Raw genomic sequence first — 144,179 nt, forward strand, 5'->3', positions numbered from 1 at the left:
AAGATCTACCATTAAATTTAAAACAGATCCTGCGGCTGAGATTTACTGAATTACAATTGTGGGAGGATCAGTTTTAATTAAATTTAAACTCCTAATCACAGCCACATCCTGCATCATCCGCTCCAAACTACGTCAGTTATCAGTAAGGCTTGAAGTTCGCTGTGATTAATCCAAGGTGCGGGACTCAACATCTGCCTTAATTGACCGACTCAACATTTGTCTGCAGGACAAATCTAGGTTTCGCGATTATGAGTTCAGGTATTCCCCACACTCTCCATCTTCTGTTCTTCGATTCCCTTTCATGCCGAAGTTCCGAGCACTATATTACCAGTTTTTTAGAACCCCGGGACTCTCGTTCAATGGGTCATCCTACATTTTGCTTCTCGGATCACTCGTTGCCCTCTTGTTATTTTTTGGGGCTTGGTTAGAAATTGAATTGGGTGTGTGCGCTTAATTGACATTGCAAGCATATGTAAATGTTTTGAGACTTCTACGATTGCCAATTGCTAATTGACAATGCATTTGATATGGGTGACATTTGTTATGTATCGCTAGACTGTATTTGTTTGTCCTGCATTTTAGGTGTGGATTATATTATTATTTGCCAAACGAAGTATGTTCTGCAATTGATGTATTACAAACCCATGAAATTGCACTTGTCCTGCATATGGTGACTATGGGTATTTTATTTTGTGCCACACAATCTTTGGAAGCATTGGTTGTGGTTAATTTCATTGTTGTGTCTTGCATAAATGTACTGCATATGTCAATATAGTATGTGACTTAGTAAACTGCGGAACGAAATTGTAGATTTACGGGTATGTGTTGTTTGCATTGGTTGTGGTTAATTTCATTGTTTTGTCTTGCATAAATGTACTGCATATGTCAATATAGTATGTGACTTAGTAAACTGCGGAACGAAATTGTAGATTTACGGGTATGTGTTTGGCAAATCTTAAGCTGAGGGGTCGACACCAAGGCCTAGTTTGGACATACGGAGCGAAAGGATGGAAACCGATAGGATGCTGATGAGGGACTAGCTCGAAGAGGATGATGAGTTTGTGATTCCTAGAGAACACTTTAGCAGCTCGGTGAAGAAGGCAGCAGGACAAACTGGTAGAGTGTCGGGATGTTCTGGCCTATCGGCAAAAACGTGTGGACAAACGGCTTCGGGTGGGAAACAATTACGAAGCCAGGTATGTAACTAGGCAGCACGTACTGTAATTATACTATGCCGGAAAATGTAGGACATTGAATGTGTTAGTATTTGATTGTGTTGGTATATATAACTTGCAGGTCACGAGTGATGAACATGATGTTGCTAAACACGACAAGCGGAGATTTGGCTCAACAACACCCAAAAGATCAGAGGTAATGACATTTACGGAAAGACTTTCCATTTCGTTGTATGATCTGCATTTTCCATTCGTAATTTAGTCCTCATGACAAGCTGATACATATATATAACACAAATACTTAAAAGAATGAGAATAGTATAATTAATAGTGTGCTTAATAATTATTGATCAAATATTTACAGTGAGATCTTCAGGCTTCTAATATGAAACAAAAATTAAAAGGATAAGGTTAAATAATCATTGAATGTATAGCATGCGATGTAGAGTTCTTAGTTCATATGCTGTTAGCACTTTAATATGTCTCTAGATGTATGTTACTAGTATTATGCAAGAGATATGTTTATTAATGAGTAACAGTCGAGCACTTACAGCGAACTCCAATAGTTCATCTTCATTTGTATGATATGCTATATTACCAACACAAGATTTGCAAAACATAGATACGGTAAGAAAGATGCAATTAATCATTTGATGTTCTTAATATTTTTACTGTTTTATGGAAGTAGAATCCGAGACTTGCACTCTGATGAACATATGGCCTGCATTTGTCCTGCATATGTTGACCAGGGGATTTTTTTTTTTTTTGATAGCATTTGTTGTGGATTAGTTGATTGCACTGTCCTGCAGAATTGTAATGCATATATCTTTTTTTTCTATGTATTAGTAAACTGCAGAACGTAATTGTGGTGTACCATGTCTACATTGAGTTCTTATAGCTAACATGATTAAACCATGTGTGATATACTCGTTGATGCAAGTGAAAGCAGAATGATCGTAGATTAAGAAGAATGCAAATTCGTATAATATTAGAATGGAATTTAAGTTGAAAGTTTGGCAACTATATTTAATGCTATAACATTTGCCATTGTTTACATGTGCAGGCACGTAATCGTGCAGTCAAACGTACATGGTATGAAAAGAGTAGCAGCACTGTGGCAGAGTAGCGCAAGCATATATAATTGGCGAAAAAGCTCAAGTGAAAAAAGAAAGACTCAAGTTATATCTGACACTTTGAAGCAGAGCAGAGTGGTGGACTAGGGTTGTACTAGTTCAAGTGCCGAGGCACTCCGCCTTTCGGAGAATATTGATACTGCACCATAAGTACCCAATGTAGTTTATTGTACATAAAATATAAATATGTTTGACATAATAAATTCGAAATAATTAGAAATAGGCGATATTTGTTATTATTTAAAATTTAAGGGTTTCCCTGACAATTTTTTTTTAAAGTATTTTAAATAATGATCATTATAGACAGCGTGGTGATGAACGTAGGTTAAATAAGAGTGATAATTTTTAATCTTAGCCCAAATCATGAGTATGATGCTTCGGGCGAAACCAATTCCCAGTAACATTAGTATATGAAGACTAGTATACTTGGTAAAAAAGTATAAAAAGAAAGGGGATAAAAAAATTTGAACACATGAGTGCAGAACACAATTCCCTCCCGTTATCCACAAAACTCTCCATCAGTTGTAACTGCCGAGTGATACAAGCAAAAGTCAAAACACGCGCCTATTTGTGAAACAAATAAAAAAAACTGTTTATATATTAATTCAAAAAACTATCATCCATTGGATCTGATTCTAAATCAAGGGTCAGGATTAGGACTCCAAGGACTCCAATAATTATCGTACTCCAAATAACTTTCTTCTATATATATATATATATATATATATATATATATATATACTCCAACGATGAGGTCGAAAATAACATTTGAAATCTGAAACTTGAAATCAGGATTTGTAGTTGCATATATGGTTGCATATGCAACCACAGTATTTTTGAAAATATTTTAGAGAAGGTAGTATTTTTGAAAATAAGATTGGATAAGGTAGTATTTTTGGAAATAAGATTGAAAACGTAGTTATGAATAAAAAAAGCCCAAAAATCAAAGGCAAAAAGAAACGAATAATTTGTACAATTACACCCATTTCTGAAAAAGCAATCCCAGCTTATTTTATTAATTTTCCATTTCACAAAAATAGAGGACCAAAATTTATTTATACACGATAAAGCAGTAAAGCAGCAGCAACACTTGTGCCGCCGTTATCAACTGCCGCTACACATCTCATTCCTCAGGTATACACACACATCACGTTTCGAGATTGTATCTATCGTGTGTCTATTCATATGTTTGTAAGTATTGTTGATATGTTAATTAGCTGATATGTGTTTTTATTGTTTGTATGCTTACTGGTTGATGAAATGAAGTTTAATCTCGCAATCGATTGTCTATTATATATTAATTTAGTTATGCGAGGCCGTCTAGATTGTTTTTGGCAACAAGATGATTTTATATGTTGTGGAATGGTCTTTTTCGTGTTGATTTTGCCTGATTGTTTGTAATATTGTACAGTGTATATGAATTTTTTTCCGTTTGTAAGAATGCCGTAGGGAAATTTTGTTTTCATGCGTTTATCGATTAAGGGAGCCGAATAGAGTATAAGGACTTAAATTTCGGTATCGGATGATGAATATTTTAGGAGTTTAATAAATGAATAATTAGTTTGTCAGCGTGCGTTTTAGTGAGATAATGGAAGGATTAACCGGAGTATTAACTGGATGTATTTTAGTATCATATCTACATGATTAATATTGTCTGAAGTCATAAATCAGGCGCTGGCACGGAAAAGTGTAAAATCTTAATGTATATAAATGTTTGTCAAACTTAAAGTTATTTACATAATTCATTTAAATTTTATTTTTATAAAATTCTAATCGTCAAATTTCAATTTATCCGTGATGTGTTTCCCGATTATCCCCGTTTTTTTTCCAAAAAAATCCCCAATGGTCTGATTTACACAAAATTGGAAGCTTGTTGTCTCCTCTTAGGTGCTAATAATCTGCTCCCTCGACTGGTTTTTGAACACTGGATTATATTTATAGATCCTGTTAGTTAGATGAAATGTATCAGCTGTAAAATCTGTAGCTAATTGTTTTACTAGTTCAACCTCCAATTTTTGAGCTCTGGTACCCCCTTGCGGGAGGTCAGGAGTTTGACTCCCGGGTGTGCGTGTGTAATCAATTAGCCAAAAAAAAAAAATGTGTTGTCACCAAGTAATCTGAAATAGAAGTCATCACTGAGCTCGCCGAATTTTTTTTTGAGATATGTTGATCAATGTGTAAGTGGGTGTACTGAACTGTAATTTCAAATGTTATCATTACATTATAATAATTATTGTTTCTTTTCTTTTGGCAGGCACTATTTTGTTTAGGCTTCTCCGTTGGGACAGTATTAATTTTGTGACATGCCGTATCTGGTGCGTGAGAATTTATTTATTGGCAACATCAATGATGCTGCAAAGATACTCCAGGAGGGTAGTGGCGAAGTTACTCATATTTTATCAGTTCTAAGCTCTGCCTCCATTTCATTCTTCTCTGAGTGGCGTAGTGGTCTGTCGATACCCACTAAAGAAATGCGCAAGGTATATTTTGGAGATGCAGATTCTGATGTGTATGCAGGCAACAATCCGGGGACTTTGCAATCATCAGAAAAGCTTATTTATTTGCTGGAGTATGCTGGTAAGGATTTAAAATTAGTGAGGATGGCGGTGCCTCTAAGGGATATGGAGAGAGAGAATTTGCTTGATTATTTGGATGCATGCTTAAATTTTATTGATGAAAGTAGGAAACAGGGGTCAATCTTGGTCCACTGCTTTGCTGGTGTGTCAAGAAGGTACATCTTATATTCATCTTTTTGTGTTATTCCATCTTTCATTAAGTTTTTTTTTTTTTTTTACTTTTAAAGGGTCATTTGATAATCATCTAAGTTTGCGTGGTTCTTTTTGTAAGTGCTATAACTTCCAGTAATGTACTACCATTTTGGATTTTAGTAGAGAACATGCTGTTTTGTTTGTTATAGCAATGGTAAGTAAAAGTTTTACTCTATCCTGGGACTTATTTTGACTTTCTTATTTTTAATTTGACTTGTTATATATGGTCACTTTTTATATATTTTATCAATATGATTGCGAGCTCTGTTTATTGTGCAAAAAATAATATAGTCAAGTTGGTTACTGTAAAATGATTAATGAATCTAATCGCTTTTAGCATCTGCAGATCATTTAAATTGACCATTATTTTTTCAGCCCTAATAGCATGTTTGATGTCTGTGTTCCCTTTGTTCATTGATGCAACAACAAATTACCTGCATCTCTTTTGCTATTGAAAGCTGTGGGATCACAGCTTGCACACTCTAGTTCAGATAGCTGGAAGAATGGATTAGAAGTCAAATGACCATCTACTTTAGAAACAGATGGGATTTGATATGTACACAAAACACATGTATCAAAGATTTTTTAAGTATGTTATAGTAGATAATTATAGAGGTCAAATCTCTTTGTAACTTATTAAATTTTGAAGTAAACAGGATTGATTCAGTTCCTTATCATTGTTGAGATGCTCCACATTAAGAAAATTTTCAGGCATCCGATGGACCAACTAGTCATCCGCTAGCGGAAAGACAAATATGATAAACAATATATATATGTACTAATATGTGTGATGACATAAAGATATAATGACAAACACTTATTGTGAGACCAGACAAACTGGTCCAAAAAATTAATGCATCTAATCCATTTTTTTATGGTTTTAACTATTAAATATGTAATAATCAAATTTATGTATAAATAAGTGTTATATCGAAATTTACATGCTGCTTAAATAATTAAGTGATTAGATATATACTTATCTGAGATGTACAATTATGCAAATGCCGATACGAATAAAATAATCTAAACCTAATTACTTCTGTGTTTAATGTTAATTAACTATAATATCAATTTGTTAGTCGACCAACTTGCCACTAAAACCAATGTTTTCTTAGTCGATTGCAATTTCTGACTAATCCATTTAGTCAGTAAATCGTTAATGACTTAACAAAAATGTTGTTGCAAGAAGACTGGCTATGGATTTGACATTATCCTATACACGTTTGCAGCAGTTGCAATTTTGAAAAGTCTTCATAAATTGCATATTTGTTATATTTTTGTGCTAGTAATCACACAACACTAGTATGGAGACACTTTCCAAAGTAAAGCTGATTGGAGATGTTCAAGAATAATGACTTATACTCCCTCTGTCCCACCTAATAGTTAACATTTGGGTTGGACACGGAGATTAAAGAATGTGTAGATGTGGGAAGAAATTTGAAGAAAAGTAGGTAAGTTAATTGGACCTACTAATATTGATAGAGAAAAAAGTACCTATTTTAAGAGATATTAACAATTGGGCGGGACATCTCAAAAAGGATAGTGTTAACAAAAGGATGAGACGGAGGGAGTAATTTATAATCATCTACTGAACGTAACATATCTAAATATTTATTTGTGTTGTAAGTTATCATCTTTTTAGTTTCTGAATGGCAACTGGATCTAATTTAGGCATAAGTGAGAAGTGGCTCAGCTGTAAAAGGACTAGTAAGTTGCTATAAGCATTGTTAAAAGTTGTAACTGATTATTTTATTTTCTTCAATTTTTTTTTTGTCAGACAACTGAAAACTCTTTAAAATTGTTAAAAGAATACATACAGTTTAAGAGATATTACTTTTCTGCTTTGTTTTAGTTTACATCCTTCTTTTGACGTGTCTGTTGCAGTGCGGCCATCATCACAGCATACCTGATGAGAACTGAACGACTATCTGCTGAAGGTTTGAACAATTTAAAACCTTATTTTTGAGTATAATGATTATGCATTATGATATCTTTATCTTCGAGCTTCTAGTGTAGTAAGTAGACTTGAACTTGATGATCTTCGGCCTGCGCGTTTGCAATGAGGTCTTTTTTCCCAATATACATTAACATGATTTTATTACCTTGGTTACTCTGCCACAGATGCAGTTGATTCCTTGAGAGAAAGCTGTGAGTCTGTTTGTCCCAATGATGGTTTCATGGATCAGGTAAGACTAGCGATGCTTTTAAGATTAATCAAACTCCATGTCTTATTAGCTTGTCAGTGTTCTGTTCTTGTAAATGATGTCATAAAATTTCCCTTTCCGATTGCAGTTGAAAATGTTTGAAGACATGGGTTTCAAGGTTGACCACAATAGCTCTATATACAAACGCTTCCATTTAACTCAATTGGGTAAGATAATTTATCTTTAAATGCTTGTTAATTGTTTCAAAGTGATACATTGGATTCTTTGGTTTGGTTTGGTTTGGTTTATCTATCTTTCAATGCTTAATTGTTTGTGAATACTTAATTTTGTGAGTCTGCCAATATATAAGATCTCATATAGCTTAGGTGAGTATGTATGTATGAGTATCAAGATCTAAATAGTTTATTTTTGATAAAATTGTTAAGTGTTTAAAAAAGTAATATTGTTGAAATACTATTTTTTTGTTATAATTACTTGGTTCAATAGACTAACTTGTTTAATGTTATTGTTTCAAAAGAACATGCTCATCTGTAATCAGAACGTCTTTCTCTAAAATGCCTATATTCTTATGTGGTCCAAAAGATTAAACAATTTGTTTTATTATAAAGGTACAAAAGCCCAGATGCCGACAAACCAAACCTTATAATAAATTTATTTTATCAATGCCCTAATACCCATCCACCGACCAAAAAATTTAATGTTTCAGTTCTAATAATGATGCAGGAGTGACTTTAAATGTCTGCTCTCTTATTATTTATATTTTAATTTTTTATTTTGTTTCAGAGATGAGTTTGTGTTAAAATAGAATGTGTCTCTTATCCATTAAAATAGGTCTATACAAGTAGGCAATGCATGTTATTGATTATATGTGTTTATTACGTTCATTAAAATAAGTCTTCAATAATTAGCCAGTCAAGTTACATTTTAGAATAAATATGCCCCGGAGATGTATGGATTTATATGGTTTTATAGGGCCCGTTAAGATAAGTCTTTAATAATTAGACTAGTCAAAATAGATTTTAAAATAAATTGGCCTGATGTGTTTAATTTGGATTTGGGCTGTTTAGATTAGAATAAAATAGGCCCATTAAAATATGATTTAAAATAAAGAGGTCTGTAAATCGTCCCAAGTCCTGACCAACCAAAACTTTTAATATATATTGGATTTTTTTTTGACACAATATATATTGGATTTAGTATCAAAATATTTTCACTTTTTCCAGGCAGTTCTTGTGCATTCAAGAGCTATGTTTAAATTTCTTTTGGCCTATAATAATACATTATTTATTTTTTACTTTTAGCTGAAGTTGTTGTGCATCTGAAGAACTATGTTAAGGTTCCTTTTGATTTGTCAATCAATCTTTGTTATGTTTGCTTATTATATCATATATAAGAAATAATGTAAAATGGGTAACTTAATATATTGATAGTTTAATATAGGTAATTTAATTAAATGAATAGTTTATTATTTCCATAAATTTCTAATGATGGTTAGTTGATCTTACATTGTATACAAGATTAGGAATCCACGAGCACACTTTTTCTGCATCTCTGTCATTTACAAGATCTCCACTAATTATCAGTAAGTTGTTCAACATTGATAACCCGCATAAAAACATCTGAATTAAAACTAAAAGTCCACCCTTAGCTTAAATGCATCATTAATTAAGTTATAAACAAGAAATTGCTAGCACACAAGTTATGTCTCATTTTGCTCTTTAGAACAATTCAGAAGCTATAATATTATGGGTAACTTCCTAACATTTAAATAGTCCCTCATATCCAGAAGCATGGAAAAATTAATCATCAAAGAAGCCTTCATAATCATAATCAATAAACTTTAAAAAAAACTTGCACAATATCTTTAACACAAGTAAGATAACGACTTTATTATTTAATAAAACTGTATTGTGTTTCAAAATGAGCAACATTCAATTCAAAGTGCAAGTCAAAGTGCGATTGATCACACTTTTTTTTTGCCAAAATGAAGTTAGTGAATTTAATACTCCCTCAGTCCCACCCATTTCTTTACACTTTCCTTTTTGGGATGTCCCATCCAATTCTTTACATTTCAAAACTTACCAAATATAGTCAGAGGGTCCCACCACCTCTCCATTTTTCTTTCCTTTTCACACTACTTTTACTCCACTATCTTCTTTTTATACATTAAAAATCAATGGGTCCCACCACTTCACCCACTTTTCTTTCTACTTTTCATTATTTTATACATATTTATTAACCTCCGTGCCCAACCCATTTGATAAGAAATGGGAGGGACGGAGGGAGTAATAAATAATGTATATGTGTGTATAAATCAAATCAGAACTTATAATTTATGTCAGACCTAGATAATCAACAACTCATAACTATTCGTTCCGCTGCAGTACACTTAGTATATGTTGGTATTTTATTTCTGTAAATTAAGTGTGAAATTCTATGCGATTATATATTAGTGATTTTGGACTTCAGAAAATGTACAGGTGTTTTTAGAATTTACATTGCTAGTGAAGAACTAGAAGTAAGATGCATTATGAGGGTGTATATCTATCCCACAAAGGTATAATTCCTGAAACTTGCAGGTGATTCTTATAATCGTGGAGAAAGAATTGATAGTTCAAAACTTGGACCTGATCCTGGCCTGTCAACAGAAGACACCTCTTCTGAGAGTGGGTCATCTGTGAACAAAGCACTGACTTCTACTGCTGCATACAGCTGCAAAAAGTGCAGAAGGCTTCTTGCATTGCAGAGTAATGTTCTGGACCATGCTCCTGGAGAGGGTGAGACTTCATTCGACTGGTCTAAAAGGAGAAGTGGCAACCCTTTCAACAAATATGATGATCTTGATTGCTCATCACTCTTTGTTGAGCCTCTCCGTTGGATGAAAATAGGTACCAAATAATATTTCTCTACATATGTCCGATAATCTTAAATATGTAGTGTGCCAGTTATAATGTGACTTGTGCTTAGTTTGATAGTTCCTTCCGGAGTCATCAACATTTTTTATCGTATCACTAAAGTAACTCTAATCATAAACATGTGCACAATTTTAAGCTTCTAACAAGAGTTACTTATCCAGTTGAGGAAGGTGGAGTGGAGGGCAAGCTGTCATGTGCAAAATGTGATGCTCGTTTGGGATATTTCAACTGGTCAGGCATCCAATGCAACTGTGGGTCCTGGATCACCCCAGCCTTCCAGCTTCATAAAAGTAAAGTCGATATTAGCACCCTCTAAGTTGTGCCATGGCATTAGAGGTGTACAAGTGTACAACCCACGAAAGGTTGTTTGACAATCCTGGAGGCTTGCCCACATACAAATTCTTTTATACTGTGGTACCATTTCATGATTTTGGTATCATTGAAACACCCTATATAATTTAGACATACAAGTACAAAAGAAGTGGACAATTTTGAGTACATTTTTGTTGTTTGTCTGGTTTCACCAAATACCTTTGAATATTATAAGCTGCAAACCAGAATGTCGTGCTAATATTCCGGTAAAGTGGTGATGATATTACGGTCTGCCCCGTGATTGTAGTAGGTTTCTGTTCTGATATTGCTATAGCAATCGGCTATTTGGGCTGACAAATGATCTCTGTGTATTCATATAAATTGAGGCTTATGAGGCAACATTTTCGCTTGTCACTTTCGTGGAATGGAATGTGAAAAGCACAGTTTAATATTAACTTTTTTGTTGAAGATACATGCCCAAGTTTCAATCAGCTTCTCTATATTGCTTTGCTAGTATAAAATATTCTCCTTGGTTTGAATATAAAGATGGGATATTCCTTTTGCATATTTGTTCAAACAGTACATAAAAATTAAAAATGTACATGTCACTATAACTGACACCTATAACAACTATTTGATAAAAGACTTTATTGATTTATTATTTATATAAAACTGGAATGTTATGAATAATAATAATAATTTTTGTACAAGTTCTATTTTCCTATGTTTTAATAAAATTTCAAACCTTTAAACATGGTTTAAATCCTAGAACATTTATAGATCATACACTACCACCGAGAATGTTAATCAAAATATTTTAGTTAGAAGAAAGGATAATTTGAATCCAGTGATTTAAATAAATTAAATTTGAGTCTACCAAAGAATGCCTCAAAATTGTGGTTAAATTAATTAAATTTAAGCCTAACAAAGAATGCCTCAAATTTGTGGAGTAAAAAGAATACCTCAAATTTGAAATTGGATTTATTTTCTGCACCAAACATTATCTAACATAATTCATGTCTACATCACAAATTAAATATACCGAGCATATTCTATTTATTCAATATCACATCACTTTATCAAATTTAACAAATTACTGGTCAATAAATGATGGCATGGGGAAAACATATTTTTATTAGTAAATTTTTGTATCTTGACGAAAAATTAATTATAATCAAATTAGACCTTTGGTTTATATACTTATAACATGCTAATTATATCTGTAAATCAAAAATGTTTAAACTCAATAATTTTTTAATTATGTTATATCTCTATGACTAGTTACAACGTTTTGACACTTTAAAGTAAATTTTAGTATTTATAGATTGAAAATTTTCATTAAGAACATGAGTAATAATAATTCATAAAATTAAGTGGACTGAATAACACAAAAATACAAAGAAAATACAGACATTAACCATTCATTTGTCACCTTATCCACTATCCCTGTGTTCTATCCTACACCACTTACAACTTCCAAGTTTTGGTTCGAACTTAGACCAAACTAAGCAGCAGCAGCGGCATCATTACAGTCCCTGCCTGCCAATGACTACAGCAAGAGCCTCTACTTTCTTCACCTTCACTTACTCGCCTAAACCGAACCAAACGTACCCAGTATATCCCGCTCAGAGAGCAGGGTATGCGGATTTAGCATACTCTCCTCTCTTGCTCAAGCACCACACACATACCAAACTCCAATGCATTTCCAAGTCTATAGATGTCAAAGAAGAGACCACACCTCCCGTTTCACAGGATGATCCCACGCCACTAGAAATCGAACAACAACAAGAACAAGAGGAGTTAGAGTTACAGAGCCTTGATAAGCGTCGTGAGGAGAAGTTTGCGGTGCTGAACACAGGAATATCAGAGTGCAGGTCATGTGGATACCTTTATGACCAGGCTGCTGGTGATCCCTCGTATCCGATACCTCCCGGGTTTTCATTTGACAAACTCCCTGAGGATTGGAGGTGTCCAACATGTGGAGCAGCCCAGAGTTTCTTTGAGAACAAGAGTGTTGAGATTGCAGGGTTTGCTGAGAATCAACAGTTTGGATTGGGTGGTAATACATTGACATCTGGCCAAAAGGCCTTGCTCATATATGGCAGCTTGTTATTTGCATTTGTTTTGTTTCTTTCTGGCTACTTTCTTCAATAGTAGTTGTATCTGTTTGTAACAGCTTCAATTGGTACTTGATTATATGTTGTTTATATGAATTTTGAGATGAGAGATCATATATCATTGCTATATTCTACATACATAGTTCATCGATAAATTTTATAAACATTGTTCTCTGAAATTTGCCTAGGACTTGAGGATTCAGACAGCCAAATGTTGGTACTTCATGTTTGTTTTTGCTGGTGTCTAAACTTAAATTTTGTGCATTTTGTAATTTCTACTAGATACATCCTCAGTTACTATGTTCCGTGTTCGGATTTGGGTATGTGTGTTAGTCAGACGAAATATATCCATTGTCCGATGTAACATAGATCTACACACAAACACTGAAACACACACACTGTTAGAAATTAACCAAAACAATCACACAAATAGGCTCATTTCGTCATGTTGGGTGTGAATTTGTTAGGATGACACGAAGTAGACATCATTGGCCTTGTATGTCTGGCTGGGGGATGTGAGTTTGTTGTTTTTCTGACATGTTCTACAGTCTCCACGGGAAGCTTGAGCACGGCATTACATCTCACCCTATACCTAGTCCAGATTTCACCCGTGTTCTGGTTTGCTGCCTGCTAGGCTGCCGCACAATGTGCAAGACATGAACATTCCAAATCCACTAGAGTTGTGCGAAGAACTCAGTTTCCTCTAGGTCCTTGGTAGTTTAACTTCAAAATATAACTTACTGCAGATGTTCTGGAAAGTGGAATCATGCCATTTGCTGAGGTTAGTTAAATATGGAACTCTTTTTTCTTTAGCGCAAGTCCTCCTCCTTTGTGCCATATGCGTTATCATATGCACAATTTGAAGTGATATGACAGATGTCACATAATACAAGAGGGCAACTATGGTGATGTCGTACTCTCCAGTGTGAGTTCATATAGCCTTCCTTCTACTACCTCTCCTCACTGAAGGGAAGGAGCATGTTAGAAAATTATATTGCCATTTGCCCCTCTTTTCGTGAAATATGCTTATTTCTAAAACTTGCAAGCATAGCCTAGCTTGTGGCTTTCTAAAGCCACTAGTTATGCTGATAATGCCAGCGCAGACTTCATTGTCCACAAGAGTGTGCAGAAGTACCCTGTGCAGCCAGATACCAAATGCACCAGAAAACACACTTTGTTCCTCATTCTATGTATCAAAGACCTCTTGTTCTGTCAGTCATACAATCTTTGACATAGGGATATAATGTCGTATTAAAATTGTCTCTGTCATCAGCATTGCTCTGATTTTTACGCACGTGTGCATCACAGCAGGACACTAGTTTTCAGTTCAAGGTTCACTCACCTGCTAATTTTTGTCAAGAGTTCAGCCTATTTCAATCAATGATGCCAACCAAGTGGCATTAACCACAGACTTGCTTATATATTGTAGACATGTCATGTACTGGTTTCATTGAGCTGTGTGAATGCAACAGGATGCAACCTTCTAACAAAAAAAGCACCCCGAACACCCTCTTCTTCTGTCATATTCTCTTCTAGAAACGTACCAGAATATCGTGCAGCACTTCACATGTCAACCCAGCATCCCAGCTGGTAAAATCACATACATCAATCCAGATAAAAGTGTAGTAGTTGATTATGCCGTCATACCTTGTTAATATGGTTTGTGTGATAAGCTTTCGTAGTTCCAGGGTCTATAATACAAGATATATCCTCCAGAGTCCTAACATAACAACAATCTTTACACAAGAAAAAGGTATTACACATCTCTAAATGGTCTCTCAGAACCCGAGTCATAGTGTACATCGAGTCCAAGACAAAAATGCTACAGCAACCATGACACCATCATCGGACGGGCATTTGTAAAGAAACTTCTGAATCTGACAATTTCAGGTCATCAATTCGTGAAACAGAGCTAGTATTCTGCAGCATTGCTGAGTTAAAGGGCTCCATAGGTAAATAACTCTACCTTTGTAATCCGAAAAACAGACGAGGCCATTACAGGAACTAAGAGCAAGTCCAACAGCTGCCCTATTTAGTGTTCTAAGTCATAATACAGGGCATTTGATGAAAAAACTTGATCCAACAATGTCCTAATGATGACCTATATCACTAGGACAACTCATTAAGCCCTATTTTCGAGACACTCTCTCTCCTTGCCCTATCCCATATTTTATAATAAATTCTTACCAACACTCTCTTTCTCTCTCTATTTTATATTATGTTTTAGTGATGAAAGTGAACTTTTAATAATAAAATATTAAACATATTGAAGTTAGTAGAATATGTCCTAAACTACTAGGACATAATTTTTTATATCAGAAATCCTGGCTACTAACTAAACACGATGGCACGTGGAGATCAAAAGAATCTTCCAAAGAATGGGTGATATGAGAGGAACCATATTTAGTGCCGCTAGAAGTTTCAGCAAATGTTAGTAGTAAATGTTCACAGCAGTGTTAATGTTATTTGTGGAATGAAAAAAAAAAGAAACTTGTAGCACAACCTGCTAAACCAGAGTGTAGCAGCTGCATCCTCCGGGGGCTCTAGCTCTGATGAATCCAAGGATTGTGACTTGCTCTACACTGTGCTTGGCAAATGTTTTCTGCACTCCTTCTGAACCAAGGCAACTATTTTTTTATTTTTTTTGTCAGGAGAACTAAGGCAACGGCAATTTTCTGACAAAATTTTTACCCAGGGGGGAGATTTTCCAGAAAGTTTGAGGACTGCTAAGGAATTTCATAATAAATTGCGGGAAAATTTGTTTGAGAAACTTTTGGGGAAGTTAATATAAGAATTGTTTTTCCAGAATATTTATTAAATAATTATTTATGAGAAAACTTCGTAAAATTTTCTCGAGAAATATTTTACAAGAAATTTCAGAAAAAAAATTCTATTGCATTACTTTTGTCAGAATCCTTTGCCGAAAACAAGTTCCTGATGATCAATTTTTTATCATAAAATTTTTTTAATGAAGTATTTATCAAGAAGAAAATCTCTTTTCAAATAAAGTTATAATTAATTTTAAATAATTATTTCAGGGTCATTTATGAATATTCAATTAAAATTTTAAAAATATGTTCAAGTTTTAAGAATAACTAGTTGAGAAGTCGCGCTTTGCTGCGACCTATAAAAATTATATTAATGATTCAATATTAATATTTGTAGAATAAAATAATTTTGTGACTGTTTATAAAAAGTATATTAATGTTTCAAATTTAATATTTGTCGGATAAAATAAATTTATATTATAAAAATCTTAATGTAATACCAATACTAATATATAAAATTGCAAAATTGGACTATAATTCATCGTGAAAAATGAAAAAACGTGATTAACAATTTAAAGCATGACGAATCTTAATTTTATTTGTTTTTTTTTTTTTGAAAAATAATCATGTTCATACATTTTCACCTTCCTCCAGTTTTTTTGGATTGACTACGCACAAAAACATCTAACTTATATCTATGAGACAGCGGTCTATAACTACCCTCTTCAAAGTTTCTTGAATGGAGGAAACAAATAATGCATGAATAATTTTTTCTTGTATACAAAGTAAATCATATAAAAATTAACAACAACAAACATGTCTGACGAACAAAACAAATATTATAAAAGAATAACCAACAAACATACATCACTAATAGTTAATTTATTGATATCAACCATCAATATCATGTCAAGACTATATTCTTTTCCCGTGTTTGGATTTGTCGACTCCAATATAACAGTCTATAACTACCTTTGCTTGCAACAATTTTTATTTTTTTAATACTGTATAAACAGCCTTCACTTATCGTTGCAGAATAACGGCACCTCCGAGTTAGAAATCGAGAAAAGAGAACTATCACAAGAGAGAAGTATGATTGTGATATTGAGAGAGAGGAGGTTGTGTTTAGATGATCCAAAACACTATAATCTATAAGGGTATTTATAGGTGCAGAAAGACTTGTGTGCTACTCTTTTCCATAATTAAATAATCTGAAACAAAGTTAGATTAAAACTTTCAAACTACTATATTCCATAAATAATTTGAAACAAAATCAGATTCTGAAACTTACTTCTAATATAACCGAAACTAAAAAAGGTATTTCTAATTTTTGATATTTTTCATCCAAAAAATTAGAAAAATAGAGCGGAGCGATGTATTGATATATTGATTGATTGATTATATAAGTATATTGATTAATTGATTAATTAAAATATTAAATTATGTTATATTTTATTTGATCATGATGAAATTATATCTAAAAAATCTAAAGATATCTAATTAAAATTATTTAAAGTTCATGAAAATGTGATGACATTTAGATGCAATGCAAGAAGACATGATAAAACTAAATCTTTATCTAATTTAAATATATAATCGCTGGTGAGGGCAACAAAAGAAATTAGGGTTTATCTATGGTTTAAAGGCTTTTCTTGAATTTGCAAATAACACTCGCACTCATCTTCATTTCCGGCAATACAACTATGTGGGCTCTCCGTCGATCTTCCATTTCGCTCAAGTAAGTCCCACCCTTTAAAACTCCACACACACACACAGTTGGTTTAAGTAATATGGATTTTTATCTTCTTGGTATACTTTTTCATTGATTTCATTCGAGTACTTCATTTAGTGTCATTTTAAATGTTTTTAGCTACTGCAAAAGGGTTGGCTTTATAGTGTGTTTAAAATTGTTTCACATTGTGTGACTTACTGATTTGTTAGGTTTGTATTTTGTTTTCTGGGTGAAAACTGAAAATGAGCTTGATGGTTTGAATATGAGAAGGGTCTACTTTAATTATGTACAGAGTATCAGTTATTGTTTTTTAATCGGGTTTTGCACGCTTTTGGTATAGTTTTGGGTTTTGGCATATTTAAGTGCTGTATGGATTGTTAGTGGGGAGGGCAGCGACGGTTATGGAAATGATTCGGGATCTCGAGGAGTGTGTAGGGAATGATATACCCGATTAGTTGGAATAGGGAATGAGGTTTCGGTTCCAACCAATTAAAATGCTCATTCAATCACTAGCACATGAGATTAAGTTTGAGTTCCTGTTAACCTGGTTGGCCATAGTTGATTTTACGGATATTCTGCACGACTACATAAAGTTGCGCGTAAGATTTTTGTGTGTGTGTGACTGTGTGTGGTGGTTGGCGGGGGAGGGGGGGAGGAGATTTTACTATTTTAGCCTATTTGAAATTTATTTAAAAATAAAATTGCTAACATTGTCTTAAGTCATGTGAGAACTTTCTCTAGAACATTATATTAACAATTATTGTCTGCAGGCAATAATCTGTGGTAAGAGTATTTTCTTTAATCTTATGTTTAATGTTCTTGCATAAGTAATGCCAAGTAAGAGTTGTGCACAGAAAATAACATAGTCATGACTCAATTAGTGGACTTTTCATATTTTCAGGTAGTCAAGTAGTAATTACTTGAGCTCTTTTCCCTTGACATCCTTGTAATATGTCGAAATATTTACTTTTATAACTAAAAGTGATACATCTTGTAGAACAGAAAATGAATGAAGTAGTTATTCTTCCTGGATTGCAGCTTATAATATTAATCTCAGCATAATCTGGGTTGTTGAAAACTGAGTACTGCTGTGGGTTTTTTCCCGTCTACTTGTTGTGTCTAGGCCTCTTTGATTGTTTAGGTTTGCATAAGCAGTTTCTCATTGAGTTATTCTTGCTCCATCTCGAAGTAGTAGTCCAATTTGACTATTTTCTTGTCAAATTGACCAAATTTTGACTAAAATTTACATATTTATAACTATTAAAAATTTTATATAATTTACTAAAATATATTTTCAATATCTTAGATTATGAAAGAAGAATTTTTAATATTAGTCAAAATTAGGTCAGTTTGACTACAAAAAATTAAATTGAACTACTAATTTGAAAAGGAGGGAGTAACTAACTAGGAGATATTAAAATTTTTATATATGTTTTAACTTAAATGTGCTTTGTTCTTACTGATATTATACTTTTACCCTACTTAGGAACCGGGGAATTACCTTAGGAAGCTTTCAAGCTGGTTCAGCTAAAGTGGGAGTAGCAAGCTCTTACCTAGAACATGATGCTGAAATAGTTGGGCAGGCACAAGTAATTTCTGATCCATTTGTATTATCAATGAGATACTATCATAAGCAATGTGAATCACTAAAATTCTATATTAGAAAGCATCATTTGTCTTCACATGCTGGCATGAGGAGCAGTGAAGATGAGGATGCCGATCTGGGGGATGGGTTTTCTGAGCTTGAAACTATAGCTAGTGCTGATGAGACCCAAGCAAGAAGTGCATCATGTGAAGGTAATGATGAATTTATATCTGAATCTGAGCTTACTGATGAAGGCAGTGATGATGAAGTGACGGGAAGTAAAAAGGAGCTGGAACTATCAGATATTAAGGCTGAGAGAAGTAAGAAAAATTTTGAACAAAAAAGGACTTCTGGAAAATTGTTGAATGCTGTTATAACTGCTCCAGCCTTGTCTATTAAGAGTGTGTTGCATAAGTGGGTTGAAGACGGCAATGAGGTGAAGAAATCAGATATAATGATGATCAATTTAGATCTTCGGAAACGTCAGATGTACGGGAGGGCCTTGCAGGTATATTAACATTTTGCATATAATTTATGCTTGTTTATCCATTATGCTGCATCTGTGTTCACATACTCACCTGTTAGTCTCTTAAAAGATTGATAGACAACAACTGTAAACATATGTTGCAGGTAGTCTAAGCATGGTGAAATGCGGTATGAAAACTATCTACAGTGTAAGAATGGTTTAATCAATTGCCCTAGGTTTTATCTGAGTACATAAATATTTAATCCACATTAGTTGGTCATAAGACAATTACCTATATTGCTTGCCTATATTGCAACTCATAAGGCAATTACTACAAACGAATTCCAATGCTTGCCTTTTTTGTTGGATCTCTTGTGATCGCTTCATTTTCCAGACATTCTTCATACGTGTTTTTGGTATGCTGAATCATGTCTGATGTGTCCAAGCATCTCCCCCTCCAAATGCGCACAGCAACGTACATAATTCCAATATAATCAAATCTCAGTTCTTCCTCACCGGAAGAACTATTTTCCCCGAACAAGACAAGAAAACATTCATATGCACAAATCTCACACACACACATGCACATCTATATTCAGTCAATATGGGCCGGATTATGCTTTTAAACAACCCCTAGTGATTATCTCTGCCAGTTGATATACCTGCTTGATATACACTGCACTCTGACAATGGAATTTTGGTGGGTTCTTTATTTTACTAAATGCCACAACATAGGTGAAGAATAATAGAGTTTTGTCTAGGACCAAACTATATATTTCAACCCAATTATGTTGCTTTGTTTTATCTTGGATTCTGTGTAAAAGGTCAAGGATCATGTAGAATGATGATCTGTAAAGGCTACTTAATCTAAGCATCTGCTGTCCTGTTTTGCAGGTCTTAGAATGGTCTGCGGATCGATATGAATTTTCTGAAAGAGATTATGCTTCTCGCCTTGATTTGACTGCCAAGGTACAGGGACTTGTAAAAGCAGAACACTACATTAAGGAGATTCCAGAAGCTCACAGAGGAGAGGTTGTCTACCGGACCTTTTTGGCTAATTGTGTTGTCGCTGAAAATTTAAAGAAGGCAGAAGAAGTGTTTAACAAGATGAAGGACTTGGGGCTTCCACTTACAGCCTTCGCTTGTAATCAACTGCTCTTGATGTATAAGAGGACTGACAAGAAGAAAATGGCTGACATATTGGTCCACATGGAGAATGAAAATGTCAAACCCACTGTCTTCACTTATAATCTATTAATAGACACCAAAGGCATGTACAAAGATATAAGTGGAATGGATCAAATAGTAAAAACCATGAAGGAAGAGGGCATAGAGCCTGTTAATCATACTCATAACATAATGGCAAAGCATTACATCTCTGCCGGGTTTATAGATAAAGCTGAAGCTGTTGCGAAAGAGATGGAAGGAGGTGATTTACGTGATAACCGTGCTGCTTGCAGGTATTTGTTGGTACTATATTCATTGCTTGGGAAGGCAGACGAAGTGGTTAGAATCTGGAAATTTTGTAAATCCGATGCCAATTATTTTGAGTGTGTAGCTGCTATTGATGCTATGGGAAGATTAAAGAAAATTAAAGAAGCAGAAGAAGTCTTGGAGCAGACGAGAAAAAGGTGGAGAAGGCCCTCTTCAAAGGTTTATACTACTCTGTTGAAAGTCTATGTGGATAATAATATGCTGGCCGAGGGAAGAGATTTGGTGAAGCAGATGGCAGAGAGTGGGTGCATTATTGGTCCATTAGTTTGGGATGCGCTTGTCAGACTTCATGTGGAAGCTGGTGAGGTAGAAAAAGCCGACACAATTTTGCACAAGGCTATTCAGCAAAAGCGGATGAAGCCTTTTTTTAATACATTCAGAACAATCATGGAGCAGTATTCCAAGAAAGGTGATGTACGCAATGCAGAAAAAATATTCCACAGAATGCGAGAAGCTGGTTATGGGGCCAGGTACCAGCCATTTGAACTTCTACTCAACACCTATATAAATGGCAAGACTCCAGCTTACGGGATGAACCAGAGAATGAAGGCCGAAAATATATTTCCGAGCCAGCGATTAGCTGCAATGTTAGCCCAGGTAGACCCATTCAAGAAAACCCCTGCATCTGAACTTTTGGATTGAAGACCAGTAGCTTACAAGTATCTGCAGCACTACCTATGTCCGCTGTCCAGCCAACCGCTGTCTTTGGCGCTTATTTTTGTTATAATCCAGATGTTTCAAATATTATGAATTGTTCTGTGGCTGGTCTTCCCTTCTCCTCTTAGAGCAACAGGATGCATATGATTAACCCCTTCTCTGGAATTTGTTCGCTGTGTGCAGCCCCTAACCTTGTTTAGAACAGGGCAGTATTGATGCAATTTGGTCAAATTAAAACAATGCAGTATTGATGGAATTTGGTCAAATCGATTTTGTTCGTCCAATTAAAAGTAAATGACCTTTTTGTTTACACAGTTCCATACAAACCTCAGTTGTATGAAACAGAATAGAAATCATTTTACCTGTTTTTGAAATCTGATATTCAAATACAAATTCGATTTCTGTCGGTACATAATGAATGTAATTTCTTCATCAATTCAATTTTTGTTGTGACAAATAATAAGTGTAATTTCTCCGTCAATTTATTATGTCATTATGTGATACATATGAGATGGACATTCATCTTAGTTGAAATTAATTGTTAAAATTATATATATAATGTTGTTAGACAGATGTAACTTCCGTATTTTAGCAAAAAATATCAAAAACATGATATTTTTGTGAGAATTAAACGAACCTACTCCCTGTGTCCCAAATAAAATAAGCGTCGTTTTGACTTTCTGCGCGTAATTTGAGATAAAAAAAAACATACTTTTATATATTATTTTTCAAATTTTTTTTCTTCTAAATAAAAAAATAATTATAAATTTTTATTCAGAAAAAAAAATTTGAAAAATAATAAGTGAAAATATGTTTTCTTTACGCCTCAATTTACGTGCAAAAAAATCAAAATTACGCTTACCTGGAACAGGGGAGTATATGTAACATAAACAATCACCTGTTTATTTATGGTTTGAAGGCTTTTCTTGAATTTGCAAATAACACTCGCATTCATCTTCATCTCCGGCAATACCACTATGTGGGCTCTACGTCGATCTTCCACTTCGCTCAAGTAACACACACAAACACACACAGTTGGTTCAAGTTATATGAGATTCTTATCTTCTTAGTATACTTTTTCATTAATTTCATTCCACTACTTCATTTTATATGTTTTTAGCTACTGTAAGTAATGTTTTCTGTAATTTATGTAATGTTTCTAGTGTCAAAGTGTTGGTTTTTTAGTGTGTTCAAAATTGTTTGATATTGTGTGATTGACTGATTTGTTAGGTTTGTATGTTGTTTTCTGGGTGAAAATGAGTTTGATGGTTTGAATATGAGAAGGGTTTACGGTAATTACGTACATTTATTGTTTTGTAATCGGATTTTGTACCATGTACCTGTCCGATGTTCGCTTTTGGTGTAGTTTTGGATTTTGGCATACTAAAGTGCTGTATGGATTGTTACTGGGGAGGGCAGCGCTGGTTATGGAAATGATTTGGAATCTCGAGGAGTATGTAGGGAATGATATACCAGATTAGTTGGAATAGGGAATGAGGTTTTCATTCCGACCAATTAAAATGCTCATTCAATCACTAGCAATTTAGATTAAGGTTTGAGTTCCAGGTTATAAAAGTTACGGGTAAGGTTGTGTGTGTGTGTTTGGGGGGGGGGGGGGGGACTTTCTCCAGAACATTATATTAAGAATTATTGTCCGAAGGCAATAATCTGTGGTATGAGTATTTTCTTTAATCTTATGTTTAATGTTCTAGCATAAGTAATTCCAACCAAGAGTTGTGCTCAGAAAACAACGTAGTCAAGACTCAATTAGTGGACTTTTCATATTTTAGGTAGTCATTAGTCAAGTAGACTTGAGCTCTTTCTCCTTAACATCCTTTTATTAAGTTGAAAAGTTTACTTTTGTCACTTAAAGTGATACATCTTGTAGAACAGAAAATGGATGAAGTGGTTATTCTTCCCGATCGCAGCTTATAATATTAATCTCAACATAAGCTGGGTTGCTGAAATCTGAGTACTGCTCTGGGATTTTTCCTGTCTACTTCTATTGTCTAGGCCCCTTTGATTGTTTAAGTTTGCATAAGTAGTTTCTCATTGAGTTATACTTGCTCCATTTCAAAGTAGTAGTCCAATTTGACTTTTTGTGGTCAAATTGACCAAACTTTGACTGAAATTTACATGTATTTAATAACTATTAAAGAGTATATATAATTTACTTTAAAATGTATTTTCAATATCAGAAATTGTGAAAGAAGATTTTTTTTATTTTTTTTTGCTAAATGAAAGAAGAATTTTTAATATCAGTCAAACCAAATTTCGTCAATTCGACGGCAAAAAATTAAATTGAACTACTAATTTGAAACGGAGGGAGTAACTAACGAGGAGATATTAAAATTTAATATAAGATTATAAGTTTTAACTTATATGCGCTTTGTTCTTACTAATATTATATTTTTACCCTACTTAGGAACCGGGGAATTACCTTAGGAAGCTTTCAAGCTGGTTCTGCTAAAGTGGGAATATCAAGCTCTTACCTAGAACATGATGCTGAAATAGTTGGGCATGCACAAGTAATTTCTGATCCGTTTTTATGTTCAATGAGTTATCGTCATAAGCAATGTGAATCACTAAAACTCTATATTGGAAAGCATCATTTGTCTTCACATGCTGGCATGAGGTACAGTAAAGATGAGGATGATGATCTCGGGGATGGGTTTTCTGAGCTTGAAACTCTAGCTAGTGCTGATGAGACCCAAGCAAGAAGTGCATCATGTGAAGGTACTGATGAATTGATATCTGAATCTGAGCTTTCTGCTAGGGGCAGTGATGACGAAGTGGCGGGATGTAAAAAAGAGCTGGAATTATCAGATATTAAGGCTGAGAGAAGTAAGAAAAATGTTGAACAAAAAAGTACTTCTGGCAAATTGTTGAACGCTGTTATAACTGCTCCAGCCTTGTCTATTAAAAGTGTGTTGCACAAGTGGGTTGAAGATGGAAATGAGGTGAAAAAATATCATAGAAAAAAGATCATTTCATATCTTCAGGAACGTCAGATGTATGGGAGGGCCTTGCAGGTTTGTTGACAGTTTGCATATAATTCCTGCTTGGTTATCCAATATGCCGCATCTGTGTTGACATACTCACTTGTTAGTCTCTTAAAAGATAGATATCTTGGTCAACAACTGTAAAAATATATTGTTATGAAAACTACTACTATATTCTAAGCACGGTAAAATGCGGTATGAAAACTATCTATGGTATAAGCATGGTATAATCAATTGCCCTAGGTTTCTAATTATCTGAGTACATAAATATTTTATCCACATTAGTTGGTCATTATTATTAGTAAATTAACTTTTTAACATGCAACTTTTACTTGGTAATACAGACAAAAGCAATGCATAATTGAGTATAAGAACTTCAAACCTCGTCTTTGCCTGGTGTCCTTTTCCAAATCATTTATGTACCAGTTTCTTTGAAAGTTGTAACAATGTAAAACTTGAAATAAATACTTAATTATATTTCTCATACTTTAGCTTAAATCCAAAATCACTTTCGTTTTAAGACTTTTAAGTTGTCATTCCGTTCATCTGTGTTAACCTATTCCATTTGCATCTCTGAGGCTATAACAAATTACTTGTGTCAATATTTAGAAGCACGCTAGACATTTTCACTATAAATACTTGAATTTTTTTTTTTTTTTTTTTTTTTGGGGGGGGGGGGGGGGGGGGGGGGCGCTAAAAACGAACTCATTTGTGCTTGCAACTCATAAGACAATTACTACAAACGAACGCTTGCCTTTTCTGTTGGATCTCCTGTGATCGCTTCATTTTCCGGCATTGTTCATATGTGTTTTTGGTACGCTGCATCCTGTCTGATGTGTCCAAGGATCCCCTCCCCCCCCCCCCCCCCCCAAATGCATTCAGCGACATACATAATTCCAATATAGTCAAATCTCAGTTCTTTCTCATCAGAACAACTATTTTACCCGAACAAGACAAGAAGACATTCATATGCACAACACTCACTCATTCATATGCACAACACTCACACACACACACACACACATCTATCTTCAGTCAGTATGCGCTGGATTATGCTTTGAATCCCTAGTGATTATCTCTGCCAGTTGATATACCTACTTGAAATATACTGCACTCTGACAATGGAATTTTGGTGGGTTCTTTTTTTTTTACTAAATGCCCCAACATTGGTGAAGATTAAAAGAGTTTTTGTATAAAACCAAACTATATATTTTAACCAAATTATGTTGCTTTGTTTTGTCTAGGATTCTGTGTAAAAGGTCAAGGATCATATAGAATGATACTAATCTGTTAGGGCTACATAATCTAACTATCTGCTGTACTGTTATACAGGTCTTAGAATGGTCTGCGGATCGATATGAATTTTCTGAAAGAGATTATGCTTCTCGCCTTAATTTGACTGCCAAAGTACAGGGCCTTGTAAAAGCAGAACAGTACATTAAGGAGATTCCAAAAGCTCACAGAGGAAAGGTTGTCTGCCAGACATTTTTGGCTACTTGTGTCGTCGTCGAAAATTTAAAGAAGGCAGAAGAAGTGTTCAACAAAATGAAAGACTTGGGGATTCCGCTTACAGCCTTCGCTTGTAATCAACTGCTCTTGATGTGTAAGAGAACTGACAAGAAGAAAATGGCTGACATATTGGTCCACATGAAGAACGAAAATGTCAAACCCACTGTCTTCACTTATAATCTATTAATAGACACCAAAGGCCTGTACAAAGATATAAGTGGAATGGATCAAATAGTAAAAACCATGAAGGAAGAGGGAATAGAGCCTGTTAAGCAGACTCTTAACATAATGGCAAAGCATTACATCTCTGCCGGGTTTATAGATAAAGCTGAAGCTGTTGCGAAAGAGATGGAAGGAGGTGATTTAAGGGATAACCGTGATGCTTGCAGGTATTTGTTGGAAATATATTCATTGCTTGGGAAGGCAGACGAAGTGAATAGAATTTGGAAATTTTGTGAATCCGATGCCAATTATTTTGAGTGTGTAGCTGCTATTGAAGCTTTAGGAAGATTAAAGAATATTAAAAAAGCAGAAGAAGTCTGCGAGCAGACGAGAAAAGGGTGGAGAAAGTCCTCTTCAAAGGTTTATTCTACTCTGTTGAAAGTCTATGTGGATAATAAAATGCTGACCGAGGGAAGAGATTTGGTGAAGCAGATGGCAGAGAGTGGGTGCATTATTGGTCCACTAGTTTGGGATGCGCTTGTCAGACTTCATGTGGAAGCTGGTGAGGTAGAAAAAGCCGACACAATTTTGCACGAGGCTATTCAGCAAAAGCAGATGAAGCCTTTCTTTTATACATTCAGAACAATTATGGAGCAGTATTCCAAGATGGGTGATGTACACAATGCAGAAAAGATATTCCACAGAATGCAAGAAGCTGGTTACGTGGCCAGGTACCAGGTATTTGGAATTCTACTTGAAGCCTATGTAAACGGCAAGACTCCAGCTTACGGAATGAACCAGAGAATGAAGGCCGATAATATAGTTCCGAACCAGCGATTAGCTGCACTGTTAGTCCAGGTAGACCCATTCAAGAAAACCCCCGCATCTGAACTTATGGATTGAAGACTAGTAGCTTACAAGTAGAAGCAGCAATACCTATGTCCGCTGTCCAGCCAACCCCTGTCTTTGACGCTTATTCTTATTATATATAATCCAGATGTTTCAAATATTATGAACTGCTCTGTGGCTAGTATTCCCTTCTCCTGTTAGAGCAACAGGATGTATATGATTAACTACTCTGGAATTTGTTTACTGTGTTCAGCCCCTAACTTTGTTTAAAACAACGCAGTATTGATGCAATTAGGTCAAATCGACTTTGTACATCCAATTAAAAGTTAAATGACCTTCTTTCTTTCTTGTTTTTGAAGTTAATGACCTTTTTGTTTACATAGTTTCATACAAACCTCAGTTTTATGAAACAGAATAGGATACATTTTATCTGTTTTTGAAATCTGATATTCAAATACAAATTCAATTTCTGTCGTGAAAAATAATGAATTAGATTTCTCCATCAGTTCAATTTCTTTGATGACAAATGGTGAGTATGATTTTAAACGGTGAATATGATTTTTCTATTAATTCATCTTGTCATAGACGTTATACACACATATTTAATGAATTCTCATATTTCTATTATTTTTTCTTGATATTTAGACGGACATACACACATTCATATTAATAATTGAAGTTTTTTCAAATATATTTTTTAAGTTATAATTATTATTGCTTATTAGAATGCTAGTAGTTTTAAATGTAGCTGCAAATATAAATTATGTATATTTATTAAAACATTCAGAAATGATATTTTTATGACTTTTATTTGAAATTGTGTTTCTATAAATTTTTTAAAAAAATTGCAATAATTTTACAAAAAACTTTCTGGACCTTGATATTAAAAAAAAATTCTTATTTAAAATTCATTAACAGGCAGAGACGTGTGTAATTGATATATTTTTAGAAGAAATTTTTTCATTAAAGAAATACATATATATTCAACACGAATTTTATCAGATATATAAAAAAAATTGAGAAATTTAATTAAAGTTTATAATTTATGTTATGAAATCTGGGGCAACAATGCTAAAACATGCATTCAATTGGGATTTGGGGATCAATGGTAGTCTAAATGCTAAAAGCAGGCAAGAAGACATAATAATTAAATGAATCTTTATGTAATTAGGGTTTATCTATGGTTTAAAGGCTTTCTTGAATTTGCAATTAACACTCGCACTCATCTTCATTTCCGGCAGTACCACTATGTGGGCTCTCCGTCGATCTTCCATTTCACTCAAGTAAGTTACACACACAGAGTTGGTTTAAGTTATATGAGATTTTTACTTTCTTAGTATACTTTTTCATTAGATTCATTCGAGTACTTCATTTAGTGTCATTTTATATGTTTTTAGCTACTGTAAGTAATGTTTTCTGTAGTTTGTGTAATGTTTCTAGTGTAAAAGTGTTGACTTTTTTGGTGTGTTTAAAATTGTTTTATATTGTGTGATTGACTTGATTTCTTAGGTTGGTATTTTGTTTTCTGGGTGAAAATGAGCTTGATGGTTTGAATATGAGAAGGGTTTATGCTAATTACGTACATTTATTTTTTTGTAATCGGGTTTTGTACCATGTACCTGTCCGATGTTCGCTTTTGGTGTAGTTTTGGATTTTGGCATACTAAAGTGCTGTATGGATTGTTACTGGGGAGGGCAGCGCTGGTTGGTTTCCGTTCCAACCAATTAAAATGCTCATTCAATCACTAGCAATTGAGATTAAGGTTTGAGTTCCAGGTTATAAAAGTTGCGGGTAAGTTTTTTTTTTTTTTTTTTTTGGGGGGGGGGGGGGTGTTAAACAGATTTTAGCCTATTTGAAATTTATTTAAAAATAAAATTGCTATTATTGTCTTAAGTCACGGTGGAACTTCCTCCAGAACATTATATTGAGAATTAGGGATAAGTTCTATGGAGACCACATTTTCATTGGAGACTTGGTAATTACTGCAACTAAAATACTCCATAAAAACATTGCAAAACGTATTATTTTTTGAATTATGTTCTACAAAGATCATTATTTTATTGACAATCTTGCAAATTTTATACATTTGGCAAATAAAACATTAAAAAACATGTTATTTTACAAAATCATGTTTAGTGTGCAGAACATTTGTTGATCTTGCAGAACATACATGTTCTGCTTGTTTAGCATAAATAATTTTCAACATTTTCAATGAAATAGTGATATTTATCGAATGCACTTCGCAAAACAATAAATTTGGTAGTGTTTTAATTGCAGAATATAAGTGGTCTCCAAGGTCTCCGATGAGAACGTGGTCTCCACAGAACTTTTCTGGAATTATTGTCTGCAGGCAATAATCTGTTATACAAGTATTTTCTTTAATCTTATGTTTAATGTACTTGCATAAGTAATTCCAACTAAGAGTTGTGCTCAGAAAATAACATCGTCAAGACTCAATTAGTGGACTTTTCATATTTTAGGTACTCAAGTAGTAGTTACTCGAGCTCTTTCTCCTTAACATACTTGTATTACGTTGAAAAGTTTACTTTTATCACTTAAAGTGATACATCTTGTAGAACAGAAAATGGATGAAGTGGTTATTCTTCCTGGATTGCAGCTTATAATATTAATCTCAGCATAAGCTGGGTTGCTGAAATCTGAGTACTGCTCTGGGATTTTTCCTGTCTACTTTTTCTGTCTAGGCCTCTTTGATTATCTAGGTTTGCATAAGCAGTTTCTCATTGAGTTATACTTGCTCCAGTTCAAAGTAGTAGTCCAATTTGACTTTTTGTGGTCAAGTTGACCAAACTTTGACTGAAATTTACACGTATTTAAGAACTATTAAAGAGTATATATAATTTAATTTAAAATGTATTTTCAATATCTTAAAAAGAAGAATTTTTATTATCAGTCAATTAAAATTTGGTCAATTTGACAGCACAAAATTAAATTGAACTACTAATTTGAAACGGAGGGAGTAACTAACGAGGAGATATTAAAATTTTACTATAAGATTATAAGTTTTAACTTATATGTTCTCTGTTCTTACTAATATTATATTTTTACCCTACTTAGGAATCGGGGAATTACCTTAGGAAGCTTTCAAGCTGGTTCTGCTAAAGTGGGAGTATCAAGCTCTTACCTAGAACATGATGCTGAAATAGTTGGGCATGCACAAGTAATTTCTGATCCGTTTGTATGTTCAGTGAGATATCATCATAAGCAATGTGAATCACTAAAACTCTATATTGGAAAGCATCATTTGTCTTCACATGCTGGCATGAGGAGCAATAAAGATGAGGATGATGATCTGGCGGATAGGTTTTCTGAGCTTGAAACACTAGCTAGTGCTGATGAGACCCAAGCAAGAAGTGCATCATGTGAAGGTAATGATGAATTGATATCTGAATCTGAGCTTTCTGATGGGGGCAGTGATGATGAAGTGGCGGGATGTAAAAAAGAGCTGCAATTATCAGATATTAAGGCTGAGAGAAGTAAGAAAAAATTTGAACAAAAAAGGAGTTCTGGCAAATTGTTGAATGCTGTTATAACTGCTCCGGCCTTGTCTATTAAGAGTGTGTTGCATAAGTGGGTCGAAGATGGAAATGAGGTGAAAAAATCTGATACAAGAAAGATCATTTCATATTTTCAGAAACGTCGGATGTACAGGAGGGCCTTGCAGGTTTGTTGACATTTTGCATATAATTTATGCTTGGTTATCCAATATGCCGCATCTGTGTTCACATACTCACTTGTTAGTCTGTTAAAAGATTGATATCTTGTTCAACAACTGTAAAAGTATATTGTTATGGAAACAACTACTCCCTCCGTTTCAAATTACATGTCCACTTTCAAAAAATCACATAGTTTAAGAAAAGTATATTTTGATAAATAAAAGGTGTATCAAGTCATTAATTGAACATAATATGTGGAATATGGTTGATCTTGGAAATATAAATTAGAAATATGTGAAGGAGAGTTGATTTTGGAAATATAAACTTACATTGAAAGTTGAAGTGGACAACTATTTTGAAACATTTTTTTTTGTTAAGTGGACATGTATTGTGAAACGGAAGGAGTATATTCTAAGCATGGTGAAATGCTGTATGAAAACTATCTATGGTATATGCATGGTATAATCAATTGCCCTTGGTTTCTAATTATCTGAGTACATAAATATTTTATCCGCATTAGTTGGTCATTATAATTAGTAAATAAAATTTTTAACATGCAACTTTTACTTGGTAATACAGACAAAAGCAATGCATAATTGAGTATAAGAACTTCAAACCTCGTCTTTGCCTGGTGTCCTTTTCAAAATCATTTATGTACCAGTTTCTTTGAAAGTTGTAACAATGTATAACTTGAAATAAAAACTTAATTATATTTCTCATACTTTAGCTTAAATCCAAAATCACTTTAGTTTCAAGACTTTAAAGTTGTCATTTTGTTCATCCATGTTAACCTATTCCATTTGCATCTCTTAGGCTATAACAAATTACTTGTGTCAATCTTTAGGAGTAAGTTAGACATTTTCAGTGTAAATGGGGCTAAAAACAAACAAACTCATTGGTGCCTGCAACTCATAAGACATTTACTACGAACGAATTCCAATGCTTGCGATTTCTGTTGGATCTCCTGTGATCCAACATTTTCTGGCATTGTTCATATGTGTTTTTGGTATGCTGCATCCTGTCTGACGTGTCCAATGATCCCCCCTCCAATGCACTCAGCAACATACATAATTCCAATATAGTCAAATCTCAGTTCTTCCTCACCAGAACAACTGTTTTATCCGAACAAGACAAGAAGACGTTCATATGCACAACACTCACTCACACACACACACACACACACACATCTATCTTCAGTCAATATGCGCAGGATTATGCTTTGAATCCCCTAGTGATTATCTCTGCCAGTTGATATACCTACTTGAAATACACTGCACTCTGACAATGGAATTTTGGTGGGTTATTTTTTTACTAAATGCCCCAACATAGGTGAAGAATAATAGAGTTTTTGTCTAAAACCAAACTATATATTTTAATTTTTAACCCAACTATGTTGCTTTGTTTTGTCTAGGATTCTGTGTAAAAGGTCAACGATAATATAGAATGATAATCTGTTAGGGCTACATAAGCTAACTATCTGCTGTACTGTTTTGCAGGTCTTAGAATGGTCGGCGGATCGATATGAATTTTCTCAAAGTGATTATGCTTCTCGCCTTAACTTGACTGCCAAGGTACAGGGCCGTGTAAAAGCAGAACAGTACATTAAGGAGATTCCAAAAGCTCACAGAGGAAGGGTTGTCTACCAGACGTTTTTGGCTACTTGTGTTGAGGTCGAAAATTTAAAGAAGGTAGAAGAAGTCTTCTACAAAATGAAAGACTTAGGGTTTCCACTTACAGCCTACGCTTGTAATGAACTGCTCTTGATGTGTAAGAGGACTGACAAGAAGAAAATGGCTGACATATTGGTCCACATGAAGAACGAAAATGTCAAACCCACTGTCTTCACTTATAATCTATTAATAGACACCAAAGGCCTGTACAAAGATATAAGTGGAATGGATCAAATAGTAAGAACCATGAAGGAAGAGGGAATAGAGCCTGTTAATCGTACTCATAACATAATGGCAAAGCATTACATCTGTGCCGGGTTTATAGATAAAGCTGAAGCTGTTGCGAAAGAAATGGAAGGAGGTGGTTTACGTGATAACCGTGATGCTTGCAGGTATTTGTTGAAAATATATTCATTGCTTGGGAAGGCAGACGAAGTGGATAGAATTTGGAAATTTTGTGAATCCGATGCCAATAATTCTGAGTGTCTAGCTGCTATTGAAGCTTTAGGAAGATTAAAGAAAATTAAAGAAGCAAAAGAAGTCTGCGAGCAGATGAGGAAAAGGGGGAGGACGTCCTCTTCAAAGGTTCATTCTACTCTGTTGAAAGTCTATGTGGATAATAAAATGCTGACCGAGGGAAGAGATTTGGTGAAGCAGATGGCAGAGAGGCGGTGCACTATTGGTCCATTGGTTTGGGATGCGCTTGTCAGAGTTCATGTGGAAGCTGGTGAGGTAGAAAAAGCCGACACAATTTTGCACGAGGCTATTCAGCAAAAGCAAATGACGTTTTATACATTCAGAAGAATTATGGAGCAGTATTCCAAGATGGGTGATGTACACAATGCAGAAAAGATATTTCTCAGAATGCAAGAAGCTGGTTATGTGGTCAGGTACCCAGCAATTCGGAATTCTACTCAAAACCTATGTAAGACAAGACTCCAGCTTACGGGATGAACCAGAGAATGAAGGCTGAAAATATATTTCCGAGTCAGCGATTAGTTACAATGTTAATCCAGGTAGACCCATTCAATAAAACCCCTGCATCTGAACTTTTGGATTGAAGACCATTAGTTTACAAGTATCTGCATCAATATCTTCCTGCCTGCTTGGATACTGCTAGAAAAAAATTGTTTAAAGAACCTATGTCCGCTGTCCAGCCAACCGCTGTCATTGGGGTTTATTCTTATTATATCCAGATGTTTCAAATATTATGAATTGTTCTGTGTCTAGTCTTTCATTCTCCTGTTAGAGCAAGTCCACTTTAGTTAAAATAACTATATGGATCCAAGAAACTGATCACAAACACAAATCTTTACGTAGTAAGTATATGTACATTGCATTTAACAGAAAAAAACATCTTAAATTCATTGGCTTGTGTTTATTGTATCTTGAATTATGAATGTTCTGAAGGATAAAAATATCACTAGTGTTCTGTTTATAGGAAGCCAGAGCTATATAAAGCCATGCTGTATGATATTGCAGCATCTAATGAGTGAAGGCTACTTAACTTTCACCCATACCTATTCAGATCTCCTTTTGTTGGTTTGGGAGAGTGAACCTTCTTTGGTACTGAATGGGGACCATTCCAACTTCGACCTTCTTACACGGTTAAATTTAAAATTATGACTTATGACTTAATATCATAAACTGAGAGTTTAAAATATTTATTTGAATAATTTTAATTTATTAATAAATTATGAGTTATGAACAAATATAATAATAAAAATGATTTATGGGTAACCTATGACTTGCACGTCATTTTTATCAAGAAAAAATAGTCGTCGTAAAAAATAACTCAAATTAAATTCCGGCTTATTTCTGACTTTAAGAACGAGAAAACGTTTTAAAAGGGTGCTCTTGGACCTAAAATACCCAAGGTGAAGTGCAGTGAACACATTTTCGTATTCATTTTTTTAATTTCGAGAAACTGTTTTCTAGTTATATATTTTTTGCAATCTGTCACTACATTTGTTTTGTGAAAAAAAATTATATTTTTAAAAACGGAAACGAGTTTTTTAGTTATAAAGCCATACTGCCAAACAAGTACATCTCACTATCATGATTCATGTCTGTGCAGGGTTGTGACTGATGCACAGAACTACCTCACCTCTGAATATATTAATTCTGTATCTCTCTGAATCTGTTGGATGTTGACACTGGATTCATACAGGAGCACACTTGCTCATAGTATGTGGCTAAGATTAAACATGATAGCTTGTTTTGCATGAATTATGCCCCAAAGATGGACGTCCGTGATCCACTCTTCAACCCATATAATGGGATTTCGGGTGAGGGCGAATATTAAAGTATAAGATCCATAAAAAAGCCTCCTCTAATACCTTAAGATTTTAGATGGAATGGTTCTCTGCATGTTTTGCATGAATGAGTTTACAATACATCTTCATATTTTCGGACCCAGCAATATTATCACACTAATATTACTAGACTGCATATATCATTCAGCTATATTTCCTGTTTTTGCAAGGGCCTCAACCTTATTAGCCTCATTGTCGAGGACTATGAAAGAGTATGATTATTACATGTGCAACAATTTAATGAAACAGTATGATCATTAGATTGGATAAAAGTTGGAAACCATAACTCTTGCACTGAATGTGAATGGGGAAAGAACATAAACCAAGAACAAAATTTACGACAACTCGAGAACCCAACAAATTCCTACTATTGCTACATTGAAAGCAGGATAAGAAGACATTCACAAAGTAACTAACTTATTAAAACGCCAAACACATCAGTTACATACACATACTAGACCAACTGAAAATAAGCGATGTATGAACATCTACCAAAGTATTACAAAGACAGACTAACTAAAATTGTCTGATAATTACTAAACTAGCCACCTTTTTAGATTACAACCCTGATGTTAATCATCCTGCACTTCTTCATCTGAACTGAATTTTGGTTAACTGTGGCATAGCTTATCGGAAACAGCAAAACCCAAAACACCCATATGTAAAAAAAAATAGAAAAATCCTGAAAAGTAAGCCAAACTGCCATATATAGCTAGAACATAATCTTCACACAGCCCTAAGAAGTCATCAGCGATACATTTTGTTCATCATTCAGCGTGTACTTTCTATGCTCTTGCTTAGCTCGTCCAGCTTCTTTATCCTCAGAGTCTCGCTTTCGTTTACCAGCTATTTAACAGATAACAAGAATAATCAAAATCTGATAAAAAATCAAATCTTCAAGGACACAAAGACTTATTAAAGATGAGATGAAAGAGTGTAATCCTGTCAACTTACATTGCTTACCTCCATCAACCTTCCAACCAACTGTACCTTCTCCTTGTTCTTCTCATTATAAGCCTCGAGAGCTTCTTTGTACTCTTTCTCCTGTGACAAATTAAATCTCGAAACTTGAATATATTTAAGGCTCTTAAATTACTTCAAGTCGCTGAAGTACCAAACTTTCTGATCCACCTCAACTACGCGGACTATTATACTTTAGTATTTCCAAATTTGAGGATTAGTAGTATGGCCTAAACTTAATCTATATAACTCACTCTAGTCATGATACAATTAAAGAACAGCACTCAAGAAAGATTTTAATCTTCTCTGTCATCAACAACAAAGGTAGTAGGGTACCTTGATGGTACTCTATCCACATATAATATATGTGTAAAAACAATATAAATTTCACCTTAATGTCAACAAACTGTAATACCACATTATAGAGAGGGCGCACAAGGTGGTTAATAAGATGTTTACCTTCTTCTGGCAGGTTTGTCCTAATGGCTTGAGTTCTTTGTTGACCAAATCAATTTTCTTACGAACAACTCCAACTTCCTTCTTCATTGGATCAGCCAGTCCTTCAAGTTCCTGTTAAGTGATCAAATTATAATAACCATCAAGCATATACAACAGACTGAAAAAAGAATTTAACAAAGATCCCTCATTTCTGAACTCACAAAACTATCTAACACCAACACTTCCTCAAATGACAATACATACAGAGTGGAGAAACATGCACAGAGAGTGGATGTATAAACAGATCGAAATCGATCTGAATCTGAATGATTCTTCCCAAAAAGTTCTATAAATATGTATCCCAATTCTTTACAGCTCAAGGTAAATTCAACATCACTAAGTAGACTAATCTCACAAATCCAACTTTGTAAACCCTTTTCACAGAAATATCAAATTCCTCTACATCACCAGATAAAACCCAAATTCAAGTGACTAACATGAACAATAGATCTTCAGCAAAACAAGAAAACAATCAAAAAAAAAAAAACAATCTGGCCACAGAACCCAATATTTCTAAAACATAACTATAAGCAACAAAGAATCACACAAACCAAAAATTAAATTATTTAAAAATATAATAATAGTTAAATTAGGCCAAAATCAAATCTGAACTTTCTCCAACACCACCCTCATCATTTTCACCTACACAATCACCCAAAACCCAAACCTCAGGCACAAAACTCTCACACACCTCCAGATCTACAAAAAACACAACACACCCACATCACAAAACACCCAGATCACACACAAAACCCCCAAATCTAAACAACCCAGATGAAAAAACAGTAAGATTATACCTCACGAATGACAGCAAGACGCTTAGTCTCCTCCTCAATCCTCGACATCTGAGCAAGAACCCTCTCTCTAACCTCCAGCTTCTTCTTCTCAATCTCTTCTTCCTTGGCTCTAAAAGTATTGAGAGCAGACTTAGACATGTCCTCATCATCTTGAAGAGTCATGCTATTGCTCCCATTGAAGCTGGGATTGCTTGACATTTGACTACCTGATGATTGCATCAGTGTTTGCAGCTGCTGGCTCTGTATCATCTCTTTCTCCCCACACATATAAACACTCAGGTGTGTGTAGTTCTTGAATTTTCTTTGGTTTAAGCACTTTTTTTTTTAATCTCTTTTGCTTTTGCTTTGAGAAGGGGGAAGAGTTGGGGTGTTTTTATGAGGGAAATGAAAATGGGAGGAGCTGAGTTGGGTTACTTTTGTTATCAGGACAGCTTGGCTTGTGGTTTTGCAACCCCTTAGTTAAATCCTTAATTTATGTTTTGTTGTGTGTGTGTTTATTATCAGGACAGCTTGGTTGGCTTTTCTCTGCGACCCACATCGAACAAATTTTTAAAGAAAATATGTGTGTGTTTTTGTGTGTGTAGTGTGTACTGTACCAAAAGAAACATGCAAGGGAAATGACCCAACTGCCGATCACATTATCCAACTCACATTTTTGGGTGATGCGTTCGGAATTCGGAATTCGAAACTGAATATAAAATTGAAGAAATTATATAACAAACTAAATATAAATTATGTGCATATTAATATTTGAATATATTTATTCAAAGTGAAAATGAAGCACTATGAATTCATACGTATATTTTTGCATTTATATGTTCCTTCAGTCCCGATCAATTGTATACGTTTTTTTTCTTCACTGGTCGACACGCGTTTTAAGACTCTTACAAAACATAGTCCTATAACTTATTTCTAAAATTTTCATTATTTGTATAAAATTATAAATGTTATATTTTTATACTGAAAAAAATATCTTAAAAATAAGTTGCTGAATTATATTTTATTGAAGTATTAAAATCCGTGCTGCATCCCCGTCTTTCAATGTATACTATTGATCGGGACGGAGGGAGTATCGAATACTTATAACATTTTAACAATTATTTTATTTTATTATATTTAAAATAAGTCATTTGACTTTTTAACACACGTTTCTAAATTCTTATACTCCTACTTGAAATCATGTGTTTTCCTTAACTTCGGTTTATAGAATTTGTTGGTTGGTATGCATCTTGAGCTGATTTGAAGATTGATTGTTTAAATTGTTAATTTTAAAATTTTAACTTTCTAATTTGTAATATTTTTGTGAGAAATTTATAGTATTAGTTATGTATTTTTATCCTAATAATAATAATAATAAATAATTTTAAATTATACTGAATACGCGAACAAAAAATGTTGGCGCTTGCATTCTTAAAGTAAATAAATATACATAGTGGCCGTATATCGTAATCTTAATCAATTGAGTAACCGATTTCGTAACGCTAACAACTTTTTCTTGGTTATTGATGATAATTTTTTAAAATAGCCAGTTGATGATTAGAGTTGCCAAACCGTGCTTGTATCATACCTACACAGTACACCAGATGAGTAAAATATATTCTATTTTGAATTGCCAGAAAAATATTTCTTTAATCTCTTTACTTTTCACAAACTGAAATGAATTTTGAAATATTATTCTTATATACATTTTCCTGAACAATTCGTTATAAAAATCATCTATGTCCCTAATTAATCCTATTTTGATTTTAATATTTTATAGTAATCAAATATATAAACTTTTGACTACGGATTAAATCTTGTTTTTATTATATAAATAGTTACAATTTCAATATTAAAATAGACTAGTTTTGATTTTTATTGACATAATTGTTCTTTTCTTTTAAGCATAATTGTTCTCTCTTTTTTTACAAACAAAGGATTTTATTAATACGCGCAAATCCAGCCGGGACAACCCCCCGAACTGTCAACTACAATCTCATTGTGAAACAAAGAACGAACTAAACAAACTAGTCATTTTGTTTTTAGATCGCTTAACAAATTGAATATTCATATTCTTTGATCTAAAAAGTATTACAATGATATCTCAAACAATCCAACCTACATCAGTTATGAAATTAGTAGTCTCGCAGTTGACTTTCACATAAACATCATCTGTAGCCCAATGTTCAGAACTATGAGTCAAATCAACTGATCCTCGAGCACCAAACGTCCCAAAACATGAACAATTATTTGTTGTGAAAGGTGAGCTCTTGCGGTATCCACCATCGTTCAGAAATTGATGCGAGTCTTATCGATCTCCCAAAATACCTTATAAATCCTTTTCAGATTGATAATCGAACGACACATCAAGACACATAAAAATACCAAAACATAAACCCAAAAAGATGGGGACATCCAAAAAGATGGGCACACAACCTTGATAACAAGGTACTCAAACAAGATTAGATCTTGATTTTATTGAAAAACTTTTAAAATAATAGAGGGGATGAGAGAGCGAAGAAGTTAATTGATGAGAAGATGAAGATTTGGGAGGCGGAGAAGTGACGGCTGAAACCCTAACATGAGACATAATTGTTTTTGTTAGAGCAACTCCAAGGCATTAGACCTCTTAGATAAAAGTGTTTATGTGGCACCTACATGGCATCTATGTGGCACATTTTAGATCATAGGTAAAAATTCTACACTCCAACCATGACCCCTTAGCAAAAAAATATAAATAACTAAAATTGGGGTTGCTACATTTGTAAAACATCTAAAGCTATTATGTATAATTTTAGATAATATAATTATACATAATACCATTGGAGTGAAATTAGAACCTCTTAGCTATAATTTTAGATGATTATTTATATATCATATTATAGCTAACAAATATAAATAAGACTCTTGGAGATGCTCTTATATATTGATATTGTATATAATTTCCCTCAAACTAGAACGGCTGTTTTCATCCGTGAAGAATCACAATTATTGTCTTAATACACGACACACTAGGAAGTAGGAACGGCCAAGATTTGAGGAAATTAGAGATTCGGACCGTTGGAATCTGGTTGCAAGTAAAGGCATACTCTCCCCACGTGCTTACTACGTTGGCATTAGGTCGTTGGCACAACTTGCATCTTGATTGAGTCTGAACTACTATATACTTGTATAAAATCGTCTCATAGCTCCAAGCTGGCAACTTCTCACTAAAACAAATAAATGATAAAAAATTATTGGATGTAAAAATTATTAACATATTAATAAAATATGATAAATTATATTTAAAATGATTATTTATATTTTTATAAAATAAAATTTTTCATTAGAAAAACAAAAAAATTCAACTTTTCTGATTCTGACATATAAATCAAAAATGTAATTTATAAAATTTTTATCCAAACAATAGAGATAAGCTGAGATGGGTGAACACCATCGTAATATATGAATTTTTAAGGTTGACCAATTGCTTTTGTGTCATGCCAACCTAAATTACAACACATAATAATTATACTCCATGATTAACAAAGTTAACGCGTATCTTAGATTCTTGGCCACGAACCTAACCATGATTAGCACTACAAATTACATTATTTTATTTTTAATTAGTTGTGCGATACTGCTATGAACAACATTTTAGACGTCTCTAGAAGGTGCAACAGCCGGAAAGTGGAAGTTTAATATGAGTAATTTGGAGGATTAACAATTGTTAATCGCAATGCCCAATGAGAATCAGTCTGATTCAATCAGAGAATGTACATTATTAGTAACTTTTAATGAGTATGAATAAATATATAAAGCTCCTGTTTGCTGTAAAACGAGACTTGTATACAAAGGCACAGTAGACAGCGCATAGAATATGGGTGCTGTCACCTGTCACTCTGTCAGTCTCAAATGTGTGTATACAGGCGTTGCTTCACACAAAAGATATGCATTTTTATATTATGCATATCGCTCATCTTTTGATGTTTTAGTAATTACTAGCTTTTAACCCGCGCGAACCACGGGCGAGTATATAGTTCGTATTTTATTATTTATAATTTAAATTTTAAAATCATTTTATTAGTATTTTAATATTGATGGATTGAATTTTAGTTATATTATATTATTCAGCTGACTATATTTTTCCCCGATTACTTGAAAATACCCTAATAAATATGTATATAAACATTTAATCCAGATTTAGTACACGTAGATTTAAAAATAAAAAAATAAAAAAATTCAAATCTTTTCCAAACATAGACGATTGTGTAATACCTTTGAAAGATTCAGTAATCTAATCAATCGAATTTTAATGTAATTTTGTAATCTTGGTTTTTTTGACAACAGAAACTTTCAAGATTAAGATTAGAAAAGGTTATGTAATGGTTCGTGTTTATATTGAAATAGAACACGTTAAATTAAAAAAAAGTTATATAAAGGTTCTTGTTGAAAAAAGATATTCAAAATTGTATATTTATAATTTTATTTGTAACATCATTATAATTTTTTTAATGAAATATTAAATGATAATATATTGTTATGAGAGTTTTTAGTATTTGAACTGTTTAACAATATAATACTAATAGATAGACTCCAAATTTGTAGACTTGTAGTACCAAACCAAAAATTATAACTAAAATCTTGGACTACAAATTATACCCATGTTGGTTTATTATAGTATAGTATAGATTTCAAGGGTCCTACGTACGTAGTGACGGTTTATTTAATATATTGATTTCAAATTATTCATAAATTTAATATGTGGGATTATAATAAAATTCTATCATGTACAACGTATTTTAAAATGAGTATATTATATAAATTATTTCTAACATATACATGCCGTCCTATATTGTGTAAGTCATCTCTAACATATACATATCGGATAAAAAACACTTATCTCAGTATCAAGAGTAGTAGATATGTTGGATCGTTATGGAAGATGATGAATCCATGACCATAAAGAAAGTGCTACGTTGATTGTATGCAGATCAGAACATAAAAGTGTTCCATGTTATGAAATATAAAGGTGGATGACTTTTGGCTCTTGGATTGACCTCATGACTTTTGGCTCTTGGATTGACCTATCAATAATGTATGTGACTTTTGACTTTTCACTTGTCTTGTAACTTATCTACCAAGGACCTATAAAAGCCACTTGTTGAGCTTGCAATGTGATGAGATGAATAATACAATCATGTCTACTTCTTTTCTCTTGTCTAGCTCTCTCAACTTTCTTTCTACATATATTATTACATAACACGTTATCAGCACGATATGCTTTTTCATTTTGTTATATGTTGTACGGCTCCCTCTTCAATTTTGTTTGTAAGACTACTCTCCTGCTTTGTTCACAAATTCTTGTACTTGATATCTTAAGAGGATCGATGAAGATTGTTCTTGCTACGAGAAGTTTGTTGTTCTTCCGAATTAGTGGTCTTACAAAAACGACATTCTTGAAGTAAGGAATCTTGAACTCAAATGAATTGATCATCAAATCATAAGATTTTAAGGTAAGCCTCCCTTCACCATTCTTTTCATTTTATGGTACTATACTAAATTTATATGTTTGAGTGATGCTAGTTTTGATATTCTCATAAAATTATACTAAATTAGTTGTACATTAAAATTGAGAAGTTTTGGATATTTTTGAAATAGTCCCTTAATTTTCTATAACTTCAACTAGTTAGTATTCTTGATATGATACATGTAAGTTGTGAATTCATCCAATTATACATAAATTGAATCATTTTAGATGTTTACATGTTTTTAAGTTTGCTTTTGGAATAGCTTTTGAAATAATAGATTTTGGATGTGGATGTTTATAGTTTTTGGAGTTAGTATAGACTGATATGGATATGCTTTAGTCTCTTATGGATTTAAACACATTATTTGGATATTTTTGGATTTGAGTAAATTATTTTGACTCTTTTGGATTTGAATAATTCTTTGGATTTCAATAAACTATTTTAGACTCTTTTGGAATTGGATGAAATATTTTGGATCTCTGTTCTCGGCTCTCTTGGAATCTGAATATGTGTGAGATACTTGTTTTTTTTTACTAATGAAAACCATGTTGCTATTTTTTCTGCCATATTATATTTTCAGTGATCATTATATATAATTTTGATGATTACCTTCGGTGGATTACTATAGATTTATATATTATGTCACTCTCAAAATATGTGTAGAATTCATGTGATGATTCTCACTTGCGTTCTCTTTCTCGTACACTACATTATTTTTAATTTGACAAATAGGATATATGAAAATTTTATATTTGTGTACATGTGATCAATTTATTATGAATCCATAAAAAAGAAATCATAATTTATTAATGTCTCTCTAATCCAGAAATTGTACATGATTAATATATAGTAAGTCGTCCTAATCTTTAAAAGGTCATGAGTCATATGTGCTCCACTTTATCCTAAAATTGATTTTTCTCAGGTCATTATCTATTTCATATGAGTTTAAATTGATAGTAAGCTTTATTAATGAATTGGCTAATTTTTCTATGAGAGAGATAAAAATTCTATATCATTCTTATCTATGTACATTATGTATGACCTTACCTCTAGTCTTTGTCTATGTATCTCGGATTAATATATGATACACGAATCCTTATTTGTCCATATTTAATCTTTCTTCTTAGAGGACATCCCAAATTTTGAGATAGTTAAAACTTTATATATTATGGTTTGGAAGAGATGGCTTATGGGCACACATTATGTCTTGCTCACATATTAAATATATTACATATTCATGCTTCAAATAAGTGATATTATGTGATCTCTATGTGATATTATTGATGTTGATAGAATGTTAATATCACTCCATGTCTTTAAATTTAAAATTGATTTAAAACTTAACATTTGTAAAAGTGATTTTTTTTATCTCACTTGAGCTACATGATGTTGGTATTATCGACAGCACCTATTTGACGTTGTTTTTAATAGATTGATTGTATATAATTGCACCCAGAAGTTGCACGTAATAACAACTAGAAGTTGTCTCTCTATAATAAAATTCTTTTATCATCACACATTGACATTGTGTTTAATTTTTTGTGAAATTTCTAATGGATATTGATCATATTTTTCATAAATATAATATTGAGCGAGGTCTATAAAATCAATGTTGTGTGTTTAAACACTTGATTACATTCCAGAAGAGTGATATAGTAGAATAATATTCAAATCATGAGTTTATCCTAGATGATATAATATCCCTGAAGGATGGTTCTATATAAAGAATAGTATAATATTTGGATATAATAGATTTTGATTAAATAAATATTATATTATGTCCCGCAGATACAATATTATGCAATTGATGAAATATTTGGGGTGTTAAATGCATGAGTTGATATCGTGACTAAATGTGGTTTACTAAATTTGAATTATTGATGAAATGATTATGAATTGCAACAAATGATATCGTACCATTATGTGACAGTATTAGAAAATCATAGGATATCAACCATGATAGTAGCAATGGTCATGACATTACAAATTCTTTAAGTCATATTCTTATTATGTGTATAAGGAATATTTCTCTTGATTGATATAAAGATGACTAGTATCAATATTTCATATCTAAAATGAGTCATCCAAAGGGGAGGATTATATAGGATGCCTCATTATAGTTTTTCTAAATATAAGATTCGGGAAGAGAAAGTATAAGGCTCCGGAAGAGCATGTATAAGGCTCTCGAAGAGCATGTATATTTTTATCTACTCTCAGAAGTACATTTTACTCCAGAAGAGCATATAAAGTATTGATGCAATTATTCTCTCCCAAGAAAATTGAAGAATAAAATTTATATAATTTATCGCATTGAGATATTAAGGCCTTTAAATAGTGAATCTAATTCATGACACTAAAAGTAATTTGGATAAAGATTCTCCACTAATTTATAATAAGCATAATTGAAATTGATTTTGAAGTAAACCAGAAGTTTACTTATAAGTTTACAGTTTGGCCTGACTAGCTAAGCCACCTTAATTTGTTAAAGATGCGAATAGTAATTTTATATGCACTTTTGTTGAAGAACCTGTAGATTCTTCTTCTCAGTGGTACATATATTATTTGCTTATAAAGGAAAATTGATCACCAGCAAAGATATAATTGTGATTTATCATCTTTGAGAATAAATTAATGAAGATATGGCATGAGATGAAAATATCATATTGTTGAACAGTGAGATATTTTGTGAAATATATGGTTGTATACAAAAGTATTATCAACTCGCAGCCTGACGTATGCGAGATTCATTATTTAAAATATATGTTTATAATGCTGGTGCATCTCATAATGAGTATTATCTCAAATTAATGATTATTTTGTATCACATATTTATCGATTCGCATCATCATATAAACAAAATTTTCATAATCTCTCCCCATTTAAATAAATTATTTGGTCATCACAGATTTTCCACCACATTAGTAAGATCGATTCCTCAATTGGATATATATTACATATGAATACATTTGGAATCATCAATATGTATTTGTTGTGACTTGATTTAATGAGTTTGTTTTCCCAAAATCAGGGGGAGAACATAAATAGCCGGTGAAAGTAGAAATATGAGAATGAGTTATCATTGCCTCATCTTGATCCTCAAAACAAAGAATATGAACCAGAAGTTCATAAGATAATTCATTTTGATGACCAGAAAATATATGTCATGGACACCGGCTACATATGCTCCTATGATTTAAATGTCGCAGAAGGACAACCTCAAGATACTACTATGTCTAAAGAACGCCTGAAGTGTGATAGGCAAGTTGGTTCCATATCTTATACAAAAAAAAAGTTGAAAAGGAGCAATAATTGATGATGGCTAGATTGAGAAATCAATAATTTTTGAATGATCTCCGGAAGAGATTATAGACATGGCATTGAAGGATCTCCAGAAGAGATTATAGACATGACAAATTAGAGAAAATAAAAGTAATGAAAACTATTGAGATTTCGATATATTATGCCTTGTCCAGAATGAAGTGGAACCATAAATCGAATCGACGTCGATGATATTTATAGAACTTGAGGTTATTGATAACAATGAGGATCATGAAGCAGAATTTGTTAGAAAATATTGATAACATTGGCCAAAGAATAAATGATATAATTGAGGCAATTACAAAAAAAAATTATTTGGACCAGTAGTCCTCTCACACCAGAAGTTGTGAAAGTGGTGCGCCCTATGAATCATTATCTCTAAAAAAAGTAGAGAGAAATTTTTGAAACTGCAGTTCACACACCCAAAGGTGTTAAGTCAGTGGGATATGTATGATTATTTGTGCGAAAATAAAATGAAATTATAGATATGTAAAGCTCAAATAATTGTATGATAACCTTGTGTTAGTTATGAAGAGTAATAGTATTTGTGGTGGAAATGATTATTTGATTGCGAAATAATCCCGCAATATGTGAATGTTCAATTTAAGTTTTATACGACCCACTTGACAATAATCATCCTAGAAGGATCTTAACTGCCAGAAGCAGTATAATAAACTCTCGAGAACTATACCCTCTCAAATGTAAAAGGGATTCTGGACAAATACGTGTTATCATTGTATATCTATAGGTGACAACTCATAAAGTCTCTGGCCAGAGCAGATGGAAACTAGAATGTGTTTCTAGTTAACATTGAATTGAGTTGCACCTGATGTTATATTATGTGATAAAGTGTTTTTTGGTGTATATATTGAAAGAAGAATTACTCTTAGATGAATGATATGTTGTCATATGGGAATCCCAGAAGGATTATAAATACACGATGGTACACTGACTTTTCTGAACACTTGAAAGAAATTCTCAGTCCTGAGGTACCGTATCTAAGTAAACTATGACATGTTTTATCATACATGGTTTGACATAATTATTTAAAGTAAGTCTCCGCTTTCGGTTAGTGTTCATTGTTAAGGGATCGCTCGCTTTAAGAGCGTGTTAATCCTGAACTTACAAAGTGATTTTATTCGATCTCCACTAACATATTCTATAAAGTTTTAAGCTAATTTTGCAGGCGTAAAGAAATAGGGGATCAAAAGTTGAATAAATTATAGTGGATATTTTCTTTTGCTATGAATTTAATTGTTGTAGGCAGCATCACATGCAAGGAATGATGATTAAAGGAATCCAACAGATTTCTTCACAAAGGCACTTCCTACTACTCATTTCGAGAAATGAGTGCACGGGATGAGCATACTTCGACATATTTACTGATTTTTATAGTTATATCGTGACATGGGGGAGACATAAACGATATGTTTTTATTTTGTACAACTCATGTACTCTTTTTCCTTCACTAGGTTTTTCCCACTGGGTTTTTCCTAGTAAGGTTTTAACGAGGCATGACGTTGATACAAGTCATCCAAGGGGGAGTGTTATGAAATATAAAGGTGGATGACTTTTGGCTCTTGGATTGACCTCATGACTTTTGGCTCTTGGATTGACCTATCAATAATGTATGTGACTTTTGACTTTTCACTTGTCTTGTAACTTATCTACCAAGGACCTATAAAAGCCACTTGTTGAGCTTGCAATGTGATGAGATGAATAATACAATCATGTCTACTTCTTTTCTCTTGTCTAGCTCTCTCAACTTTCTTTCTACATATATTATTACATAACATTCCATTGATTATAAAGCTGTCACAGCATCGTATACCAAACGGTGAGAGCATATATATAATCATCCGAAAAGTAATAAATTTTCGACTCCGTTTCTTTTTACTTTACTCATTTGAAATGTCGGGACTGTTCATAATATGAGACAAGTGATTACTTTACGCCAAATCTATAAAACCAAATATAGTCATGAGTGATTTTGTTAGATTCGTATTTATGAGTATTTTAATACGATAAAATTTTTATATTTAATACTAACACGAAACTAAAAATATTAACGATAGAAAATGTGCGTTGACAAACGTGTACAAGGCAAACAGAAAAGTAATATGAGAGTGACGGAGTAACAATTACCGAATGATATTATAAAAAGTATGGCAAAGCAAGGCTACCCGTATTAGCTGGGTAAAGGCGAGAGAATCAGCCGAGGATTTAGGATGAGGTCTAAAACGATTGTTCTTCTTGCTCACTAAATAAGTAAATATATACTACAAAAATACAGAAGTGCAAATCTAGAAACATAATGACATTCTTAATATATATCTGACATTTTGTTGAAAGTCTATTAATATTTGTCTGGTTTTATCTTCGTTGACATTTTTTGAGAATAAAATTTCAAACTTTTTGTATATATAATATATTTTAAACATCATGTCTTGTGTGATATCTACACTACAAAAGATTTAAATTTACTTCCACACATTCGTTTGATTTTTTATCTTGGCACAAATACTCTGGTGTTTGCAAGTTGTAACAGTTGAACAGGTTGAGTATATTTTTAAGCATAAAGTGGCCCATTCATTAGTCGATACACATTACACAACGGCGAGCCAAATGGGAGACCTTTTACTCAAAACAGATCCACAAGGCTTAGGAAGTTTGTGTATAGAGCCCATGAGGCAGTGGGCTTAAAACAATCTTTCCGACCTAGTAATTTTAGTGGGCAAGGTCGTTGACTGAGAGATATAATGTGAATACTCAGTACCTATCCGATTAATGATAAAAGGGAAAATAGATTTTTTTGCCACCCAACTTATTATTTGTTTAGAAACCTCCCACTGAACTATAATTTTTTTCTTTTTTGCCACTAATGGTAGGTTCGGATTTTTTTTTGTCACTAACTTTAGGTTCGGATTTGATTATTAACACTATGTCATTCTTTTTAGATTTAATTGCATTTGGCACCCCTTTGATTTCAGTATGTTACACATTGCACCTAATAGTTTTGGAATAAACACTATGCAGCCCTTTACTTTTAACACGTAGACACTTTGCACCTTTTCCGTTATCTTCTGCGTTCCCTTAACTTTTGAAGCGGCATTTTGGGAAATTTTATTATATTTAATTAAAATCAGACTTTTATTAAATTTTCCAACCATCTAAACGATATTTTTCGGAAATCTATTTTTCAGTTTTCAGCAATATAATAGTGATCTGTGTCTATATCTTTATATGTAGTACTCCATATATGTCCTAGGTAGTTTATCTTAGAGGACGAGAGTACATATTTTTTTTACTCCGAAAGGAAATCTCAAAATTAACTTATAAAATTATATTTATAAAAAGTGAGAACCTTAAAATACGTGACCAGTAGTGGTAAAGAACTATAAAGTCAAGTGATACTATATTTTTGTGGAGTCTTAAAATAATTCATAAAACAAAATTTTTTAGGTTCTTGAAATGCCTGTTAAACTCTCGTACTTCAAGGTAAACTAGCTAAGGGACATATAGATGACTGTATATAATGTTATAGACACATATCATATTACCATAATATTGCAGATTACCACTATGTTTTTATAATGCTAAAAAAATAACATATTTTTAATAATCAAATCAAAACATAACGTTAATGACAAAAAAAAAAAATCCAACGTTTTTTTAAGGAAAAAAAACCAACATTAAATTTTATTCAGAAAAAATAAAATAAAATAATTTTTGAAATTTTTTGGAGTCTCAAAATGCGTGTCCAACTCTCGTCCTCCAAGGTAAACTACCTAGGACACTACATAAAGATATAAACACATATCAGATCGCCATTATATTGCAGACTAACACTATATTTTAATAATACTAAAAAAATAACATAGTGTTAATAATCAAATCCGAACCTAACGTTAGTGACAAAAAAAAGTCCGAACCTAACATTAGTGACAAAAAGGAAAAAAATTATAGTTCAGTAGTAAGTTTCTAAACAAATAATAAGTTGGATGGTAAAAAAATCTATTTTCCCATGATAAAAATATAAATTATACAAATACAGTTGTAATATATTAATATGTATCTGGAAAATTAATCACTTATCGTCTTATAAAGGAGTTGGGCACCTGGAACAATTAAAATAAAAAAAAGGTGGGTTTTACTATAATCAAAAAACTAATTATTTTTGTGATCGTAAATAATTACTTCCTCCCTTTCATATTATATGTCCTTTCTTGAGTACTAGGTGGTCAATTTGATCAAATTTTGATCATTAATTAAAAAATTATTAATTATTTTAAAAATCTGAAAAATAGATTTTGAAGAGAAGTGAAAAGGAACGTCCCTTAAATTACCTCGTATAGCCGTATAGGTTATCAATATATAATGAAAAATGGATATACTCTACGGTGAACTGAAAACAACTGCCAACTGGGTGCGGAAGGAGTATTATACTAGAACTATAGATAGACGAGGTGGGCTTGGAGCAGGTAGCCTGGGATAAATAACATATCAACACATGGTGTCACGTGAGTGAGAAACCGGCGTGCTGCCCTGCGCGTGTATCTCTTTTACTTTTTCTTGCCGTAGGGCCGGTGTGGATGAATTTTGTTTACTACCCCCTCCATTTTGACCTTTGCGCGAAATTCTTAGGGTCTGTTTGGCCGAGAGAAGCAGAAGTGCTTCTGGCTCTTGACCCGTTTGTGTAAAGAAGTAGAAGCACTTTTAAGAAGCTGAGAATGCTAGCTTCTCTCTCACAGCTTCTGCTTCTTTTCCAAACACTTTATTAACTTATTTACTTCTCACTTCTACTTCACTTCTTTAGTATAAGCAAGAAATCACTTCTTTTAAGCTAACCCAAACGGCCCCTTAGATTTAAGCTATCTTCTACTTTTGCATGCCGGTTTGACAAATAAGTTTCATTTATGTGGGAAAAAAAAGCTCCAAATGTGTAGCTTTTTTCTCTTGTCACTGTTGCTTATTTGTTTATATCACTTATAATCGCCTTAGTTATTTTAAACAATAAGTAACTTTTTTTAAACTAAGTCAAACGGCCTCTATATATTTATCTTCTTAAAATTTAGCTGATTATCTTACCTAACCCGGTAATGTATTATCCTTCTAGATATTTTTGTAAGAATAATATTACTCACAGCCTTAACGCTATCATGAAATTTTGCTAGTGTTCAGAAAAGTTAGATTAATACAATTTGTTACTATATATTTAATAATATAACAAAACGCAAATGGTTTCTAACAAAGAAAATATAGGAAAGTAGAGGTCAAAATTGTCAAAAAAAATTTAAAAAAAAAAAAAACATCAATTCAGAATCAGACTGTTTGAAATAGTTATTGGCTAGTGATTGTGACGCCCCAATTCTTAAGCTAACAACTAAAATTTCAAATTAGTATATTTTTTACTTTTCTATATTATTATAATACTACGGTTGGATCGACAAGAAATATTTCTAAAACAAAATAAAATATCATTTCAGGATCAAATATATTTAAAGTACCAATAGTTGACGATTAAAATTCTAAATCAAATATTTTTTTTATTTTTTGATATTTTTGTAACACCATAAAATAAGTATATCCTAACATTTGTGCGCTTAGATCTCAGGAAATAATTTTAAAAACTTTTAAATATTAATTTAATTTTTAAAAAGTAAATTTTCACAAACTATTATTGTTCGTGAACAACTGGAACCGAATTCGATTCTTAACGAACTCAAGTTTTAAAAGGGAAAATAGCCTGAAAATTTTAACGATCAAACTTAACACGTTAAATCGAAAATTCAAACTCAAACTCGATAAGAAACGACTAGACTCAACTTGATTCACTTATGTCGTTATCTTAAAATTATTATATAATACTACTTCCATCCCAAATTAGATGACCCCGTTGACTTTGGGTACACAATTTAAGGTTCATTGACCGCATAGATACATGACTTATTTTTAAAATTTTATTTTTACAAATAAAAATTAAAATATGAAATTTTCATTTACAAAAGAAAAAATAAAAAAATAAATTTCGGAAGTAGACGGTCAATGCACCTAAAGTTACGTGCCCAAAGTCAACGGGGTCATCTAATTTGGGATGGAGGGAGTAACACAATACAGGACTTACGTCCCCAAGTCGTCAGCTACTTTAGTTGAATACATATCAAATTTATCCTTTAATGAATCTTGCTGTCTATATTTTGGATGGGACCGATTTATTATAATACTAACGATGATACATTTTAGTAGTAATTCGCAAATCACAACAACGTTACATTCCAGACCCATTCACTGGTAGATAATATACGTAGATTACACATCAGAAAGGTAACTTTGATGTATACTCCAGAAGATACATGTTAAAACAATAGCTGAGTCATAGAGCACGTATTGAAGTTACATAACTAATTCTTGTTTTAACTAACTTCATATTAGGCTTTATAAAGTGTGTGTTATAAGAAGAAAATTAAACAAAGAGAATGTATATTTATGTGAGTATGTAGTTCACTATACATTAGTAATGAAATTTGTCCAACTCAGCACAAAACTTACAATGCAGGTTTGTTACTGCATAATGTAATGTGGTGGGAGGGGGTTGGTTGGGCCAGACTCCAGAGAGACAATAAATTATTTATCTAATTCTTTTTAGTCATATTTTAAATATTTTTCCTTAACAAATATTTGGTGTTAATACTAAATGACGTTCGATCACTTGGAGGGATGATGAAATTAATTTTGTACAACATGTTTTCTTATGATCTTTGCATCATGTTTTCTTACCATCTCTGTATATCATGCTTATTTCAATTTTACATCATATTTTCTTACAATCTCCATCACAAGAAATATAACCTCGTTTATATCTAGTCATTTTTATTTCATATTTTTTTTTATCATAACAAACTTTGCAAATTTGTTTTAGTATATATTCATTAACAACTACTCTATCAGCATGTGGTTTTTTACGTAAATAGTTTGCAAGAATTTTATACTCTTATAAAATCTAGTATCATGATTTTTTTAAATTTTTTTTCTGAATAAAAATTTAAATGTCAAATTTTTATTCAGACAAATTTTTGAAGAAAAATATATTATGAAACTATATTCTACAAAAACCTCAAAATACGTGTCAAAAAATAACGTAAAGAAGCTAGTGGTACAGAAGGAGTATCTATTTTAAAAAGAAGATTTTATTTGATGAAAGAAGTATTATTAATAGTACAATTGGAACTAGGTCCAAATTAATAATGCAACGAAAGTTATATCGGAACATCCGTTAAAATAAACATACTAGTGATCAGCATAGCTGAGACGGGACATGGCGTAACAAGGCAATGAGAGGAAAAGACAAAATAACACCCACGGCAGGAGACTAGCTGTCTTTGACCATGTATAACGTTTGTATTTTCGCGGTATTCACGTATTTTTACACTGTGTCACTTGTATCAGGCAAGCATCATATGTCAGAAACTGGACCCACCTCTCGAAAAACACCTTTCTCTTTTCTGACACCAAACTTACACACCCTTCCCCCGGATAATAAATTATTGAAATCTATGATCAGAACATAATTTAGAGCATATCCAAAATAAACTCTTGAATACTCCCTCCGTCCTTTTTTACTTGTCCTTTTTGGAAAAATAACGCATCTTAAGAAAATGTTAGTTGGATATCTTGTTTTCATACATATCCCTAATAAATGTAATAAATTAGATAGAGTTGTGTATATATATATATGCTAATCAAACATTGGAAGTTGTTATTTTTTGAAAAAACATACAAAAAGTTGCTTTGAAAAGAGAAGTGGACAAGTAATTTGGGACAAATTTTTTTTTCAAAGTGGACATGTAAAAGGGGACGGAAGGAGTACTACATAAAAAATTTGGCTCTTGATAATAGAGGGTAATTTTAAAAATGATAACTCCAAAAATACTGTCTATATCCTCTCACTATTATATATTTTATTCATATATAAACCCACAATGTCAAAGATTCAAATTCATATAGTGGAGGGAATGAATTTTATTATTAAAAACAAGTTACGAGCCACTACATGACTCTAAAATTAGAGGAGAGAAGAGACTATTAAGCTTTTTAAAAGCTACTAAAAGTCTCTTCAAACTCAATTTTTGATCATCCTTTTTATATCTTAAGTCTAGGAGCTTATCTAAAAGCCGATTAAAGATGCTCTTACACAAACTTGTGCATACCCATAGGCCATATGGCCATATCAGAAAAATTGACATTATTATAAAATATAAAATATGAATATCAAACCGAAGAATACCCAAAATATATTCGATTTAAAAATAGTTATAATTGATAATAGTGCAAGAGAATATGGGCAAACGTCATAAAATTAGGGGCTCAAGGCAAGGTAGTAAAACAATGTAAGCCCTTCGGTAATAAGACCTCGACCTCGATGGAGATGAACTTCACATCTTCACATTTTTAAAGAAGACAGCATATCTCGTGCAATTCAATTTTTTGTCTTAATGTTTATTCATATTATATACTCCCTCCGCTTCAATTTACATGTCCACTTTGAAGAAAATTTTTTGTTTCAAATTAGTTGTCCACTTCAACTTTCAATGCAAAATCATACTACCTCTGTTCCTAAATAATAGTCGTTTTGACTTTTTGCACGTATTTTGAGGTGCAATAAAAACATATTTCTACATGTTATTTTTTAAATTTTCTTTTTTTAAATAAAAATATAGATGTCAAACTTTTATTCAGAAAAAGAAAATTTGAAAAATAATATGTAGAAGTATATTTTTTGGACACCTCAAATTACGTGCACAAAGTCAAAGCGACTATTATTTAGGAACGGAGGGAGTATTTCTAAAGTCAATTCTACTCCACATATCTCTTATTTATATTTCCTAGATCAATCTCATTCCATATGTTATAGTCATTTAATGCATCTAATTTGCCAACATCCACTTTTCTTAAATTGTGTGATTTTTTTAAGGTGAACATCTATTTTGAAACGGAGGGAGTACATGGTTTTTCATTTTTGTCACGTATAAAACATAGAGTTTGTCTAACGTGTGCCCATGAGCACATAAGCAGGACCGGCCCTACAAATTTGGGTGCTTTAGACGAATTTTGAAAATGATGCCCCTATTTGTCAAGATCATAATTGAAAATTTTATATAAATTCAAATTATACATTGGCATGATCAAAAACAATGTTTTAAGATTAATAACACAATCAATTCAAATGTATATAAATATATAAATGTATGAATTTCTCATTATATACTACATATGCATAGATTTTGGTGCCCCTAGGTAGTAGTGCCCTAGGCGATCGTCTTGGTCGCCTTACCCAAGGGCCGACCCTAATACTAAGCACGAATATATTTTTGTGAGATTTTAGTTGGTGTGGTGGTTGTATATATAGAGGTCCGCCATTATTAAGATATGAAAGCCAATAAAAATGAGATAAACAAATAGAATTTCGCATAATGTGCCATGACACAAACTAAAAAAAAGTAAAACATGTACCAACTGTGGAAAGGTTAGTGGTGAAACCAAGTCGAGATTGATTTGTTTTCGTTTTAATCGACTCAAAAAGAAGTAAATTATTAAAGCATTTTCAATAATATTGGTAAAAATTGATTCGTTAAATTTGAACAGATAAAATATTTTGTAAAATTTACCAAATTTGGACCTTACTTTGAAGTAATTATTGTATAATAAAATATTTGCTGGTCTTAATAATGAGACTGTGCATTTAGCATCTCAATGTGGATCAGTTGAATGAAACTTTCGAGTAGCACAATGGAATTTATTACACTACTGAGCAAAAGCCTGAGTTTGGCTGAAACTGAACTTGTATTAATTATCACAACCGGGACAGTATTTATCAGCTGACAAGGCTTCTTCTTCCTTGCTTCTCTATGATGTATCATGTTTATCATCCCAGACACTCTTTTTTCCTGTCTCCTTCAATATAAATTCTGCTGCTGGTACATTGCTATTCTTACTACTATTGTATATTCTAACTTAGCTATGGACTATGGTATTATACTAATCAAGATTTATCGAATCTTAGAAGCTAGAGTTATTAGGTTCAGAGTACTCTTGATTATCTCGGATTCAACTCGTGATCGATTTGAATTTCGTAGAAGCTCAACTTCGAGTCGAACAAATAGTAAAATAGAAAGACCTGAACTAATCCGAAAAACTGTTAGCACGAGCGATAAGCACCTAAAATCACGGTCTCGACCAACTAGGATACCATGTTGGTTCCATTTGTTTTCTTCCTAACCTCTAAAGCTTAAAGTTACTGTGTATCCCACCCTCTTGTCAGTATAATCTGACATGCATATACTATAATATACTCCCTCTGTCCCATTTAATTGTATACGTTTCTTTTTAACTGCTCGACACGCATTTCAATGCTCTTGTAAAACATAGTTCCGTAACTTATTTTTGAGATTTTTTTTTTTTGAATAAAAATATAACATCTAAACTTTAATTCAGAAAAATAAAATTTTAAAAATAAATTATACAACTACACTTTAGAGGAGCATTAAAGTCCGTGCCGCGTCCCCGTCCCCCGATGTATACTACTGAGGGGGACGGAGGGAGTAATATTTTGACCTGATCTCTTTTCAAAATTTTCTTATCCCTGTCCTGTCTGACTCAAAGAGCCACCTCCTCACCCCACTCCCCTACTCCCCTTGAACCTAGTCTTAGCCTCAGGCATGTAATGCTACTCCTTACACCTTCCACAAACAATCAAATAAAGCACTGTTTCAATCAGTCTGCAAAAGAGGACCTTTTCTAATCTTTTTACATGTTCAGTTTCAACTCAAAATCTAGTCTTCACTTAACTTATTACTAACACTCACCTCACTACTCCAACAACCCTAAAAGGCCAAAAAACAACAAGTTGAACCCAAATCTTACACATTAAATCTAGCAGCACTAGATGGATTTGCAGCATCTCAAGCAGTGGCAAAAGCATGAGTCAGATGAGCAGTCAGACTCCACAAGATTACTTCTGAATGACTGTTACTATCAGCAGAACCATTCTAACTGTTCAGAACTTCCTTTGTTCACTTCACCTGAACAATCTGCTACTAAACTTGACCTCCATTCAGCACCACCTGCATCTCATAGCAGCTACTTTAGCATGGCTCAGTGGCAAGAACTTGAAGTACAGGCTTGTATCTACAGGCATTTCATAGCTGGAGCTCCTGTCCCTCCTCAGCTACTTCACTTGGTCAAGAAGAGCCTCATTCTCAGCTCTCATTCTTCTTCTTCATATTATCACTCCTCTCCTTATCATTCAGCTTGTAAGCTTATTTACTCCCCCCTTTCACATTTTTAATGTCTGCATTTTAGAGTTCAGAACTAATTGTAATTTATTATTTTTGATTTTTTTTTGTCTTTCTTGTTTTTGTTATTAGCATAAAAATTTATCCAATGTGCGAAATCTGATCATTAAAGTAATTTGTACTGCTGTGACGGGTGATTTGCATCTTATTGTTAGTCTAATATGACTATTAGTCAATACATGAGGTTCTGATTTCCGTTAATCAGTTTTATTAACTATGAACCAAACGTCTCATAAATTTTTATTTGTGTAAAAATTAGTGTTGCAATCAGGAGGATACTGGGGAAGAGGAGGGATGGATCCGGAGCCAGGGCGGTGCAGGAGGACTGATGGGAAAAAATGGCGGTGTTCGAGAGATGTTGTGGGTGGCTACAAGTACTGTGAGCGCCACATGCACCGTGGCCGCAACCGTTCAAGAAAGCCTGTGGAAACTCCCACTGCTCACTCAAATGCTGCTTTTCCCCTGGAAGACACTAATCAATCCGTTGCAGCTCAGCCACCGACAGCCACTCCTTTTCGGCTTTCGGGGCCTTCACATTCCTTTGATTTGCTTCCTGTCAATCACAGGTTTTTAGTCTCCCTGGTTTTCTTTTCATTTTTATGTTGTCTCTGTTTCTTGTTACATTTTGTTAAAGGCCTAGAGAATCTGAAATAAAAATTGCTTTAGAATCAAAATGCCTGTTCCCCAGCAGGTGAGAAATCGAAAAATTATTAGAAACTAGAATGTCTGGACCCTCGTCACATACTACTGGCCTGCTTTGCTATATTCCATCTTTTCATCCATTTAGCTTTTGAAGAATTGAATTTGGTGGGGGTTCAGCTCCCTTACATCACTAAGGGTGTTATATCAGAGTGCCCACCATTCTCCTCAAAATCTATCAAGGATCTACCCTTCTCCACGAGTACTTATTTAAGCTATGGTAATCATTATATATCATTCTGTTAAATCTTGAAAAAATATTAATGAAAAAGTTAACAAACAGATGATGTTATATTTCATTAAGTTTACAGTTAATTATTTTCCAAGATTTAACATAGTGATATATAGTGATTTTAGAGGCTAAAATGAGTTGCTGTGGAGATCGGTAGTCACTTGATAGTTTTTGACGAGAACGGTAGACACTTTGATATAAAACCCCATCAGGGAATCAATGCACTAGAGATTGTTAAATTTTTTAGCATAGCCCCCACTCTGAGCAGACTTTTAGCCAAAAAATGAAATTGGCAGGTCCCTCAATTATGGCCTTTGAGAAACATATTTGATCCTACTTCCATTTGAACAGTTTTGAATTAGAGAGATCAGTCTGTGTCACATAAAGCCAGCTAAAGGACCAAGCAAACCCATACCATTTTCTGAGCTTTACGACAATAATTCATATATAGAAACTAGTAGCCCTGACATTGCATGGATTGATTTTTTCTCTTCAGGCCCTGTGGAACTGTTAATGAAACTAAAGGCTTATATGAGATGCCTAAAAGGGAGTTGTCGGAGAATAGTAAATCGAGCAGCAGTCAGGTTCTACGTCCTTTCTTTGATGATTGGCCGAGGTCTCTTCAAGAATCAGAAAGCCTGGGAACTTCACTCTCTATTTCTGTACCTGGAAACCCCTCATCAGATGTTTCTCTAAAGTTGAACTCTTGTGGTGCTAGGGGCAGTCCTGGACCCGAAGGGCATGTCAAAAGAGAGCAACTCCAGTCACAATGGGGCAGCTCTAGTTCTCCTTGGGGCACAAACCAAATGGGAGGACCACTGGCTGAGGCATTAAGATCATCATCGACAACAATGTCCATGGCGACAAGCGTCCTACACCAGCAGCGTGTGGCAGGGAACTATACCAGCACCTGACTGATCATAGATCAGTTGTAATATTTATCTGTTCTGTCTTTCAACTACGTTGTTTAGCAATCAGTTATCATCAACTGTATATGGATATTGCTTGTGTCCCTTAGTTTAAATGTTTTTTGTATTCGGTAGAGCACCTGGGATCTAAAGAGCATTAGCTGTGTAAATTTCGATGTGTGCATTCGGACAGGGGGCTTTAAGGGGCATATTTAAGACATGAACACTCAACAATTGTTCGAGAAGGATTCAGTGCCAAGCTAAATACACAAATGAGATAATCCCAATAAAAACAGAGCTAATTTGATAATGGCAGGACATGCTACTATTGAACCTTGATAAATGAATGCCGACCATAGAATTTTATTCATTTATCGAGTTTAAAAATATTTTGTCTCTGTTATGTCAGGACATGAAGAATTATTCATTTACAGTATAGTTTTTACTTTTTACTGTGCCACTGAACGCCGAAATTTAAACACAATTTTGTGAATGATCAAAGTGAAAGAGGACAAGACCACCTCTCCTCAAGAGGAATGATGTAGCTGCCAGAGTAACGGCTCTTAAAAGCTTAAAGGTACCCCCTTTATGGCTCAGTTCATTTCCGGGAGGTCCCATAAAAACAATAGTCTTCATTCGAGGCATAAATATACAGCCATTATCTAGCTTGCAAGTTTAAAAAATAAAGAAATGCTACGATCGTAAGGGTTCTATTATAGAACTTAACTGGGCAGAGTCACAGAGCAAAGTGCAAACCCAGACCCCAGTACAGTTTTCAGTAAAATCAAAACCGAATCGAAAATTTTCGGCTTTAGAAATTTGAAAATTAAAAGATTCCTATTCTACAATTTCGATTTTTCTTTAATTAGTTGTTTATCGATTTAAGAGGTGTTCGACTCGGCTAACTCCGAGAATTATTAGAACAGATACTTATTTGTAAAGTATATAAACCTGCATTGTCAAAAAAAAATAAAAAAAATCCTCTTTCCAAAATTAATAGTTATTCATTAATAGAAAATATCATAACATGCATATATAATGTATTCTTTTTAATAACTTTACACAATTAAAATACATTAATAAAAAGTTTTTTAAATAGAACGCATGCATTTTTAAATTATACCAAAGGTCACATGTACACAGAAAACCTGCAGCTAGATTAGTGACACCGACCAGGAGTCACGACTCACCATGGTGCGCTCATTAACATTTAACAGTTGCAGTACCAAGAAAATTTTAAAAGCCCTACATGACTACTACATCATTGGGCTCATACTATACAGACTTCAGTGTAACCTCACAAAGATACTATCATACATGTGACAGACATAATAAAAGATTATTGTACTGCATTCCCCGAACCTCTTGCTTTGTGGCCTACAAAATATTGGTACCGAAATCAATGATATTTGGTAGCTTACTACTCTGACATGTATGTACAACATTTCCATCTTAGCTCTTCCGATTCTTTCCCAGCCAGTGATATCTTACATGCAAAATGGCATCAGATATGGTCCAGTTCTATCTTGGATAATCCAAGAGAGGTTAATGCCGTGCTTTCCTTAAGGGAGAGTCCGCTGGAATTTGACCGACTTTACTTAATTGGCTTCACTCCACCCTCTACTAGATGATACACCACTGCTGTTCTTGATGGTGCATATACCATAAATGAACGCGGTCTATTATCATAAGCTCCTTCCTGCAGAGAAACAGGGTTATGTTAAAAGCTGTTGAGACAATTTATACTCACGTGGTTGCTCTCCATCCCAGGTTCATGTTCTTACGAAAGAGAAAAAATCTGCACTGTGATCAATTCTGCTAAAACCTCCAAAGAGCTTGTCATCTGAATCCAGCACAATCTGAAACAAGTACCACACATGGCTACTATGTTAGTTAAATCAAGCATCATTTTTATGGAACATAAAAATCAATTCTTTTGTTCACAGGAAAAGTGAGGGGGACAAGGGGAGGCCTATGATTGAGGACAAAGAGGAAAAGCGATAGGCACAAATATGCACGTGTGTGTGTGTATACATTTCATTGACAACAATACACTAACAAATATATAACTGACACTCAGCAGGTCCACAAGATATGAATTTTAGGCTGTATGCAAGACTGACGCCCCATGGTTTACACCTTACGTTGTGGATCTGTCTGGAGATGAAAGACCGTCCAGTTTCTATTTTAAATTTCTACTTTCTTGACAAATAATCCAAGGATATTTTTTGATGATACAAGTTCTGCCCTGCTTGTTACATGTGGAAAAAGGTTTTAGCGACCAGGAAAAATATTTCTGTTCACGTATTGGTTCCACAAACTAACAGAAATCTTCAATTATACGTGTTAGGATCGTTCTATGTAGTATGCTTGGACTGAAAACCCAATGATTATTTATGAAAAATTCCTACTTTAACTCTGGATATTAGATATAGAATGATATATCCTTTAACACTGATCACATTGTTTGTGAACAAGTTGCACTAGAAAAACAATACAGAGAAAGAACATCTTTAAACGAAAAAAATATGCAGAGGGGTGGTCTGGTAAGGTGGTAGCATACCTTGTATTTTCCTGACTTTAAACAGCCCACGCGGTAGTCGGAGTAGCTGTTTGTCCAGTGAAAATTGAAAACAAAAACCAAGTTCCCTCTTTCAAAAACAATTACCCTGTCCCCTTCATCCTTGCGTGATATATATTGGTGCTCTGAAGTCATAAACTGCAACAGAATGTGGACCGGTTACTATCATTGGGGAACACAAAATTTAATGGAGATAATTAGACAAATAATAGGGAAAATATACATGTTAATATATATGATTATCAAGTATATAGGATAGATAAGAAGGTAAGACATTTGCAGATTACAATATGCATGCAAATTCCCAACCAATTTTGGACTTTGTTGAACATTTGGTGATGTACTACGAATCATCTCATCATAATCAAATGAACACAGAGGCCTTTGATAGCATAACACACGCAAGTACAATCTGCTATACACAAGTGGGATGATGTAAGCCCCGGTTTAAGAATTTAAAGACCCCCCCATTACTAGGGGATGCAGAATGACTTGAGCAACATGCAAAAAGTACAAACTAAAGACATCCATCTCACATAACCAAAATAAAGCCTCATATTAGAAAATATTTTCCCTGCCACCATAATTAGATTAGAGTAGAGAATGTATAAGCAGCTATAATTTAAGATAATGAGTCATATAAGACCACTTTATACATTGCTTCTATTCTATACCACTAAATTTGTTTTTACCATCAAGCATCTGTTTCAGGGACAGGCATGTGGAGCTTCATGCTGATTTATTTTCAAACCATTAGAAGTCTTGACAGAGGACGGCAAATAGCCAACTTAGGGTGGCATATTATATTTATTACTCATCTGGTGGTTGAAGGTGACCGAAGCATGCTTTGTAATAAATTCGAGCTTCCTCAAATTTGTAGGCAGTTAGGACGTTGGAATGAAGCCTAAAAATTCGTACCTAGGGCACAAGACTCCCACATTAAAAGGTCCTGGGAAAGTCCAGATATATGCAACCTTAAATGAAGTCTGTGAATGTAATTCTAAATTGTACATGATGAGCCTAGCCTACTCGTAACTTCTTGACGGTCATCACATTCATCGTTACTCTGCGGGTACTTATATTTTAAAAGTTGGCAAGGGTTGAATTATATTTCCATGCTTGCGGTAGTAGTCTATCTTATAATAAAAACATGGTTATAAACCATGCTCCCACTTGTGGTAAATAATCACATTGCGTAGAAGTTGAAATAGAGCGAGACATTGAGATAACATACACTATGTGTTCCTTCAAGATGTTGCATTGCCACATCAAATTCTTGCAAACCATGATATCTCAGATAATCCGCATCCCCCTGAACATTATTAAAATATAGAATCAATTCAAAAACCACATCAAAGCATTTTTTTTATTTTATTTTGCTAAATACATCAAAGCATATTTGATGTCACACGTACAAAACTTCTACTGCTAATCTGAAATGCATGATGATATACAGAAAAACCTTGCAGTCTTTATTGACAAATATGCACTAAAATTCATGTTTGCAGTCTTGGCATAATAAGACCAAGGGTAAAGCATATCAAGACTAAACCAGCATGAGGCAATCACGCAAACCCAAGCTTCTCATTTAAGAACAATATAATAAATCATTTTCTGGGTTAAAGTTGAATTTATTTGACTAGGGATGAAGCAAAATTATGGAGCTACAAACACATATTTGCACATGATATATTTTTAAACACAATATATCATGACTTTCAAAAGCTTAATATTCAGACTTGACATGCCACGGTTGTTCAAAGTCTGCCACCCGGCATGTCATGGAAACAAATGATTGGATATTTTGGTCTGTAGGTTCACATGCTCATAAAAATATTAGACCCCTAGTAACAGAGACACACACAGAAAAGTTCTCAACTTTGCAAAATAGAAAAAACACAATGCAATAGTTTCCCTAAGTTGCAACACGCTTTCTGATAAAAATTGAATTTACCAGGTCAAATCTCCTCCGGCACTTGTCGAAGCTATTGCCATTGCCCGGGACAAATTTCCCATCTGGAAGATGCTGGTCAGCCCTTGGAAAATCAATCCATTCTAATAGATAGATATTCCAAAAATTTAAGCACATGTAACACATGAAAATCAAACATAAGAAAAGCGAATCATGCGTCTTGCTGCAAAACTGAAGAATCAAAAGGCCTATCCGTACCAGGATGTCCAAATTCATTTCCCATGAAATTCAAATAGCCCTCTCCACCTAAACCCATAGTAATAAGTCTGATCATCTTGTGCAAAGCTATTCCACGGTCTATTAGTGGAGTTGACGGTCTATCTAATGCCATGAAGTCATACATATCCTGAAAAAGTTCAGAAAAGTATCAGCAATTTAACAACAAAATCATAAATTCACAGACAATTTAATAAGATAATAACTACAAAATTCCTGATATAGTGAAAACTGAAAAGTCATCACTGTAGATAAGCCCACAAAAAGCACAAAATTTAACATTATTTGTAAAATGGGACCAGGACTGCGCTTAATATTTACCTACTCCTGCTTTGTAAAAGAAGAGAGGATAGAGTGACATCAGACTGACATCTCAAAAAATATGTCTTCAATGCTACAAGGTGTCGATACAGAGCTGATAGATATCATAGTGGGGCCTAAACACAAATACTAGTCCCCTATGTGAATAAAAAACTATCAAGTCATTCTTTAATTAATATGAAGATGTAAGAAAATCGAGCACTACTTCACGTAATAAAGTATGCGGTGACAATCATGTTATAGTAAAGCTGCATACACTGCGCAATGACAGGACTACAGGATAGTTGTGGCCTTGTGGGCAAGTAAAAATCAAGAAGTGCTTACGATTCATTTCAGTATTTCCGTTACGGCTACATAGCTTATGTTATAGGATAATGATGATATAGTGGCAATATCAGTAAAAGTTTCAATGCAAATAATTAATATGAACTCATATGACCTTATCCATCAACCAGAATGCGATGGTTTTGTCACCAACTAATGCTTGATCGTGACTTTCAGCATAAGCAACACAGTTCTCTGACCACCGTCTGTTAGTAAGTGTGTGAGTAATATCACCCATTTGCCAGTCTTCATCCCTTTTTCTGCACCAAACAAAGCAGAAAAAACTAAATGTGAAAACAAGTCAAAGTCACATACATGCGGCCACTTGGCTGGTTAAAGATTATGGAACATAAGCCCCAAAAAACCTGCACCAGATATAAGCAAAATATAAAACCTATAATACATAACTATCAGCAAAAAGCCTAATGTGTCGAATGATGTTAATGAAAATTAGGAAACTATACTATATCACCATTTAATCTGCTTTCAGTTACATCAAAGGATAATTCAAGTTAGATAACTGCAAGCTCAGCTGTAAAACATTAAAAGACTAGAGTCAGCTAGCTGTTAGTGCTACTGCTTCCCCATTTTAATTTTCAAACAATCCCCTGATTGTATTGGAATGTCGGCTATATGAGGGGAAGAAGAGATATTGCATACTTTAGAAGCTCAATCCATTTATCAGCAATTGCCATATGCAAGCGATAGTCAAATCCAACACCACCATCTTGTACAGGAAGACCAAATGTCGGCATTCCACTAACCTGTAAAGTAAAAAATCCTCACGTCACGCCCGTCGCCCGGAAAAAAAAAAACTTATTTAGAGCAACTCCAATAGGACATAATAACACTAACAAGGTGTACTCCGATAGGCATAATAACAATAACATGGTGTGATATTCACCATTTGAGTGAACATATACTCCAACTGAACAATACAAGTTACAGCAATTAAGTGCAAATGGAAAGTGTTCCACCAGATTTTTTGTAACATTATTCAACTGGTGCAAGTTCTATATTAAATTTGACTCTTCGATATTTCTGTTATATGATATCATTTGTTACTTGAAACAAATAAAATTTGTTTAATATATGAACAAATTTAATTCCTAATTATATTTAAATTTAATTTAACTTATCAAAATAACGTATACTGATTATGTTTCAATGTGAATGATTTAGTAACTTCTAAAATTTTAATATACAGTGGTAGATATAGTGCGGTGCATTTTATACTCATTTTATGAGATTGTCTTGAAAAAGCTGAGATTAATAATCATTGATATATTAAAGTGAAGATAATATTTCTTTGAGGTATAACACTAAATGTAATGTAATAATTCCCAATATACATTTGTTAAGTTACACATCAAGGTTTTAGGATTACCAGGATCATATATTATAATTGAACCTTCAATAAATAGCTTACTTTTGGGGCAGTAATTTGCCTTCGTATCCATAATAGATAATGAGAATGTTGGGGGTGGCATGGGATCAAACTCGAGATCACTGCAGAGCTTGCCGTTTTAGGTTACTAGTTCAAGTTATCCTAAAACCCCAAGGTGATAGGAGGGACGCCATTTTAAGTTACTAGTTAAAGTTATCCTAAAACCCCAAGGTGATAGGAGGGTGATTACCAGGATCATATATTATATTCTAACAAATATTTCAATGTGTAACAACTTTTAAATGACACTGCTCACATCAATTCTTTAAATAAATGAACTTAGGATGACTATGTACTCTTTTAAAAATGTATAGACGATATCTGCTTTAATTTAATACAATATGATAATAAGCAAGTAATTTTCATTCTTTACTAATTAATTCCCAATGTACAACACTCTGTGCATGATATAGAAGAAACTTGCTGCAGTTTGGAGTTTATTTACTATTTCTCTATATTAACTGTTAATTATAATAATCTAAGTATAGTGTTATTCTTGGTGTAGAAATTAGAAAGAGGTTAGGAACATTCCCTTTACAGTAAGAATAGTATTCTTTCTGGTCAATCAAACTTAGCATCATAGCACTAGGGTTAATTCAGAATACTGTTCAATCACTTCTAATCATATATAAGAGCAATATAAGCAGTTTATTCCATGGCAGATCTATTTTTCACCTAGCTTTTAAACAAATTTCCAGATGCCAAGCATTTTAACTTAGCATCCCTAGTAACCTACTAAGGGGCCTTTGAATCAGGATGATTTGAATCTGGAAGACTGCATCTTTAAGATATTTAAATGGTTCAGCTCGAAAATTTGGAATGAACCATACACTAATTTCTGAGCTTAATCCAAAAAAAGAGGAGGTCGATTTAGCCCAAAAAATTATTCAATCAACTTAATTCTAGATCACTAACTTATAATGTCCCCCTAAGATGGTAGTGTAAACAAATTCTGCATATATTGTACAAAAGATATTAATAGCATCCATACGTTTTACATCCATGAAAACACTGTTAACCCCAAAATATAAACTTTATCACAAGAGTTGGACTTACATCTTCACCAATGGAAATAGCTTGAGGAAAAAGCCCATGTATTACATCATTAACCAGCATCAAATAAACCACAGCGTCAACATCAGTTGTGAACCCAAAGTACTCATTGTAATTTCCAGTAAATGCCACCTTTAAATTAGAAAAATGTCAGCACATATGGCTTGTAACCACTGATGGATATGAGACTAACACAGAGCCAAATTATAGTTTTAAGAACACAATTATAACTGAGTCTACCAGGTGAATAGCAACTAAAGATTTTATAGGTGATCTCAGCATCGCTTGACTTAACTGGTTTTTTCTCTATTTATTTGATCCAGTATGCTAGATAATTTGACTAAAATGTGTATCCATATACAAATTTAATTTATTTTATTTGACAAAGTGGTCCAGAATGAATTATGATGCAGTCTCCAGAAGATTTGGCACAATAACTTAGTCGAAATATCCAAATAGAAAGTGACTGTTAATTTAGAATAAAATTTCAGAGGGGGCAAAAGTTAAAGTGGAATCATTTAAGGCAGTCGTTAGAGCTACTATATGGGCTAATATTTGTGTTAGTTTTCAAAATACTATAAACAATCAACTGTTATTGTGGACGGCCATGAAAGCTTAACAATTTAAATACTTTATATGTCAAACACTAGCAACAAATAATGAAGTCATCAAACATAGTTATAAAAACAAAACTCAAAATTTTGATCATCTACTTATTGCAACCGAGTTTTGGACATTCCAACCAAAATTTTGATGAGCTACCTATAGGCTATAGCAACTAATATGAGGTTCACCAAGGGAGTTAATATAATAAATTACTATTTCTTCGTAAAATTAAATTATATAATTCCTTGCATGATAAGGGACAGCTCTTGTCTCTGCTGTTGAAGGAAAATTATATCCAACACAGACATATATTAAAATTCCTCTTCTTTACCTGCAACCCATGGTGGGTATACATCATAGAAGTCACACCATCAAATCTGAACCCGTCAAACTTGTATTCATCCAACCACCATCTTGCATTTGAAAGTAGATACCTTAGTACCTAAAACAGCGGTTTTACATTAATACTTCTATGTACGGACTTTTAAATATATATTACTCAGCATGCAGTGCTCCAAATTTTGCATGGTATCACATACTTCCCAATGGCCATAGTTAAAAAGACGAGAGTCCCACATCCAATGATAACCTCGTTCTCCAGAATGAAAGTAATGGCTATCAGTTCCATCAAACATGTTAAGCCCATCCAGAGTGTTATTCGATGAATGGCTGGAAAAAAAATCAGGTATTTACTACAGCAAAGCCATATGTAATCTAGTGGAAGCATAATAAAATTACTAAGCAGATACTTCAAAATAGAAGTTACTAACCCCCAATATCATTGCATTTATAACATAGGAAATTATAATAAAACACTTTGGTGCATTTACAAGCAACAGAGCAGCTACATATATAAAGAAGCCTGTACTGTGCGCTTCTTGATTCACCTTGCAGAGTAAACAAATTACTCTCTTTATTGCTCGATGTCAGGTTGTCAAACAAGTCCACATTAACATCATCATTAATATATGGCATACAAATTTACCACCAAGAGGCAAGCAATAATTATCAGGGACTCTATTTAAATATCTCAGCGCATGTCATTGCTGGGTAATTATCGAAATGGCTTCGTTGATCCAATTTAAGGGGCATGTTTTCGACTAAGTAAGAATCTGTTGTTTCATTTAAATAGCAACTCAATCTACATGTCTGTACATATTTCTTCTATATGTCAAAACAATCATAAAAGAGAAGGAACCATATAAATACATAATACTGCATAAAATTAATTTGCTGACTGATACTGTAAGAAATTTTTTAGAAAATATCCTGAAGAGGATCAACATTTATATAAACATATTTACCTATGCACAATATCCATAAGGACAACCAGACCAAGCTCATGAGCTCTGTCTATCATTGACTTCAAATCATCAGGGGTGCCACAACGGCTACTTGGAGCAAAAAAGTTGGTCACATGGTACCTGATGCACACAAGTTACACAATTTGAGGTTCACCAAGTCAAATATGCTTGCTTCCATCCACCGAGTTACATATGACTTGTGACTTGTGAGTATAATTTATTAACAGATAGTTAGGTTTTGAACAAGTTACCAATATATAATATATATTAGATATAAACGTCAAACAGCATGTGTTGAAAAATGATGTGGACACCCAAAAAGGTCCTAGAACTTACCCGAAACTAGCATAATATGAATGCTCTTGAATAGCCATTATCTGGACTGCATTATAACCCAGTTTTTTTATTCGAGGGAGCACATCATCTCTAAAATTTGCATATGTGTTTATGGTTGGCTCCTGCATCAAAGAGTCAACATGTATTGTAATGGCTAGTTAAGTTCCAGGTAATGGTTATAGTATCAAGTATATAGGAGGGAACAAAATGATAGAAAGCACATTTATTACAAAACAAGAGATCAAGTTTGTCAATTTCAGCTAAAGGAAGTGTTGCATTCCCAAAAAAAGCTTTAAAAACAGAGATTTTAAATTTATTGCAACAAAATCTGGATTAAAAAAGGGCAGCATTGAGAGGATTGGAAGCAAAAACGATCTTAATTCCAGGTGATCATTAATCTTTATAAGTTAGCACAAAAGTTCGTCAACAAACCATGTTTACTCTGTTCAGGGATCGATCTGGGGTGCAATGGGTGACTGCAACATACCATAAAGAGTGAAAAGGTGAAAGAGGCATACAGTCATTGATTAATATAATATGCTCGTGTGATTTCAATCAATATTATCCACAAGTCGAGCTGCTGCCCCCATACTAACAGCTGGGTCTATCTCCCTCCTTGGAATGACAGGGCCCCTATTTAACTACCCAGCTAGCTTTTTAAGAAAAAGTCTGCACAACTTGTTTGAGACTACTAAGGCAGGAGGTGGGCACTTATCATTAGGAAAGAAAGGGCCTAAACACGAATGATTTTTTGCACTTGAATGGCAAAGTAAAATGATCCGTTTACTGTATTTCAAGGCCTGTTTGGATACATTTCCGCAGAAGAACAATTAAACTATATATCTCGCCTATTAAGAGCACAGGTGAATATGTGTTCTATGCTGTTGGTAATAATGAAAATGTTCTTAAAAACAAAGAAACACAGACACATAATATACTGTATACATAACAGTACTAATTTTATTTTTAACTAGTGGCAATTTAAACTTTGAATATGATAATAAATAAAAGTCTCAGTAAGTTGTTCAAATAAACAAAATTAACATCCATTCCTGTTTTGCATTTGAAAATGCGGAAAGCAAAGAGTTGAGCCAATTGTGGTAACAGACAACACTGCCCAAACACTAACCATTATTGTAGCAGACTTACAATAAAAGTTCACAACAGAAGAAAGGCAACACAGATAAAAAGACAAAAATGTCTTAAAAGTGTATTTGGAGCAAAATAAAAAGTAGAAAAGGGAATGTTCACTGTATTCCAAATTATTATACTAGAGAGGACAATTGCTTCTTACAGTGCTACTCATTCCGACATGTGCCTCGTAGATCCTAAGTGACTTTGGTTTCTTTGGACGAGGATGTTGAAATACGTGCTTGTCCTGTGAAGGTTATCCGCAAAAGCATTTTATTAAAACATGTGCAAATGTGTTATAAATATGAAATCAGATCTTTAAACATAGAAAAGTGCATTACAGACCTCTTCAGGAGGATCATAGTATATTCCATTATATGGGATTTCACCAGGAGCCTGTACTGAGAACTTAATCCAAGCAGAAATTGAGTCCTTAATGCCAGATGGGGTATCCATGCGAATCTGCCGTGTCATGATCAAGATTCTAAGTGGTGAAGAGATTAAAAACTTGCAGGTTATGCAGCAGGCTATTGATAGCTTAATTATGTTATGTTATTCAGGGGTCAAGATAATCCAGATGGTTTGGAGGATTTTTTATTGGCCAGCTGCCAGATGATCTCTACAGTAGAATGCAACCAATAATTTACTTCAGCAAAACAGAAAATTATTGCTAATCAACAATTATATAATAAATTGTGTCAATTCCAGTTTCCCACATTGATAATGTTTCACTTTGATTATTAGCTCAATAATTGTAATGTCAAATTGGGCATCACAGAGAGTGAAGAAAGTGCAAATACAGTTAAAAAGGGTACAAAAAGGTACGGAATAGGCATTGAAGTAGATCTCTAGTCCTCTACCCTACAATGATATCCCTACAAAAAAAAGATCCCATTTTCCAATATATTCAGTTTTATGAAACCTTGGTTCTCTCTAGACATTCTGGTAGCTCCCCGCACGGAAGTATGATATTTCATTCAACATTCCCCCCACATAGAGGAAAAAACAAACTATGGTGCCCTTTTGAATCCTCCATTGGGTTAGCAACCTAATTTCACTATAGCAGGTAAACCAGGGAACCAACACAGGATACCCGAGATAAGACTTTACAATGCTTCATGCAACAAAAAATAAAATGCTAGATGACCATGATTTCAGTACACATATAGGCGATGACACCTTATAGTCTTATTTGATCCTAGAACGAATATCTGTTACTAATTAAAAACCCAGTGACCAAACAGAGACTTTAAAAGAATCCGCTTTCCATGTACAAAGCAAATGGAAATATGAAAAGTTTCAAAAATGTACTCAAACAAGAGCTTAGGTTGAAATTGTACATTGCAGATACTTAAAATATATCATGCTGCAACTAAAATATCGTGTGATGTGGATTTGAAATTTGTATTTGCATATTCCTCACATTGAGTATTCGGTTTCTTGTTAAAAAGAGTAAGGAAGATAGTGCTGTAAGTAGGAGATTGATAGCATTTTTCTCTAAAGTTATAAGTAAACTTTAACAGAAAGAATTACCTTCACTCTTGAGCCATGGGGAATTGGTGGAGAACCATCTACATTGTTTGGCAAGAAGATCTCCCAGACACCAAATTCATTCTGTTGGTCCACAAAAGAAGTTCTAAGTTGCATTACACAGTTGTAAAAGCATCATCCGTAAAAAAACCACTGCAACTACGCAACTAGCTGCATGCTAAAAGTACTTCAAAAACAGATATGACGCTGTACTGTATTTAATTTGCTAAAGGGCTTCTAAAACAGGTCACGCCTGAGATACATTAATTCCTCTTGCAATGTTAACATAAGTGCAAACATATCTATTCCAGCAAATAAACCAATGACCATAAAAATATTTGTTACAGCCAGGCGCCTAACTAAAAAGGAGTGTATAATAAAGTGAAAATTAAACAATGGTGTGTGCTAGTAACAGAAGGCTGCATTGTGTTTTCACTTGAGTTTGGTAAATGATTCTATATATCTTAATTCTTATTCTTAAGGTCTTCCAACATACAAAGTTTAATAATGGCTACATTGCAACAAATACTAGAATTTAATATATATCCTTGGCAAATCAGAGGACGTACCCGGGTCATTACATCAGCGTTAGGGTTCCAGTTGTTAAAATCACCAATCAATGCTGCAGACTACATATGCAGTGTCAAAAGGTTATGAGCTTTGTGATATTTTACAAAAAGAAATGTGCAGTAAGAAAAGGTCGTGTGCAATGTGCCATATAATATTCTACAACAAGAGAAGTGCAAAAAATCAGCAGACATTACAGTAGAGATATAAGCAGCACCAACACAACAGGTAAAGACACAGAGATAGTTACAAACACAGTTTGGACCTCAAAATAAATCCATTGAATTAAGTTCTAACAAATAATAAATGACATATGACTAGGGGCAGAAAATCAGACCTAACACGAAACGACCCGTGAATTATGTGTTCGGGTTGGATTTTTTTGGTTCGGGTCCCAAATTAACCAGGAAAAAATCGGGTCATATTCGGGTTGATTTCAGGTTACCCAAACTGAACCAAAAGTACTCGAAATATAAATCTTATATATTTATAAAAAATATACTATGTTTTTATATAATTCATGTATTATCTATTATTTAAATTAATAAATATTTTATATAAATCTATTTTAAATTAATTTATAAGATTAAAATGGCATTTATTTAATATCTATTGTATTATTTATCTATTATCTATTATATCTATTATATATATGAATGAATGAAACTATTATTTTGAGTCGGGTCTGGATTACACGAGGGCCGTGGGTGGTGCTAGTCAGGTTAGGGTTGGGTATTCGGACCATTTATAATTTTGGATACTTATTAAAATTTTGGGTAGGGTTCGGCCGTTCGGGTTGGGTCAACTTTATGATCCTGAGTATGTCACCCGATACCCGATATTGCCAGCCCTACACATGACAAGCAAATATTTTACTAATCTATTATATAAATTTAAGATGTGCAGCAAACGTTGCTTCAAAAAGTATAAGAAACTAAGGAAAGCATAAGCATATAATATTGCTGATAAAAAGCAAATGAAACGATTTCCGGAGAGAGATAATCAACTTAAATTATGTAACGACGAGAAACTAATATCATGAAATATATTATGAAAAGGTAATATAATAAATCAAACCAAAGAGATCATGATCAAGATGTTTCAGAAGATGGTCAATTGAGTATCAAACATTGAGTTCTATATCAAACACCCACCCATCTCATTTAAAATACTGTCTGTTCTTATCAACGGATATCGCAACAGGTTTTGTATTCATCGGTTTATGAGTTTTTTTAAAATCTTTTTTCTTATTTTCAGGGTGCTGGGATAGCATATTCAAGATGGGCATTCCCCTTTTGGACATTAACATTTTATTATTCAAATGTTCCCGGTCGTCTTTGCATGTCCGACGGCTAGATTACAAACTTTCTTGAATAAAAGTACTCCTTGTCTAGCTATTGTATTCCGATATAATTCATTCACGTGTATCAGATCTCTAAAAAAAACACTAAAATAACTAGGGATCTGAATTGTGTTTTCATAAATCAGACACCATGGAGACAGGGTAGCTACTTGGGACTTTTTGATAAGATGTGCGGACAGTTTGATATAAAACCCTTGAAACATTTAGCAAGTGAACTTTACTAAATAGAACTAGAAATCTGATCAGTGTTTTCACAAAACAGAGTTTGAGTAGGTGGCACCAAGTAAGAAAACAACTTTTGAACAAATATGGAACACATTACATATATTTAGGTTACAATGCCCAGATACACCACTCCAACATTGAACCAATTGTTTTCAGACTTGGAGCCGTATTCAAGATAAAATCTAATCAAAGCCAAGTTTTGAATAAAAACCATACAGCAATGCTCTATAAACTGGAAGCAAATAACTGACAAGAAAATAACTGGACGCACCTTGGCTCCAGGAGCCCACTCCCTGTAGGTGATACCAGTTTCACTAGCAGAATAAATGAAAAACAATTAGCAACCACAACATACCATTAAGTGATTAGCCATATATTTCTATGGAACTACAGTGTCCTGTTTAGAGGGCTTTAAGATTCAAAAACTTTTAGAACAAAAATCTCTATACTTGTCAACAAAGACAATCTATTGTGTAGACATACCGAAAAACATTTACTTGTTCTGTACTACAGTATTACACAGCTGATAAGTGGTAACATATCAGTACCCTCTATACCCCACATTTGTCTCTATTTAGTAATTCATGATCTTTTCCTTGGATATAAATGAGACATACATAGAACCCATTATAAAAGTTTTTTTTTTTTTTTTTGGTGTGCAAGTACAAGGTAGTTTACCTTCGGACAAAGCCAAACTTCTCATAGCCACGTGAAAACTGTTCTAAACCACCTTCGTATTTGTCAATTTCCTCTCGCATTTTCTTGTAGTGTCCATATCTGAATTAGAGGTAGAAGAAGGAACTATGTTGGATTAGATGATACAAATTAGATTAAAGATAGCCATGTCATCACATGCAGGGATTGTCAACAGAAAATAATTTACTACCATCAATGATGCATCCAAAGAGGCGTTTACTGTAGTATTATCAAACTATATACAGTTAAACCTCTTTAAAGTAATACCCCTCGGACCGGGAAAAAATATTACTTTACCGAATTTATTATTTTATCGATATAATAATATTTTATTACTTTATCGATAAAGTAATATTTTATTATTTTACCGAATTTCTATATGTTTACAAATTATAATTCATTATTTAAAAAAAAAAAAGGAATCAATCACATGCAATGTATTTGATTTAAAATTACTTTTATAATATTTAATAATATGTGAAAACTAAATTCATGCATGCACTAGACGATAGCAATGTCATCCCAAGCGTGTCATCAAAGGAATCACTTCAAGCAATCAACACTTTAAACAATTACTTATTACAACATGAGCAAAACATACCGGGAGTTATTTATGCTTTACATAAAGTCAAGGATGAGGTTAATTTTGACCTTGGTGGAAAGAAGAAACAAACTACTATAGATTCATATTTTTAAAAAACTGAATTTTGTAATTCATATACATTATGTATATATATAATTCATGAATTATTATTTTACATATTACCTGGGCCTTTAATGAATTTCTAAATTTTTATTATTTTATGCTTTTAGCGAAAATATTACTTTATAACATTGGCCCAAGTTGGGACCGACAAAATTTAGTACTTAAGCGGGGTTATTATTTTATCGAATATTATTTAATCGAGGTTTAACTGTATGACATCACATGTCAGTTAAAACAACTTCATAATAGGAGAATCTCTAAAGTACTAGACGGGGCTTACAGGATATTGACTGAGAAAACAGGGAATACAGTTACAACTTAGTAACTTACGAGTCTACAACTAGCAGAACGATATATAGCAATCAATATTGTCGACATACGCATGCTGATACCAAGGGTCAAATTAGAGGTTGCATAAAGCAGTCCTAAAAATCTGATTCTGACAGAGAAATTTTAGAACAGGCTAAAGGTTAGCATTGTGTTCCCGAGCTGAGATTAGAAAAGAACAGTGACAATGAGAAGATTTGGCTCAACTTTCCAGAAGTGGCATGATTTAAAGAGAAGATAAAAACAATTCTAGAAACAAGATTCAACTTTATTAATATATTTCTTTCCTCCCTCATTAAAGAAAACTTAGAAACACATGAAAGTTTGTCATAAATTCCCTTTTCTTCTTCTGCTAAAATCTCTAGTTTTCTTTTCTTTTACTCTCTTAAAACACTTTAATCAGGCTGTAAGAGCATCTCCAACGGTATTAGCTAAAAAAAGGTTGCTTAAATTAGACCTATAAGATATTATGTAAAATTTGTCGAACATAGAAGACATTGTGGTTTGATAGGAATGGCTATATTTTAAAAATGGTGTGTTATTATTATTTCAAGTTGTTATAAATAGAATATATTGTTTTAATAAAGTAATAGATGATGTGGAATCTTGCTACAGGTCTCTAGAAGTTGGCTAAATATAGCCAACCATTTCATATTGGCAATATTTTCTGTTAAGGGGAATGACCCATTGGAGTGCCCATTTCTTTACATATTATCTATATTTTATATATATGGCATGCCACCTGTACTTTTTGCTAAGGGCTTTCGAGGGTTGGAGATATTCTAAGTTAGGGAAATTATCGATTATCCAAAAATGACCTGGATCTAGGAAATCTGGATTTGTAAGTAATGCAAGCAACCTAAGGTGTTATCAAGACCTATGATCCAGTCTAGATTTTTGTCTATATAAAAACAACCAATTCGTATTTTTTTATTTGCTGAAAAGAATACTTATAAGGTGCCTCTAGCAAAAATTACTGCCTGTTTTGATTAAAAAGTTTTAGTATCTTACAGAAAGAGACGGAGGGAAGGGGGGGTACGGGGTGGTCTTGGCCCCCCCAAAACCTTCCCCAAACCCTTATATATATTCAATTTATATGATACAAATTCATAATTTGTAGTATTTAGTCCCCCCAAAACTCATAATTTTGTAGTATTTTACCCTTAAAATTTTTTTAGTAAAATTTCGCCCCCCCAGAAAATTTTTCTGGTTCCCTGCTTACAGACATACCATATAACAATAACGCTAGCCCCAAAAATATCTTCCCCATCTTAAATTGAGTTATGAGTTATAGTATTTCCATTGCTGAGTTTATATGCTGATCAGTAATACAATGTTTTGCTTTATTTTCCATATTTCTACATATTACAGTAATACAATTATACAACAGAAAACTATGCATAACTTCACATTACACAAAGGTTGTGTTTGGAAGTTAGAGGTTTGGGGTGGTTTAGAGGTTTGACCATTTCAATCCGCTAATGCTAGTGTTTGATAGTTAGCGGATTGAAATAGAGGTTTTGGCTCAAAAAGCTAATTTAAAAAGCTAGTTTGAGGAGCTTTTTGGGTTAAAGGTTTTGATATGTGTCACAAAAAGCTAATAAAACCGCTATTTTCCAAACAGTTTTACAATAAACCGTTAATCCAATCCGCTAGTCAAAACATTTATTTCAATCAGCTAGTCAAAACATCTAATTCAATCTGCTAACAGCTAACTGCTAACCCTACCCAAACAGGGCCAAAGTCAACAGTGTGCCACACAGAAGGTACATGCTACCATCTAAAACACCAATAACTTCCAGCGGCCCGTCAAATATCACCATGCAACATCCTACGTTTAACTTTGAAACTATAACACTTACAAAAAGCTTAAGGTAAGAGGAGACTTTGAAGAAGTAACTCACCGATAATCAAGATGTTCTTTATGACTCTTCAAAAGTGGATCTATTTCGTATATTTTCTGGCCAGTTCCCGGTGGAGGAATAGAAATTTTTCTAATCATTTCACTTTCTCTACTTATTGTCCCATTTAGGGAAAGAACTGCTTCTGAACCTAAAGTAGTATCCTCACCTAAACCAAGTAAGGAAACAGATTCAATTTCACCATCAGTTTCACTGTACTCCATTGCTGGTTCTCTATCTTCATTGTCAGTCAAGATGGTGTTGACATGCTCCGACTCTGGTTGATTGTCATTATGTGATACCTTGAAACATAACACAAAAGAGCTGATTAATCATGAATCTCCATAGCTTGCAATAGCAGATATTAAATCAATTACAATTTAGCGCACTTATAGTTGTTTCAACATTGGCTTTTTTCTTGGTGAACAGTGTCATCAATATACAGTAACCGCGATGAACAAGACCACAATAAATAATACCTTTTTTTTTAATGAAATTGTAAATATCTATATCCCAACAAATATGAAAAAGATGGAAAAACCCAAAATCTCATTACTAGTGCGATGCAGATAAGAATTAAAAGAAAGACATAATACCATCAAAACAATACAAATATAGTACTAGTCATATCACTGGTAAATTAGCAGTCCAATTGATTTATTACTGGGCTAATACATGCAACCCTTTAACATGTTTAATTAGTTGGATACTATCATTCAGAAAGATACTTTCCTTACGGGAACTGCCAAGGTCTAAGTGAAGAGTTCATTTTCTAGATTTACGGTTGAAGCTGCAAACTTCAGATCAAGTAATGTACAAGTCAAATGCATGTCACAGTGGCTTTGCATTCATAGTTCAAACTACAAGGCTGGTAAGATTATGCTTCATATTTTATTTGAGTGTGCTTTAAAAGACCAAAGCAGTTGGCACTTACTAGGGGATCTTCTACAGCTAAGTCAGCAGCTTCTAGTTTGCCCTTTAAGGATGAAGAACCATCACTACTTTGACTGCCGGGAACAAGAACTTTCTCAGATGCACCAACCACAAAAGATGAAGATTTAGATTCTTGAGAAAATTTGCCTGCAAAGGTCTTTCCTGCAAACAAGCAATAAATTAGTCACAGCTTGACAGATAAACATCCAATCCTTTTGGGATCTAAACATAGATTCTAATACAGCAATGCCGAATATATAATGTATCCTGAATCCAGTCTCAACACTAAGTCAACCAACTAAATCCAATTGACCATCAATTCATACCACTATGGCAACAAATCACCGTATAACATGAGAACATGTAAATTAAAAATGTGTATACTAAAAATTACAAAAGTGGATGGCGACTGACAGAATTATAAGAAAATATGACTAGAAACAAAAAGTTGAATAAAAAAATATGCAATGGTATAAAACAGAATTTTAAAAAAAGCAAGTGGAAATATATCAAACACTTTACAGCTACAAGCTTCTTTTGGCTTTCCTATCAATTCTGCAAATTACACCATAACAACATAGTATATTATAAATACATGTACATGATGAGAGAATGAGAGAGAGAGACACAGAGAGAGAGAGAGGGGAACGGGAGAGAGAGAGGGAGAGGGGGAGGGAGGGGGAGAGGGAGGGAGAGAGAGAGAGGAACGGGAGAGGGAGGGAGGGGGAGAGAGAGAGAGAGAGAGATTTTTACCGGTAAAAGAGTTGTTTCTCATGAGTAAAGAGAGAGAGACAGTCGACTTGCGAAGAGCATAATTAGGCGAGTAGTTGTAAAGCGATGGAACAGAAGAAGCCGCAGTCGGCAATCGAATCACATAAACCATATCTACAACCTCCGATAAATTCGATCAAACTCCACCACCAATTCACCACCAAAATCAGATCTGAAATACAATAAACACTCCACAATTAAATATCCCAAAAAAAGTGTTATTTTCAAGGCACCAGGAATAACGTGAAGGACAGACAGTGTGCTAATTCAGTAACCTCTTGAATAATTAATAAATGTGTGTATCTATATGTAAGTAGTCCTATTATGAGACGATAGAGAGAGAGGCCATGTGATATTATTGTTTTGTATAAGCTCGCTCCTCAACGAGTGTGATGATCAGTCAAGTGCTGTTGTTGCATGGAGATAGGGGATGTGGGCTCCACCATCACTCCTCTGAGTCGTCCATCTAAGAGGGTTTATATACAAGCACACACAGTAGGTGAGAGAGTGTTTTTACTCGTTTTTGATTAGGGAAAAATCTGGGAGGGTAAAGACGGATGGCCCCTTCTCGGGAAAAGCTGGGATCTAAAAGATGAGGAACGAAAGGCTATCGTTTCTGGTTGTTATTATTAAAATATAGAATATACGTGCACGGGATTACAGTTCCATTTTTGAATAATTTTTTATAAATAGAAATTTAAAGGTTACTCTCCCCGTCCCGTTAATTATTTGCGTTTGATTTGGTTGAAATATATATATATATAATAGTAGGAAAAAAAAAAGAGAAGTGGGATGAAGTGATAGCACCGTTGATTTTTGATGTATAAAAGGAAAATAATAGAGTAAAAATAATAGAATGGGAGAAAAATGGTGAGATCATTAACTATATTTAATAATTTTTGAAATGTAAAAATTGGATTGACAATTCAAAAAGAAAACCGTAAAGAAATGGCTCAAACATGATTGTAACTTTTTATATAAAAATACAAATCATATCATTAGATCTAGATATTAATAATTTATCTTAGAATTCTGGTTTTTTAATACATAAATAATCGAAATATATTATAAATCCCAAATATAATAGAAGGGTACACGTTTGTTAACGTTCTCTTCCAAAATATTTCGGTTAAAATTGAACATCAAATTAGAAAAATAAAATTTTAAGATAATGGAGAAATACTATCAAATTAAAAGAATTCTATATCTTTAATATATTTTATTTTCAGAGTTTTCAGTTAGCTCACTAAAATAATGAAAAAACGGAAATAAAAAAAATGTGCAGAAGTTCTTAACCAAATTAAAACTCGAGAACATTATCGGTAAAAAGAAAAATTCGACTTCTCTCCTCTTGTGTTAAAGATCAGCTTTAACTAGTTTATTTAACCAACTCCATACATTAACTAACAGCATGACAAACTGCTCATACTATTAAAAATCTTTAGACAGTTGCAAATGTATGTGCTCAACTTGAGAGGAAACTTGAAGAAAGGCATAAAGGCAGACACGAAGAAAGGTACTTTTTGTGGATCTTTTTATATGCGGATATTAATTCCTCTTGAGGACCCCTTGTGTGACACACGTTTACTAAAACATTTATAGTTATCTTTATCATAGAGGCTGCACTACTTCGCAGGAGATTTTTTCTTTACTAGTTAAGTTAAAGTATCTGACCCATCGTTGTTGTAGAAAGCAGGAATCGTACATAATCGATGAAGTCATAGAACAAAGATTTATCGGAGATTAATTGAATTGATCGAGAATTAATCGGACAAAACGATGATTAATTGGAGATTTAATCGGTTCGACAAGCTACACAACCGAAATTAATCGTGATTAATCATCGACTTTTAGAATAGTAAACAACATCCAATTCTAACTGGATTCTACATTTCGAAAATCTAAAAAGAATAACATTATGTAAATGTTTCCCCTGTGCTTGTCATGAGCCTCTGAAATATTTTCTTGAACTTTGTCATAGACAGACAGCAAAAACTTGTTTCATCAGAATCTCTGAGGATCAGAGACTAGCAGGAAAGATGGTCATCTTCTTTGGTAGTTGAGGAACTTAATGCCATAAGCAAACACAAAAAGAAAGAGAAGAACCCAACCAATATGTGCTACAATGATCACCGGGATGAAATTATGGTCATATCCCAAGTTTTCTTTGAGATACGCCTTGAGTGTCACGTTAGTAGCTCCAGGCACCTCGAGAGCTGAGTCTTTATCGCCTATTTGAGATACCACGAGCCCGTAGATTGTCCAAGCTATAGGGGATGCCCAGTAGTACCATCTCCACCATATTGGAATTAGCTGCAAATGCAAAATCCTCATTCAATTATTTTTCGGGGGAAATATAATAAAATGCATTTAATAGGTTGTAGATGAAAGAAGTGAGTTGCAGTACCGGTCTAGGAATGAGGAAGCCGGAGAACAAGTTCCAGAAGGACAGGAAGAACGACATGACAATTGCAGCAATTTGCACGCCAGGAGTTAAGGCAACAACCATCATCCCGTACATGGTGAAGTAAAGAAAGCACATGAATATGAAGTAGTAGAACAGAAAGAAATTGGCTGCTTTCCACTCAAATCCCATCATTGAGTATAGAAGAAAAGAGTATATGCCTGTTTGAATCGCGACATAGACTGTTTCTATAGCCACCTGCAAACCAACGTTGTTTCTTGTAATTATTTATCTTTTATTTAGTTTGTCACTTTCTAAAGTTAAAATTAGCAGGTTGATTTGAATTCAAAAAAACATTTAATACCTGAGCAAAGGCATAAGGGAATTCGGAATACATCCCAGCTGCCCTTTCACGATAGAAAACAGTTCGTTCAATAGCAACCACAGCCTGCACCGCAGAGGCATTGGTGGCTCCAAGGAAAAGAACTGCTGCATACATGGCGCCCAAGAGATTCAGTAGATCTTGCTGTTTTTCTCTGTCAAATACAAAATTTGATTATAATGACATAGTAGCTGCTTCTCAACAACCTGCATCTAAGTAGATACACAAGCAAAATAAAACAAAATAATGCTTATTTTCACTTGTACAGAGTAAATTGCAACACATATTGCTAATTTGTTGAGCTTTATATAATTAATTGAAATTCAATGGTTAAATGAATGTGACATCCTTTTTATCTGGATTCAAGATAAGTAAATATGTATTTGCATCAGTAATTTGTACAACCAAGTAGCTAAATGAACGACTTACATCTTGTTACCCGTATCCCAGAAAATAACACCAAATGCAAGACCGATGAAAACTGTCAAGAACAAACGAATAGTATTATATTCTGGGCTCCTCCAGTAAGACCAATGCTGTTTCCAGAAACACGCTCTGCATTGGGTAATAAATGGTTGGGAGTACTTGGTTGGGAAAGATAGATCCTGTGAGCCAGGTGGCGGCTTGCTGAGTTCTTCAATAAGTTTCTGATTTGTACTGGAAAGAATATGGAGGAAAATAAAACCATTTTAAAAAACGCAAAAAATGTGGAGAACAGGTAATTTTTGTAAACTATACATGTTTTACTTACTGATATAGCGACGACTTTGCATAGATCTCAGCAAAATCAATGTCCAGTTGGGCCTCAACTGAATCAGCAGTTACTTCCAACATCCATGTAGCAGGATTGTACCCTTTCTGAATTTTAGGAACGCCAGAGACAGCCTATGAAAGTTTGCAGATGTTGCAATCCAGTTAAATTTTTTTAATATTGATAATACCCTTCCCTACAAAAAATATTAAAACAAAATAATCGCGAGGAGAGTTTATTTCTCACCTCAAGGTATTCTATTAGTGTCTGAGATTGGACACCTAGAGGCCCTGCATAAATGACTTGCCCTCCTTTTTTCATCAGAAGCAACTGCAACAGCAACAATGTTGAGTATATAGAAAGGTAAGGACCAAGTACAGAAATAAATTGTCCAACCAACCTCGTCAAAAGATTCAAATATATCTATGCCTGGTTGGTGAATTGTGCACACTACGGTTCTTCCTGTGTCCACAGTATTTCTCACAGTACGCATAACAATGGCGGCAGCTCTAGCATCAAGTCCTGAAGTGGGTTCATCCATGAAGATTATAGATGGATTAGCAACCAACTCAACAGCTATAGTTAGCCTCTTCCTTTGTTCTGTTGAAAGGCCACCTACACCTGGAAGCCCGACAATGGCATGTCTAATTGGATCAAGCTCAACCAAGTCCATTATTTCTTCAACGAATGCCTGAGATTGTCAAAATTTAAAGAAAATGGCCGGTGTAAGATATATCAACATATACGGAAAAAGTTTGATTTTATTGAACAATACAGCCTATTGATAAGAATTGTGGAATAAATTATATCACAACTTTCATTATAAACCTTTCTTATTTTTGTTGTCACATCCGAAGACAGACGGAGCCAAGCAGAATATAGAAGTGATTCATAAACAGTGACATTTGGTGAATGAATATCGTTTTGTTCACAGTAGCCACAAACTCGAGTAAATGTTTCTTGGTTCTTTGGGTAACCAGAGATGTAGATACTCCCTTCAATGTATCCTCCAGTTTTTCTCCCAGCTAGCACATCCATCAAGGTTGTCTTTCCTGCGCCACTAACACCTACTAATGCTGTCAGTACCCCGGGTCTAAAAGAACCGCTAATGTCTTGCAGCAGTTGGAGGCGTTCTTCTTTAACCCCTCGAGTCTTCATTTCCTACAGGAAGAATTGCTGTAATTTAATTACTAATGAATGGATAAAATAAGGACAAATATTTCTTTCAATATACTGAGATGTGCAAAGTCCATTAATGACGCATAAATATGATGACATATCTAAATTCCTTGTGGAATATTAAGATTTTCTGATTTATGGTTCTTATATAGAAAATCAAATCCACAGATGAACAGGAAGAAAAAAAAAATGAAATGAGATGTATGCAACTCTTTCGGAAAGAAAAAGGGTCTTACAGCAGGCATATCGACATAGTAGTTGACATGACTGAAAGCAAGCGAAAGTGGTTTGTAGGGCAAAATCATTCCTTTTTTTGAAGTTTTGTCCAAGATATATACTGTTGAGCTTTGACAACTTGAAGTGCTCATCAAGTCTGTGCTGGTACCTGTAATTACTTGAGAAAATAAACATGAGACATAATCTCAGTATCATGAAAATGCATGTAAACTCTAGAAGACATATCAATATTTCAAGCTCTCAGACTGGAAAACCATTAAATAAGAAAACTGTGAAAAGGAACATATTTGCAGAGTTCGATATCAAGCAACCTACCAGCCTACTGGAAATGACTTAATTGTCACGAACTAGGATTCTTCGTTGAGAGCATAAAGATAACCATATTTGGTCTAAGTATGAACAATCCAGTACTCTAACTTTCTATAGGACATGCATAAATGCCTGTATGTGCAATAAATCTTTAAAGCTTTTGGGGACATAAAGTACCCTGTCTCTCTTTATGAAACAACTATTGTTGTCTACAAACTATTCAACGATAATGAGCTTAACATGATCTAAAGAGATTATTTCAGTTCATAGATAAATAATTGATTGAAAATGCATAATAGGTAAAGCCCCAGACCTTCAGATTTCTTAGTTGAGGACATTTTCTTGCTATGTTCAACCTCGCCTACAGCTTTTGAATCACCCGAAAATGCTGAATCGTGGTAATGAGAAAGCTTGTTAGTTATTGGTTCCAACTGAAAGTGCAGCTAAATAAGTACAAGCAGTAAATTCTCTTACGGTTCAAGAAAGCAAGTGCTGCAATAAATAAAACATTAAAGAGAAGGGAAAATCCAAAAAGTGCTCCAACACAAATCCAAAACCAGTATTCTTCTGTGAAGAAACCTCTGGATCTAAGAAGTACTTTGCCTACAGTTGGCTCATCGATTCGGAGATCTATATTTGGCTGCATCATATTTAATGTGGAAGAAAATGAGTCTTTTTAGAAAAATTACTGTTATATAAATATATATAAATAAATGGTGTCCATATGAGAAAACAATTAAAGGGGGGAAAAAACCAAGGTTCCGGAGCCAAATCAGAACTTACGGAACTCCATCTTTTGTCAAGAAACTCATTCATTACAATGGCGTTCTGACCATACATCATTGGAGAAGCATAAATTCCCCATTTCATCCAAGGTTTAAGGTCATCTGCAGCCACATTAATGAAGCATAACTACTATACGCCTATTTAAATGGTAAAGAATGAAAATATAAAAAGAGCAAAATAAGAACATGGATTTAAATAGTTATCAGATACTCTGTGTCATATAAAACAGTGTTACTTAATGCGACATCTGCAATTTTCTTTAGCTGAAGAAAAGTGGAAGGCTTGTTAGTGAATAAAAATCATGCTACTTACTTTTAGAGATCACGAATCCTCCAAGAACAAAAACCAAAAGCAAGGTGAAGGAACCCAATGTGTTTGCAACAATTGGTGTTCTACCTACCACAGCAATGAACCGGAAGAGGGAGAGGGCCATCTGATGTATACCAAAGAAAGCCAAAAACTGCATGAAGAACCTGAAAATGATTTAACAGACTCTAAGTCATTAAAATAATGTATTTGTTTAATTTAAAGTTATATACTATTTGTATCATGTAAGCCTTTCATACCTGCTGGCACCAGGAGCAAATCCAATGGTGTAGTAGGTGAGAATTATCCATATTGCCGATTCCATAAGAGATACGGGGATCGTGAGGATTGAAATAGGTAAAGCAAAAGCCCATGATGGATAAAACAAGAAATCCCTTTGCTTAAAGAAGACAGGCAATCTCAAAACAGTCATTGCAAGCTCTGCCATCCCATTAAACATCACATTAATTAGACTGAAAAAAAGGGCTCCGAAAAATTTGCCACCATCTGCCAAAGTTCCTGATGGCATCTCTGTCCTAAAAAACACAGTCATGGCTATTAAACCCATAATTGTGATCTGTGTGATTTTGAATATGTGTATAAAAGAATTACGCTTCATCAACATCCACTCCCTTGCGAAGCAAGCCTTAAACAGTTCCATATTGGAGATCCCATATTTTTTCGTAGCCAATGCAGTCGGGTGGTTCTTGGACTTAATATAAGGCACACTAAGATCTGATGCAAGTTGTTCACCTATATGAAATTGATAGAATGCCTCGGCAAACTCAGAGCTTGATATATATCTGAAAGGTTGATCCTTTCTTAACCAATATTGCTCTTGATCTTTTCTAGAAGTCACTTCTTGGAGAAAATCTGCAACTCCTTTCCTCTCCGGGCACCTAAAGCCCATGAATTCAAAGAACTCAAGAACATTTTCACGTGGACCTTGATAAACAATTCGACCTTCTGAGAGCAATATGACATCATCAAAAAGATTGTAGGTCTCTGGGGCAGGTTGTAGAAGAGAAATAACCATGGTAACATCCATTATGTGAACCATCTGCCTTAAGAATTTGACAATCTGATATGTGGTAGAACTATCTAATCCTGTGGATATTTCATCCATACAAAAAGCTTTTGCTGGTCCAACCAGCATTTCTCCTGCAATACATATACTTATAATTAAAATATAACTTTATTCCCAAACATCAATATCCCCGATTTTATTGCAAAAAATCAACAAACCCTGCTTAAACTGATGGAAACATATTATACTATCATTAAACTCAACTTTAGACTTTGGATCACGATGTGCAAAAACTAGATAAGCACATAATCGCAGTAACTAAAAGTACTATTATATTGACCTGAACATCACATAACAGAATGTTCCAACTTTGGCGACAGTGGAAACAAAATGAAGAACAAATTTTTTTTAGGAGATACAGCACATTTCTTGCAACTTAGAGCACCATCAATCAGTAACATTAAAATGGGCATATAGTAGAGCTGCTTCATGCCTTCAAATTATCTAAACTACTCAACAGCAAGACATATATATTTTGTTCAAATATTTAGCTAAAAAGCACCTTAAAAGACATACCAGTGGTTGCACGTTTTTTTTGACCGCCGGAAATTCCCCTTCTCATGTCATCACCAACCATGATATCCGCACAAATATCTAAACCAAGCATCTAATTTTAAGCCATAAGATCGAAGAGTGATTATGCTTTCCAAAACTTATGTTAATTATATAAAACTGTCTGGTAGAAGAAACATGTAACAGACCTTTAGAACATAATCTGTGATTAAACTAGTCTTTTGCCCTGCGACTGCTGTGGCCTTCATAAATGTATCTATCTCAGGATCAGGTTTGATATTTGCCTCTCTTTCTCGCTTTGAGAGTTCTAAAAGCAGTTCATATCTTGTTCCAACACCCAAACACCGTCCTGAAAAATCCAGTGTCTCTCTTACCGTCATCTCACCATGATGTACATCAGTCTGACCTATATATGCACATGTCCTCTCTGGCACAAATTCATCTAGTTCATGGCCACAATAGGTAACTCTTCCTGATACACATAGCTCAGAGTCAAGCTTCCCTGCAAGTGCTAGCAACAGTGTTGTTTTACCAGCTCCAGGCGGGCCTAATAGCAAGGTCATCCTAATTTTAACGGATATTATTAGAAGAAAAAAACAAAAACTAACACAAGGGTGTTCATGAAGGATGCCAAGAGCTTGTGTTTATTATGTTGGCAACCAGATAGTCTCAAATAAGTTTCGACACTGTTTTCTTTTCTTCTTCTAGAGAAGTGCAACATGCAAGGTGCCCGGTAGCAAACATTAGCTCATTGTGTAAAGAAAATTACTCATCAATTACAGTAAATAAAACGTGAAAAAAACTATAACGATATATGAAAACATAATATGAGGCCTGGTGCAGTGTTGACTAGCAAGCTGAAGTCCATTTAATTACTCTCGTATATTTAAATGTTCAGTTTATCTTCTCCAAAGGTTGGCTAGCTAAGATGCCTAGCTAGACGGCCAGATTCCTGGCTTTCCATGCACAGACTAGAAAACACATACAAGCAACAATGCAAAAAACAAAACCTTTCCAGAACAATGCATAAGTTTAGTAAGTACTGATATTGTGACAATACGACTTATCACCAAGTCAAAACTTGTCCAAAGATCTTCACCAAAAACAAAATGTACCTCGAGGGCTTCACTTTGCCGCTAACATCTTGAAGAATGTCAATTTTTTGTTTCTTAGTTGCGGCAAGTCCAATCAGTCCAAGAACGCTCTGGTGTCAAGAGATATACAATAAATATTATTAATTATGAGTACAAGCAGAAAGTCAGAAACCAAAAAAATATCAATGCAGTAGCAGTTGCAAAAACTTAAACTTTTGTATTACCTCAGTAGTCATCCTCCACCACCCAATTAAATTTATAAAATTTGTAAAAAAAAAAGAGCTCAAAGAACCTAAGCAAACCCACCCAGTGCTGGTATGTATCCTAAACTACAAATCAATAAAAACACAGTGTCTACAAGGCTACAAATAAAAAGGAGAAGTGAAGAATTGGTAGCCACCCCCATTCCAGCCAGAATTCTACAGTTCTGGGTTTAGAAACCCTCAATCGGAAGGAGACACGGGAAAAGAAACTAAATCTACCTATAACCTATTTTCAAAGATCAATAGAATTTTTTTTCTTTCTTTTTCCCGATTTTTAAAGGCTAGCTGAGTTGTGGCCTAAACCTGCTTGATTCTGCAGTTCACCCCCTCCAACGAAAGTGATATATCATCTTAAATTCATTCATTACTGTAATTCACTCATAAACAGAACATGAGCAGGGAAGAGCCCGATGTAAGCAGATTTTTGCTAATATATGTGAAGTTGGAATATATTTTAAAAATTAAAAAAAAAAACGACAAAAAAATGAAGATCAAGCCCTGAAACTAAAATTAGTGTAATGCAAGGTTAATAACCTCTTTAAACAAACACTCAGAAAGAAAGAACAACAGTAACATAAATTTATTGTGTAATCCAGATCACCTCAATTGCATTCAAAGTAGAGTTGAGCAAAGTAGGAAGAGCTCTGCTTCCACTATGCACTTCTCCCTCCACCGATAGATGATCAAACTGCACTTCGATTTTCGGTATGTCTATCCCAACCCTAAGAACACACATGCAAACATATAAACTCAGTTCCTTTTTTTCCAATCACTCAAATTCAATCATAAACTCAAAATCATAATTGTTAGAATAATATATGATCCTTGTAAGCCCCTCCCTCCTCCTAAAACGTCAAGGTTTTGGGAGAATTAATCACTTAACATGGTATTTGGGCAAAAAAAAAATAAAAAAAAAATCACTTAACATGGTATCAGAGTTCAGGCTCACGGGAGAATTGGTCATTTAACAATAAATCAACATATTACCTGTCAATCCTATGCCTTAATCTCCTAAGAAACTTCTCATTATCCTCTTCCACAATTTTCAAGAAGCTATTCATCAACTGTTTTCTAGCACTATATCCAATACAAGTGACATCTATTTCTTTCGAAACAATTGTTCCATCATCAAGAACTTTCTTCATGACACCTTTCCTCAGTCTTTCGAACGTAGGAAGCCTCTCAATAGCTGCCCACCTCAGCTCTTCTTCGTCGTCCATCCGAAAACTACTCTGGCTGAAAACATCAGACTGAGGTTGCCACATTTCTCGGAAACTGTTCGACAATGTACTATGATGACTACTTGCTGATATCCCATGATCATCAAATGGTAGAGCTGCAGCCATTGAGGAAAAAAGTGTTGTCTGAAATGTGTCCTTGTAAGAGTAGTTATAAATTTAAGGCCATGAACATGACGGCATTAACAGAGCAACTGTGACTAATTGTGGTTCCAGTTTTACCCTTTAGGCCATACACATCATTTCACTATCAATTTCAACCGAATACCGAATATCATTATTTGGCCTGATATTTTGTCCAAATAAGAGCCTTTCATTTTTTATTATCTACCATCTCAAATAAATTTGTTGGATACTGTCCAAATCTATCAATTTTCCCTTTTTTGTTATCTTAAATTTTGTTGGACCAGCTGATAGTTACACTCCAAAGTCCAAACCCTCTCTGAGGCATAATACATTTATTTTTGTTATAATAATTTTTATCAAATTATAGGCAATTATTATTATCATAATCACTAAATCAAAAAATTCAATATTTTATATCAATTTAGCCTACCATTTTCTTAGAGATATTTTAACCACAGGGATGTCAGTCTCTGCCTATGATAAACATATTACTTTCAGCATATTTGATTTGTATTGATAACAGCATGTATTTAGAAAATAACTTCTTGACCTTATGAAATAAATTGAAAATTCTAAAAATTGATTTATACACTCTTCCTTCTGGAAATCCAAATTAATTTATAATATTGCTCAGATAACACTCATTTTTGATTGATTTATGAATGCCACGGATCTCATTTGTTCATATTAATTATATAAATTAAAGTCTTTTACTCTCTCATATCATATATTTCATGAATTTTCTTTTACCCGCTCTCGTATAAATATTCATGCTCGTAAAGCTATTTCATTGAAACTGTCAATTTGCAACCGCATCGAATATACCAAAAGCAGGATGGCCCGGTATTTTGTCCAACAGTTCATCACCTTTCATTTTTTTTCTCACTCCCGACAAAAGACCTTTTATTTTTCCAGACAAAAAACCTTTTATTTCTTTTATTCTAATATTATATTTTTGTAGAGTGAACAATAATAACTTCGGTCTTTCTAATGTGTGCCTAAGGGCACACAATAAACACTAAGTTTTATAAAAATTGTCTATTTTGATTGGTGGAGTTGATGTGAATGCAGGGGGGCCATCATCATTTATTGTTCATCCACCAATCAAAAAAGCTATTTTTATAGGAGTTTGAGACTATTGTGTGCCCTTGGGCACACCATAGAAAATCCCCTTTATAAATTATCCTAACACATCCGTACGAACAACTATTATGTGTGCGCTAAAGTTTTGTTATTATATCTGACTATCTGAGTAGTTAAGAAACAAACTTGTAATTATAATAAAAAAAAAAACAAACAAACTTGTACTACGTAATTAATTATAAACTTAAAAGAGTGATATTCAAATTTAAAATTAAAAAACATTAACTTTGAATAAGAAATTATACTCACGCATCAATAGAACCAAAATTTTCTTGTGTATTTATAAAGTATAGTAAATTAATCACATTAAAGTATAAAAATATGACATGATATTTGTGCAGAGACTGATGTCATCTCAAGTATTCACCTATACAGTAATTAACTAATTACTAAAATATCAAAAATTTTATTCGTTGATATTTGTTTAGACTTTTTGGTCTTCTAACTCTTTAAATTTAATAATAAAATAATATATCTAATATTTGATTTATCAAGATCTATATCCTTTAATAACATAGTAAATATGAAAAATATATAACTTTTTATAATTATAACAAGTTAAATCCTAGTTTATGTCTCTTTTAAATATTTCAAAAGGAATAAAATTTCATTTCCAATATTTATATAAGCTTATTATAATTACATATATATGTTATAAAATATTTTTTTATAATTTATTTTCAATTTTTTTTGTTTATGAAAGAAAATTTAAGAATTAAAATTATATTATTGAAATTAAATTTATTTTAAAATTCATAAAATTATATTTTACCAAAATTTCAAAATGCCTACAGTGACAATACACATTCATACTTAAATCATGGCTGAAGAATCATGTAAGCAATTAAAAGCATCATTGTATGGGGTGAGTGGTCTGGCCGTCTGGGTGTAAAACATGAGTACAATATACCATAATTGTTCATATTAGTGATTGCATTAAAGTAAGAATTAACATCATACCATACACATTCCAAAATCAGGTATTTTTTTAGGATTTCGTATTTTTACCCCGATTTAAAATACATACTCCCTCCGTCTCTTAATACTTTTCCTGTTTGCCTCCGACACGTTTGCCAACACACATGTTTAATCATTAATATCTTTGATTTCATATTAATATTAAATATAAAAATTTCACTGTATTATAATACTCATAAATACGAATTTAACAAGATCACTCATGACTATATTTGGTCCTATAAATTATGCGTAAATTAGCAATTTGTCTCATGTTATGAACAGTGCCAGCATCTCAAATGAGAAAAAGAATATAGAAACAGAGGGAGTACTAAATATATACAATTAGCACCGAATACACTGACCATACATAGACTTCATCATCAATCAATCACCCTGCTACCAATACACTGAATTATGTACCGTTATCACTTATCAAGTCAATCACTTGGTACAGATAGCAAGTCTGTTTCAATGCAGAATTGCTAAACTCGCTGGTGTTTCATTAAACTAAACAGTAAATTAAACTTTAAATTGACAGTTGACACAAAGCCGATAAAACAAACAGATAGATCGGACTTGATTGACAAGTCCGCGTGAATGACATTAAATTGGACGTGACACATTTCTTACTCCCTCCGTTTTTTAATACTTTTCTTGTTTGTCTTTGACAAGTTTGCCAATACACACTTTTGATTGTTAATATTTTTAGTTTCATATTAATATTAAATATAAAAACTTCACCTCATTAAAGTACTCATGAATACGTATCCAATAAGATTACTCACGATTATAGTTAGTCTTACGGATTTAAGATAAATTAGTAATTTATCTCATGTTATGAACAGTCCCGACATGACAAATAGAAAAAAGAAAAAAAAACAGAGTAGTATTTGATAAACAAGTTTTCAGATTCAAGGAAATTTGCCCAGTGAGGAAATACACGAATTTGATACGGCTTGAACTCATCATTCATTCACGATGACCTTTTTATATATATATATATATATATATATATATATATATATATATATATATATATATATATATATATGGGGCTGTTATACAGCCACCGTTGGATAGCGAACCATCAGATCCTGATCGTTGGATGAGAAGGACTCCCCGCAATGAAACATTGCGGGTACTAAGGTACCCGCAATGAAACATTGCGGGAATGTAAGTACCCGCAATGAAACATTGTGGGTAGTTAAGTACCCGCAAAGTTTCATTGCGGGAACTACGAAGCAATTCAACTCCCCGGACTATCCTTCCACCACTTTAGTTTAATAAATTTTTATTTTCATTTTCAATTTTAAATTAATTCTTTTCATTTTAAATATATAGTTATCTTCATTAATTCAATATATATATTAAAATTTAAAATTTTAAGATTATTATTCATAATAATTGTATCACTATAATGTATAAAAATATTAAATTATTATATCACAAATATTTTAAAATATTAATTGTTTATAATCTTAAAATATTTAATAATTAAACCCCGCAATGAAATATTGCGGGTGGTGAAAAACCGGGTAAAACCCGATTTCTCCTTTCATTTCAATTGCAAGTTAGGTCACCGGTTCCCATTTGCACTGCAGAAGATCTCACAGGAGATTGAGGTGTGAATTGAAAGCCTCTCAAGGTACCAGTAGCAAGGTACAAGGTTCGAATCTTTATTTGGTTGTTTTGGAGTAAAAAAAATAAACCCCGCAATGAATCATTGCAGGTATCTTTTAAAAAAAAACCACCCCGCAATGAATCAATGCGGGGTCTATTTTAGAAAAAACATACCCACAATGACTCATGACGGGTATCTTTTTCAATAAAAACTATCCACCTCATCCAACCACCTTGTTAATCAAATTTAACACCCCGCAATGAATCATTGCGGGGATGAAAATTATGTAAACTATCCCCACAATGAAACATTGCGGGGATGAAAATATTACTTGTTTTGTTTAAAATATTTTAAAAAGTTCAATAAATTGTAAGAATTTATACTTTAGCTAAAAAATATTAATATATGTGTTCTTACTAATATTATACTAATTTAAGTTACATTTATTAATAATTTAGATATTTTTCTTTGATTTGTTTTTGTTTGAGTATTATTGATTTGCATTTGTTCGAATATATATTCAGAACACTACTTTTACATACGAGAACTGGAAAAAGTTAATAATTTGTCAAAAAAACTCTTCTTATATGTTCTTAATAATATTCGACCAATTTAAGTGATGTTAATTCATAATTTCGATATTCATCTTTGATTTTAATATTTTCGAGTATATTTGAAAACACTACCAGTACAAAAGAGAATTGGAAAAAATGAATAATTTGTAATAAAATAATTCAACTTTAGCTGCAAAAAGTAAATCAACCTTAAAGGAGCATGTGAACTATGTAGTTCAAACATATGTTCGATATATTTAAGAAACAAGCAGTAGTGTTCAAATAAGTAAAATTATTCGTATAGCAAAAAGACATAAAATATTTAATAAGATAAAAATATATAGAAATTAGATAGAAAATTATTCATATATTGTACTAAGAAAAATTAAAATTTTCTCATTACTTCTAATATTAACAATATTTTTAATATAATTTAAAATGTTAAATAAACTCTACAAGGCATATGATATGTGAAAGGAGGGGTAAAAGGGTCCAAGGAAAAAAAGGAGACTCCCAGCAATGAAACATTGCGGGGACTTGTATCCCAGCAATGATTCATTGCGGGGACAAGTATACCCGCAATGTTTCATTGCGGGGTTGCAATGTTTCATTGCGGGGAGTCTCTTTTTCAACCGTAGGATCACAGCAACGAGTGGTCATGATTTGGTGGCTGGAAACCGGTCTTTATCCACCGGTGGCTGTGGACCTGTTCCCTATATATATATCCACCGGTGGCTGTGGACCTGTTCCCTATATATATATATATATATATATATATATATATATACTATAATATAATGAGCCAACATAGATTTAATTTGTAGTCGTACAAAATTTTGTTTGGTCATCTCTTTTATAACTACAAGTCGGTCACATGTAGACTTCTCTCACTCTTACAATATTAAAGTAATTTATACCGTTCAAATTACAAACACTTGTGATGTAATACAAGATAAAAAACTCGACCATTATTCTTTTAGATATAATTTATATATTATTTATATACTATATTATAATAAACCGATATTGGTATAATTTGTAGTCGTCTAAAAAATGTAATCAGTTGGTAAATATAATCTAGTTAAAATTAATTCATTAATACCAAAATACTAATAAGATGATGTTAAAATTTTAATTATAATTAATAAATTACGATTTCTATACCCGCCCGTGCCGTAAAGGCTAGTATTTAATAAAATATAAACCGTGTAAGATTTCAAAGGGAAAACTCAGAATGCTACTTATCCAAAATTTGACAGCTACAAATCTCCAAATTTTGTACAAAATTTTTTCCTTAACTAAGGTGACAGACAGACTTCTCATACGGGTGAAACCCATTAACACATGCCATCAAATTTCCTTTTAAAAAATGGAAATCTAGCATTTTTTTTTTTTTAAAATTCAAATCCAATACACAAAGACGAAAAAAAAAAATCTTTAAAAATCCTAATTAAATACTCGTCTTTCAAGGCCCCAAGCGTCTCAATAAAACTGTTTTATGATTTATGTGAAATGCGATGCGGCTAGGCATCTTGCATTGCGTCTAGACTCTAGACACCTTGCATGAGGGTGTCAAGTGCCAACACTTGGACCCGACAATTGCCACATTTGACATAGATAAAACGTAACATTAAGAATATCTGAAACGTGATGTGTCTAGGCGCCTTGCATGAGGGTGTCAAGTGCCAACACTTGGACCCGACCATTGCCACATTTGACATAGATAAAAGTAAAATCAAGAAAATATTTATTTCTCATATCTGATAGTACTGTTTGACACCGAGGGGTGCCTACCGGAGATGCTCTCAATATCCGATAACTATAAAGAAAACTAGCTGGTTTGATTTTTATTAAACTTGTTCCACCAGCCATTGCAATCTCTTAGGATCGCAGACTAGCATGAAAGATGGTCATCTTCTTTGGTAGTTGAGGAACTTAATGCCATAAGCAAACACAAAAGAAAAGAGAAGAGCCCAACCAATATGTGCTACGACAACTACAGGCAGGAAGCCATAGTCGTAGCCCAAGTTTTCTTTAAGATAAGTCTTTACTGTCACGTTAGTAGCTCCAGGCACCTCGAGAGCCGAGTCTTTATCACCCACTTGAGACACCACGAGCCCGTAGTTTGTCCAAGACACAGGGGATGCCCAATAGTACCATCTCCACCATACTGGAATTTGCTGCATACGTGCATTCGAGATATTCATTCGTGTGTTTCCAAGGTAAATAAATAAATATGCAATTGAAAGCGCGGAGAAAATTGAGTCACAGTACCGGTCTAGGGATGAGGAAACCAGAGAATAAGTTCCAAAAGGATAAGAAGAAAGACATGACAACTGCAGCAATTTGGTGGCTTGGAGTTAAGGCAACAACCATCATTCCATACATGGTGAAGTAAAGAAAGGACATGAATATGAAGTAATAGAACAGAAAGAATTTGGTTGCTGTCCATTCGAATCCAATCATCGAGTATAAAATAAGTGTGTAAGTGCCTGTTTGAATTGCGACATAAATTGTTTCAATAGCCACCTGCAAAACAATGTTGTTGCTCATAACAAGTTAATATTTTTATGTAAAACAGGGCACAGTGCACCAAAATAATACATATAGCATTTAGGCTGTCAATTTTCAAAGAGCAAATAAGGAGGTACACTCAATTTCAAAACAACACTTGATACCTGAGCAAATGCGTAAGGCAATGCAGAATACATTCCAGCTGCCTTTTCACGATAGAAAACTGTTCGTTCAATAGCAACAACCGCCTGCACTGCCGAGGCATTTGTGGCTCCAAGGAAACAAACTGCTGCAAACATGCCGCCCATAATATTCAGTAGATCTTGCAGTTTTTCTCTGCCAATAGTATAATTGATTACAACAACAAAAAAACATTCTCCTGAACGAACAAATTGTGGCATCTAAATAGTGACACTAGCAACATGAAACAAATTACTCCTATCTTTTTCTTTATTTTAAACAGAGTGAACACAGAACAAGAATTGCTAATTTGTTATCCTTTCCTCTCCCATATAACTGATTGTGATGGTTAAATAAATTTGACATTCTTTCTAACCGTATATAGAAGAACGAGAACCAGTACCCCAGAAAATTGCTTAGTAAGACGTGCAACTAAGTAGCCAAATGAACAACTTACATTTTGGTACCCAGATCCCAGAAAATAACACCAAATGCAAGACCAATGAATACTGTCAAGAATAACCGAATAGTATTATATTGTGGGTTCCTCCAGTAAGACCAATGCTGTTTCCAGAAACACGCTCTGCATTGGGTAATAAATGGTTGGGAGTACTTGGTAGGGAAAGATAGATCCTGTGAGCCAGGTGGTGGATTGCTGAGTACTTCAATAAGTTTTTGATTTGTCCTAAAAAAAATATGGAGGGAAAATAAGAACCATTTTATAAAAAGAAATACACAAAAAATGCAGAAAAGTAGGTAATTTTTAATACATGTTTACTTACTGATATAGTGAGGAGTTTGTGTAGATCTCAGCAAAATCAATGTCCAGTTGGGCCTCAACCGAATCAGCTGTTACCTCCAACATCCATGTCGCAGGATTATACCCTTTCTCAATTTTAGGAACCCCAGAGACAGCCTATGACAGTTTGCAGATGTTGCGAGCCAGTTACATAATTTTTAAAAGTTAATAATACGCTTGCCTATTATAAATATTTATACAGAATAATCGCTAGGAGAGTTTATTACTCACCTCAATGTATTCTATTAGGTTCTGAGATTGGACACCTAGAGGCCCTGCATAAATGACTTGCCCTCCTGTTTTCATCAGAAGCAACTGCAACAGCTACAATGTTGAGTATATAAATAAGAAAATATGAAGTACACAAATAATTTGTCCAATTGACCTCGTCAAAAGATTCAAATATATCGATGCCTGGTTGGTGAATTGTGCAAACTACGGTTCTCCCTGTGTCCACAGTATTTCTCACAGTACGCATAACAATGGCAGCAGCTCTGGCATCAAGTCCTGATGTGGGTTCATCCATGAAGATTATAGATGGATTAGCAACCAACTCTACAGCTATTGTTAGCCTCTTCCTTTGTTCTGTTGAAAGACCACCTACACCTGGAAGCCCGACAATGGCATGTCTAATTGGATCAAGCTCAACCAAGTCCATTATTTCTTCAATAAATGCCTAGTTCAAATAGGACAAATCATGGGAAATGACTGGGTTAAGATGTATCAATATATAGGGATGAAGTTTGGTTTAATGGATAGAAAACAGCTTATCAATAAGAATTGTGGTAAATTATGTCACAACTCTTATAACATACCTTCCTTGTTTCTGTTGTCACATCCGAAGAAAGACGGAGCCAAGCAGAATATGAAAGTGATTCATAAACAGTGACATTTGGTGAATGAATATCATTTTGTTCACAATAAGCACAAACTCGCGTAAATGTTTCTTGGTTCTTTGGGTAACCAGAAATGTAGATACTTCCTTCAACATATCCTCCAGTTTTTCTTCCAGCTAGCACATCCATTAAGGTTGTCTTTCCTGCGCCACTAACACCTACTAGTGCTGTCAGTACCCCTGGTCTAAAAGAACCACTAATTTCTTGCAGCAGTTGGAGGCGTTCGTCATTAACCCCTTGAGTCTTCATTTCCTAGTGGAAGAATTCACGTAAATTTAACTACTAATGATCACTTAAAATTAGGATAAAATACTATCTGAAATATTCTGAGATGTGAAAAGTTACTATATGATAAATGATGCCTACATACAATCAAAAAAATGAAGAAAAATAAATGGAATTATTTTAAAATGACATTACTGCAACTTTTTAAGGAAAAGGTCTTACAGCAGGCATGTCCACGTAGTAGTTGACATGGCTGAAAGCAATTGAAAGTGGTTTATACGGCAAAATCATTCCTCTTCTCGAATTCTTAGTCAAGAAATTAACTGTAGAGCTTTGACACTGTGAAGTATTAATCACGCCTAGGTTGGTACCTGAAACAAATATGTGTTGTCTACAGACTATAACAACAGATTATGATCTCTTAAGTTTCCTTTATTATATTTTCGAATTAAAATGCAAAGGTAAAGCCTCAGACCTCCAGATTTCTCTGTTGAGCACATTTTCTTTCCATGCTCAACCTCGACTACAGCTTTTGAATCACCCGAAAATGCTGAACCTCAGTAATTAAGAAGCTTGTTAGTTATGGATTCCGACTAGAAGTGCAACTGAACAAGTACAGGTAGTAAATTTTCTTACGGTTCAAAAAAGTAAGCGCTGCAATGAATAAAACATTGAAGAGAAGGGAAAATCCAAATAGTGCTCCAATACAGATCCAAAACCAATATTCTTCAGTAAAGAAACCTCTGGACTTAAGAAGTGCTTTGCCTACAGTTGGCTCGTTGATTTTGGGATATATATTTGGCTGCATCATATGTAATTTGCAAGAAATGACTATTTACAGGAAAATAATTACCATTATAGGTAAACATATTTATCAAATATAAATAACTGGGTTTTGTTATAAGAAAACAATAAGTTTTTGTCAAAAAAAGAAAGAAAAAGAAAACAATAAGGGGTCAAACCAAGGTTCCACAGCCAAAGCATTACTTACAGCACTCCATCTTTTGTCAAGAAACTCATTCATTACAATAGCGTTCTGACCATACATCATCGGAGAAGCATAATATCCCCATTTCATCCAAGGTTTAAGGTCATCTGCAGCCACATTAATGAAGCTTAAATACTATACACTGTATTCAGATGGTAAAGCATGAAAAAGATAAAAAGAGCAAAAACATGGAGTTACAAATTCATATGTTCTCTAAAATATATATCAGAAAGAATTTTAAGACATCGCGATATGTTTTAAACATTGTGACATCATTAATATTCTCTGGCTGAAGAAAAGTAAAAAGCTTAATAGTGAGTAAAAATCCTGCAACTTACTTTTGGAAACTACGAATCCTCCAAGTACAAAAACCAAAAATAAGGCGAAGGAACCCAAAGTGTTTGCTACAATTTCTGTTCTTCCAACTACAGCAATGAACCGAAAGAGGGAGAGAGCCATCTGATGTATACCAAAGAAAGCCAAAAATTGCATGAACAACCTAAACATGAATTTTAGAGACCACATGTCAATACATTAACTTATTTACAGAAATTAAACTTACAGACTATTTGTATCATGTAAGCCTTTCATACCTGCTGGCACCAGGAGCAAATCCAATGGTGTAGTAGGTCAGAATTATCCATATCGTCGACTCCATGAGAGATATTGGGATCGTGAGGATCCAAATAGGTAAAGCAAAAGCCCAAGCTGGATAAAACAAGAAATCCCTTTGTTTAAAGAAGACAGGCAGCCTCATAACAGTCATGGCAAGCTCTACCATCCCATTAAACATCACAATCACAAGACTAAAAAAAAGTGCACCAAAATATTTTCCACCATCTGCCAAAGTTCCTGATGGCATCTCTGTCCTGAAAAACACGGTCATGGCTATTAAAGCCATCACTGTGATCTGTGTGATTTTGAATATGTGTATAAAAGAATTACGCTTCATCAACAACCACTCCCTTGCGAAGCAAGCCTTAAACAGTTCCATATTGGAGATCCCGTACTTTTTGGTAGCCAATGCAGACTGGTGGTTCTTGGACTTAATATAAGGCACACTAAGATCTGATGCAAGTTGTTCACCTATGTGAAATTTATAGAATGCCTCCGCAAACTCAGAGCTTGTTATATATCTGAAAGGTTGATCCTTTCTGAACCAATATTGTTCTTGATCTTTTCTAGAAGTCACTTCTTGGAGAAAATCTGCTACTCCTTTCCTCTCCGGGCACCTAAAGCCCATGAATTCAAAGAATTCAAGAACATTTTCACGCGGACCTTGATAAACAATTCGACCTTCTGAGAGCAATATGACGTCATCAAAAAGATTGTAGGTCTCTGGGGCAGGCTGTAGAAGAGAAATAACCATGGTAACATCCATTATGTGAACCATCTGCCTTAAGAATTTGACAATCTGATATGTGGTAGAACTATCTAATCCTGAGGATATTTCATCCATATAAAAAGCTTTTGCTGGCCCAACTAACATTTCTCCTGCAATATTCATATAATTAAATAAATTAGTGCATACATAACAGAATGTTCAAACTTCTGTAACAATGGTTAAAAGAACGAAGAATGCAAAAATGATTTGTTTGGAAATATTGGGCTACATATTTTGCAACTTAAGATCACCATCAAGCAGATAAATTGACATGGGACATAAAGTAACCCTGCTCTGAAATATTTAAAGTACTCAATAACAATACTTAAATTTTGCTCAAATACTTAGCTTATAATCACCTTAATAGACATACCAGTAGTTGCACGTTTTTTTTGGCCGCCGGAAATTCCCCTCCTCATGTCATCACCAACCATAATATCCGCACAAATATCTAAACCAAGGATCTAAATTCAAGCAAAAAGATAGAATAATTATTACGCTTTCATCAACTAATTTCAGAATTAAAATAATATTGTAACAATAGAAGAAACTAGAAAGGCAACAGACCTTCAAAACATAATCTGTAACTAAACTGGTTTTTTGCCCGGCAACTGCTGTGGCCTTCATAAATGTATCTATTTCAGGTTCAGGTTTAATATTTGCCTGTTTTTCTCGCCTCGAGAGTTCTGAAAGGAGTTCATATCTTGTTCCAACACCCAAACATCGTCCAGAAAAATCCAGTGTCTCTCTTACCGTCATCTCTCCATGATGAAGATCAGTCTGTCCAATATATGCACATGTCCTCTCAGGCACAAATTCGTTTAGTTCATGGCCGCAGTAGGTAACTTTTCCTGATACACATAGCTTAGAGTCGAGCTTCCCTGCAAGTGCCAGCAAAAGTGTAGTTTTACCAGCTCCAGGTGGGCCTAAAACCAAGGTCATCCTGAGATTTACCAGACATTATTAGAAGGAAAAAACTCAGAAACTAACAGAACAGTGCACTTACAGTATACATGGCAACCAAATAGAGTTAAATAAGTTTCTATTCTGTCTTTTCCCTTCTAGAAAAGTGCAACATGCAAGGTGTCAAGTGAGGGAAAATATTTTTCAGCAAATAAGAACTCATTGTATAAAGAAAAGTACTCATCAAATCAGTAAATAATAAGAGAAGCAAACAAACTAACAATTTAATATGCATAAGATAAGGTCTTATGCAATGGTAATCAACATCCCCAAGTCTAGTTAAATTTAACAACTCTCACACATGTGACATGGCATAAGTAAATGTTTATTATGCTCGTCTCTAAGGTTGGTTATTTAAGCTTCTCAGTCTCAGACAGCCAGAGGGCTCTCTCCTCATGCATAGACCCTGAGAACCATGGAAGGACCTGTTAGGAGCAAGAAGTACTAAAGCTCCCTAAACTTAGAAAAAGAACAAAAATATTTTTATTATACGTACAAAAAACTGTAAAAATTAATTTAGCTCCCACAATTATCGTAATTAGACCTATTTTTATGGTATGCTTCCTCCGTCCTCATTTCTTTTTTTTCACTAGGCATTTTAAGAATTGTAAGTTATTTTTAAAAAAAATTATTTATAAAATTTTAGATATTATATTTTTATTCAAATAAAAAAAAATTAAAATAATTTATGAAACTATGGAGTTGAGTACTGAACCCTCCATCCGAGCCCTCCGCTCCTAATATAAAGTACACAGCCCTCCGCCCCTAATATGAAGAAAACAGGGAGACTGAGGGAGTATGTAACGTTGATCAATTGGAATAATTTTTCTTCGTCCATGATTTTTTCAAAGTAGAAGTAGGATTGCAAAATCCACTGCTCAGAACAAGCATACACACAACAACGCAAACAAAACCTTCCCACGGCAAAGAATAAGTTCAGCAATTATTAATATCGTACGAGTAAGAATCAGTATCACCAAATTAAAGCTTGTCAAAATATTCACCAGAAACAATAAAGTACCTCGAGGGCTTCACGTTTCCGCTAACATCTCGAAGAATATTGATAATTTGCTTCTTAGTTGCGGCAAGTCCGATCAGTCCAAGAACGCTCTGGTGTGGATTGGAGGAACATAATAAGTCAGTAATGATTATAAGTACATAAAGAGAACAATATCAACTTGGTAGCAGTGAAAACAAAATTGTTGCACAACTCAAACTTCTTACTACCTCAGCAGATATCCTTCGCCACCCAGTTAAATATAAAATGCTTATAAAAAAAAAGTTTGTCCAGTGTGTTCCGAGTCACAGGCTAAGTTTTAAAATTTATAAATTTGGAAGTTTTTGATAGTGTGATTATTGTAAATACACGGGGTTCACCGGTGTAAGCCAATCAAAAGTTAAGAACCGAGAATGCCTTCGTATTCATCATTTATATTTCTGTTATAAATAATATATATGTGTGGATGTCCTTGACCTTTCAAGGATAGACTTTTGGCTTTTCATCCTCCAAACTTTTGGTCTTTCACATTCTTGTAACTATGGAACTTTGATCTTCCATTTCCTTGTAACCTCCCTGTAGTACACCTATAAATAGGTGCTCAACTTGATCTTGTAAAGATCTCACAAGTAATACAAAATCATTCTCCTACTCTCTTTCTAGTAGCCTAGTATATTATAATATAATAACATATTTATAACACGTTATCAGCACGATCTGCTTTTTCATTTTGTTATATGTTGTACGGCTCCTTCTTCTATTTTGTTTGTAAGATTATTCTCCTACTTTGTTCACAAATTCTTGTACTTGATATTCAAGAGGATCGACGAAGATTGTTCTTGCTACGAGAAGTTTGTTGTTCTTCCGAATTAGTGGTCTTTCAAAGACGACATTCTTGAAGTAAGGAATCTTGAACTCAAATGAATTGATCATCAAATCATAAGATTTTAAGGTAAGCCTCTCTTCACCATTCTTTTCATTTTATGGTACTATGCTAAATTTATATGTTTGGGTGATGCTAGCTTTGATATTCTCCTAAAAAAACAAAAAAAAAAAAAATCATAATTTATTAGTGACTCTCTAATCCAAAAATTGTACATGATTAATGGATAGTAAGTTGCTCTAATCTTTTTAAAAGGTCATAAGTCATATGTGCTCCACTCTATTCTAAAAAAAATGATTCTTTTCTCAAGTCATTTATCTATTTCATATGAGTTTAAATTGGTAGTAAGCTTAATTAATGACTTAGCTAAAATTTCTATGAGTCCCATATCATTCTTATCTATGTATATTATGTATGACCTCACCTCTAGTATTTGTCTAAGTATCTCAGATTAATATATGCTCCACAGATCCTTACTTGTCCATATTTAATCTTTCTACTTCGAGGATACCCCAAATTTTGAGATAGTCAAAATTTTATATATTATGGTTTGATGGCTTATGGGCACACACTATGTCTTGCTCACATATTATAGTATATTACATATGCATGCTTCAAATAAGTGATATTATGTGATCTCAATGTAAAATTCTTGATAATTGATGAAATGTTAATATCACTACTTGCCTTAAATTTATAGTTGATTTAAAATTAGTGCTGGTAAAAGTGTTTTTTTACGACTTAAGTTAAATGATGTTGATATAATCGACAATTACCGGGTGATATTGTTTTTAATTGAATGATAATAGATGATTGCAACCAGAAGTTGCACCTAATAATAACCAGAAGTTATATAATAAAACCTTTTATTATCACACATTGACGTTGTGTTTTAATTTTTGTGAAATATCTAATGGATATTGATCATATTTTTCATAGATTTGATATTGAGCGATATCTATAGAATAAATGTTATGTGTTTAAACACTTGATTACATTCGAGGAGATGATATAGTAGTATAATATTCAAATTATGAGTTTATCTTTAATGATATAATATTCCCGAGAGATGGTTTTATATAAAGAATAATATAATATTTGGATATAATAGATTTTAATTGAATAAATAAATATTATATTGTGTCCCGCAAATACAGTATTATGAAATTGATGAAATATTTGGGTTGTTAAATTCATGAGTTGATATCGTGACTAAATGTGGTTTACTAAATTTGAATTATTGATGAAAGAATCATGAATTGCAACAAATGATATCGTACCATAATGTGACAGTATTAGTGTCAATGGTCATGACATTACAAATACTTTACGTCATATTCTTATTATGTGTATAAGAAATATTTCTTACGATTGATATAAAGATGACTAGTATCAATACTTCATATCTAAAATGAGTCATCCAAAGGGGAGGATATAGAGGATGCCTCATTATAGTTTTTTATAAAAAATATAGGACTTGGGAAGAGAAAGTATAAGGCTCCTGAAGAGCATGTATAAGGCTCCTGAAGAGCATGAATAAGGCTCTCGAAGAGCATATATATTTTTATCTACTCTCTCGAGTACATTTTACTCTAGAAGATCGAGCATGTATAGTATTGATGCAATTATACTCTCCCAAGAAGATTGAAGACTGAAATTTATATAATTTATCGCATTGAGATATCAAGGGCCTTCAAATATTGAATTTCATTCAGTGCACTAAAAGTAACTTGGAGAAAGATTCTCCACTAAGTTTATAATAAGCATAATTGAAATTTGAAGTAAACCAGATGTTTACTTATAAGTTTACAGTTTGGCTTGACTGGCTAAGCCATCTCAATTTAATAAAGGTGCGAATCGTAATTAATATTTTATATGGACTTTTGTTGAAGAACCTGTAGATTCTTCTTCTCAGTGGTACATATGCTATTTGCTTATAAGGCAATATTCATCACCAGAAAAGATATAGTTGTGATTTTTATCTTTGAGAATGAATAGATGAAGATATGACATGAGTTATAAATCTCCCTTTATTGAATAGTGAGAGATTTTGTTAAAAATATGATTGTATACGAAGTTATTACCAACTTGCATCCTGAAATATGCAAGATTCGTTATTTGGAATATATGCTTAAATGAGTATTAACTCGTCCATAATAATATTTGAGTATTTTGTATCACATATTTATCGATTCGCATCATATAAACAATTTTTCTTAATATCTCCCCATCGTAAATAAATTATTTGGTCATCACAGATTTTCCACCACGTTAGTAAGATGGATTCCTCAATTGGATATGAGTTCATTTGGAATCATCAATATGTATTTGTTATGACTCAATTTAATGAGTTTGTTTTCTCAAAATCAGGGGGAGAAAATAAATAGCCGTTGAAAGTAGAAATATAAGAATGAATTATCATTGCCTCATCTTGATCCTCAAAACAAAGAATATGAACCAGAAGTTCATAGGATAATTCATTTTGATGACCAAAAATAGTGACTATGGCACAAAAAACGGCTACATATGCTCCTATGATATTAATGTTGCAAAAGGAAAACCTCAAGACACTACTATGTCTAAAGAACGCCTGAAGCGTGATAGGCAATTTGGTTCCATATTATACAAAAAAAGGTGAAAGGAGCAATAATTGATGAAGGCTAGATTGAGAAATCAATAATTTTTGAATGATCTCCGGAAGAGATTATAGATATGACATTGAAGGATCTCCGGAAGAGATTATAGACATGACAAACTTGGGATGATAAAAGTAATGAAAAATATTGAGATCTCGATATATTATGTCTTGTCCAGAATAAAATGGAACCATAAATCGAATCGACGTCGATGATATTTATAGAACTTGAGGTTATTGATAATAATGAGGATCATGAAATAGAATCTGTTAGAATATATTGATAAAATTGGCCAAAGAATAAAGGATATAATGGAGGCAATTATAAAGAAAATTATTTGGACCAGTAGTCCTCTCGCACCTGAAGTTGTGAAAGTTGTGCACCCTACGAATCATATCTCTTAAAAATAGAGAAATATTTGAAACTGCAGTTAACACACCTAAAGGTGTCAAGTCAGTGGGATATGAATGATTTTTGTGTGAAAACGAAATGAAGTTTCAAAATAAAAAATAAAAAAATTATGAATGTGAAATTCAGATAATTGTATGATGACCTTGTATTGGTCATGAAGAGTTATAGTATTTGTGGTGGAAATGATTATTTGATTGCGAAATAGTCTCGCAATATGTGAAGGTTCAGATTAAGTTTTATACGACCCACTTGACAATAATCATCCTAGAAAGATCTTAACTTCCAGAAGCAGTATAACAAAATCTCGAGAACTATACCCTCTCAAATGAAAAAGGGATTCGGACCAGCAGTCCAACACAAAATACATGTTATAATTGTATATCAAATTATAGGTGACAACTCATAAAGTCTCTGGCCAGAGCAGATGGGAACTAGAATGTGTTTCTAGTTAACATTGAATTGAGTTGCACCTGATTAAAATACTATATGTTATATTATGTGATAAAGTGTTTCTTGGTGTATATATTGAAAGATGAATTGCTCTTGGATGAATGATATATTGTCATACGTGAATCCCAGAAGGATTATAAATACACGATAGTACACCAACTTTTGTGAACACTTGAAAAAAATTCTCGGTCCTGAAGTACCGTATCTAAGTAAACTACAACATGTTTTATCATACACGTTTTGACATAATTATAGATTTATTAAAAGGAGGTTTTCCGCTTTTGATTAGTGTTCATTGCTAAACAATCGCTCGCTCTAAAGGCGTATGAATCCTGAAATTTTATTCAATCTCCACTAATCTATCTCATAAGGGTTTTAAGTTAGTTTTGCAGGAGCAAAGTCCTCATTTCAATTATGATATCGGTGGATCAAAAATTGAATAAATTATATTGGAGATTTTTGCTATGAAATGAGTTGTTGCAGGAACTTCTTATCACAATATTTTGACCAGCAATCCAAGATGGCTAAAGTTGGAAAAACAATGCAGCATGACAAGATTATGATATTTTGCAAAGATGGGAACTCCACCAACCGTATATACGAAAGCTCCAGTGACTACTTATGATGATTGCTACGCAACTCAATGAAGGCACTTTTAACATCTATATTTGAAAATTTTTGGAACAAAGTAGCTCATCAACTCAAAGATATTATTTGATATTATCATGAGGGGGAGCAAATGCACGCTGCACTCTTTTTTCCTTATCCATGGTTTTTCCCACTGGGTTTTCCTGGAAAGGTTTTTAACGAGGCAGCATTACGTGCACATTATGAAATAAATGCTTTTGTTCCTTACTTGGTTTTTTTCCCAAAGGGTTTTTCCAGGAAGGCAAAAACAAGACATTTTGACGGACATCCAAGGGGGAGTGTTATAAATAATATATATGTGTGGATGTCCTTGACCTTTCAAGGATAGACTTTTGGCTTTTCATCCTCCAAACTTTTGGTCTTTCACATTCTTGTAACTATGGAACTTTGATCTTCCATTTCCTTGTAACCTCCCTGTAGTACACCTATAAATAGGTGCTCAACTTGATCTTGTAAAGATCTCACAAGTAATACAAAATCATTCTCCTACTCTCTTTCTAGTAGCCTAGTATATTATAATATAATAACATATTTATAACAATTTCAAAGGTTTTTATTTTTTTAGGAGATCTGTTGGTAAATAGCATGTGCAAATAGTTTAAAATAATATATGAAATCATATTTTTTAAGAATATTAAAATGTGTGTCTAGTCCTACCTAATCTAAGAAATCGAGATATACTATGTTGTTATTATTTTAGGTGGCTAGAAATAAAATATCATTAACATATGACTGTGATTATTTTTTTTACGGGTGATGGACAGAGATTTGACAAATATAGAAAACATCATGACATTGGCTAAATTAAAAAATATTTCATTATTTTTATATTATTTATTTATAATTTATATTTATTATATTTAGCTAAAGGTCCCGTAAAGTTCCAGATTGCAGTTTAACTATTTTTTTTCACAAACTCCTTATCTCTTCAAATAAGTTAATAAGTTGGGGGGACCTTAATTTTCATTTTAAGCTTGTATGCTACTCCCTCTGTCCCAGTCAATTGTATACGTTTCTTTTTCACTGCTCAACACGCTTTTTAAGGCACTTATAAAACATAGTTCTACAACTTATTTTTAAAATTTTCTTTTTTTGTATAAAAGTATAAATGTTATACTTTTATACAGAAAAAGAAAATTTTAAAAATAATTTATAGAACTATACTATATTGAAGCATTAAAGTCCGTGTCGCGCCCCCGTCCCCCAATGTATACTATTGACCGGGACGGAGGGAGTACCAAAGTCTAGCAAACATACTTTTCTAAATCATACTCCCTCGGTGATTGACGTTCTATAATGAGCGAATTGGTTGAGTATAAATTTGTGATTTATGAAATAATTTTATTTAACATAATAAGTCAAAGTTTAAAATATATGTTTGATTAATTTAAATTTATTAATAATTTACGAGTTATTAAAAATTAAATCAATCAAAAAACTAATTCAAACTTATTTTATTTATTTTTGACTTTAAATCAGTTCCTCGCTTATAACCAAAATATACACATTTTCCAACTAAGTTAAAAACATACATTTTCAAACATCAAATGAAAATTGAATGTATTTCACCTCCATTGAATTCAAAGTAGCGTTAAGCAAAGTAGGAAGGGCTCTGCTGCCAATATGCACCTCTCCCTCCACCGATAGATTATCAAACTGCACTTCAATTTTCGGTATCTCCATTCCAACCCTGTGTGTACACATGCAAAAGGTGTGCTCTGTTAGTATTTCTTGGCTATTTAAATACTCAATGTTGCTAGAAAAATATTAATAGAAAATACTATACTCTCTTCTCCTCATTTTAATGGTCTACTTTGCACAAATTACACATTAAAAAATATTAAATGTGATATGTTATTAGGGTCTGTCTAGTGTGTGCTCATGGCACATGCTAAGCACTAAAATTCATAAATTTGGAGAGTTTTGATTGGTGTGGTTGTTGTAAATGCAGGGGGTCCACCATTATTAGAGATGGTAAGCCAATCAAAACCCTTTAAATTCATGGATTTTAGTGCTTAGTATGTGCCCATGGGCACACACTAGAAAAATCGATGTTATTATCATTCTCATGCATTAGTTATACGAAAATACAACTAAGTTTTCATTCATTTTGTTAAAGTCAACATAATTTGCACGATAAATCATGAAAATTTTGCGGACTAATAAATGTTAATATTGAAATATGTATAAAATTTGTTCTTAATAAATACTCTCTTCATCCCTCTGGATTCTATACGTTCACTATTTGGCACGTTTTAATTAGGGTTGTCAATGGAACATATATCCGGTCCGATCCAGGAGCTAACGGAGCGGATATGGATCACCTAAAATAAAATCCGGTCCGGAAAAACTCTGATCCGAAAAAACTCCGATCCGATATATATATAGGATATGGATGTAATAAGATCCGATCCGGAAATAATCCGATCCGAATTATATATATATATATATATATATATATATATATATATATATATATATATATAGGGGCCTTCTCAGCGGGTAACCAACTCAAATAGTAACTAGGTAACTTCTGATCTCAACCATTAGATTATCATACCCACATGAGTTATGTGTTGCGTACAGTACTGGATTATATGAATAGGGCAGTTATGCTTTTCCACACGTGCACACATAACATTTATCACTGCTTTTCATATTTTACCGTGATCTATTTTTTATGTTTATATTGTATAACTATGTTATGTATTCTTTTAAATAATTTATTTTGTAAATATGTTATGTATTTTGTAATGTTATGTATTCTACAAATATGTTATGTATGTTGGAAATATTTTTTCAAAATATGTTCTGTATTGAACCAACAAAAATTAGAGAAAACATAATTTTTAATAAAATTATAATACATATATCTTTTTATTATTTTAATTAGAGAACTTATATGAAATTATGTAGAATACATATATATAAAATTTAACATGCATAATTACATAACATAATCTTTTTATAAAGTTACATTACATATTTTATGTTAATAACATAACATATTTAAAATTATAGAATATAATTATTAAAATATAAAACATACCAAATTATAGACTATTAAATTTAATAAAATACATTGTATATATACTTTTACAATTTAAAAATAGTAATAAATTTATATGGAACTTGATTATAAAATACAGAACATACAGAATATGGTTTTATAATAGATTACAGTACATATACATTTTTTATTTTATTTACAGAACGTACTTTTTTTTGAAACAATTACAGAACATACTTAAACTAATATTGAATATAATTATAAAAGTACAGAACATGTGTAATTACCGAACATAATCTTTTAATAAAATTATAGCAGAAATATATATGTTTGTTTATTTATAAAAATATTAAATAATATAAAACTTTGTTATAAAGTTACAGAACATGCGCAATTAAAGAACCTAACCTTTTAATAAAATTATAACAAATTTATATGTTTATTTTAAATAAAAAACATAAAAAATTAATTATAAATATAAAAAATCATTTTACATAATATAATAAAAATTTTAAACACGACTAGTATAATTATAAATGAAAAAAATTATACTGCATAGCTACGTTAATTACAGAACATAGTTAGAAGTATAGAATATATTTATAAAAATACAGAACCTACATGATTACAGCACTTAATTGTAAGTATACAGAACATACAGAATTACAGGACATAATCTTAATATAAAATTACAGTACATTACATGTATATAGATTTTATTTATATTACATAACATACTTAAATTAATACTGAACATAGTTATAAAAATACAGAACATGTGTAATTACTAAACATATTATTTTAGAAAAATTATAGCTATTTTTTTAATCTTCAAAATATATAAAATTATATAAAACATAGTTATAAAAATAAAGAACCTGAACAATTAAAGAACCCCATCTTTTAATAAAATTATAGTAATAAAATTTTATTTTAATTAAAAAACATAAGAATTTAATTATAAGTATAAATAAGAATTTTACCTAATATAATAAAAAACACTGAACACGACTAATATTACACAAAATACAAAATATAATATAATAAATTTACTATACGAAAATGATTTTAAAAATATAATTATACATGAAATTATATTGCTTTGAGTAAAAATAAAATAACGTATAAACATAAAGTTTTAAAATTATCTCATAAGGAAACAATAGCTAAATTAAATACTAATATGATAGTAAAATACAGTTTATACACACGTTCGTGTCCAGCCCTAGGCCCATGTTGCGGTTATCACACGTGCCCGTAGAAAAAAGCAAGTACACTGTACCATCTCATCATCAATGATCGTAGGGTTGAGCGTGAGTTACCCGGTTACTCAAATAAATGAGTTACCCGTTGAAACACCCCCTATATATATATATATATATATATATATTTATGTATATAATACTTAACTAATATACTATATATAAAAATAATAAAATAAATTAGAGTTTTTGCATTCTGCATAAAGTATTTAGGATGATAAAACTCTTATTCTTGCATTCGTGAAACTAAATATTACGTAGGAATTAAAATTGTCTAAGCCTGCAGAACACTAGTATTGCTAAGATTGCCTGTTTGTTCATAAACATACTAATCTTCCATCAATTGTTAATTTTTCGAGTAGTATTGTTTATCAGCATATGTAATTGATGATAAGAAAACTGTAACTGATGAGTATTATATTTTTTACTTTTTGCATAATTTGTTTGTCAGCAGCTCTGATTGGTTCTACTTGCAGAATTTTCATGTGATCCAAAAGTTTTAAAAATAAACAACATAACTTTTTATATTTTCTTTCTAAATATAAACGGAGCGGAATTCCGATCCAAAAATCCGTCATCCTACGTATTAGGATATGGATCATATCCCAAAAAATCCGGTTGAAATCCGATAAAATTAAGCGGATCAGGATATGAATCATGTCTGATCCGATCCAGATCCAATCCATTGACGGTCCTAATTTTAATGCTACTATAGATATAATTATATATTTAAATTTTTATTCATAATTTTTTTTTTCTAAAAATAGGTTATAGAACCGTACCCTATTATTGGACGAATGGAGTAATACTACACTAAAAAATTTGTGGACATAACAACAATATGAGAAACTTTTTCCTAACAAAAAAGACTATTAATATAAGAAAGTGAGAGCACAGTATAACGATGAATCACCTGTCCATCCTTTGCCTTAATCTCATAAGAAACTTCTCATTATCCACTTCAACAACTTTAAGCATACTATTCATCAACTGTTTTCGAGTGCTATATTCAATCCTAGTAACATCGATTTCTCTGGAAACAACTTTTCCATCGTCAAGAACTTGTTTCATCACCCCTTTTGTTAGCCTTTCAAGTGTAGGTAGCCTCTCAATAGCAGCCCACCTCAGCTCTTCTTCATCGTCCATCCGACGACTACTCTGGCTAAAAACATAGGGCTGAGGTTGCCACATTTCTCGAAAGCTACCCGACAATGAACTCCGATGACTACTTGCTGATTTTCTATGCTCGTGGCATGCTGCAGCCATTGAGAAAGCTGTTTATCTGAAAACTGAAGTGTGTTAGTTTGCGTTGGTTCACCAGTTACATATTTAAGGCCATGATGGTTCTCAGAGCACCTCATGTTGGTATAACCAAAAATATACGTATATTTTATTTTAATTCTGTTCTATGCATCATCCGTACTACTTTTTATTTATTAATTTTATTAAAAGAATACTCTGATAGTAGGCATTTTTTTAAGATCGGTTTACCAATTACTTCTTTCAATGATCAGGTGGATTAGGACTAATTTGGTCTTATTTGCATTACCCATCATTATAGCATTATATCTTGATAATTTTTTTTAATAGAATTTGGTTAAAATAAATGGTTTTTTGTTAAACGGTTTTTCTAGTGTGTGCGCAGGTTTTTTGTCCTGCACTATTTGATAATTCTCTTCATTTTTTTAGTTTATTCTTGTCCTGCATTATTCTCAAACAATTCTCTTTATTCTTCTGATTTCTTCCATGGATCAACACCATCGGTAGTATCTTCTTCATGATCTACGTAGATGGAATCATGCAGGACAAAAGCTATGTAGGTATTTTCACTTATTTTCTCCGTTGAAGTACTTGTTGTTCAATTGCCCAAGTGCTTCACGAGTCCTGGAACGTCAAAGATAACAATTCTTTTTTCTGCAAAACAATTTTGTCTCAATTTCCATCTATGAAACAGAAAGCAAGATATCAGGAGTTCTGTGTTTTGAAGTTGTAAGAGAATTTCTAATGTCGTTGACTATAATCATTGGCTAAATTGGACTTGTAAGACATTATGTAAAATTTGTTGAATCTGTAAGACATTGTGCTTCAATGGTATTGGCCATATTGGTTGGTTATAATTTAAAAATAATATGTTATTAATATTTAGATTGTTATAAATAACATATATCAGCTTAATATGGTAATAATTTATATGTAATCAGCGGGAAGGAGGAAAATAAATTGCGGGAGATGACGTAGAATTCACTACAGATCTGTAGTGGTTCGACAAATATAGTCATCTATAGGGAGATAGCTATAATTATTAGACAATGGTTTGCTATGGTTGGAGTGGTGTTTTTCGAAGACATTGGCTAAATTTTTTAATTTTGAAAAGCCACGTAGACTTTTAGCTAAGGGCTTCTCATGGTTGAAGATGCTCTAACTAACGTTTTTTTTGGGTGCGAGATAATAGGGTTGTAGTAGGAAACACTTTTCTCATTTGTATTTATCACGTTTGTCAATACACACTTTTGATCATTAATATCTTTTATTTTATATTAGTATTAAATATAAAACCTTCACCGTATTAAAGTATTCATAAATACGAATACAACAAGATTCATAACTATATTTTATCTTATAGATTAAACATAAATTAGTAATTTATCTCGTGTTATGAACAGTGTCGACATTTGAAACGGAAACATTTTTGGAGACAGATGGAGTATATAAATAACACCATAGAAGCTGAGATGTCACAATCAACCACCGAGTCAAATCGAGTTGAACATTGATCTGATGCAGTATAGCCCATAGATTTAAATTTTATGGTGTTTGAATCAATACATTAACATAAGAAATCGACGAGGTAACATTTCACCGGGTTCTTTTCCGATGAAGAGGCTCTTGTATTTTATTTTATTCGGGCCTAAAAAGTCATCAATTTTCTAAATGTAGATTCAAAATAGCAGCTGCGATTACATTTGATTAACTACTATTAAATATCTATTTATAAATAGGAAAAAAATGATTTTCATATTCAAAAAAGAAATAAGAATGTGTTTATTATAAAGGGAAATTATGAATGGTACCATTGTGTGATGGGCTTCTCTAAATAGTATCATTTCGTGTTTTTGACTTACAAGTGGTACCACTCAGTTTATGATCCGTTAATGATACTACCGTTCCGTTTATCAAAATGTTAAAAACGTTAGTTGGCCGTATTTATTTCGTATTTTTCTTTTAAAAAACACATAAAATATAACTGATATCCGTATTTTTTTTGGTGTTCTTGAGTTCTTGAAGATTAAACAACTTTTTGATCATGTTGCCGATGTCCGTTTCAAGAGTATGAGTAACCAAATCGAAGCTTGAGACGAGCTCTATCTTTTTACTATTTTTATTAGGAAATGGGGATAATGGTTCAAGATCAGGTTCAGCTTATTCCGAGATTTGTTTCCTGTTGCATTCTACCTCAAATTTAGATAGCTTAGTAATTCTTAAATTAGTGAAGCAGTTCGTATTCCCATTAGTACTTTGAAGCTTTTGAACCTACTATGAAACTTTAGAACCCGGTTGTTTCACGTAGCCCAGTAGACTGAGATCTCAAATTTCAGATAGTTTTTTAGCCCTGAACCAGTGCAACACAGTTCACAATTTAAACTCCTGAAATGAGTTTGGAACTTCACACAGAACCAATTACATTCATGTTAGTTTGCATGGACATGCCCAAATCCTTTAGGTTCTGCTGATTAAAATGTACATACAACCTCAGTTTGTGCTGGGGTCTGAACTTTGACCATCTTTCTATTTGTAAATGCTTAAGAATTTTCCACTATTGATATTAATACAATAATATAGGAAGCTTTAAATAGATAGATCTCATCTCAAATTTCGATTTGGTTACTCATACTCCTAAAACGGACATTGGCAACATAATCAAAAAGTTGTTTAATCTTCAAGAACACAAAGAAAATATACGGATATCAGTTAAATTTTATGTGTTTTTTAAAAGAAAAATATGAAATAAATATAGTCAACTAATGTTTTTAACGTTAGACGGAATGGTAGTATCATTAACGGATCATAAACTGAGTGGTACCACTTATAAGTCAAAAACACATAATGATACCATTTAAAGAAGCCAATTACATAACGGTACTATTCATAATTTCTCTATTATAAAATAGGATTGATAGTGAAATTAACTTACAGGTCGAACTGAAAAATATCCCTTATAATTTTATATGCTAACCTTTTATTTTAAAATAGGATAGTTTAGATATTTTTAAACAAAGTAATTAATATACAAGTTTAAATCTTAACTTTATATAATAAAATATTGATGCATATCAATACCTTTTTGAAAAAAAACAAGGACAAGCAAAAAAAATAATTTGTGTATATTACAATGTTACACATTATATCTTTTATATATCAAACTAATATTAATATGACAACTATAATAATGTACTATGAATGAGCACATTATTTATCTTAGCCAATATATATTTTTAAAAAGAATATTAAATTTTGATTTTTATTAAATTATTAGTAAAACTTATTAATAATTTAAAAATTAAAATAACTCTCATTACAATATAATTTGAAAATATAGTATTTAACCTAACAAAAATATATAGTATTCAAGAATAAATTTGAAGCCAAAATTTTTTTTAATTATTAAATAGAAAATCAATAATATTTAATCATAAGAGTTATTTTTAAACAATACTATGAAATTTTGGAGTTTGTTTAAATTATATTAAATACAGGAAATTATTCATGAATGAAGGCACAAGAATTGTCCACTCAATTCCATCCTAATAAAAATATCACCAAAAAATTTTAAAACACAAACTTCATCGTAATGAAAATATCACCAATATAAAACACAATCCTCACGAGACATTCATACAATTTAATTCCGTCCCAATGAATTATATATATTGGAATCGGACACCCAGACCAAGAAAAAGTATAAGAAATGAGTAAATTTAGATGGAAAGTGGGTAAAGTGGTGGGACCCACATATTTTTAATAATAAATTTGAGATAGTAGAGTAAAGTAATGGGTGTAATGGTGTTTTTATTATTATATAATGGAAATAGTGGGAGAATGTAGTGGGTGTAGACTGTAGTAGTGTTTTATATTATAAAAAATTGTTGTTTTGAAAATATATAAAAATGATAGAATAATCCAAAAATAAAACTATATAGAATTGATTGGGAATTGATTGGGAACGAGGATTACATCACAAGAGTACTCCCTCTGATTCTTTTTACTTTTCCCATTTGGGATGTTGGAACTGTTCACGACATGAGACAAATTACTAATTTACGCATAATTCATATGACCAAATATAGTCATGAGTGATCTTGTTAGATTCGTATTTATAAGTACTTTAATACAGTGAAATTTTTATATTTAATACTAATACAAAACTAAAAATATTAATAATTAAAAGTGTGTGTTGGCAAACGTGAAAAGTACAAATGAGAAAAGTATTAAGAGACGGAGGGAGTATTAATGAAAAATCATTTACCGTTATTGTGAACTCAACCCCCTTGGACATCCGTACGGTAAATATAAATGCTCATTAAAATCTTACCTACCGGCTAGTATTGTGCAGTAGTATTGCTGGTATTGCAGGAGTAGTTAATACTCCATTTGTCTCTCTCATTTCTTTACCGTTATTGTTTTGGGATGTTCCTCTCATTTATTTACGTTACTATAAATAATAAGTTTTTCTCATCATTACACCCACTATCTTCCACTACTATCTCATACTCCCTCCGTCCCCCTGAATAGTATACATTGGGGGATGGGGACGCGGCACGGACTTTAATGCTCCTGTAAAATGTAGTTGCGTAATTTATTTTTAAAATTTTCTTTTTCTGAATTAAAGTTTGGATGTTGTATTTTTATTCAGAAAAAGAAAATTTCAAAAATAAGTTACGGAACTATATTTTATAAGAGTATTGAAATGTGTGTCGAGCATTTGAAAAGAAACGTATACAATTAAATGGGACAGAGGGAGTACTATTTAACAATAAAAATTACTATTATAACCACTACTTTCCTACACTATCTCAAATCTATTATTAAATATTAGTAGGTCCCATCACTTTACCTACTTTTCATCCAACTTTACTCTTTTTCCATACCTTGTCTTGGTCTCCGTGTCGTCCTCCAATCTTGGTCTCCGTGTCCTCCTCCAATATAAACAATTGAGGGGGACGGAGGGAGGAGTACTTGGTAACCATACATCCACGAGCCAGTGCTTTTATAAGTTGTGAGCACTCATAATGACGTTGCCGGTTGTGTAGCGGGGTAGCGCAGGGGCGGGGCTATTCTTACCCATTCAAAATTTTTAAATTAAACTGTTTATATACTACCTTGGTTCAATATTTAAAATATAATAATATAAAATTTGTGTGAATCACATTACAGAAATGTAGCGCAGTGATTCATATATTTTTAAAAAGTAAGTTTTTGTTTAGATTATTATTTTATTAAATATATGATAATTTAAATAACTTTTTTATAACGAAGTTATATATTCTATACTATGATATTCTTATCTACACTAAATTATAATTAACTCAACAAAGGCTAATTTGTAATTATCATTGTGTGGTTACATATATTTGTTAGTGAATTAATATATAAATAATGAGGCATATATTAGTGTGATCTAATGTCTCCTAATGCAAGATAAACAAAAGATCAGTATAAAATTTAGTTATGAAAAAATTAAAATGATTAGTAATAAAATTAGTTGTAAAGTAATAAATATGATTGTTCTGAAATTTATGTGTTAAATGAGTAAATAAAATCGAATATAATTTATAATTAGTTAAAACAAATAAAATTAAAACTAACCTCAATAACTTATATTCATTATTAAAAATACTTATATATAGATGATAAAAATATATATTATCTTTGTTACTTAGTTACAATATAGAAAAAAATACTGTAAAAACTAAAATAGTTAATGGATCCCACTACTTTCCCATATTTCCTTCTTTTTACACTACTTTTATTCCATTATCTTTCTTTTTTATATTAAAAATCAATGGGTCCCACTACTTCACCACTTTTCTTTGTCTTTTCCATTACTTAATACATATTTCTTAACCAAATGTGTGTTAATAAACACATTTTATTATACCAAAATTTATGTGAGTCACATTTTATTAAATTTTTCGGAGTCCATTTGTATTAATAAACACATTTTATTAATAAACACATTCTATGATAATAATTAATAATTAATAATTATACGTTGTTAATTTAACTAATATAAATTTTATGATAAACACATTTTATGGTAATAATTAATAATTATACGTTATTAATTTAATTAATATAAATTTTTGCAAAAAATACATTATTAATATATACGTTATTAATTCAACAAATTTTACATAATATCTTAGAGCATCTCTTATGGGGTTTGCTATAATTTAAAAATAGTATGTTATTAATATTTCAGATTGTTGAAATAGAATATATCAATTCAAGATGGTAATAAATGATTTGTAATCTTCCTACAAATTTCTTACAGGCCTGTCGAGGTTCTACAAATACAGGGATCCAAAGGAGGCCGGCTAAAATTATAGACAAGGGATAGTCATGGTTGGAGTGTGATTTTCTACGAAGTTGGCTATATTTTTTTTATCTTTTGGTATGTCAATTCAAATTTTAGCTAAAGATTTTCTATGGTTGAAGATTCTCGAGGTTCAATCTAACCAACGATTATAGCCAACGCCGTTGTAGATGCTCTTACAGTGTCGAGCATTAACTATCCGGGGCGAGTGGCTGTCTTAACTATTTGGATAATACTTCCCACTTTTTTTAGTTGTCACTTTGACTTTTTGCACATAATTTAAGACGATTAAAAAATATACTTTCTTTCATAGTTTCACTTATTATTTTTTAAAAAAAAATTCCAAATTAAAGTTTAAAGTTTATATTTTTATTTATAAAAAAATATTTTGAAAATAATAAATGAAAATATATTTTTTTAGTTACCTTAAATTACGTGTAAAAGTCTAACTAGAAAGAGAAAGAGGGCACGTAATATATTAACAGTTTTTCTTGTGCACATGCTAAGCGCAGAATTTTATAAGTTTTGGAGATTTTGATTGGACCTCATATTTTAATAATGGTGGATCCCCTGCAAATATACCAACCACACCAATCAAAAACTCCCAAACATATCAAATTTTGAATAACCTGGAATTGTTGTCCTACTTTGTCATAGACAGACAGCAGACAAACCATGTATTAAAACTCTACTGTATCCGTGAATAACCTGGAATTGTTGTCCTACTTTGTCATAGACAGACAGCAAAAACGTGTCCCGTCAGCAATCTCATAGAATCCAAGACTAGCACGAAAGATGGTCATCTTTTTGATAGTCGTGGAACTTGATGCCACGAGCAAACACAAAAAGAAAGGGACGAACCAAAAGAACGGCTTCCTCACATTTATAACCAATAAGTTCGACATCTTTTCAAAAACAATAATTTTTTTTGAGGTTTTAAAAATAACCAGTCTAATTATTTTGAGTTTGGACGATCCAAACGAAAATTTTGATAAAGCATGGGGCGCCCTGCCATGGGCGACCCTGCTTCATGTTTACACTATATGGGTCGTCCATACACGGGCGACCCTGCCTTATTTTTAGAAAAAAAGAAATTCGATGTAGTCTACTCTTTTTATGCAATCACCTACGTGGCTATGTTTAATTCATAAATCATAAATGTATGTGACAAACCATTTTTTTGTAAGAAAATTTTAAAAAAAATTATTCATTCATGAATCAAATTGATTTTTTATTTTTAAAAATTTTATTTCATATATTCTGTAAGAATTTAATTAATTTCTTTTGATATTTTTTATGTTTGAGAGAAAAGATAAGTTAAGAATTTAAGTTCAGTGCAATGTAAATGATCTATTAAAATTTTATTATTTGTTGTACAAAATATCTGTTTACGATACACGAGTTATAATTTTAAAAAAATATTTAAATATTTTATTATATTTTAGTAACTTTCTAAAACAAGGTTTTAAAATATGAATATAAATTTAACTAACACGTGCATTAAAAATTTTATGTGCATTAAATTTAAATTTAATCAAACTCGCTTGTTAAATCTGAATCATATTTTTTGAATCAATCAGAAGGATGAATAGTATTTTGAATATTAAATTATGACTCCTTTTTTAAATTTAAAATTGATTATCTGTATGGCTAAATTTTTGTACGAATATAATTTTAATTTTTTTATTGTTTAATAAAATTATGATACAAAATAATATTATGACATATTAAATTAATTCTAGATTTTAACATTAAATAATTTTAAGAGAATTAAAATCAATACATATACCCAGATTATATGTATTGGTAAACCATGCAGCCAAGAATTGAAGAGCAGTGGTCCTCAAGTTTTTATTTAATTTGTTCAATTTTTAAAAAATACTCCGGTTTGAGTTTATTTCTCTCATTTACTTGTTAATAGACAATACATAAACAATTTTTTTTTGGGTAAGAATACAGAATAGAACGACATAATGGAGGCTGGGTCGCCGAGAGAGGGGCGACCCCTACCAATCTTTAAACAACAAATGTCGCCCGTGGGAGGGGCGACCCCTTCTGTAAGCCTCCTCAGTCACAGTTCGTCCAAACTCAAAACAATTAGACTGACTAGTTTTGAAAACTCTAAAAAAAACTGGTTGCTTTTGAAAAGAGGTCGAACTTATTGGTTATAAATGTGACGGAGCCCAAATTCTATTTAAGATAAGTCTTTACTGTCACGTTAGTAGCTCCAGTGTCCAGTCACCTCAAGAGCCGAGTCTTTATTTCCTCGAGACACCATCAGCCGTAGATTGTCCAAGACTCCAAGCCACAGGGGATGGCCAATTGTACCATCTCCCCATATTGGAATTTGCTGCATCGAGGACGGATTTAGAATTGTTTTTTATAGGTCATTAAACAAAATTTTGAAACGCACCTATATATTTTTAAATTTGTGCGGACACTTTTATAATTTCCAAACCGTTCGCTTACACTTAGTTATAATTTGACGTATCACACATTTGATACCTTAGCTGATGCACAAGGCAATTCCGAATTCATTTCAGCTGTCCTTTCACCGTAAAAAAACTGTTCGTTCAATAGGAAACAACAGCCTGCACTGTGGAGTGTGGACGCATGCGAGGAAAAAAATTGTTGCAAATATTTCACCCAAAAGATTCAGTAGATCTTGCTGTTTTTCTTTGTAAGTAGAAGAATTGATTAGTAACAGAAAAACGAGCTTCTGAACATGAATTAAATTAATTCCTCTTTTTCCCAACAGAGAGAGCGCACAAGCAAAAAATTATTATAATTCATTGATTTTTTATGGTTAAATCATAAATGAATAACCATATTCAAAAGGAATAACACGGATAATTGCTCAGTAAGATGTACAACCAAGTAGCTAAATGAACAAGCACACTGTGGTATTCTGATAACCATATGGAATAAAATCATGAATCGCTTAAATAAAGATATGCAAAAGATGTTACTCCTTTTGTCCCAGCCATTTGTATACAAATAATTGGGACATAGAGACCAAAAAAGTGTAAAAAATAGTAAAGTTAGATGAAAATTATGTATAATGGTGAGACTCATTTATATTTAATTATTGATTTGAGATAATGGAGGAATGTAGTAGGTATAATAATGTTTATATATTATTATAAAATGAAGTTAGTGGAAGAAAGTAGTTAGTGTAATAGTATTTTATATTATTAAAAGTTACTATTTTAGGAATGTATACAATTGGTGGTACGTCCCATAAATGGATAGAGGGAGTATTTAATTAGCTAGTAAAAAAATTGTGTTAAAACAAGTACTTGTCATAGGAGCTGCTCCACACGTCTCCTGAGTTGTATATGTAGGGGGCATGGTATGCACTTTTATGTTCTTCTGAAGTATAGCTCCACAATTTATTTTTATGATATTCTTTTTTTGAATAAAAATTTAAATATTAAAATTTATTTAGAAATATTTTATTAACTTATTTACTTCTCACTTCTAATTAATTTTTTTACTTTCTTATTTTTTTTATTTTGCATAAACAGCTTGGTAAACGATGCATCATTATAAAAGTAGTCTATCACGTGGTATAGGTAGCAAGTCTGTTTCATAAATTACTCTTTGTTTAACTCATCGTTGTTTCATTAATCTGAAAAATTGACACTCGGCGACCAAACGACACATATAAATCTGCTTGACTGACAATCTCGGGTGAATTTCGGATTTGTAATAAATTTGGGTGCCCAAGAAATACGCGGATTTGATCTCCCGTGATTTCGTCAGACCTACGGCGTTCTGGCTTTTGACTAGATAATACCAAACCAAACATACTCACTGCTCCCTCCGTCCCGGTGAATTGTATACAGTTTCCTTTTTGGGACGTTTACATTCCAAAAGTAGTAAACTTTTATAATATAAAATATCATTACACCAACTACTTTCCTCCACTATCTCTATTCTATAATAATATAAACACTATTACACTCACTACTTTCCTCCACTATCTCAAATCTATTATTAAATATTAATGGGTCCCACCATTATACCCACTTTTCATCTAACTTTACTCATTTCTTACACAATTTATTGGTCTCCGTGTCCCGGCCATTTGTATACAAATGACTGGGACGGAGGGAGTACATCCCATTCTAAGAATATCTCTAACTACACTTAAAGGTGAGTTGACATGTCAAATATAAAAAATATAAGGGGTCGTTTGGTTCATGGGTATGTGGAATCAGGTATGGGGTTTGTCCATTCCAAACTCATACCTGGTGTTTGGTTGATGAAAATATAATCTCAAACCCATACCTTAAACCCCCAAGGTATGAGTTTTTGATACCTAGGTGGGGAGGTGGGTATGAGATGGAGGTATGAGTATCCATTCATTTTTGATTTTTTTGTCACTATTTAAGTAATCAAATATTAATATTTTATACAAAATTAAATCAATGATGCAAAAATATATAACAATAATAATTTTATTAATTTTTTCAATTAATATAAATTAATAACTTATTTTTTACAAAAATTGCATATATTGATTCCAGCACTCAACCAAACACATATATCAGATATGATACCTCAAATCCATACCAGTTTAACCCGATTCCTCGTTCCGATCCGATACCACTCTTCGAACCAAACGGCCCCTAATAGGGATGGACACGAGGCACTTCGGGATCATGAATTCGGGGATCAGGGTCGGCGGGGAGTGCTATCCCCGACCCTGATCCCCGAATTCATGACCCCTCTCCGACCCTGCCCCGAACCCCGAACGGGGATTATTTTCCTCCCCGATCCCCGTCCCGAATGGGGAACGGGGATCCCCACGGGGAGTCGGGGAATTTTATTTTTAATAAAAACATAATAATTTTATAATATATAATATACTTTTTAATAAAAAACAAACTACTAACTCCTAATATACTAATAAAATAATAGGGCTTTTTTTATTAATAATCACGTTTTCAATCTTATTTCCAAAAATACTACCTTATCCAATCTTATTTTCAAAAATACTACCTTCTCTAAAATATTTTCAAAAATACTGTGGTTGCATATGCAACCATATATGCAACTACAAATCCTGATTTCAAGTTTCGGATTTCAAATGTCATTTTCGACCTCATCGTTGCAATCGATATATATATATATATATATATATATATATATATATATATATATATATATATATCGATTCCAAATTTGAGGTCGAAAATGACATTTGAAAACGGGAACTTGAAATCAGGAATTCAGTTGCATATATGGTTGCATATGGGTTGTATTCAGTTGATTCTATTGTAATCTAATGGCCCCGCCAGGGGCACCCATACATCAGTTGCAACTTACAGTTTTCCGTTGCATATGAGGTTGCATATGAGGTTGCACGCAACCTCATATGCAACCTCATATGCAACTGAAAACTGTAAGTTCCAACTGAAGTATGGGTGCCCTTGGCGGGGCCATTAGATTGCAATAGAATCAACTGAATGCAACCTCATATGCAACTAAATGCAACCTCATATGCAACTAAATGCAACTGAAAACTGTAAGTTCCAACTGAAGTATGGGTGCCCCTGGCGGGGCCATTAGATTGCAATAGAATCAACTGAATGCAACCTCATATGCAATTAAATACAACCTCATATGCAACTAAATGCAACTGAAAACTGTAAGTTGCAACGGATGTATGGTATGCCCCTGGCGGGACCATTAGATTGCAATAGAATCAACTGAATACAACCATATGCAACTATATATGCAACTGAATTCCTGATTTCGAGTTCCAGTTTTCAAATGTCATTTTCGACCTCATATTTGGACTCGATATATATATATATATATATATATATATATATATATATATATATATATATATATATATATATATATATATATATATATATATATATATATATATATATATATCGAGTCCAAATATGAGGTCGAAAATGACATTTGAAAACTGAAACTTGAAATCAGGATTTGTAGTTGCATATATGGTTGCATATGCAACCACCGTATTTTTGGAAAATATTTTCAAAAAGGTAGTATTTTTGAAAATATTTTAGAGATTTGAAAATAAGATTGGATAAGGTAGTATTTTTAAAAATAAGATTGAAAAAACAATATACAAGATAATTCCCCAAAATAATATTATCTTATATTTCAACATCAAATCATATTACAATTGATTTATAATATAATTAAACGACAATTTAATATTATAAAATATATTATATTATAATATATTTATAATCAATCAATAAAAATAAAGATTATTTTTTAATTTTAATTATATTATAAAGCTTATCTATTTTAAATAATATATTTAGTATTATATATATATATATATATATATATAGGGGTGGGTTCTGATACAAACTATCATTTATATATGAATAAATTTATCTTTTATTATTATATGTTTAATTATTTATAAGTTACATATCAAAAATATAATTATTTGGATTCATTCTGTATTCATTCTGTTAGAGTACATATTATAAATATGAAATTATAGTGATTCAAGATCATTATTTTAAATGTCAGATCACTCTAACAGAATGATAGCCTGTTTGGTTTACGGAAGCAGAAGCTGCTTCTGGGGCTGTTTGGGTTAACTTAAAAGAAGTGACTTCTTGTTTATAGTAAAGAAGTGGAGTAGAAGTGAGAAGTAAATAAGTTAATAAAGTGTTTGGAAAAGAAGCAGAAGCTGTGAGAGAGAAGCTAGCATTTTCAGCTTCTTAAAAGTGCTTCTACTTCTTTACACAAACGGGTCAAAAGAAGCAGAAGCCAGAAGCAGCTTCTGCTTCCGTAAACCAAACAGGCTATCTGGCTTCTGCTTCTTTTGACCCGTTTGTGTAAAGAAGTAGAAGCACTTTTAAGAAGCTGAAAATGCTAGCTTCTCTCTCACAGCTTCTGCTTCTTTTCCAAACACTTTATTAACTTATTTACTTCTCACTTCTACTCCACTTCTTTACTATAAACAAGAAGTCACTTCTTTTAAGTTAACCCAAACAGCCCCTGAATACATGGGATGCATTGCTCCATCCAGGATCACTCATATCTCACACATTGCCTTCGTCTTTCTCATTACGAAGGAACTGACGACAGTTTGTATTACAATAAGTTTGTGTTCAAGCCCACATGTTAACAATGATTTTTTTGATTGGATGGAAGATTTTGATCGATGAGTATTTTTTGTGTATGCATGAGCCGTCATTATTAATAGAATGAGAACTAATAAAAATTTATCATATAGATAAAAAACGGTTGTTAGTGTATGCTCGTATAAAAAAATCGTATTAATAAAGCCTCGGGCCATGCTCTTCAGAATTTAGGTTTCACTGACATACAAAAGTTATGGGTACTGGTCATTTAATGTTTACGAACGACATTTTTCCATTTTGTAGAGGTGCCGATTAGCCCGTTGATCCTTTGCTTTCTTCTGGTACTAGGTTCTCCAACAGATCATGCCTCAAACAAAATGCTTCGAGATATACTCCCCTTGTCCTATTTTTCTAGTCCCCATCTCCCAGTTTCTTTATCCCAGAAAGGTTGTTCATGTTAATTTTTGTGAAACAAAAAATCGATAGTTGGAGATAGTATTCTAAAATTAATAGTTCTTGTATTTAAAAATCGATAGTTAGCTCTGATGCACCCAAAAATCGATATTAATAGTTCTAGATAGTATTTAAAAATCGATAGTTAGCTCTGATGCACCCAAAAATCGATAGTTAGCTCTGATGCACCCAAAAATCAAAAAAATCTATAGTTAGCTCTGATGCACCCAAAAATCATAAATTCAAATAATTAATTGATGTTTTTGTAAGTTTACACATTCAGATGATAAAATCTGACAAGTTTAGGCATCAAATATCTCAAATTACCGATAATAAACCAGAAAGACTTATAAACTAATTTAGCAAATAAAACTCAATTCTTATAAAAAATGTACATATTACTCTTGCCTATTTTTCAATTTTTTTATTTTAGTTGATGTGTTTAGTTACTTGAGGTTGAGGGTCCACTGCCAAGCGTTAACTATCAGGGGCGGGTGGTTGTTTTAACTATCTGAATAATAAAATTTAAACTCTACTGTGTCCGTGAAAAACCTGGAATTGTGGTCTTCCTTTGTCATAGACAGACAGCAAAAACGTGTCCCATCGCAATTCATAGAATCCAAGACTAGCAGGAAAGATGGTCATCTTCTTTGGTAGTTGAGGAACTTAATGCCATAAGCAAACACAAACGAAAACAGAAGAGCCCAACCAATATGTGCTATGACAACTATAGGAAGGAAATCATAGTCGTAGCCCAAGTTTTCTTTAAGATAAGACCTTACTGTCACGTTAGTAGCTCCAGGCACCTCAAGAGCTGAGTCTTTATCGCCCACTTGAGACACCACGAGCCCGTAGTTTGTCCAAGACACAGGGGATGCCCAATAGTACCATCTCCACCATACTGGAATTTGCTGCATACGTGCATTTGAGATATTCATTCGTGTGTTTCCAAGGTAAATAAATAAATATGCAATTGAAAGCGCGGAAAAATTTGAGTCACAGTACCGGTCTAGGGATGAGGAAACCAGAGAATAAGTTCCAAAAGGATAGGAAGAAAGACATGACAACTGCAGCAATTTGGCGGCTAGGAGTTAAGGCAACAACCATCATGCCGTACATGGTGAAGTAAAGAAAGGACATGAATATGAAGTAATAGAACAAAAGGAATTTGGTTGCTGTCCATTCGAATCCAATCATCGAGTATAGAATTAGTGTGTAAGTGCCTGTTTGAATTGCAACGTAAATTGTTTCTACAGCCACCTGCAAAACAATGTTGTTGCTTGTAACAAGTTAATATATCCATGTAAAACGGGGCACAGTGCACCAAAATAATACATATAGCATTTAGGTTGTCACCTTTCAAAGTGCAAATAAGGAGGTGCACTCAAATTCAAAACAACATTTGATACCTGAGCAAATGCGTAAGGCAATGCAGAATACATTCCAGCTGCCCTTTCACGATAGAAAACTGTTCGTTCTATAGCAACAACAGCCTGTACTGCAGAGGCATTTGTGCCTCCAACGAAACAAACTGCTGCAAACATGGCGCCCCTAATATTCAGCAGATCTTGCAGTTTTTCTCTGCCAATAGTATAATTGATTATAATAACAGAAAAGCATTCTTCTGAACAAGCAAATTGTCGCATTTAAGTAGTTACACTAGCAAAATGAAACAAATTACTCCTCTTCTATTTTCTTTTTCTTTTTTAAACAGAGTGAACACACAACAGTAATGGCTGATTTGTTATCCTTCCCTCTATCATATACTCCCTCCGTCCCGGTGGGATGTTATACGTTCACTATTTGCACGCATTTCGAAGCTCCAATAAAGTATAGTTACATAATGTTTTTTTAATTTTTTTTTTCGAATAAAAGTTTAAACATCAAATATTTATTCAGACAAAAACAAATTAAAAAAAAAATATTGTGGAACTATATTTTAAAAGAGCATTAAAAAGCGTGCCAAAAAGTAGCGTATCTAATTCATTGGGACAGAGGGAGTAATTGATTGTGATGGTTAAAAAATTTGACATTCTTTTTTACCGTATATAAAAGAACCAGTATCCCGGAAAATTGCTTAGCAATATGTACAACTAAGTAGCTAAATGAAAAACTTACATTTTGGTACCCAGATCCCAGAAAACAACACCAGATGCAAGACCAATGAATACTGTCAAGAATAACCGAATAGTATTATATTGTGGGTTCCTCCAGTAAGACCAATGCTGTTTCCAGAAACACGCTCTGCATTGGGTAATAAATGGTTGGGAGTACTTTGTTGGGAAAGATAGATCCTGTGAGCCAGGTGGCGGCTTGCTGAGTTCTTCAATATTTTTTTGATTTGTCCTGAAAAATTATGGAGGCAAAATAAGAACCATTTTATAAAAAGAAATACGCAAAAAATGCAGAAAAGTAGGTAATTTATAATACATGTTTTACTTACTGATATAGCGACGAGTTTGCGTAGATCTCAGCAAAATCAATGTCCAGTTGGGCCTCAACTGAATCAGCTGTTACCTCCAACATCCATGTAGCAGGATTGTACCCTTTCTCAATTTTAGGAACGCCAGAGACAGCCTATGACAGTTTGCAGATGTTGCGATAGAGTTACATAATTTTAAAAGTTGCTTGCCTATTATAAATATTTATACAGAATAAGCGCTAGGAGAGTTTATTACTTACCTCAAAGTATTCTATTAGGTTCTGAGATTGGACACCTAGAGGCCCTGCATAAATGACTTGCCCTCCTGTTTTCATCAAAAGCAACTGCAACAGCTACAATGTTGAGTATATAAATAAGTAAAGACTAAGTACAAAAATAATTTGTCCAATCAACCTCGTCAAAAGATTCAAATATATCGATGCCTGGTTGGTGAATTGTGCAAACTACGGTTCTCCCTGTGTCCACAGTATTTCTCACGGTACGCATAACAATGGCAGCAGCTCTAGCATCAAGTCCTGATGTGGGTTCATCCATGAAGATTATAGATGGATTAGCAACCAACTCTACAGCTATTGTTAGCCTCTTCCTTTGTTCTGTTGAAAGACCACCTACACCTGGAAGCCCGACAATGGCATGTCTAATTGGATCAAGCTCAACCAAGTCCATTATTTCTTCAACAAATGCCTAGTTCAAATAGGAAAATCAAGGGAAACGACAAAGTTAAGATGAATCAATATATAGGGATGAAGTTTGGTTTAACGGATAGAAGACAGCCTATGTATAAGAATTATGAGGTAAATTATGTCACTAATTTTATAACATACCTTCCTAGTTTCTGTTGTCACATCCGAAGAAAGACGGAGCCAGGCAGAATATAAAAGTGATTCATAAACAGTGACATTTGGTGAATGAATATCGTTTTGTTCACAGTAGCCGCAAACTCGAGTAAATGTTTCTTGGTTCTTTGGGTAACCAGAGATGTAGATACTCCCTTCAATGTATCCTCCAGTTTTTCTCCCAGCTAGCACATCCATCAAGGTTGTCTTTCCTGCACCACTAACACCTACTAGTGCTGTCAGTACCCCTGGTCTAAAAGAACCACTAATGTCTTGCAGCAGTTGGAGGCGTTCGTCATTAACCCCTTGAATCTTCATTTCCTAGTGGAAGAATTATCGTAAATTTAATTACTAATGATCACTCAAAATTAGGATATAAATACAATTTGAAATATTCTGAGATGTGAAAAGTTACTATATGCTAAATGATGCCTACATACGATGACTATTGGAATTTGGAATTGGCTGGTTTACGCATCTAATAGTTAGAAAATCAGCATAACAACTGAGAATATACAATCAAAAAAATGGAATCCACAACCCACAGATGGACAAAAAGAAATGGAATTATTTTAAAATGACACTGCAACTTTTCAAGGAAAAGGTCTTACAGCAGGCATGTCCACGTAGTAGTTGACATGGCTGAAAGCAAGTGAAAGTGGTTTATACGCCAAAATCATTCCTCTTCTTGATTTCTCAACAGATTTTTCTGTTGAGCACATTTTCTTACCATGCTCAACCTCGACTACAGCTTTTGAATCACCCGAAAATGCTGAACCTCAGTAATTAAGAAGCTTGTTAGTAATGGATTCCGACTGAAAGTGCAACTGAACAAGTACAGGTAGTAAATTTTCTTACGGTTCAAAAAAGTAAGTGTTGCAATGAATAAAACATTGAAGAGAAGGGAAAATCCAAATAGTGCTCCAATACAGATCCAAAACCAATATTCTTCAGTAAAGAAACCTCTGGACTTAAGAAGTACTTTGCCTACAGTTGGCTCGTTGATTTTGGGATATATATTTGGCTGCATCATATGAAATGTGCAAGAAATGACTATTTACAGGAAAATAATTACCATTATTGGTAAATAAATATAAAATATTAATAACTGGGTTTTGTTATAAGAAAACAATAATTTTTTGTCAAAAAAAGAAAGAAGAAAACAATAAGGGGTCAAAACCAAGGTTCCACAGCCAAAGCATTACTTACAGCACTCCATCTTTTGTCAAGAAACTCATTCATTACAATAGCGTTCTGACCATACATCATCGGAGAAGCATAATATCCCCATTTCATCCAAGGTTTAAGGTCATCTGCAGCCACATTAATGAAGCTTAAATACTATACACCGTATTCAAATGGTAAGAATCAAAAGATAAAAAGAGCAAAAACATGGAGTTACAAATTCATATATTCTGTAAGATATTTATCACAGAGAATTTTAAGATATCTTGATATCGTTTCAAACATTGTGACATCATTAATATTCTCTGGCTGAAGAAAAGTGGAAAGCTTAAGTGAGTAAAAATCCTGCAACTTACTTTTGGAAACTATGAATCCTCCAAGTACAAAAACCAAAAATAAGGCGAAGGAACCCAATGTATTAGCTACAATTTCTGTTCTTCCAACTACAGCAATGAACCGAAAGAGGGAGAGAGCCATCTGATGTATACCAAAGAAAGCCAAAAATTGCATGAACAACCTGAACATGATTTTTAAAGACGACATGTTAATACATTAATTTATTTACTGAACTTAAACTTACAGACTATTTGTATCATGTAAGCCTTTCATACCTGCTGGCACCAGGAGCAAATCCAATGGTGTAGTAGGTCAGAATTATCCATATCGCCGACTCCATGAGAGATATTGGGATCGTGAGGATCCAAATAGGTAAAGCAAAAGCCCAAGCTGGATAAAACAAGAAATCCCTTTGTTTAAAGAAGACGGGCAGCCTCATAACAGTCATGGCAAGCTCTACCATCCCATTAAACATCACAATCACAAGACTAAAAAAAAGTGCAGCAAAATATTTTCCACCGTCTGCCAAAGTTCCTGATGGCATCTCTGTCCTGAAAAACACGGTCATGGCTATTAAAGCCGTTATTGTGATCTGTGTGATCTTGAATATTTGTATAAAAGAATTACGCTTCATCAACAACCACTCCCTTGCGAAGCAAGCCTTAAACAGTTCCATATTGGAGATCCCGTATTTTTTGGTAGCCAATGCAGCCGGGTGGTTCTTGGACTTAATATAAGGCACACTAAGATCTGATGCAAGTTGTTCACCTATGTGAAATTTATAGAATGCCTCCGCAAACTCAGAGCTTGATATATATCTGAAAGGTTGATCCTTTCTGAACCAATATTGTTCTTGATCTTTTCTAGAAGTCACTTCTTGGAGAAAATCTGCAACTCCTTTCCTCTCTGGGCACCTAAAGCCCATGAATTCAAAGAATTCAAGAACATTTTCACGCGGACCTTGATAAAGAATTCGACCTTCTGAGAGCAATATGACGTCATCAAAAAGATTGTAGGTCTCCGGGGCAGGCTGTAGAAGAGAAATAACCATGGTAACATCCATTATGTGAACCAGCTGCCTCAAGAATTTGACAATCTGATATGTGGTAGAACTATCTAATCCTGAGGATATTTCATCCATATAAAAAGCTTTTGCTGGCCCAACTAACATTTCTCCTGCAATATTCAGATAATTAACTGAAATATGCTTTTATTCCTGAAAATCATTATCTACTATCGGCAAAAAATAAATTAGTGCATATATAACAGAATGTTTGAACTTCTGTAACAATGGTTGACAGAATGAAGAATGCAAAAATAATTTGTTTGGAAATATTGGGCTACATATTTTGCAACATAAGATCACCATCAAGCAGATAAATTAACATACATAAAGTAACCCTGCTTTGAAATATTTAAAGTACTTAATACAAGACGTAAAGTTTGCTCAAATATTTAGCTAAAAAGCACCTTAAAAGACATACCAGTAGTTGCACGTTTTTTTTGGCCGCCGGAAATTCCCCTCCTCATGACATCACCAACCATAATATCCGCACAAATATCTAAACCAAGGATCTAAATTCAAGCAAAAAGATAAAATAATTATTATGCTTTCCTCAACTAATTTCAGACTTAAAAGAATATTGTGACAATAGAAGAAACTAGAAAGGCAACAGACCTTCAAAACATAATCTGTAACTAAACTGGTACTTTGCCCCGCAACTGCTGTGGCCTTCATAAATGTATCTACTTCAGGTTCAGGTTTAATATTTGCTTGTTTTTCTCGCCTTGAGAGTTCTGAAAGGAGTTCATATCTTGTTCCAACACCCAAACACCGTCCAGAAAAATCCAGTGTCTCTCTTACCGTCATCTCTCCATGATGAAGATCAGTCTGTCCAATATATGCACATGTCCTCTGAGGCACAAATTCGTTTAGTTCATGGCCACAGTAGGTAACTGTTCCTGATACACATAGCTCAGAGTCAAGCTTCCCTGCAAGTGCCAGCAAAAGTGTAGTTTTACCAGCTCCAGGTGGGCCTAAAACCAAGGTCATCCTGAGATTTACCAGACATTATGAAAAGGAAAAAACCCAGAAACTAATAGACCAGTGTGATGCCGATGCCAAGAGGGCGCGCTTACAGTATACATGGCAACCAAATAGTGTTAAATAAGTTTCTATTCTGTTTTCTTCCCTTCTAGAAAAGTGCAACATGCAAGGTGTCAAGAGAGGGAAAATATTTTTAGCAAATAAGAACTCATTGTATAAACTATAAAGAAAAGTACTCATCAGATCTGCCGTAATATATTAGAGATGTAAACAAACTAACAAATTAATATGCATTAACATAAGGTCTTATGCAATGGTAATCAGCAACGCGAAGTCTAGTTAAATTTAACAACTCTCACATATGACATATGTAAATGTTTATTATGCTCATCTCCAAAGGTTGGTTAGTTAAGCTTCTCAGACAGCCAGACGGCTGTCTCCTCATGCATAGACCCTCAGAACCATGGGAGCACCTGTTAGGGGGTGAGGAGTACCAGAGCCCCTCCTAAACTTTTTTTTTTTTTTTTTTTTGAAATCAGCCCCCCCCCAAAACCTTAAAAAAAGAAGAAATAATCATTTTCTATATACACAAAAAACTGTAAAAATTAATTTAACTCCCACAAAATTATTGTAGTTAGACTTATTTTTATGTTATGTGTAATGAATTCGAATGATGTCGATGTTAACGTTAAGAAATTGGAATGTTTTCTCTTCATCCATGATTTTTTGAAGTAGAAGTTAGCCCCCGTGATTGCAAAATCCCCCGCTCAGAACAAGCATACACACAACAATGCAAACAAAACCTTCCTACAGCAATGCATAAGTTGAACAATTATTAATATTGTAAGAATCAGTATCACCAAACCAAAGCTTGTCAAAATGTTCACTGGAAACAATAAAGTACCTCGAGGGCTTCACTTTTCCGCTAACATCTCGAAGAATATTGATTATTTGCTTCTTAGTTGCGCCAAGTCCGATCAGTCCAAGAACGCTCTGGTGTGGATTGGGGGGACATAATAAGTTAATGATTATGAGTATATAGAGAGAACAATATCAACTTGGGTCTTGGTAGCAGTGAAAACAAAGTGGACTGTTGCACAACTCAAACTTCTTACTACTTTAGCAGTAAGAATGCCTTCACATTCATCATTTGTATTTCAATAAGAAATTGTATCAGCTAATTTCGATACCAATTTTAATCGGACCCTATTTTTAATCGTTAATTCTCAAAAATAAAAACAATCGAAATTAGGTGGTCGAAAATATTAGAAGCAACTTTGTGATATTAGATTTTTGAAAATACCCCCTCTCCTTAGACTCCTTGTAGTTGAGACTTGAGAACGCCTTCACATCCGTCATTTATATATCAAGAATTTGCTTGTGTTTTTAATCTTAAATTTTTCATAGGCATGGTACAAATTAATAACTATTTTCATTTAGGACCCAATCTTAAAAGAGTTAAATAACTAATTCATCATTGGACTATCTGAAAACTTACAACTGAGTCATTATATTCAAAAAACTTTCAAACACATCGTCAAATAATTAAAAACTTTCAAATGCATTACTCTTTGTCAGTTCCGTTAATTACTTAACATAAAATTTAAAAACAATTTTAAAAATTAAGAAAAAAAACCCTTTAAAAATTGATTTTTAAAAACAATATTAAAAATCTTAAAAAGATTAAGAAAAATCTTAATAAACTCAAAAGAAAATCTGAAAAAATCAGGGGAAAATTCGAAAATTCAAAAAAAAATCAAAAAACTTAAAAGAATCTGAAAAAGTTTGAAAAAAATAAGGTGGCAAGTTTTTTTCCGGATCTTTGATTTTGTTTTGAACTTTTGAACTTCTTTTCCTTCAGATTTTTGAAATTTCTTTCAAAATTTTTAGTAAGATAAAGGCGTGGATTAGTTAAAATAAAAAGTCTCAGATAAATTTTAAAAATATTAAAATTTTATTTAGGAGATAAAAGTTTAAAATACTGTATGAAACCATACTTAGGAACACTAAAATGCGTGCATGTCCCGATGTAAAGAATTAAAATATAGCATGTGATTATTATTTTAGGTTAATAGAAATAGATTATATTATTTGAATATGATAATATATGACGTGAAATTTTATTATAGGTGGTCCAGAAAAGTTTGATAAATATAGACATCATCACGCTATTAGGTAAAATTATGAATGTATTATTTAAAATAATTTCTTTTATATAATTTTTATATTTAACTAAAAGTTTCATAGACTCTCCACATAAATGTATTTTTCTCCAACTCTAGCCAGGGGACTGAGCACAGTAATACACAGGAATAACTTATCTCTGCAAATAAGTTAATAAGTCGTGAGACCTTAGTTTTCATTTTAAGCTTGTATGCTACCAAAGTCTAGCAAACAGATGAGGCCATTTGGGTTAGCTTAATTTAAAAAAAAATGATTTTACGAGTATAAAAAATAGAAAACTATTATATATTATGAGTTATTGAATAATTTTAATTTAAAAAAAATTAATATTCTCAACTTTTTACAGGTACTCGGCACATACTTTTCTAAAATGATACTTCCTTCGTAACTGACGTTCTGCTATGTGACACACGTTTTTAAACATCCAATGTATAGTTAAAAATTTCACCTCAATTGCATTCAAAGTAGAGTTGAGCAAAGTAGGAAGAGCTCTGCTACCAATATGCACCTCTCCCTCCACCGATAGATTATCAAACTGCACTTCAATTTTCGGTGTTTCTAATCCAACCCTATGTACACACATGCAAAATGTTGTTAGAAAAACATTGGTGGAATATACTACATAGTATAACGATGAATTACCTGTCCATCCTTTGCCTTAATCTCCTAAGAAACTTCTCATTATCCTCTTCAACAACTTTAAGAATACTATTCATCAAATGTTTTCGAGCACTATATTGAATCCTAGTAACATCTATTTCTCTGGAAACAACTTTTCCATCGTCAGGAACTTGTTTCATGACCCCTTTTGTTAGCCTTTCAAGTGTGGGTAGCCTCTCAATAGCAGCCCACCTCAGCTCTTCTTCATCATCCATCCTACGACTACTCTGGCTAAAAACATCGGGCTGAGGTTGCCACATTTCTCGAAAACTACCCGACAATGAACTCCGATGACTACTTGCTGAATTTCTATGCTCGTCGCCTGCAGCCATTAAGAAAGCTGTTTATCTGAAAACTGAAATGTGTAGTTTTGCTTTAGTTCACTAGTCATATTTAAGGCCATGATGGTTCTACCAGAGCACCTCATGTCCGTCTAACAAAAAATACATTTTTTTATTCATCATCCGTACAACTTTTTATTTATTATTTTATAATAAGAATACTTTAATAGTCGGCATTCTTATAAGATCGCCGTAATTATCAATTAGATAATTTATTTCTTTCAGAGTAGTTTTATGGAGTATTGGAGTACAAAATTGGATAGGGTTAATTATCAAACTCATCACTGAAGTGGACAAATGGTATCAAACTCATCACTGATCTTCACGGGGTCTCAAGTGGCTCATTAAAGTCGCTTAATGGTATCAAACTCATCCGTTAAAAAACCTAACAGAACTTTGAACGGAATGACACATTGGCGGTTGACGTGACACGTTAATAAAAAAGACCGAAGAAAAACAAATGAAAGAAAATAAAAAAGAAAAAATAGAAAATAGAAAGAAAGAAAGTAAACAAGAGTAAAACATATGTGTTGTTTTATGATCCATCTTTCATTTAACCTTTAAACATTACTCCTCCGTCCCCCTGAGTTATATACATTGGGGGACGGGGACGCGGCACGGACTTTAATGCTCCTGTAAAGTATAGTTCCATAACCTATTTTTAAGATATTTCTTTTCTGAATAAAAGTTTGAATGTTATATTCTTATTCAAAAAAAGAAAATTTTAAAAATAAATTAATAGATCTATATTTTATAAGAGCGTTGAAGTGCGTGTCGAGCAGTGAAAAAGAAACTTATAGAATTAAATGGGACGGAGGGAGTATGTGTTGTTTTTGGAAATTCGAACAATGTATGCTGCTTTATATGTTAAATTTACATATATTTTTATTTTCATGTTTTTGTTTGGTACAAGAAACTCCAAAAGAAAATTTTAAAATATTTTTTTGCCAACAATAATAATTATAATTATTAAAAGAGAAAACATTTCAATATTATTTAAAAATAATTATAATCTAATAAAAAACATAAAAGTTAATCTTAATTGTTTAGTTAATTGTATATTAAAATTTAGTTCCATGCATTTATTTAGATAATTATATCTTAAAAGTAATTTAATAAAAAGATTGCATACTTTATTTCCATGTAAACTTATGTGGCATGCGACATGTCAAACCCTACCGTGAATATGTGTCATTCCGTCTAAAGTTCTTTTAGGTTTTTTAAATGAGTTTGATACCATTAAGCAACTTTAGTGAGCCACTTGAGACCCCGTGGAAATAAGTGATGAGTTTGATACTATTTGTCCACTTCAGTGATCAGTTTGATAATTAACCCAAATTGGATATAATATAATATAATTATTTAAAATTTATGTTTTTTATTTTACAATATTCATAAACATCCGAAAATGTGCCGATTATGTTGTACAATATAAATGTAATACTCTCTCCGTCCCCTTTTAAATGTCTATTTTGACTTTTGACCGGTCAAATTGAACATATTTTGATCAAACTTTACATGTATTAGATAACTGAGAAAAATTATATATTAAGAAGTATATTCAGTCTATTTTAATAGGTAACTTTTAGATTTTAAAAATAATGAATAGATAATTTGTAATGTTTAATCAAAAATTAGTCAATTTAATTTTTCAAAAAGAAAAATGTGCATGTAAAAGAGGAAAGAGAAGTAACATAGTAATCAAAATTCATTAGGACACTTTGCAATATAAATTCGTGACTTGCAAGTTAAACAATAATCTTAATTTGAAGTTGAAGATATTGAGGATTATTTGATACTTCCTCCGTCTCACCAGATTCTTTACGTTACTTTTTGGCACGCATTTTAAGGTTCCTATAAAATATACTTACATTATATATTTATTTTATAAAAAAATTCTGAAAAAAAATTTGACATTTAAACTTTTATTCAAAAAAATACATCACAAGGATTAGACATGAAATTCCCCACCTGTGTAGTAAATGTTCTCAAGAAAGTACATCATGTGCATGGACCCGACCCTATTAAAATTAAACCACCCATTTGTCATATTATATAATTATATAATAATAATCTTTTAACCGTGCAAAGCACGATTATATAATTCGTAATTTATTATTATAAATTTTAACATCATTTTATTAGTATTTTAATATTAATAAATTGAATTTTAGTTAAATTATATTAACCAACAAATTATATTTTTTCACGAAAATTTAGCTTTTACAATTTATCTATTTATATATATTTTTCTATTATTAGTATGTGATAATTTATTATTCAATTAATTTTAAATTATATTTTTCATATTTCGTATATCTTCACATGCATGAAAAAAAAATTTGTCGTGTAACAGTTTAAAGTTAGAAAAAGGTTACGTAATGATTCGCATTTGTTAAAAAAGATATTCAAAATTATATATTTATAATTTTATTTTTAACATCATTATAATTTTTTATGAAATATTATATGATAATATATTATCATGAGTGTTTTCATTATTTGAAATTATTTAACAATGTAAGAGTGATAAACATCCACATGTTGTAAACTTGTAATTACTGAGGAAGAGTACCAAACGAAAAATTATAACTAAAATTTTTGATTACAAATTATACTTTTATTATAGTATACTAGCCTTTAACCCGTGCTTCGAAGCACGGACGTGTGTATAATTCGTTATTTATTATTTAAATTTTAACATTATTTTATTAATATTTTAGTATCAATTAGTTGAATTTTAATTAAATTGCATTGATCAATTGATTATATGTTCTCACGAAAATTTAGCTTTTACAATTTATCATCTATTTATAAATAATTTTATGTTATTAATATGTGATAATTTATTATTCAATTAATTTTGAATTAGATTTTTCATATTTCGTATATCTTCATATGTATGAAAAACGATATTTCGTATATCTTCAGATTTTTTCATATTTCATATATTTTCATGTATATGAAAAATTATCTTCAAAATTGGATATTTATAATTTTATTTTTAATGTCATTGTAAATTTTTTATAAAATATTATATGATAATGTATTTTCATGAGTGCTTTTAGTATTAAAATTATTTAACAATGTAAGAGGAATAGACCTCCACATATTGTAGAGATTTGTAGTTTTAGAGGGAGAGTACCAAATCAAAAAATATAATTAAAAATTTAGACTACAAATTATACTCGTATTGATTTATTATAGTATAGTATAGATTATAGATTTTTATCATATAAATCCAGAGATTTTTATCATATAAATCCAGTTGCTAGTATTTTCTGCCCAAAATTTGAAATTACACACCTAGAGGGGGGTGAATAGGTGTTATGGCTAATATACCCGATTTTTATAAGTTACCGAATAATTAATCTGTCGATGACAGCCTGCTGTTAATTTTTAGAGTAAACAGTTAGCCTGCTAATAAGATAAATGCAATGCAGATAATGTAAAGCAGTATGCTAGCAACACCAAGAATTTTAGCCAGGTTCGACCCCTAACCCTAATGGTCTACGTCCTGGTCCCCTACCAACTGGTAAGAGATTATATTATTAATCAATAATATCAACGATTACAAGATTCAATAATATAACTCCCTTTCTCCCTTGTTCCTGTTATCAGCCTGCTGAAACCCCTGAACCACGAACCAAAAGCTCTCCAAGACCTATACTTCCCAAGTATACTCTTCTAGCTAACTAGTCCCCTTGTTCCCTTGTTTCACAAGCTCGATACACAGCAACAAAACATTACACCTTGAACAATACAATGAATAAGTGTAATACAACCGAAACTATGAACTCTCAATATAGATATATATGCAAATATAAGTACTAGAGCTCAATAAAAGATTTAGCAATGTAAAGAGTTGTATTTCAGAAAGCTTGGTGTGTTCTTCTTGTTCTCTACCGAAAATGAAAGCACACACAAATTTATATACATCAAACCAACGGTCACAATTCAACAAATTTCCCAACGATCTTGGTAACAACCTCACGTTTAAATTTGAATTGAATGATGAACGTTTGGATGATATATGTTTACTGAGTAAAAGATAGAATACGTTTGAAAACATCTCAGTAAGATATTTAAAATAAAATCCGTTTGAAACTAAATAGGAGTTTGTTAAAGATAAGATTCTTTTGAGATAAAATCTCCTATTTGTTAGGAAAACGTTTTTGAACAAAACTCTTTATAAAACTGAGCTCTAATATTTATATAAGATATATACAAATATTAGAATCCTTACAAAGTCGTTTCCTATTAAATCTCCATGAAAATAGACTTTGATCTTTATCCGATTGTTTCTCTGTTCACGCTGTAAGCCTGCTGATAGCTTGTAAATATCCTGTAAGCTTGCTGACAGCTATAATCATGCTAACATCCTGAAATACTGTTAGTCCGCATAAACAACCTTTGATAGCATGCTAATACATATCAGTTTCATGTTATTAGCTTGCTGTTAGTGTCATCATCAAAACCTTGAGAGTATCAATCTCCCCCTTTTTGATGATTACACTATATTAGGAAAAGTAATTAACTCCCCCTAAATATAGCAATCTAATATCACTAAACTTTCACAATTATCACAGAGAATAAAATCTAGCAAATATATCTATTTCACAGATATTCACAAATATGCAATATTTAACACAGAAACAATTAATCAAAGCAAATTGCATAGATATTTCAAATATTCCTAACCAGGATAAACCACCTGGTATCCAACAAAATTATCCAAACAAACCATATTAACTCAGGATAAACCACCTGAGACCAGCAAATTCAAATCCAAACCAGCACAAAACAACTTAGTCTTAAAGCAAATAAACTTAGGGCCAATAATGTACTTAAGCAGACTTAAGTAAAAGTATTATTAATTTCCTAATTTCCTCCCCCTTAATCATTAAAAAGGTGAGAAAATCAAGTTCCAGCCTAAGCACATAACGGTAATATCATTTATGTACACATATATCAATTAAACACTTAAACTGACCGGCATGCAAAATAAATAAAAATTATGTAAAATACTAGGAGTAAGCTGATAGTACCCGGACCATGCTTAAGAGCCTGCTGACTGCACATCACACATACCCAGTTCCCTTCTCAGCACGACATATCGTTCTTCAGGAAGAGGTTTTGTGAAGATGTCAGCTAATTGGTCTGCTGTAGCCACAAAAATTAGCTTGACAGCACCCTTTGCAACATTGTCTCTCAGAAAATGATGTCGAACATCAATATGCTTTGTCCTTGAATGATTGACTGGATTTTCTGAAATGTTGATTGTACTTGTGTTGTCACAAAAGATAGGAGTTTGCTTGCATTTGATTCCAAAGTCCTTCAATTGTTGTCTCATCCATAGCATTTGAGAGCAACAGCTACCAGCTGCTAAATACTCCCCCTCAGCCGTAGATAGAGCAACTGAAGTTTGCTTCTTGCTTAACCAAGAAACTAAGCTTTGACCCAAAAATGCACAAACACCACTTGTACTTTTTCTATCAGTTTGACTACCTGCATAATCTGCATCACTATACCCAACAAGATCAAAAGCATTTGTGATAGGATAGAATAAACCCAAAGAAATAGTTCCACTTAAATATTTAAATATTCTTTTAACAGCTTGTAAGTGAGAGTCCTTTGGTTTTGCTTGAAATCTAGCACAAACACAAACACTATACATAATATCAGGTCTAGAGGCTGTAAGATAAAGTAAACTACCAATCATACCTCTATACATTCGAATATCAACATCTTTACCATTTTCATCTGCTGTCAGCTTGCTGACAACGCTCATCGGTGTTGATTTCGCCTTGATATTCTCATATCCAAATCTTTTGAGTAGATTCTTGATATACTTGGATTGATGCACATAAATTCCTTCCGGAGTTTGCTTAATTTGGAGCCCCAAGAAATAATTGAGCTCTCCCATCATGCTCATGTCAAACTCACTATGCATGCACTTTGAAAACCACTTACACAAAGAATCATTAGTAGATCCAAATATAATATCATCTACATATATTTGAACAACTAATATATCTTGACCTTTAAAGATAGTAAACAAAGTAGGATCAATTTTACCTCTAATGAAACCATTTTTGATCAAAAATTCACTTAACCTTTCATACCATGATCGAGGTGCTTGCCTTAATCCATATAGTGCCTTCTTGAGCTTGTAGACACGGTTGGGATACTTTTCATCCTCGAATCCTGGAGGTTGCTTGACATAGACTTCTTCCTTAAGATATCCATTTAGGAATGTACTTTTGACGTCCATTTGATGTAGCTTGAACTTCTTGTAGCATGCAAATGATAATAGCATCCTAATAGATTCCAATCTTGCAACCGGAGCATATGTTTGATCAAAATCAATTCCTTCTTGCTGATTGTATCCTTGTGCAACAAGTCTGGCTTTGTTCCAAGTGATTGTACCAAATTCATCAACTTTATTCTTGAATACCCATTTGGTTCCAACAATTGACGCATCCTTTGGTGGATCTACAAGTTCCCAAACATCACATCTTTCAAATTGGTTGAGTTCTTCTTGCATTGCCATGATCCAATTTTCATCTTGTAAAGCTTCTTGAACATTCTTTGGTTCCTCTTGAGCTATGAAGGCAGCATAAGCACAAATGTTGGCTTGAGCCTTCCTTGTCTTGATTCCAGCTGATTTATCTCCAATGATCAACTGAGGAGGATGATTCTTCACTGTTCTAGTTGATTTTGGTAGATTATGTTGAGCTATGACCTCTTCATTCCTTGTAGTCTGCCTAGGAG

The 144,179-nt window shown here is 33.0% G+C and overlaps 10 protein-coding genes and 1 pseudogene across 16 annotated transcripts; 6 read left to right on the forward strand and 5 right to left on the reverse strand.

Annotated features, from left to right (window-relative positions):
* Window positions 1–3,306: 3,306 nt before the first annotated feature.
* LOC108210609 (uncharacterized) lies at window positions 3,307–10,923 on the forward strand. The gene is made up of 7 exons (XM_017381972.2): window positions 3,307–3,442; window positions 4,563–5,039; window positions 6,961–7,013; window positions 7,198–7,262; window positions 7,369–7,447; window positions 9,821–10,129; window positions 10,318–10,923. The coding sequence occupies exons 2-7, from the start codon at window positions 4,612–4,614 to the stop codon at window positions 10,470–10,472; spliced, it is 1,089 nt and encodes a 362-aa protein (XP_017237461.1). The 5' UTR covers window positions 3,307–3,442; window positions 4,563–4,611; the 3' UTR covers window positions 10,473–10,923.
* Window positions 10,924–11,894: 971 nt separating this feature from the next.
* On the forward strand, window positions 11,895–12,721 carry LOC108213160 (uncharacterized). The gene has a single exon (XM_017384918.2). It carries the CDS (start codon window positions 12,014–12,016, stop codon window positions 12,620–12,622), a length of 609 nt encoding a protein of 202 aa, XP_017240407.1. The 5' UTR covers window positions 11,895–12,013; the 3' UTR covers window positions 12,623–12,721.
* A 4,210-nt stretch (window positions 12,722–16,931) lies between these two features.
* LOC108210496 (pentatricopeptide repeat-containing protein At1g80270, mitochondrial-like) lies at window positions 16,932–21,452 on the forward strand. Of its 3 annotated transcripts, XM_017381816.2 has the most exons (4): window positions 17,851–17,868; window positions 18,572–18,674; window positions 18,749–19,178; window positions 20,031–21,452. In XM_017381816.2, the coding sequence occupies exons 3-4, from the start codon at window positions 18,777–18,779 to the stop codon at window positions 21,270–21,272; spliced, it is 1,644 nt and encodes a 547-aa protein (XP_017237305.1). In that variant the 5' UTR covers window positions 17,851–17,868; window positions 18,572–18,674; window positions 18,749–18,776; the 3' UTR covers window positions 21,273–21,452. The 3 variants fall into 3 exon arrangements, with proteins under 3 accessions (XP_017237303.1, XP_063946438.1, XP_017237305.1); XM_017381814.2 differs by lacking the exon at window positions 17,851–17,868 and adding an exon at window positions 16,932–17,091 and having other exon boundaries at window positions 18,572–19,178; XM_064090368.1 differs by having other exon boundaries at window positions 17,847–17,868; window positions 18,572–19,178.
* Window positions 21,453–22,158: 706 nt separating this feature from the next.
* Window positions 22,159–27,158, forward strand: LOC108214505 (pentatricopeptide repeat-containing protein At1g80270, mitochondrial-like). 2 transcript variants are annotated; one of them, XM_017386521.2, is made up of 3 exons: window positions 22,159–22,299; window positions 23,713–24,319; window positions 25,622–27,158. In XM_017386521.2, the coding sequence occupies exons 1-3, from the start codon at window positions 22,265–22,267 to the stop codon at window positions 26,861–26,863; spliced, it is 1,884 nt and encodes a 627-aa protein (XP_017242010.2). In that variant the 5' UTR covers window positions 22,159–22,264; the 3' UTR covers window positions 26,864–27,158. The 2 variants fall into 2 exon arrangements, with proteins under 2 accessions (XP_017242010.2, XP_063946439.1); XM_064090369.1 differs by having other exon boundaries at window positions 22,199–22,331.
* Window positions 27,159–27,893: 735 nt separating this feature from the next.
* Window positions 27,894–33,520, forward strand: LOC108214506 (pentatricopeptide repeat-containing protein At1g80270, mitochondrial-like; annotated as a pseudogene).
* A 1,348-nt stretch (window positions 33,521–34,868) lies between these two features.
* Window positions 34,869–37,266, reverse strand: LOC108215183 (uncharacterized). 2 transcript variants are annotated; one of them, XM_017387566.2, is made up of 4 exons: window positions 36,724–37,266; window positions 35,888–35,998; window positions 35,423–35,512; window positions 34,869–35,314 (listed from the first exon to the last, which is right to left on the reverse strand). In XM_017387566.2, exons 1-4 carry the CDS (start codon window positions 36,988–36,990, stop codon window positions 35,240–35,242), a joined length of 543 nt encoding a protein of 180 aa, XP_017243055.1. In that variant the 5' UTR covers window positions 36,991–37,266; the 3' UTR covers window positions 34,869–35,239. The 2 variants fall into 2 exon arrangements, with proteins under 2 accessions (XP_017243055.1, XP_017243056.1); XM_017387567.2 differs by having other exon boundaries at window positions 35,432–35,512; window positions 36,724–37,235.
* An 18,901-nt stretch (window positions 37,267–56,167) lies between these two features.
* On the forward strand, window positions 56,168–58,859 carry LOC108213244 (growth-regulating factor 3). Its single transcript, XM_017385014.2, has 3 exons — window positions 56,168–56,839; window positions 57,141–57,447; window positions 58,309–58,859. The coding sequence occupies exons 1-3, from the start codon at window positions 56,473–56,475 to the stop codon at window positions 58,724–58,726; spliced, it is 1,092 nt and encodes a 363-aa protein (XP_017240503.1). The 5' UTR covers window positions 56,168–56,472; the 3' UTR covers window positions 58,727–58,859.
* Window positions 58,860–59,792: 933 nt separating this feature from the next.
* Window positions 59,793–79,582, reverse strand: LOC108212093 (1,4-alpha-glucan-branching enzyme 2-2, chloroplastic/amyloplastic). 2 transcript variants are annotated; one of them, XM_064089422.1, is made up of 23 exons: window positions 79,306–79,582; window positions 79,013–79,202; window positions 78,261–78,421; window positions 77,330–77,628; window positions 74,375–74,473; window positions 73,968–74,010; window positions 72,111–72,170; window positions 71,545–71,625; window positions 70,357–70,473; window positions 70,175–70,258; window positions 68,881–69,002; window positions 68,545–68,664; window positions 67,780–67,909; window positions 67,572–67,682; window positions 66,638–66,766; window positions 64,795–64,898; window positions 64,250–64,394; window positions 63,472–63,619; window positions 63,256–63,356; window positions 62,536–62,613; window positions 61,284–61,439; window positions 60,505–60,579; window positions 59,793–60,419 (listed from the first exon to the last, which is right to left on the reverse strand). In XM_064089422.1, the coding sequence occupies exons 2-23, from the start codon at window positions 79,140–79,142 to the stop codon at window positions 60,315–60,317; spliced, it is 2,598 nt and encodes an 865-aa protein (XP_063945492.1). In that variant the 5' UTR covers window positions 79,143–79,202; window positions 79,306–79,582; the 3' UTR covers window positions 59,793–60,314. The 2 variants fall into 2 exon arrangements, with proteins under 2 accessions (XP_063945492.1, XP_063945491.1); XM_064089421.1 differs by having other exon boundaries at window positions 79,013–79,582.
* Window positions 79,583–80,898: 1,316 nt separating this feature from the next.
* Window positions 80,899–89,821, reverse strand: LOC108213236 (pleiotropic drug resistance protein 2). Of its 2 annotated transcripts, none has more exons than XM_017385008.2 (19): window positions 89,329–89,821; window positions 88,943–89,063; window positions 88,100–88,188; window positions 87,173–87,548; window positions 86,988–87,078; window positions 85,645–86,545; window positions 85,391–85,551; window positions 85,076–85,179; window positions 84,767–84,932; window positions 84,606–84,680; window positions 83,983–84,131; window positions 83,396–83,728; window positions 82,968–83,258; window positions 82,814–82,897; window positions 82,568–82,701; window positions 82,246–82,473; window positions 81,799–81,970; window positions 81,438–81,692; window positions 80,899–81,343 (listed from the first exon to the last, which is right to left on the reverse strand). In XM_017385008.2, exons 1-19 carry the CDS (start codon window positions 89,685–89,687, stop codon window positions 81,074–81,076), a joined length of 4,359 nt encoding a protein of 1,452 aa, XP_017240497.1. In that variant the 5' UTR covers window positions 89,688–89,821; the 3' UTR covers window positions 80,899–81,073. The 2 variants fall into 2 exon arrangements, with proteins under 2 accessions (XP_017240497.1, XP_017240495.1); XM_017385006.2 differs by having other exon boundaries at window positions 83,983–84,140.
* Window positions 89,822–95,713: 5,892 nt separating this feature from the next.
* On the reverse strand, window positions 95,714–113,519 carry LOC108213237 (pleiotropic drug resistance protein 2-like). Its single transcript, XM_064089420.1, has 19 exons — window positions 113,143–113,519; window positions 109,527–109,647; window positions 102,954–103,042; window positions 101,537–101,912; window positions 101,343–101,433; window positions 100,179–101,079; window positions 99,924–100,084; window positions 99,589–99,692; window positions 99,234–99,399; window positions 99,073–99,147; window positions 98,820–98,968; window positions 98,292–98,624; window positions 97,862–98,152; window positions 97,708–97,791; window positions 97,460–97,593; window positions 97,135–97,362; window positions 96,662–96,833; window positions 96,258–96,512; window positions 95,714–96,163 (listed from the first exon to the last, which is right to left on the reverse strand). The coding sequence occupies exons 1-19, from the start codon at window positions 113,493–113,495 to the stop codon at window positions 95,894–95,896; spliced, it is 4,353 nt and encodes a 1,450-aa protein (XP_063945490.1). The 5' UTR covers window positions 113,496–113,519; the 3' UTR covers window positions 95,714–95,893.
* Window positions 113,520–127,618: 14,099 nt separating this feature from the next.
* Window positions 127,619–137,457, reverse strand: LOC108215399 (pleiotropic drug resistance protein 2). Its single transcript, XM_017387899.2, has 18 exons — window positions 137,047–137,457; window positions 136,853–136,973; window positions 135,125–135,213; window positions 133,852–134,227; window positions 133,658–133,748; window positions 132,449–133,349; window positions 132,194–132,354; window positions 131,862–131,965; window positions 131,511–131,676; window positions 131,264–131,424; window positions 130,641–130,973; window positions 130,210–130,500; window positions 130,056–130,139; window positions 129,817–129,950; window positions 129,492–129,719; window positions 128,783–128,954; window positions 128,379–128,633; window positions 127,619–128,284 (listed from the first exon to the last, which is right to left on the reverse strand). The coding sequence occupies exons 1-18, from the start codon at window positions 137,394–137,396 to the stop codon at window positions 128,015–128,017; spliced, it is 4,287 nt and encodes a 1,428-aa protein (XP_017243388.1). The 5' UTR covers window positions 137,397–137,457; the 3' UTR covers window positions 127,619–128,014.
* Between the last annotated feature and the right edge of the window lie 6,722 nt (window positions 137,458–144,179).

Source organism: Daucus carota, chromosome 3 (assembly GCF_001625215.2).
Source record: "Daucus carota subsp. sativus chromosome 3, DH1 v3.0, whole genome shotgun sequence".
NCBI lineage: Eukaryota > Viridiplantae > Streptophyta > Magnoliopsida > Apiales > Apiaceae > Daucus > Daucus carota.

Coding starts and splice junctions, on each gene's coding strand:
- LOC108210609 (XM_017381972.2), top strand. CDS start 4,612: ATGCCGTATCTGGTGCGTGAGAATTTATTTATTGGCAACATCAATGAT. Junction 7,014..7,197: donor TGAACGACTATCTGCTGAAG/GTTTGAACAATT, acceptor ACTCTGCCACAG/ATGCAGTTGATTCCTTGAGA. Junction 10,130..10,317: donor TCTCCGTTGGATGAAAATAG/GTACCAAATAAT, acceptor TTACTTATCCAG/TTGAGGAAGGTGGAGTGGAG.
- LOC108213160 (XM_017384918.2), top strand. CDS start 12,014: ATGACTACAGCAAGAGCCTCTACTTTCTTCACCTTCACTTACTCGCCT.
- LOC108210496 (XM_017381814.2), top strand. CDS start 17,057: ATGTGGGCTCTCCGTCGATCTTCCATTTCGCTCAA. Junction 17,092..18,571: donor CGATCTTCCATTTCGCTCAA/GTAAGTCCCACC, acceptor TACCCTACTTAG/GAACCGGGGAATTACCTTAG. Junction 19,179..20,030: donor TGTACGGGAGGGCCTTGCAG/GTATATTAACAT, acceptor CCTGTTTTGCAG/GTCTTAGAATGGTCTGCGGA.
- LOC108214505 (XM_017386521.2), top strand. CDS start 22,265: ATGTGGGCTCTACGTCGATCTTCCACTTCGCTCAA. Junction 22,300..23,712: donor CGATCTTCCACTTCGCTCAA/GTAACACACACA, acceptor TACCCTACTTAG/GAACCGGGGAATTACCTTAG. Junction 24,320..25,621: donor TGTATGGGAGGGCCTTGCAG/GTTTGTTGACAG, acceptor ACTGTTATACAG/GTCTTAGAATGGTCTGCGGA.
- LOC108215183 (XM_017387566.2), bottom strand. CDS start 36,990: ATGTGTGGGGAGAAAGAGATGATACAGAGCCAGCAGCTGCAAACACTG. Junction 35,999..36,723: donor GTCTTGCTGTCATTCGTGAG/GTATAATCTTAC, acceptor ATCACTTAACAG/GAACTTGAAGGACTGGCTGA. Junction 35,315..35,422: donor GGTTGATGGAGGTAAGCAAT/GTAAGTTGACAG, acceptor TCTGTTAAATAG/CTGGTAAACGAAAGCGAGAC.
- LOC108213244 (XM_017385014.2), top strand. CDS start 56,473: ATGGATTTGCAGCATCTCAAGCAGTGGCAAAAGCATGAGTCAGATGAG. Junction 56,840..57,140: donor CTCTCCTTATCATTCAGCTT/GTAAGCTTATTT, acceptor TGTAAAAATTAG/TGTTGCAATCAGGAGGATAC. Junction 57,448..58,308: donor TTGCTTCCTGTCAATCACAG/GTTTTTAGTCTC, acceptor TTTTCTCTTCAG/GCCCTGTGGAACTGTTAATG.
- LOC108212093 (XM_064089422.1), bottom strand. CDS start 79,142: ATGGTTTATGTGATTCGATTGCCGACTGCGGCTTCTTCTGTTCCATCG. Junction 60,580..61,283: donor TAAAGTCAGGAAAATACAAG/GTATGCTACCAC, acceptor TACTTGTTTCAG/ATTGTGCTGGATTCAGATGA. Junction 60,420..60,504: donor GTGCAGATTTTTTCTCTTTC/GTAAGAACATGA, acceptor GTTTCTCTGCAG/GAAGGAGCTTATGATAATAG.
- LOC108213236 (XM_017385006.2), bottom strand. CDS start 89,687: ATGGCTGCAGCTCTACCATTTGATGATCATGGGATATCAGCAAGTAGT. Junction 87,549..88,099: donor GGCAAAGTGAAGCCCTCGAG/GTACATTTTGTT, acceptor CGTTAAAATTAG/GATGACCTTGCTATTAGGCC. Junction 82,474..82,567: donor GCAAAGTCGTCGCTATATCA/GTAAGTAAAACA, acceptor TATTCTTTCCAG/TACAAATCAGAAACTTATTG.
- LOC108213237 (XM_064089420.1), bottom strand. CDS start 113,495: ATGGCTGCAGCATGCCACGAGCATAGAAAATCAGCAAGTAGTCATCGG. Junction 97,792..97,861: donor TATTTGAATCTTTTGACGAG/GTCAATTGGACA, acceptor TAGCTGTTGCAG/TTGCTTCTGATGAAAACAGG. Junction 96,513..96,661: donor TGCCTTACGCATTTGCTCAG/GTATCAAGTGTT, acceptor ATTGTTTTGCAG/GTGGCTATTGAAACAATTTA.
- LOC108215399 (XM_017387899.2), bottom strand. CDS start 137,396: ATGGCTGCAGGCGACGAGCATAGAAATTCAGCAAGTAGTCATCGGAGT. Junction 132,355..132,448: donor TTTGCTCCTGGTGCCAGCAG/GTATGAAAGGCT, acceptor AATCATGTTCAG/GTTGTTCATGCAATTTTTGG. Junction 130,974..131,263: donor ACTACGTGGACATGCCTGCT/GTAAGACCTTTT, acceptor TTCTTCCACTAG/GAAATGAAGATTCAAGGGGT.